Source organism: Battus philenor, unplaced genomic scaffold, assembly GCF_028537555.1.
Source record: "Battus philenor isolate CCGP_79_NKW_IND1 unplaced genomic scaffold, ilBatPhil1.0.hap1 SCAF_4, whole genome shotgun sequence".
Taxonomy (NCBI): domain Eukaryota; kingdom Metazoa; phylum Arthropoda; class Insecta; order Lepidoptera; family Papilionidae; genus Battus; species Battus philenor.
In genome coordinates, this window is record NW_027181704.1 from 4685653 (window position 1) to 4807548 (window position 121896).

General features: G+C 32.0%; 4 protein-coding genes across 10 annotated transcripts; 2 read left to right on the forward strand and 2 right to left on the reverse strand.

Moving 5' to 3' along the window:
* Nucleotides 1–46277: 46277 nt before the first annotated feature.
* Nucleotides 46278–51183, reverse strand: LOC137928652 (carboxypeptidase Q-like). 4 transcript variants are annotated; one of them, XM_068771563.1, is made up of 4 exons: nucleotides 50816–51183; nucleotides 48578–48761; nucleotides 47489–47618; nucleotides 46278–47401 (listed from the first exon to the last, which is right to left on the reverse strand). In XM_068771563.1, exons 2-4 carry the CDS (start codon nucleotides 48751–48753, stop codon nucleotides 46310–46312), a joined length of 1398 nt encoding a protein of 465 aa, XP_068627664.1. In that variant the 5' UTR covers nucleotides 48754–48761; nucleotides 50816–51183; the 3' UTR covers nucleotides 46278–46309. The 4 variants fall into 4 exon arrangements, with proteins under 4 accessions (XP_068627664.1, XP_068627665.1, XP_068627662.1 ...); XM_068771564.1 differs by having other exon boundaries at nucleotides 48578–48659; nucleotides 50816–51182; XM_068771561.1 differs by lacking the exon at nucleotides 50816–51183 and having other exon boundaries at nucleotides 48578–48780.
* A 1251-nt stretch (nucleotides 51184–52434) lies between these two features.
* Nucleotides 52435–55279, forward strand: LOC137928651 (carboxypeptidase Q-like). The gene is made up of 3 exons (XM_068771560.1): nucleotides 52435–52692; nucleotides 52783–52912; nucleotides 53364–55279. Exons 1-3 carry the CDS (start codon nucleotides 52493–52495, stop codon nucleotides 54450–54452), a joined length of 1419 nt encoding a protein of 472 aa, XP_068627661.1. The 5' UTR covers nucleotides 52435–52492; the 3' UTR covers nucleotides 54453–55279.
* Nucleotides 55280–58822: 3543 nt separating this feature from the next.
* Nucleotides 58823–115590, reverse strand: LOC137928698 (venom dipeptidyl peptidase 4-like). Of its 4 annotated transcripts, none has more exons than XM_068771640.1 (18): nucleotides 115329–115590; nucleotides 81495–81563; nucleotides 80357–80696; nucleotides 79867–79961; nucleotides 77131–77208; nucleotides 73378–73639; nucleotides 71991–72160; nucleotides 70926–71017; nucleotides 69515–69635; nucleotides 69159–69251; nucleotides 68131–68264; nucleotides 66911–67121; nucleotides 66162–66346; nucleotides 63255–63449; nucleotides 62445–62602; nucleotides 61844–61929; nucleotides 60469–60594; nucleotides 58823–59491 (listed from the first exon to the last, which is right to left on the reverse strand). In XM_068771640.1, the coding sequence occupies exons 2-18, from the start codon at nucleotides 81543–81545 to the stop codon at nucleotides 59402–59404; spliced, it is 2487 nt and encodes an 828-aa protein (XP_068627741.1). In that variant the 5' UTR covers nucleotides 81546–81563; nucleotides 115329–115590; the 3' UTR covers nucleotides 58823–59401. The 4 variants fall into 4 exon arrangements, with proteins under 4 accessions (XP_068627741.1, XP_068627739.1, XP_068627738.1 ...); XM_068771638.1 differs by lacking the exon at nucleotides 115329–115590 and adding an exon at nucleotides 101228–101490; XM_068771637.1 differs by lacking the exon at nucleotides 115329–115590 and adding an exon at nucleotides 87405–87463.
* LOC137928692 (uncharacterized) lies at nucleotides 64502–66679 on the forward strand (the record flags this gene model as incomplete). Its single annotated transcript, XM_068771629.1, has 2 exons — nucleotides 64502–65894; nucleotides 66595–66679. A coding segment is annotated over one exon (1020 nt), but the record flags the coding sequence as incomplete, so codon positions are not given.
* Nucleotides 115591–121896: the final 6306 nt, after the last annotated feature.

Genomic DNA, 121896 nt, shown 5'->3' on the forward strand with positions numbered 1-121896 from the left:
CAGCCTGTCTCCTGCGTTTTCCGACGACCTTGACAATGTCAACTGTCCTCTAATATTTTACGCTTAATTTTTGTAATTATACACCATTATATTTACTCTATATTCTAATTGATCAACTATCTAAGATGCACATTTAAACGTATAAACAAAATATTACCCTTTTACATCTAAGAGAAAGGGTACGAAAAACAAAAAATGACGACCTATTACACAATTTGGCCGGAGAGGTTACGGAAGCTTCATTAGCTATATTTTCCCAATTCTGTTTTAGTTTGCTTATTTATACATGGTGTTCAGTGTCAGAATTCAGACTTCAAACGCAAATTAAAAATAAGTAACTTAAATATTATTAGTAAAAATGAATAAGACGAATTACACTGATTTTTTATTAATAAAAATTTCGTCTAAATGCTTCGTTTCATCTTTTTGTCTAAATCATTTTGACCCCGACTTGGAATCCGGCCTCTACATTTCTTGCTACGCACTAGATGGTCACTGGATTCCGTTTCGTAGGCTTTATCCCTCAGATACCCTTATTAAAAGTCCATGGAGGTGAGATCCGGTTACCTGAGTGGCCTAGGAAAATCCCAAAACGTTCTATCACTTATTCAGGGAGTCACGAAGAAGCGCATATGTCTCGCCATGAAGAAACCTAGTGATTTGGATTTGATTGCGGGTTTTCCCACAACTGAGCTCACCAAAGTTGATCACAGAGGTCACCGTGCGATATCATCACTAATCTCGGTATAATGGTCCGCAGGGCAGTTATAAGAACGTTATAAGGTTGACCACATATGCAACATACTAAGTAGGTACTACACCTTAAAATGTTTATGGGAATTTATTCAAGTAATGTATTCGTCACTGTGAGTACTACATACAAACATTATTATTTATCTATGTAATTTTAGAAAAATCATTACGCAATTAGATTGTTAATAAAACAGGAATAATTTAAAATAAATATTTAAATTCTTTTACCGGTAGTTTAATTAACGGTATCGTTTTACTGCGTACCTGCCGCATTCAAACGTACCGTAAAAATTTACGTTTCGCACGGGAGCTATTTTTAAAGAAAATATATTTGTGCAGGCACTATGCAATACGTACCGCCCGTTTGAACTGGTTGAATTATAATTTTTGTGAATGCTATTGTGTGAGAATAGTAGTTTCATATAAAAATCACATTCCTTTTGAAGTTTGGGAAATTTATATATGTACCAGTCTACTGTTTATACCTGCATATAAATAACCATGTAAAGGAAGTAATAAACAATTTATAAAGGTAAGTAGCTAATGGGATATAGCGAACACAAAATATTAAGCAATTTCGATATTTAACATTTTGATTAATGTATTTATTATACGTTTAGTAATCATTGACACTGTCCCGTTAAAAAAAACGCCTATATCAACGAATATTTCTATTGTGTACAGTTATGCTGTCCATATATACTATATACCTATTATATTGTTTAAAAAAAATATAATAGACCTTCAGTAATTTTTGTAAATTAAATTTCAAGTAATATACAAATTGTGTCAACATATCAGATATTAAGAGAACAGAGCAATGGTAGCGATGGTATCCCTGCGGTAGAGAACTGAGATTTGCGATCGCAGGTCGCGTGTTCGATTCCTGGTATAAATTGTTATATGTAATTCACATTTTGTGCATTATTTATATAGCATTGGCACTGCTCACAATGAACTTTCTAGAGGATGAGTTTTTTCAATGTCCTCTGCGTACCATAACACCACACTGCGATAGCCAACCCGCCTGCTAAACGTAGTAATTATGGTACATTCCATCATAGATATTTTGTGCCTTGCGATGAGTATCTATGGAATGAAACAACGACGATATTAAATGTTAAGGAGTTAAAAGACCTTTAGACTTTGCGATTAAAATAAATTTAAGTAATTATCACTTAAGGTCAAAGTTCATAATAAATTTACATTGAAATATAAACAGACAAATTCATTTCGTCACTACAATATCTTGTTTCCGGATACCTAAACATAAAGGAAATATAGATTGACGGGCTTATTCAATAAGTGCTCTCACAGTCTCTTAGGAAAATTGAAATCAATATTTAACACAGCATAAATTTTCATTGGTTATTCAAACAAAGATTGTATAGCGCTAGAGTTAGGTGCTTAAAATTGTTTTCTAACTTTATATAAAAATAAATAGCATGCATACAACAGCGAAGAATAATGAATTACGTTTAGTATTCGCAGGCAACATTTCCGGCAGTTCATTATAATATACCTTAACATTTCAAATTGGACCTAGTCCTATTTCACATAAAGTGTCAACCGAAGAGTTTAAGAAGGTGGTCTGTTCACCTTGTGGGTCAACGTCATACATTGCTCTTGCCGATCCTCGATCGTTTTGCAAAGCGGTATCGTGTGGTGTAGTTTAAAAACCTGTTGACAAATAGTTTTTGACGGAGCATTCAATAGAAATAAACACGAGGAATAACATTAATAAACATTGCATATACTTTTCACACAGTTACAGTAAGAATAATAAGATATAGTAAGAAGTAAATAATATAAGAAGAATAAAACAATTCTTTTTTTGCTTATCGGCGACGTTGTTAAGTTCGGAAGTTGCTTGTTGCGGTCAGCGCAAGATTGTTCATAGTATCGATCTTGTAAGAAGGCATGTACCTTGCAGTGGGTATCTATCAGCTGAAATAAGAATAAGATGAACAGGACTAGTTAATTCGTACATAACAGTGCGCCTCACGTAACTATAATGAAATAATTACCAATTAGTGATACGATGTAAAGATATTCACATCTTTCGTTCGAAGATTTAATTATTGATGCTTTTACGAATTTTATAGATTAACTTAAAACTTTCTAAAGTGACCATTCCTCGTACAATATAAATTAAAAATAGATAACATTTAAGTGCAATTATAATATTTCCGCTTCAGTTTAGAGACGAAATTCTTTCAAATAATCAATTTTCAATGATATTTAAAAATTTCCATTAGAAAGTCAAAAACGCTTACTAACGATATTCGGGGAAATGAATTTGCTCCCGCAAATAAACCTGCCAATGTTAACACAAAAATCTTCCGATTTAAAAGAAAGTAAGCAATGGATATTATTTAACGATGGTCTTAAATAATTTTAAGGATTAATAAAAACGTTTGCTTTTTACTTTGTTCCCATTGATATACAACGGAATTGTGTATTTCTGATACTAAGAAGTGACGAAAGGGTCACATTGGGGAAAAATATGTTAACGTTCCCGACCTTAAAATAAAAGATCGCTTATTAACACTTTATTTCATTTGGCACTTCACACTGTACTTTCGTTTGATAACAAAATACGCACTGCGGTAATCTTTTGTTTGTTTACATACTCGTAAAAAGTAAAAATGCATCACCAGCTATCCCGACTGTCCTTTTACTAACTGTACAACAAGTCACAGTCTGATAAGAAAAATAAATAAGTGTAAGATGTTTCAGACTGGTCACTTTATTCACAAATTAAATGTGACTTAAATTTAATAATTTTGTGATCAATAAATACTGATCGATGCAGTTAAAAAGTTCAAAGTGAACTGCCAAAAGCGCAAAGCTCAAAGCGAACTATTAAACGCGCAAAGTTCAAAGTGAACTATCAAATATCTACAATTTTAAAAATCCTTATATAGTCATGATTTCATTTTTTTATTTTGTTTTTTAATAATCAACAAAATATTAGAAAATTTCTAAAGTAAGATGTATGAAGCGTGTAAAATTGTTCTCAAGTTATAGCGTGACTGATAGAAGTAGTGATTCTTTTTTATACATAGGTAAATACCGCATAATAATAATGATATAATGAAAAAAAATATACAGAGATAAGAATTCTTATATTACCTTTATTTAATATTTTCGTCATTGATGCACGTGATACTTTTCAATCTACACAAACTTCACTGCATTTACGAGAATGTAAGAAGCTCGAACGAATTGCTACGAAATAAGAAAGTTACATTTTTATTACGAACAACGAGTACGTAGGTGTTTTCAAAAGTCGAAAAATATAGGTCACGTTCCATGAAAACGTGCGTCGCTAATGCCTACGAAAGTCAATAGATTTCAACTGGTATATTCTTAATTCAACTCTAACAACATTAAAAGAGTGACAGAATAGCTCAATTTAATATAAAAACGATATATATACAGTATATATGGGCTATCTAATAGATTCAAGCGTTACTTTGCGGAAGTCTATCCTAAGTAAGAAAAAGACTAGTATATAGCTACTTCCGCTATGTAGCAGTAGTCTAGCAATAAAGTGCACCGCCCGCCAGACCGCTGATAAAATAAAACTTGAAAAAGAAAACTTGATTTGAGCAGTGCCAACCTAATAATATTGATGCACTGAATTTGTGAATTATTTAAGCTTATATCACGGAATTGAACCCGCGACTAACGATCGCAAGTGGTCTAGAGCAGTGGACGTCCATCACCTTAAATAATGATGAATTAGCATTGTCGTAAAATTTTAAATACTTTTAACTTACGTCAGCATGCGAATAGTAATTTTTTTATCTATATTCCTTTTATCTTTATAGTCCATTGAGATGCCCGTTTCTTTCTTTTCTATGCAATTATCTTTTCCAAATTATTTTATTATTATTCTTTAGTGAATCAATCGAAAGCTTTTTGATTTGCGCTTTGAGCTTTCAAGATTTATGATCATCTAATGATTCATCTTCTTCACAGAACGTGACTTTCAATTTTGGAAGACACAAGATGATCGATACCACAACGCAAGTACTTTATGCGTAGAGGTTGTGGGCTTCACAGCGCTTTTGTTTCCAACGTTAATTAAAACAAATGACGTCAAAATTACGAACATAATTGTTACTTAGTTAACCAATAATTTTGTTATATAGGGGGACTGAAAATAGATGTAAAAGGTTTTAATAGGTGAATGTAAGCTCATTTGCTGTCAATTAATGTTTGGTAGATCCCATTCAAAAATCAATGATTTCAGATGTAATAAATAACACAATATTGATATCGTAAGAAGAATCATTTTTTGTTAATAATAATATATTACATATTAAAATTAATTACCATCTACTATCTGTGCCTGCAGACTTTTTACTGGCAGTAATTATTCGCCTGTTATATTCCAATAGGAAAAATAAAAAAAAAACAAGAGAGAGAGAGTGATCACTTTATTTTTTAATTAAACTGTGAAATTACGCAACTGTTAAACAATAATACAAGTTTACAGCGTTTGAATTCATAAACGATCCAAATGAACTGCCAAATGTTTCAATAGTCATTCAACAGCTCATTAGATAACAAACGTGGCTATCACTTCTTAAAGGTTTTACTACCTATTTACAATCACCATGTATATTTACAGTATAAGAGAGATGTTCTCGTTGATATATCAGTGAGAACATTAATACCTAATTATAAATAAGCGACGATATGACCAAATAGTCATATCATCACGTATTAATAATCTAACTTCATTCATGATTTATTATTAATGCCTATATGTCGCAATGTTACTCACGGGGATTAAAATATAAATTATCTTTACTAGTAATGTAGTATCGATTCTTAAACAGAACACTGTTATTGTACTAAAATAATATTAGAAAGGATCTTCAACATCTGTTAAATAGGTGGTGCAAAAGCAATCTCTCTCATTAATTTTTACAAATGGCGCCAAATGTCACTGTACTTTGACATTTATGATGTAGGTATATAGATATAATCCATCGCTTTATATTTAAAAAATGTGTGTTTGATAACAGGTGTAAAACTATTAGTGAATGTTTAGCTCGTTTGATAGTAGTCTTTAAATCTTTTACACCTATTTTCAATGACCTGTGTCATGTGATCACTCTAAAATATGGTCCCATCATTTATTTTTCGAGTTTGCAGGAACATGTAGTAAATATTAATTAATTTTAATATAAGGTAATCGTAATGTTGCTTTTTCTTAGTCTGTGTGTAGTGTACTTACAACTAACCGTGAAAAACTGCCTGTACTAAAATTTCGACAGAAAATCTCTTATTCATTTATAATAAACGGAAACAAAATTTTTATTGATATTGCGCAAAATATTATTGGACTACTATTTATAAAATTTAAAACGCATATTTAAAGGTAATTGACGTAAAAGTCTTATAATTCACTAAACGAATATATAAATGACAAGAATTTTGCTTTTTGTTATTGTGGAGTTTCTTCCCGTTTCTTTTCTATAACTATAACACCTTACGAAGGTAAGTAGATTCAAAACAAGAAAAGTTTAATAAAAAAAAAACAAATAATAGGTTGACGATCAATAAGAGTTCTGTAAAAAGTTCCAATGTTGAATAAAGGATTTTTTTTTTGGATAGGATGTACTATACATTTATTGACGGCAAATAACTTGAACATACATGCCTTTTAAGCTTTTACACCTGTATCCAATCACCCCAGATTAAGCTGAGAGTGTAATATTTATTAATTAATAATCCGGCTTGTCGTCACCACTAGAGAACGTTTCGGCCTCAGCAGCTCATTTTTTTTTTTGATAATGATTACCAAACTTCTACTCAACTTTTGATAATGACTAAAAATATTACAGGAAAATTTATGCAAAGCTTTTAACGTAAAAAATAAAATGTGAATTCCACCTCAATATTTCAACATTTGAAAATACCGCTTACACCGCAGTTGGCCATAAATTAAAACCTAATCCCGTAAGAACAAATGTCCCTGCCCGTATATTCACATTACCGATTCCCAATATTCAAAATTGCGCACATTCAGCCAGATATCTAACGAATTAGTGCTAAAGCTTCATTACACTTGCATTCCCTTGTGTCGAAATATGTAATAAATGAAATGTATAAACGAATTTTATCAACATAGTTTAACATTGTTCCTACCCGGTTACTTATACAGAGTATATTGCTTTATATATATACAGAGTTTATGTAAAAGTGCTACAGGAGTCAATGGTAAGCTTATTTGTTTGCTTTCAGGCTTTTACACCTATATATGTACTAACCCTAACTAAAAACGCTTTTTCCTACTATATTATTACCAATAATAATAATTAAGCATTTTAATTCCAACATTTACAATATGTACAATTTTTTTAGTTTTTGTACAGTTTATTTAGGAATCTAATGTTATGTTTAGTTTTCTTCTTGAAATATGAATCCCATATGTATAAAGGCAGGAGGCCGTCTTCTCTTTTTCAGACTTCTCTATATTTAAGGGGAGTGTCACCCAATTTTGCCCCGTTGTTTCTACGATATCATCAACCTACCGTTTTGATGATCTGCCAACACTTCAATAGAAGTGTTATGGGTTAATTCCAAATTTCTTACTATTAATGGGTAGGATAATGTCTTATTTCGTGACCTACATCTTTATTAAGCTGCGCCATCTGTAATTATCTATTGCATCGTAGAGCGCAGTATGAAGATTGGTGTCACGGATTTGTTTAAACTAACTGATGGCACTGAGACGTCTGTAATGTGAACCTTGAAGATTTCTCCATCAATTGTTCGTGGTTTAGGCTGTCCTACTTAGCTGCATTGCCGAAGAATTCCAGTACTTGACACTAATTTCGTGGACTGGCATGTAGCATCAACGAGTCCTTTCTTCTCTATATCAAAAACAACGATTGCAAAATGTCGTGCTGGAGGGAGCTTTAGCAGCACGTAACTAAAACATCCATACAGATAGTTTGAATGCTTTAGAGATGTGCTACTAAAACAATCCACCCTCATCAAGGTTCACGTTTCTGAAATCGACGTATTTTATTTTGTTATTTATCATTTGTTATCCTTGTATCGACATTTAATTAACATATTGTCCCAGTGATTTACTTCCTCATGCTTAACGTAAACACAAATGTAAATTTATTTGTGGTACTAATTATTTTCATTTGTATTCGCATAAATAACTTCAAAGCCAACAGGAGGGTGGCGCTGTTTAAACCTTTAAGTAGATTTTAATGTTGTTGATCCCATTATTTACATTTATTATACTTGAAGATCTTGTTTCTCTTTAATAATTTGGGGCACATGTTTTGTTTTCCCAAACATAACTTGCCTTATAATAACTCTTGTTATAAGTCTTGCAGAAGTCTGAAACAAAGTTTCGATGGAGGTGAAAGTTAAATATTAAATTGTTATTTCAGAAACAAATAAAGAACAATATATCTTGTACAGAAACAACAGTAAATTTTAGAAGAAAACCAACTATCAGCTTTAACATTTATGTAAAATTAGTGATGCAACTTTTCAGCAATTCATGGATTCACCGGGCGAGTGCCGGGTTCATTGCATCATCAGAGCCCAAATATCCTTCCAGTCAGCACCCACAGTAGGTTTTAAGGAAGCCTCCTCGTAATACATTAGCTACCACCTTTACTGACGAGACTTCTTTCCCGAACTCAATTTGAGCGATCCTATCTAAGGTGCTTTGGAAACCCTTCCAGAAATGAGCTGCTGCCTCAAGAATGTTTGCTCTTGTAAGGCCTGAAACCTACAGAAAGTTATATTAAGAAAGTTAACGCATAAAAATTCAATGTGAATTTACTCCCTGTTATTTAGTAACTAGGTCGTAGTACTTCTTCTCCTTAATGGTGTGACATATGGTCATGAAACTAAGGTACTTTTAGGTTTAATAAACTTTATTATTTCTACTGTGTTGTAAAAGTTACCGATTTTTACAGTTGATTTGTATTAAATTTGAAAAACATAGTTTAATAATAAAACAGTTTACGTTTACATATATTTTATAAATCCGGTTTAATATGTAATAAAATTTATCTTTTTGGTACAATTTATAACATAAATCAAGTACGTCCATTTCCTTAGTCTGAGGAAACAATTTCCGTTATTTGATAATATATGATTCAATTTTCTGTTACAATTATATGGGAATAGATCTTTCATCATATAATTTTGTGTAAGGAATTATAGCTTTAATCGCACTACTAAAATTTCTGTAGAAATATCTGATCTTTTAAGAACATTTCTGGTTTTGCTTATTATATGGTCATGTATTTTAATGAATTGTACTGACAACATTCAAATGTTTGAAGGTAGCATACAAAAAAATATTAAGCGATAAGTTGTTCTTATTCTTTTCGGCCGATGAATGGTCACTGCAAGGCGTAACATTTCCTCAAAGATCACGACGGTGAGCGGACCTGCGCTGCCCGCATTTTGCGACTTTCCTTAACTATGGCGTCAGTCCACCAAGTGGGGCGTCTACCCACATCTACCAGCTAGTGGTAGCTACTCGAGAACCTGTCAAATACTACATAAGACGAACAATACTTTGAGCTACATTGTTAAACTTGATTCTTTTGCGAATCGCTTTATTCCAATCTTGCAGCGAAACTCCGAACATGGTCCTATTCGTTGCTCTCTGGTAAACTTGAGCCTTCTAATAAGGCACGTCGTAAGTCACCACGATTCGGATCCATATGTCATCGCCTGCAACACACATTGGACAAAACCCTTAGTGTTTAGACATTTAGAAGATTACATTAGAAAAGTTGTTTCGGAGTCAATAGATTAGAATTATGCATTCAATACATTTAACTATGAACTTTCACTAAGATGCTTTTCTAATCACAGATAAATAAAAATTTGCAATAAATAAGCAGAATATACATAATTAAGTATAAGAATAATTTTTACTATTTGTTACAATTTGTGAAGTTAAGATACATTATTCATTTCATAATGTAAATATAGATGGCAGATTTGGCCTAAGGATTCCGGAGCGGAGACAACGAACCGCCAAGGGACAAGGGTAAGACTCCTCCAACAAGGAGGTCAGGCGACCATGTTAAGGTCGTTGGAAGATATTAGAAACAGATCGCTTTCAACCGGTCCTGTAAGGAATTAATGGGGAAGACTTGACTCCAGAATCATCCTACAGGTGATATGATGATGATGATGATTCATTTAAGATACAGCCGATTATAAATAATTTAATAATCTAAGTATGTCAGGTCATGGGATCTAGATAAATATTTATATATTTATCAGTTTTTCTAGGATCGATCTTAATAGGAAATCAAATTAAGATATTCTTTCATCCAAAACGTTATTATGTAAAATCAGATTGATTACGTTAATTTTTAACTAGTTGAAACGTGTTCTTGCCTAAATTGAAATTTATATTCAGCTTTTGTCTTTATAATGAAATGGAAATGGGCGGAAGGCGTACGTAGTAAATTCGGCATTTAAAGCATTCAATTTGGCTAAAAGTAACAGGGTATCGGAGACATACATATCTTCATCCAAATTCGATTTTCTTCTTTTCGTTTTTTTCATTTAAGTAATGAAGTCGCTGGCGGGAGCTGAAAAATATCAAATGTATTTAAACAGTAAATTCTTTATCAAAATTGAAACACCTCGTTATGAAAATTATCGGGAGGTAAATATTGCAGAGCAGGTTTGGTCGAGTGTTATTTTCTTATTTTGTGTTGTTTTGAATATTTTTATAATTTTTAGTTCTTGTTTTTAATAATTTACTGTAATATTTTACAGATACCTAATGATCATTAATTTACTTTTTTTAAATAATGCTACATTGCATAGATTTAAAGTATACATTGTTTTGTAACGTATTTTGGATGTAGTAGTGTAGTTATAATTTCGGATAAATTTAACAAACTCATTTTTATGAAAATTTATGGCAAAAATGTCCGATTAAACAGAAATTCTTAAAAATATTTAAAGTGCAGCAATTTGCGTGTGGATATCGCAAAATTACTTTCTAAACAGTATGCGATTGCCATTACGTCCCAAAAAATGTCTTCAACTGATCAATATAAAATGACTTTCTAATTAGAAACGTTTTGATCGCTTATGGCGCGTGGTTAGTAGACCGGCGCACGATGATAATTAACTGTATTCGTATAACGAACTGTACCTATTGCAACTAATAGCATTCCTTACTTCTTCAGCTCTCCTGAAAGTAGCTACTTTGAGCTAGCTTTGCAATATAGAGCCGGAAAATATTTTGAATAAATTTCTATTTTGTTCCAAAAAAATAAAACAAGCATTTTATTACAAGACATTGCTTATTATGATTTAGAAGATCACTGCAATTATTTACGTTATTTAACAACTAAATACAAATATTTGCTATATTAACATAAGTATGATAAGAATAGGTAATAATTTCCAGACAATATTCACAGAATCTCGAACTATATTATCATTATAGTGATTGTATCACATAAAAACCTTTTTTATTCCCACAGAAATGCAAAAGTGAACAAGATACAAAAAAGAAAACAAATCGTTTCAATTTTAAGATGACAGCATATTTCGAAATGAAATTTGTTTTGAAACAATTTCCATAAAATTACAATATTAGCTTTTACTGTTGTTCACACGAAACAGCCGCTGTCGTAGGGTTATATGTAATAGCATTAGATTTTTCTCGAACTCATATTACATATAAGCGTAAAAGTTTAAACTGCAGTTTTAAAATTGGCTACATAAAGCGAGGTATTTTAATCAAAAACTTCACTATAAACATTTTAGAAAACTTATGAGAAAATTATCAAAATATTTTATATTCCAATTAGATTTTTCAATAACAAATGAAAAATTGTTTTAGAAAAACAACTTTCATAACTATTCATATAGATGTAATTTTTTATCAAACTAACGCATTTTCGAAAATTGGCGTTATTTCGTTATCACATCTTGGGATATTAATTTCGAGTAATCAATCGATTTGAATTGCTTGTGTTATTCAAAATATGTTATTATCTTGAATTAGCCTTACAAAGATCCATCAGTTTTTAATCGCATATTCTATTCAACAAAGACATTAATTTATTTAAAAATGATTGCCAGAAGTGACCTCGTCATTTTGTAACAATTGTGAATTGTAAGTAAATATTATTGTACCTCGTCTTAAAGAGAGTCGCAAAGTTAACAATTTGAGAATCTCATTAGCGCTACTAGTATAAAGTGACAATTGGCTGAGCGTATCGCTTGGGCAAACCTTAGCCGTTGGGGTCAAAGGCTCTCACCACCACACTTCAAGGCGAAAGATTAACGTTCAACTCCAGAAATAAGGTATTTTTCCAGTAGAAACATAATGTTAATAAAAAGCGTCAATAGAGCGTGAGCGATTTATAACTGCGCTCCTGCACTAGCTGGCCGCTTCTTAACGTTCAACTCGTGAAACTACGTTTATTTCGAGTTGAAACCAAATGTCAAATTAAGCGCGCCCATAAGGCACTCGCGTTACATAACTGCGATTGATCGTCGACATAGTTACAGTCGCAGGAAGTCGCTGAATGCGGGCTGCGCAGTACCGGTCATGGTGACGATCTTTGGAGGAGGTTTTGCAGCGGGTGTCTGTCGGCTGGAAAGATGATGAAAAAGCACTATAATATTTTATTAAAAATCAAAGCAAGTCCATCTCAAATATTAAATAAATAAATAAATTGTTTTTAATTCAGGAAGCTTCTCAAATTTGTGATACAGTTATAATCCATATTAACATTTAAATAATTTTCGTTAATTATAATTGTAATTAAAATAAAATATGTCTATGCCTAGTTAAAACTAAATACATAATAATTATACATCATTGAATAAATAAATAACGTTAATAGTCGTGGTTATTTGCCATTCACATTCTTGTGTGGGTGTATTCAGTGGTGATAGAAAGCACTTTCGTACATATCACGTACGACCACAGTTAAAATGTTATTACTACTGTTACGTAGCCTGTACCACGCACTAGCTGCTCGACATCGTAAAATCGCGTAGCAATCGGGAACCCAGGCGTCCGCAAACATGCCCTTGGCGCTGGAGTATCTGTTTTTTTTTTTCACAATTTTACGAAACTTTATAAATATTAAAGATACGCGAGACAAAGACAAGAATTGATTAGTAATTGTTTGTACAGTTATTTTATTCATCAATTTCTCTAAAACTTTTCATTTAAAATTAAACCTACCATTAAAAACGTGTGTTAGGTATATACAGAGAACAAATTTGTTCTAAGTAGAACCTATATAACATACTTAATTCTCAATATAATTTATAATGATCCATTTCAAACATTAGGATTTGTTCCAATATTAATGCATATTTATTAGGATCAAGTAAATGTCTCTAAAGGTTGTTCCATTGATGTAATTATGCGTACGGCAACGAGAATTAATATTAAATCCATCTAATGGTGTCTCTTCAAATAGTTTAAGCCCCAAACTTGAAATTCTTGTTACGGGATACCGCAAGGATACCCCACGTAATATCGTGGTTTTAATATACGATAATATATATATATTATCCTACGGCGAACAATATTATTATTATCAACAATTGACAACCCAACACCAGGTCTCCTCGTGAGCCTAGTCACTCTATGAAGCGTCCACCAAAGCGATCTAAGAGCTCTGACTCCTCCCAATACAGTAAAATAGTTAGTAGGTAGCGGCTCGAAACGAGTCTTCCCCGGGAGCACTCGAGCCTCGCTACCTTAAAAGATGTCTTAAGGTAGGCGCCGGTGCGTCCTACCACCTCAAATTAAATATAAATGTCATTTGTCCCAAATGTCATTTTTTAATTTTAAAAATATGTAAATGTCATTTGCAGATTCCCCGAATCTGGGACATTTGGGAGCAGTCAGAGTCGGGTCCAATAAAAATATTGAAAATATTTTAAAATCAAAACTTTTACTTTTTTATCTCAGAATAAAAAGGTTGTGAAAGTAGTAGTTGTAAATACTTATTCTGTCTTTAAGAACATAAAACTATTACTTTTTAAGTTTGTGGCTGTGTGGCAAATGTTATTATTAATTACAGTATGAAACAGCTATAAATTATTAATGTTCTTCAACTGATCATTCCAAATAGCAAATACTCATTATGATCTACAGCTTAACTATTCTTTCATTGATTTACATTTTTGAAAAGGAATTTCACGGGCTTTTCCTTTATGTATAATATTATCTAATTATTTTAAAATATGTCAATATCACTGATAAATTAGTTGCAGTAATTACAAGCACGTGTAAAAGAATATTTTGTGTCACTAATAGTACAAACTCTGCTCTTAGATTTTGTATTGCAGTATAAAAATTTAAGAAAAAATTGTTTAAGAAGAGAGGGTGAACAATTGAATATGTATGAAAGCATGTCTAATTAATTATTACTTACGATATTATAATAATAAAGCGATTAGTCTGTAATTTTTGTTAAAAAAAAGTATATTAATTACTGTGATAAGTTTATTCCTAAAGTTCCCCGAAAGGCTTTTTTGTTAAGACCCTTTTTACATTTATTTCCTGTCATAGTCCTGCCAAACTCATAACCGTTCCTTAGTGCTTATGTAATTAAATTTACACTGGAAATCTCAATTATTTTTATTTTCCTATAGCACCGGCAAAAATGAAATCATAAATCTAATTTAAATACTTCTTCTAGAAATTCTTTGCGATATACATTATAGACCTTCTCAAACAAATTTTAATTGTTTCGGATAGTCGTTGCTCAACATTTTCAAAAATTCAAGACATTAATACAAAGTTGTAGTGCTCGTTATTTTTGGCTTCTAAAGAGTTATTTTTTATATAGTACTACTTAAGTTACTTAATCTATATTGTGAACCGTTTTAACACAAGCAAACATCACTATAATGCAGTTAAACTTAAGGCAAAGCTCGCGTTATGCAGGGCCAGGTCGGACTGACAATCGAATGCAGAAGAAATAGGGCTGGCTTTCTTTACACCTATAACGATACCCTCATCGGGCTATTAAACAATGGAGTCACACTTATGTCAAGTTTTATTATGTACATATATACATCAATTACCGCACGATGGAACATTAGTTCTATCGAAAAGAACCTAGCAAAAAAATTTTTTTACGAGAACAACAACATGGAACGAATCCCAGGCATGTTCATCTCTTTTATAATCATTAATGTAATAATAAGCTTAGTTATCAGATGAATTAAAATTGCTTAAGAAATTTTATTTTACTATATCTTTAACGCTAGTCACGTCAATGATTATTCATTCAAACTAATTAATATATGTTCGGAAACAGTCTTGTTTGTGTAGAACAGAAGTCATGAAAACATCTCTAAACAACATTATGACATCGTATGGCCGGGGAGTAATTGGCAAAGTTTGAACGTTTGTTAAGTTTTAGAAACGAACGAACATGTGTGTGGTGACCTTCCGTCTTGTGCGACTGTTAGTTCGAGTTCCCCAGTGAAAGTACTTCCGTAGTTTCCTCTAAAATAGAGTGACGGAGTACACGGTTTGAAACTGGGATCAATAATACGATGTCCGAGTTAGAAGTTAAGGAAACCTTTTGAAAGACGGTTATCATCAGTTTAACGATTTTTTCTTACTGGAATGGTCTCTTATCTGTATGTACCTTATTGAGTTTAAAAATAAAATACTACTACTACTACTTAATAATTTTTAAGCACAAGTAATTAAGATGTACATAATTATGTCACGGAAGTTTAAATAAAAAACCAAAGCCGTAATGAAATTTAGTTGTTGCCAAACTACGTAAATCGGATAGTTCTAAATCAACCCACGATAGTATTAAAAAAATATAACTCCAGAACACGAATTCTTACTGAACAATACCTCCGCAGATATTCGATCCGTTCTCGAGAAAGGAAATATATTCCCATAGAAACCGAACACCACAACCCCACTCATATTTGCTTGGTTCACGCAATAAAATAAACAACTATTAAATTTATATTCATATTAAAATTATTTCCGGAAATCATCAGTAACGTCTTATAAAACTACATACCAAGGCTTGCTAACTGTATTTTGCTCTCTCATAAGATGCATCAATTCAAAACTAACTTTGTACTCGTAAATACATAATGTTTAGTCTATAATATATATAATATAATATGAATATATATAGTGTATAATAATATATAATAGACAACAAACGAGTTATAAATTCACGCTTTTTAAGCTTTTACACTATATAGTCAAACACCCTGTATAGACGTCGACTCTCTGAGATAGTGTTTCCCAAAGAGGAGCCGGCAATTTGATCACTAAGGGAGGCAATTCGAAAGTCGACTCGACACCATTATAATCCTTCCGCTTTAATATAAAAAAGAATATAAAATAAGAATTTTAGAAATACTGTAGTGGGATATGGCATAAAAAAAGTTACAAACTACTGCTCTGAGATGATATTCATTATAATAAAAGAATTGTAACAGAAAATTATTTTAGTCACTTTTTTATCCTTATGGTAAATCACGTGTACTGCCTTTAATACTAACGCCTTTGGATCTTGCTAAAAGCTAAGTATCAAAAGCACATACATTTTCGTATTTTTTTTAAAACACCAAACTGTGCTTATCGCTAAATAAATAAATATTATATACAAGGAGTGGTCAATCTGCGGCTCGCAAGCCACATGTGAATCTTTGAAGAATATTCTTTTAATTGTTGAGCTATTATATTTAAAAAAAATTATCACCGTGAAATTAGAACGTAATTAAAGATTGTGTTTTATTTTTAATCTATATAACAATATACATGTTTTATACTTTTGTTTGTGTTGTCAACGTAATTTCAGTATCTTTATTATCTTTTAAATACGTATTTCGTCTTTACGTAATTAATACAAGAAATATTACAAAATTGTAAAAATTTAAAAATGGTTCAGACTATTTACAAGCTTGGTCACACCTATATAAAATATATACGCACGTATTATACAAAAAAGTGTAAGTATGAAATAGACAACATTTTCCTTTATGATCGTTAGAAATTTTCGTTGCAATTAACAAGTTTTAATGTTGCACACGCTTGACGCGTTAACTCAATTGGTTGCTTGTAGACTGAACATTAGATGAACGTCTCAACCTGATTCTCGTTTCTATCAAATTGGGCTCTTTTCAAGCTATATGTTATTTCAACAAAAATACGTGCTTATTTTAATGTCAGGTGAATAATAAAGAAATGAAGATCAGGTTTTAGACTTTACAACGTTTGTCTGGAGTCATGTACTTTAACATTGCGTATATGCAGTTATTACTTAGAATTATAATATTTTAATGGTATATATTTATAACATATAGCAGTAATAAATCAGAACAATTCTTCATCGTCGTCATAGTTTCAGGCCATAGATGTCCACTGCAAGGCATAGCAATCACACATGGTAGGATACACCATAAGCTCCACAAGGTATGTGGGTTAGCGATCACATTGTGGTATTATTGTACGTCGAGAACACCGTTGCCCCCTCTCTAGGAACTTGTTTCTGATTAGTGGCAAAATACGATCTAAAGTGTCAACTACTGATGACCAGTGTTTAAATTTGATTTATACTTTTTAAATATCTATGCGCCGGAAAAAGGATAAATAGTTTGTAGCATATTCTTCATGTAATATAGAGATATTTGCGTGATTAAACAAATGTTCTTCCAGGCATCTTTTTAAGAAAGTTGAGGGTAAGCTTTTGCTCCACGAAGCGATAAATCTTAAGCGTAGTATGTTAGTATATGCTATCTCAATTTTCTACTTATCTAGTTCCTTAGATTTATTAATTTTAAAAATATGTTTAGATTATTTCATTGTTATCGTCTATACAACAATCACAAAATAATATTTAATATTTAAAAATACTAAATTATTAAAGAACTTTGTAAAACTGAAATTAAGATTAGTACTCATTGATAAATTAAATGTTATAAAATTACAAGTATATAATGAAGAACACCAACAAAGTCTCTGTCCGATACGTTTATTTTAGTGGATAGTAAAATTTTGCATTTATTTAAAAACACCGATATATATAGAAATCAAATAAGCGTGGGGATTTTAAATAATTAAAAAATTATATAATGGCACAATATTCTATAAAAACCTCATACTACTTATTGCGCCTCCGGCTGTATTTCTGAAGCGCTTTGACTTTAATATGCACTGTAATGTGACACGTGGATTTTCACTCAAAAGAAACTCGCAGAATGATTTTGCAAAGAAACTCGTACCTACTTTGCTTTAATAACAAATACTGGTTTAATAAAAATACAATCTGAAACTAATTAATTAAACAGTTAACTATACTATGTCACAAAGTACCGTATATGAGAGAGAATGAGCGTGGATACTTCTATTTTCTAATGTTTCGATGTAGCTAATACTGCTAGCCCTAGGGCTTTTGCAGCTTCGTGGAATATGAGTCCACGGAGCGGAGAGGTCCGTGAACTATACTGCGTGGATACCAGGATTTCTTTTAATATTTATTCAGATCTACGCACGACTAGTCTGCTAGTGGGAGAAATCGTCATCTAGTCATTTCGGCGAATCTCTCAAGGCGTGGGACACGCGATCGGGTTCCGCGTATGCAGATTGACTCTCAAGGTGCGGGCTAGCTATTCGTGACACTCTGAGTACATTTGCTATGGAAGTCAGAGCAGACTGGTTGGTGTATATCAAAGCCAATGCATTGCAAATACACCTTTAGCCTGCTATGGAGATCATCATAAAATTTAAAAAGTACAAAAAAATTCGTTCGTTTTCTAAACTACCGAATGCATTGCCCCCGGGATTCTTATAAAATGTTTTTAAACAGACACCAAATGTTATCATTGAAGGATCGACGTTCTCTAATGGACACCACTACACTTAAAAACATTTGTGGTGGCAATGTTAACTGTTCGGAACTGTTGTCCGAGGTAAACTTTCGAATTCCTGCAGCAGGAACGCGTTCTAGATCTCTCTTTTTTTATCAACGGCTAGGACAAATATCGGTAAACGTGCACCCTTATACAGAATGTGTGACCTCCACAATTCATATGTTAGCGATATTGATATATTCTCGTGCTCTCTCTTATCTTTTAAAAAACAATTTCGTTCCAAATTACTTAAGTACATACAATGCAATTTAAACCATAATATAAATATATAAAAAAACATAATATAGATGTATAAACCGTAGTCTTTGATCCCTGTCTAGTAATGTTTTTATTTTTATTTGTTTTTTCATTGTTTGACCATAAATCATTATGTGTTCTCAGTGAGGTAGTTATAAGGTAACAACTGTAATTAATTTTATATTTCTAAGCTTCTAAGTTTGTACTTTCTTACTGCCTTTTGTTACTCTCTGTCTCCTATAAAGTAAATAAATAAATAAATCACCTCCGAGCATATCCGGTCACTATCCCTTCAATGCGATAGACCACCACGATTAATCCATGGAATGCTGAGAGACCACGTCTGTACAACTATCAATAAACACAATATCAAGTAGTTATTAAAGTAATTTTGCGTGCCTTATACAATTTTATGTCTATCTTCAAAATATACTTGGCTCAATCCAGTAAACATTTTTATCTATCTATTATTAAAATGTTAAGTATTAATCATGTGTATGATTTTTCTTCTAACCGTCGCTATCTCAACTCACAAGTAAGTCATTGTAACCAATATTATTTCCTCAACCGTAATTTGTATAAAATATTACTATCAGAAAAGTAGTAAGGTGGACGAATAGGATTGTACTGCTGTTACGGATTTTTCTTTAGAATTAATACAACTGGCGGTATCTCTTTGAAAAATGCTAAAATAGCGTAAACAGCTGTTTTTACGTATTATAATGACCCGATTTGAAGACTGGGGGTTACTGTATTTGTTAGTTCTACCAGATCATTTCTCTTTGATTTCGAAATATAAGGTACTAATACCCTGTTGGAAGAAAGATTTATTTGAGATTTCTGTCCACTACAGTCTTTTCATTAGTCCTGGGTTTAGAAATACGCCAAGATCTGATTGTCTGTTGACTATACCAAGGCATATGAAGAATATACTTATTATAAGGTGCTATATAGTAAGATATTATTTGATCATTCTAATAGTTTTCTCCGTTACTGGCACAAAATTGTTTAAATTTTCTTTTCACTGCCGTTACAATTAACCGGAGATGGCATCTGAAAAGCTTTACAAATTAGCACCAACCCACGGCAGTTAAATTATGTTCCGGTCCAACGTGAAAAGAAAATTACTTAAGAAATTACTACAATTAAAATTTAATTTCCTTTAAATTTTGCACAAAGTAATTAACGCACTGCGATTCTAACAGTTTTCCGAGTCAATTCTTATGAAATTATTTATAGGTTAATATTTAGTTTCAATCGATTCTTTAAATTAAATAATTTAAGTCTCCATCTGCAATACGCATCGAAGAGAATAAATCACTCTTTTTTCTATTTTCAGCCAATAGATACACACTGTAAGGCATACCCCTTCGTAAATATCTGTGGGGAGATATAACAAAATCGCTATGCTCGGCAGGCGGGTTGACGATCGCAGTGTAGTATTATGTGGATTAATTTATGTGATCAATTTCTCAGCAGATAGCAGATTTCCAGGCGGTGTTATCATTTGCAAAATCCTTTACACTAGTAACTTTTTACTTTATCTTTTTTTTCCTAAAAGCTCTAGAGCATTATAAACTAGCCTATTGTAAATGCATGTACAGTTGCTTATAAAGAAGTTACTTATATTATGGAGCGTAAAAAAGGTACGGCAATCTAGTCTTTATTTCTCGAGTCTCGCCTTTGATCTCCGTCACACAAAAAATAGTCTATGTTACGTAAAACGTTTCATAACAAATATTAATAGATTATTATGTGACCTTCGACAACTTAGTTCGGAAATTCGTATTCTTACTGTGTGGCTTTGTTTTTGGTTTGGTTTCTATAGTTTATAAAAATAAGCCATTAAGATAGCGAATAAGATGATTGTTTCAATATTTTTTTTACCGTTTAGACATAAAATGACATATAACAATTTCTATAACAATAAAGTAGCATGTTCTTTTAAACAGTGTATATTATATGTCTATTATTAAAAAATGACCTACTTCTTCATCGTAGTATATTACCTAAAACACATATCTTATTTTCCGGTTTAGTAAAGTGTCAGCTCTGTATCCTGTCATTACTCAAGGCTGACATACCGCCCAATATGATTAACGATTTTTGTCCCTCAATATTGGATACGGGCGGCTAAATTGCTGTTATTTATTCACGACACAATAGTCGTATCTCCGATAAATACTTGCGTGTAACAACAAGATAAATAAATTGTTTCAATTAACTCACATATATTGCGTAATAAATAAGAACTAATATTAACGAACCGTTTTATTAGATTCAAACAAAAGCAATAAAATAGTGTTAGTGTCATAAGATTATATTATTAATTAACATTGAATAAACTTTTGTAAATAAGTTATATCGGCGAATGTTACACGTGCACGTACAGGCAGTGACAATGTCGATCTTGTCATTTAGAGTTCGTTCATGTCACGTTCATGTTCAAGTTCGTTCGCGCTCGAACCATCGAACGACAAATCCCTCTAGATATGGCAGCGTTGTGCGCTGTCGATCACCATAATCGTTCAAACTACCGGACAGTGTGGATCTCTTCAGAACGCCGTTACGTTGTTGATAAAATAAACGAAACTTTGGAATAAATCAAATATGGTAGATCATCGTGAAGACATCATCAGTGACATCACTTTCTAAAAATACTACGGAAAATTTCCCTAAAAAATTATTACTAATAAAAAAACTAAATACTAATAAGCTACAAAGTATTGAAGAAGAACTAGAATAAAAATATCCTTAAGTTACTTATGTGAAACGACCTATCAATTTATATCAATATTACCTATATTATGACCTATATTATGTCCACGATCTTTTATTTCAATATTATGATTATCAATATATTTTTTCCGTGATTAATGATAAAATTGTTTCAATCATTAGTTACCTTTGAATTAATGTTTAGTTACCTTGTGAATAAAGGGATATATTTATGTCTTTATTGTTGTTGACTTTTGGCAATTCACGTCGCCGGACCGGTGAAGATTAGTAACGTCATATGTTTTAATTCTAGAACACCGTCCGAAATTATTTTATAGTTTGTTTGTTTAAAATATGTACTTTATACGCTATACACAACCGCAGCGCTTTTCTAATACATACAGCCGCATAAAAATTAGTATTATTTTAGAAACGTAAAACTTGCAGTTTATTACGTTCGAAAAGATATACCAAAATACATACAATTATTAGATTTGTTTTCCAAATAATTTAATAAATAAAATGTTTAATCATTTATAAATTATTTCGTTACCTATTCTTCATATTGATATTTTATCTAGTGTAATTTTGTCCAATATTTTACCATTAACATTTAGATTTATTAATTTCCAGTTCAAAAATATATAGTAAATATATAAAATGTATGTAGTACTTAGCTTTACTATATTCCGTAGAGGTCGCCGTAGCATGTTAAATTACTATACCAATGAAATGTATCGAACATTTCATTCGTACCTACGAAAGATGCCAACGCCATTAGAGCAGCAGTGATAGGTCTGTCAAAATATCCTAGATTCGTGATCTACCGTAGTCCAAGTGCTACAAAACTGCGTAGCACTGCTCTTTTGGGCATGTAGTTGCCCCTCTTATATTGTTGCTTTCTGGTATGTTATAATTCATACGATCATGCGGAGTTAATTTCAGTCCCCTCGAAAACCCACAAATGTCTTCAGTGTAATCGCATCCAGTTGCCCAATTGAGCATGCGCCTATGCACTTTGATGACCTACAAATTAGGTGAAAAAGAAAATGTAGCGTACCGAGCCATATTTCCCGAGAAAGCCTAATTACCGCAAAGAGTTTTAGATCTAAACCAGAAGGCATAAATGCCGAGGTAATTCATTTAACTCACCTTTCATATGAAAACCTTACGTTAAGCAAATTACAGATTAGAACCTACAAATTTAGCAGGCTTCAAATCCTAATTAATGCGTCGTAAACAAAGTTAATTTATATCTCATAAAAGACCCATAAAGAAGGCATATAAATAATTCGCTATTGTCCATTCTATAAATAACATCTGGCTTTAATAGTGTCATGTTTGTTTACTTAATTAAGTGAATGGTTCTTGATTGCATTATTTTTTATTTATTACTTTGCGATTTGATTACGAGGATCATTTTCTTTAATCTTATATTTGGTTAACATTACGAATATTATATATTATGACCGATTACAGTTCTAAGTTTACTATGGTATCTAACACCAATCGAATTTACAAATGTAACGAAATAACATATTAGGGAGGCCGGAAAGTAACGTCATTTCTGTCGACGTATTTTACAGAAAAATTGATTGAATTTTACCGCTGTGGCTTTGAAAATTTGTATTAGATGGCAAAAGGTAGTTGATAATCAAATAATATTGTTGATTCGAAGTAAATACTTGTTAAAAATGTTGTCGTGTGAATTTAATTTAAGATTAAACATTACTTTTCGGTCCTCCTAATATGTTTGTATAAATGCCATCAAATGATTTTGAAGTTCGACAGCGGTACGTTAAACTTAGTTTCATATTGTCGAGTGGTCTAATTTATCGACCACATACCGTGTGCCTTTTTTAATGAAAAAAAAAGCATTTGTGAAATATGATTCAAAAAACGAAAAAGCTATAGTTGTATTCGAAAACACCGGGAAAAGACCTCCCAAAGACGCCCTAGGTTTCTTTCAAGAATTTTATAGGATATAACAATGCTTATATTACGAAGATGATTATATTGAAAATCTACTTTGTTGGCACACTTATTCGATTTATTGTCGATTTTCTAAAAACTTGTTTCACCTCTTGAGCTAATATAAATCTCTCGATATAATATAAATTAATAGAAAAATGTTTACATCGGTTCCCAAATCAATTAAATAAGACGCAATATCTTAATAATGTTTATCGATGTGGCATAAAAATAAAATTTGTTTGTTACATATAAAATTATTACGTGCTTTCTAACCTCTTGACTGCATTAAGTAACAGTATTTATTTAAAAAATATCAAGAAGGTTTATAGAAGAAAATAAATGGCATAATAAAATAAATGAATGTTATATATGTGTTATTATGTTTATTAGAAATATTACAATGTAATATATAATACTTATATAGCATACATATATATATATATATATATATATAAACAAAATGTGTATTACCTGATGTTTGTGTTAGTTATAAATAAAGTAATGGTTTCTTTTTAGTCGTATATATATTTTATAGTGATTTAAATGGTCAAAATGCAGTTTAAGATGCAAAAAAAATTCTGAAGGACTTCGTAAAAACTGATCAGCATAGCGTTAATACGCTTAGTAACTAGTGATCCGATTAGACGTTCACAGCATCAATCTCCCGTAAACAAAGGTAATCCCTGCAAATCCGCTTATCTATAGTACTTTGTTAAAGCAGTTGCCATAAATTCTGTAGGTCAAGATGCTTAAGCTTAGACCGTTTATTGATGTTACGGATTGTGCTATGCATTATTAATAGAGATTGGATATTAGTGTACAATAACTGGAAGCTAGCTATGTCCCCTTGGTAATATATATATATATATATATATATATATATATATATATATATATATAAATATATATATAATTTTTTTATGAAGTTCTCTATCTTAGTGACTGACTATCACGTGAGAAATGAGAAAAATGAGAACATTTGGGTTTTTGCAATTTTAGAATATAGTATCATATTATAAAAAGCACATATTTCACTATATTATTATACACTCTGTCTTATATACCAAAAAATTCTTTTACTCTTTTTCTTCAAGTAAAATGGAACGCGCATTTTGAAAGTTATTATTGAATTATATTCAGAATGTCTATTTTTTATTACTTATGTAAAAAGGAACCCGTATCGTTGTCGCGCAAAGGGAATAAAAGCATAATGTACGTCGCTGATGGCCGATTATCTTTCAGCCAATATTTTGTAAGGAATTCAATTTATCTGTACGCCTTTCATCCATTTTCATTTTGCTATGAAGACAAAAGAGTATATTGTTGCTTAATTTCAATTTAAACAAGAACACAGGAGAGTACATATTTGTTTTATTAAGCTAAGTTTATACTTATACTTTATATTAATAAAAAAAATGTATTTTCGAACATACAATTATAGCGAAATACATATAAACAGGAAGATTGGTTACAGGTGTGTAAGCTTTATAGAGGTAATTGTGTATGTCGATCATTAGTCCAAAAAAGTTTTTAACAAAAAATTTTTACTTCTTTCCAATCACCGTGTGTGAAGTATAAAAGATAGACTGATCTACCATCTGTAAAAGGTAAAAGTTGGAATAAATTAAGGTAATTTCAAAATTGTTCATGCAAAGTTCTATTTAATTGGTAGACACAAATGATTCCGTTGCCAACAACACATTGACTTCTACATAAATTGATAGATTGGACACTACATACTAAAAATCATCGCTTATATATCTAAATAGATCATAAATACGACTTTTAAATTTCATTGTTTTTAAATTGAAATATTGTTAACGACTATATACATTTAATTTAACACTAAACCCACAAAAACAGCTACGATCGGAGTGCTCAAAGAATATGCCGAGTAACTGTTTTTTTACAACGAACTCAATGAGAACATTTTACGCTTTTGTACTTTGAAAACAAAGGTGATTTTGACAAAGTATATGTAAAGGCTTAATTAATAACCTTAGTCTACGTAAATGCAAAAATTATAATAACGCAAAATATTTTTCATTAGATACGTACAAATGTAATAACCGATGTTTTATTTAATCGAATTTTAGAACCATTAAACCTTTTGTAATCATCGTTTTAGTCATAGGTGTCCAAGCATAAAAATATGGAATATATAAACTAAATAATTTTCATTCAAAAATCAGTTTAGCTGTGTAAAAAATTAACCTAAAATTATTCAATTTTATTATTTAATAATTATGTCAATCAAAATGGTGTGTAAATATCAAAATTCGACTTCAGTTTATTAATTAACAATTTATTTATAATTCTATTTATGTATTGTATTATTACCGTGTGATATTGTAGCGTTCTATTGTAGTTTCTGTTTTAATTAAGTTTTTATCTATATGTATAATATAGAAACCTTGCTTACAGTAATTAAGATCTAGGTTGAGCGTTTCCAACGCCCAGCCTCTTCAAACCCGGTTAAGCTGTAAACGCCAACGGGATAATAACTTTTCATATCAAATATAACAATAAAGAACGGTAAAATTGGCGGCATATACTAAGATGGCGATGAGAAATAATTTTAAACAATTCGTAATTGCTATTATTCGTCTTGTATTGCTGTAATCTTCATGTATAAACGAAGTAAATTTTCAACATCTTTATAGGTTTAATTATTACAAACATTTAAATATACGTATGATTTAGTTAGTATTGTGTCGTCGTCGTTTCAACCCATAGATGTCCACTGCAAGGCATAGCCCACCCCTAAAGATTTCAATGGGGGATATATCATAATAGCCACGCTGGTCAAGCGGATTGACGATCGCAGTTCAGTATGGTACGCAGAGATGCTGCTGCCCATCCTCCGGAAACTTGTTCATGGACAAATGGCAATCCTTTATAACTAAAAAAAAAAGACTGATTTTTATCCCAAATTTTATCCCCGGGAATCGAATCCAAGACTTGCGACTGGCTACCACTGTTATCATATTTTATTACACTAATATTGTGTACATATATTTAATAACACAATTTATACATGTAAAATTTATTTATATTTCTAGGTTACATTATCATCATTACAGCCATATGATATTTACTGATAGAAATAGGCCATCCCTAGAGTTCCAACAGATTCTATTAGAAACCCGTGTTAAAGTTACAAAAAGATTAATTGGAAATGGCTTCTTTTTGTGTATAATAAGACCGTCCGTACATCTTATTGATAGAAGATAGGACGTTGTGACACCTGGACGGCAAATCGTTGCGCTGTCGGTCTCGTCTCTGTACGTGGTCTGAATTGGTTCATAGATTATATAAACATATAGATTCAAACAATAATAGAAAAAAATGTTGATAAGAAAAAAAAAACTTTTGCCCGATTTATTAAGGAGCCGATACACGACCCACGTCTAACGTATGTGGCAAAGTTTCCAAGACGTGATCTATGTAGACATCTAAAAACATAAAAACAAAACATTATTATCTATCGACACGTTTTATATGTGTTTGTTGTATGGCTGTTAGCAAACATTAACGAAGGAGATCGTTGTATATTAATGTTAGTAGAAATCAAACGCGGGAAACTGCTTAAAAAGGTAATTTTCATGCATTAGGGAAAATATTTGGGCAAGTACCTGTACTGGAGTTTAAAACTTGGTTTTAAATTTGTTTAAGACGCTTTAAACTTTGTACAAACGCTCACAGAGAGTTTCCTTTTAAAGATTAGGTCAAAGAAATGTAATCCATAGAATTGTTTTTTCTTATAACTTTATGAACGTCCAATATTTGTTATTTTTGATACGTTTTCAGTACATGTTAATTTTTAAACATGAAACGTTCACTGGCTACTGCGTCTTCAAAGAGGTACATTAATATTTATCCACTACCTAGCTAGATAACTTTTAATAAGAACTATTACAGGTTTTGATATACTCTCGGGCATATCTAAATAAATATAACTCGTTTAACACTTTGCTTTTAATAATTCTATGAAGCAAAAGAGACACAAGTTAACTACCAAGTTTATCAAAGTTAATAATTATTACAATATGACAACATTTCGAAGCTTATGCCAATCGTGACGAGAATTGGAACATATCCTTTGATATCCTACAGCTGTAATGATGATGTTTAGTATAAGCAGTAGAAAGGAATAAATAGCCTTTCCCGCCTTGTAAGTATAGCATTTGCAGCCCCTGTTGTATCATATATGTAAAGGCACTTAATACCTAGGTTATATATTAGTTGTATTCCATGGTTTTTGTAAAAAAAAACTAGTTTATTTTTGATGATATTTTTTGTTATAAAATTTATGTCATTTCCGTCGATGTCAACGATTTAGTACGAAATCGTATAAATAGTAGTTGAGTACATTGTGCAGACATATTTTTTCTCCAAAAAATCGTAGAAATATATACTGCATGCCTCGAAAAATATCTAATCAAAGATGGGGCTTCCTTTTTGAATCTATGTCTCATTTCAAAATGACCTGTTGTAGCTCTGCGGTAAAGGACTGAGACTTGCGTTCGTAGGTTGCAAATTCGATTCCCCGGACACTATCTTATATATAATACACACTTCATGCCTTAATTATATAAGATTGCCACTGATCACAAACAAATTTCCATAGGATGGAAAGTAGCGTCCTCTGCGTACCATAATATTACACTGCAATCGTCAATGTGCCTAGCAAGCGTGGCAATCGTGAAATATCTCCCATAGATGTCTGTACATTAGGCCTATGGCTTAAAGTGAGCGTCTATGGGCTGAAACGATGATATATATTTTAACGATTAATTTGTTTAGATTTTGTATTCAAGTTAAATTAAATATTTAAACGTTACTGGTTTAATTTTTTACGTAAAAGAATAGTTTCATACATAAAATTGTTACAAATTTAATTAATTGTTTACGTTGAATATAAAGGTAGGAAAACGTACAAGTATTTATTAAGGATATACGTCATAAGCGCCCTTAATACTATGAGATGACAACGCAAAACCCATAAAGCTTGAGTTGAAATACCTGTTCTATTGTAATACGTAATGTACCTTCATTCAGCCTCCTCCTTAGAATTTTACACAAAGAGCTTTATTGTAAAATAAAGTACTAAACACATGTTTTAAAATTCGCATATAACCGTCATTAATATTTTTCATTTCAAAATTATGGAAGAACAAACCTTTTTTTAAAAGGCTAATATTAAAGCGTTGCTGGAGTGAATTTGTTGCTCATTTTACAGTAAAAACTTTAAGTTTGTTACAAATCTGGAATACGTCACATTATTCTTTTTCTACTGGTATACGATAAACCAAGAACTTCTGCCAGGAGGAAGTCTGCAGGGTCATGTAGTAAGCAATAATTAATTAAAATGTATAATCATTCAAATTTAAAAAACACTTTTTGTTAATAAGTTATCATTACATAATTTTTTTTTATTTTATTCGATATTAGATTGAATAGGATGTACCATTAATTGACAGCGAATTATCTAAACATCTGTACATTCATCTATTTAAAGCTTTTGCACCTATAACTAATTACAAAAAAAGAAATTTAATTTAATTATTTTAAAAATCGGTAGTTAGCACTACGTGAAATAAAATTATAAATAAACGATTTAAAACATTTCTTTTAAAGTTTTTATATCTATTAAGTAACAATAACATTGAATTTTTTTTGGTATTACTTACCTAAAAATATAACCCTTTATATGATTATTTAGTATATATAATGTAGCTTGTTTTACGTTTCGTAATCACGTTGACCCATCAGGCTTCACTTAGTCCAACTTAAGTCCCTTGAGAGCTTAGCAATGCAGACGAGAATTTGTTTCGAGCTCTAAGCTAACCTCGGGCTATTTTATTTCGCCGTTTCAGTAGCTTTGTTGCATCGAAATCTATTTACGTTTCCTAATTTTTAAAAGAGAGGTAAAAATGTAAAGCTATTTTCTTATTTACTTAGATCATAACGATTTATGTTATTTATATTTGTGTTTCTTAATTAGTTATAAATTCTTAATATTTATATCTTCCAATGACACTCATAACTACATTATAGAGTCTCATTAAATCGTCATTTAAAAAGGTTTAGTTTTTTTTATTCATAAAAATATACAACCATATACGTAAAATTAAAATCATGTAATAATAAAACGCGAAAACGACACCGAGGAATTTTTGTAACACGATTATCGTTAGCCTCATTTGTCAACGTTTTCAGAGTATTATATCAAATTCTTACTAGCGATGACAAATAAAATCTTTCATTAATAAATATTAACATAATCCTCATCACTAAGCAATTCATCTTAAAGATAACATAGCTTTTCTAATGTAAATATAAATGTGAAAATGTAAAAGCAAGAAATATTGCCATTATAAAGAGCGCTTAAATTTTTAAACTATAAAATAGTTTATTAACTCAATGTCTGCCGCCTTTTATGCTCACTTTATAAATGGCGCTTTCTTTAAGTTAAATTAACGTCAATTCACAAAATTAGCAACATCCATTGCAGTCGGGTAACTAATGTAGCGATTACGTGAAGAGAATTAAAACTCTTTGCGAATCTTTTGTGAAATTTATTTAATGTGGATTTTAGTCACGTCTTCGAAAGACCGTGGCGTGAAATAGCGTGTTTGTTATCTTAATGAGGTATTCTAATACATTTTTTTTGTTTTTATCTGTGTCTGGAAAAACTGATTTAGGTTGCTGCTATTTATTTATTTTATTGAGAATTTATAAGAAATAATACACATAACGCTTAAGGAGAAGTGGAAAGGGCTATGCTCGGAATTTCTCTATTAGATCGAATTAGAAGTGAGACAAAAGTAATAGACATAGCATAGCGGATTAAAAAGTTAAAGTGGCAGTAAGCAGGTCACATCGTGACTTTAAGATTCTGGACTAGAGACCACAGACCGGCAACCACTTCAAAGGATGACAATCCATGAAATGGACGAGCGACTTTATAAAGGTCGTCGTCAGGCGCAGAATGTAGGTTGCTTCCAAACGTTCTTATTTTAAATCTACACATATTTGTCACATATGCCACCCACATGTTTAGCAATGACAGTCATTTAGCTGTAATGTTAATATGTAATGATTATTAACATCATTTCCATCGTTTTCACATGTAAGCAATATTAAGGCATGGACAGTAGTAGTCCAGCGGTAGAGGACTGAGACACGACCGAAGGTCGCAGGTTCCTTATATAATTCACGCTTTGTGCATTAATTATGTAGGATTGTCAGTGTTCACAAGTTTAAAGAGAACGGGCAGCAGCGTCCTCTACATATGGTACGAAATACCACACTGCGTTCCTCCGCCTATCAAGCGTGGCGATTATGATATATCCCCCATAGATCTATGCCTTCCAATAAGCGTCTACCGGCTTAAAAAAGAAAAGAAGAAAATTATTAAGGCAATATTTATATACCAATGTTTTTCTTCTATCAATAAATTTAACCATATACAATTTCATTTAAAACTCAATATTAAAAGAGAGAGATTTTCATTTTCCTTTTTGATTAGGTTTACCGGATAAGTTATTTGTGTTTATTCTTTTATATACAATATACAACTTAGTATTATTACCTGTATAGCATAGTGAAGGTTGTCCCTATATTGTATGAAATATTTAATTTTAAATTAGCTTTAAAGTAAGATACGTGCTGTTATTACGTAAATGCAGGATCCTCTTAACAATACCCTTTTCATGCGTAAAAATTATGTGCTTTACTCTTCCAGTAGTTTTATATTCAACTTTAAGTGTTCAACCGCACCCATTACGGTAAGCATTACACTTAAGTACTTCGAAAGGAAATGAGCCACACTTAAGCGAGACATTTTTCAAAGTTCTTTTAAAAAATGTAACTTAAAGACAATGGAAGTTACCTAAGGTATAGTTATTCCAAAACTAGATGAAAAATAAACTTTTTGCGTTACAACATTGTAAGAACAGTAACCTTGTTATGTTTCATTTAAATTTTAATATGGATAAAAATTAATTAGCTTAGACTGAACGCTAGATGAAATACATTTCATTATGAATAAAATAAATAATTATTTAACATTACATAATCAGGCGAATCGGCAAGTTGAAGAGGTAATGGGCAGACTACATAGAGCGCACATTGCTCTAAGGTTCTAGAGTGGAGACCAACGACCAACTAGCGCAGCGAGGGTCGTCCACCTAAAAGGTAGATAGACGGCCAGTCCTATTGGAAATTTATAAAGGAGATCTATATATATATACATATATATATATATATATATATCCGACAGTAGACTTATATGATAATAAATTAAGAAGAAAAACTAGCATGCCGCCACGCAACTGATGTTTCTCCCCGTCTCGCGGAGTGCGTACCCAAGGCGTAGTATTGCAGTTTCGGTAGCACTATGATATAGATAGTGAGCAAATAAAAATTAATTATTTAATTTTACTCTTTTTGACAGATTCGTCTCTACGAAAATATTAATTTAAAAAAAATTACACAAATTGTTTGCCAAATTATGTCAGACAGTTTTAAAACAATTACACTCAATTGCTCTTTAAAAGTAATAGACGGCTGCTACTGAAAGAGGGTTTTACTTTATTTAATGGCTTTAAAAGGACCGATAAAAGTAGAGGCATATTTCATGGTCGTAAAATAATCGGCAAACACTAAGCCTGTAAGCGTTGAGTACATAATATCGTACGTAAACGACTACACCTAAAACAATATAGCAACGAAATAGCCGGGTTTCGTTTTTAGACCGAATATATTTTTACTTACTTGAATTTGTTCACGCTCATGTTATTGTATCAGTTTATATATGCTTTTGATTAATAAGTTACTAAACAAAAAAAAACGCTTCTTGATTCTTTTCTTAAACAAATCATTTTACTCGTATATCTCTATTTTTAAAACGTTTACTGCTGACGTTTGTTTTGAGTTTGATTTGGTAATCATTGATAAAGATAAATTTAATAGAAATCGCAGTAACAATATAATCCTTGCACCATATGCACCTTATCATTTGAAACGGTAAAATGTAAATAAGACGTATTGATCTATCTTTATTGCAATTGGTTAAAAATAACGGGAATTCTGCATTGATTCCATTTTCAATATCGAATATTAGTTTGACTTTTAAGAGGGTTACAAGACATTGTTAAAAAATTCTGGCTAAAAGTATCACGTTGTTAAATATTACGTCCTATAGAGAGTTTATATCCATTTAAAATATTTTGAAGAGATAAATCTAATAAAAATTGTTTCTCAGAAATCTATCAACCGAAAGGCTAAGCCCCTTCAAACTTGAAACTTTTAGGAGCGGTTGCTTTTATTTCGTTGGCAAGCAATGAAGAAGTTTTTAAGAAATTCAATACTCCGCTTAGGATAAAGTTTAAAAACTGGCCGGATAAGATTTATAAAAAAAAAACATTTATATTTCCCGCTAAGTCATCTGTAAAAGGTATTACGTATTTATGTCTAAACTGGCTTGTATTAACCACATAAACATAATAGTTATGTAAGTTGCTCGGAACCTTAGCACACAAGAACGCATCAGATGTTCGCCAAGACCATCACGTAACCGTCGAATATTGTAACGAGAATTAAATAATCGACGCGCAAATTCACACGAATCGTTGGTCTTTAAATACATTTCGATTGCGAATACGTGTCTTTATGCCGTCCAACATGACCGAAAATCATGATCTTAAACCCGCATAAATAACAAAGCTAACGTCGGCCCTTTTTTGTTTTTTTGTTTTACCGTTACGGAAAAATTTAAATGAAATTAAATTCTGCCACCGGACATGCTGTACATAAACGACAATAAGGAATAAACATACCATCAAAATAAAAAAAGTTCTCATCTGAAGTGGCAGGGTGGGGCATATTGCTCATGTAACCGATGTCCGAAAGATTCTCGAGTGGCGACTACTAGTCAGTATACGCAGTGTGGGTAGACCTCCTACTAGATGGATCGTCAACATAGTTAAAGTCACGGGAAGTCGCTGGATTAGGGCCGGTCATCGTAGCGATCTTTGTAGGAAACCTAGGCCTTTCAGTGGACGTCTATCGTCTGAAAAAAAGAGAAGGTAAATATAACATCAAAACATCATATAAAGTATAACGTAACAACAGTAACAAGTAAAACATTATTTCTAAGTTAGAAAAGGACCAATATATAGCTACTTCCGCCATGCAGCAGTAATCGTGTACTAAAGCGACCCCACTCTGTGTAAATAATGTAATGATAATATAATAAGAAATCGCGCTTACTATCTGTCCCTGTAGACTGTATTGCCAGAAGATATTGGCCTTTTCCATTCCTGAAAAAAAGAATAAATTAACGTAACACATTTCAGGCTCATAATTTTATATAGGTGATTGTAAATAGTTATAAAATATATAAATCTTTTTTTGACAAACTAGCTAAGCATGAACCCTTTTAAAGGTTCTACACATATAACAAGTGTGAGATGTGCGTGTTACCATACCATAAGCTGCTTGCAAATAGAAAGTGTCTACTCTTCTATGTCAACCTTAAGAAATGATTAATACGACATTGCAATAAACTGCTTTTATATTATTTTTGAAGGTCGTTAAATGTCTTATATGAAAAAAAAAATTAGAATCTAACGAAAATAGGGAAGTTGTAAGAATCTATAAGAAATAAGTAATTACATTTATAAACTTTGATGTTTATAATAACTTAAATTTATAATTTTTCGATAAAAATAGAGAATTTGGTTGTTACAATTTAAGGTAAAATATGAATGAAACTGCACAACAATCTGCCATTTGAATTACAAAGTTTCAGATGTCATAATTTCAAACTAACTTCGGTACAAATCGGCTTACGTCGAGCTTAATTCAGACATAGTTTCTCACTAGTGTAGATATGCGGCCCGAATATTGCAGGCCTTATTTTTATTCGTATCCAAATTTAATATCTTAAATTAATAATACATTTTTGTACTTTAATATTATAACAACTATTAAATATTTTAAAAGTTAAAATTATGCTTTTATATAGATTATTCTTCCACTAATAAAAGAATCGCCTGAAGGAATGGACGTGTCTCTTAAAAATATTAATGTAGCCACTTTTTAAAATCGCTTTTTTGCCAATTATTGATGAGGGTGAACGAATATATTTAAGTCTTGTTTGTGAATATATATGACGACGCATTGACGCCACAAAGGAGTTGTCGCCTGAACCGCCGGATCGTTCGGAACTGTTAATAGAATGTTATACTTTTAGATACATATAATAATATTCCCCAAAAATACGTTGTATTGAAATTCCGTTATAATAACCAAAGTTATGTTAGATATATCGGCAAGCCATATCCAAGCGGTCCTATTGGAAATACCTCTTACGGCTGAAATCCTGAAAATGTTGGCAAAGCTCACTTCACTTACTTTTACACGAGATAAATATAAAGTTAACGGTGTAGAAATTAAAACTTAAATATATAAGTAATTAAATGATAACTTCAGAAAAATTGTACACGCAGATAACTTTACGTTATAAGAAGCAACCATTTGAATAAATGATTTGAAGGCAGAGAAATATAGTATCATTAAAATTACGCACTGCGAACAATCCGAAACAAACGTGGCGTATAAAATTTATGATCTGCGCGAGAATGAGATTTCCAGGAAGAAGATTTAGTGTGCAGTAACAATAAAATCGTATTTTAGTTTTCATACGGGTTGACGCTTTTCGATTTTCAAGCGAAACTTTTTTACTGTTTTATTTTTAATCCTGTAAATTAAAATAGCCACTTGTATAATTATTACGATTATTTTTCCTTATTATATATTAAAATGTACACTGCTCCCATTTTATAAACATCTTTACATCTACATCTTAATTTCAAACGTACGGCCAGAAGGCCGAAAGAAACACCTGAAACATCTTTTATTTAGAATCCAAAAGTTATGATAAATAAATTAAGAAAAAGTTTCATGGCCATAGAGAAATTAATAGCACTTTCATTTTATATTAAGTTATGAATTTTTGCTTTGTTATATTTTCTTTTGAAGTATGATGATTCTTAACAATCTTATTAAATCGATAAAGAATTTCGCTTCATTACATTTGTTTCGCCTTATTATAAACATGTCTAAAAGTATAATTAATCAATTATATTTTTGCCACAAAGTAAAAACACTGGCTGAATTGAATCTTAAATTAATTCAATAATATACTTTTCCGAAAGACGCTATGTGACCCACAAATAGACGCCTTAGTGTAAAAGATAATTAAAAAAGATGGGTTAAATGTAATCAAAGATGCTCTCTCAACGTCTGTTTTATGCAAGTTACTAATAGAAGTCGACGTGGAATTATTAACTCACTCTTTGTGCCAGTCTCTTGCACATTTCGAATAAATTAAACCGGAAGTCGAGCGCTTGTTTTATGAGTCGTTGTCATAGATAAATGTAGGTTCATTTCTAGTGTTGTACTTTCATTATTTTGTTGGATATTTTATGTTACTTTAATTTAACAATTCTCACTGTATAATACTTGATAATAAGAATTATTGAATTTTTGAATAATTTAGATCTTGGAAACATTCTAATTAAAATTATCTATTACGCATATCGACATAGCTCAGGGCATTGGTAAATTAATTGGCATCGGGCAGACCACAAAACGCGCAGAATAGATGACTACAAAGGGCTTGAAGTACTGGAGTGGACACCATGAAGCGGCAAGAGTAGCGTAAGACATCCATCCACAATCTGCAAAGGACAACCTTGTTAAGGTCGTCGATGACACTGGATGTATACCGCTTCCAGCCAGTCGTATTGGAAATCTATGGAGGAGGTCTATGTCCAGCTGTGAACGTTATATGGGTGAAATAATGATGAAGGTGTCACGCAAGAGCTGAAATATACTTTACTTTTGTAAATTTCGTAATTAAATATACAAAACTTCAAAATAAATAAACAGTAATAACGAAATAAAAATTAGATTCAAATATACTATAATTATTTTGAACAGAAGATTTATCCGTCTGAAGCCTAGTAGTTCTATTTAATACCCGTAAACCTTTTTAAGCTAAATTCAATTTAGTGAACCGATATTTCCACTCTCATCTGTTTTTATTTTATTACGAAGACAAAAGATGGATATTGCTGTCGAATTTCAATTTACGAAAAAACACACGCGTAATATGATTTCCCTTTCAGAGGAGGAAATGAAAATGTACAGTATTTTATTTCGTTATTTTAAGATTAATCCTTAAAACTGTTTAATTTATGTGAACCAAAAATCTTTTAAAATACAGACATTAAGTAAATAAGAAAGGATATAATAGATGATAAAAAACCTCTCAGTTAATATAAATTTATATAAATATTTAACTTTATTTATGAAATATTTACGAGTCAACATTTCTAATTACACTTTCATAATGGCTTGTTGACCACAAGTCAATACCAGCGCAGAGTCCCGCAAAGATTGTTTTTAAACGTACCAAGATTATTAATAGCTAATATTTTCTGCCCCCTGACTCCGAAGTTTACAATAATTATAAAAGTTTTTAAAAAACGTTTTGTTTTTTTTTTTTTAAAGTAGGTACGAAATATCGTTTTTTTCGAATCGGTGTGAGGGTCAAACAGCTTCAAAAGGCTGAAGTCGCATAATTTTGCTTACACTTATTTTGTGACTAAATATTTTGGTTTTGTACTACCGTGTCAAAATTGAATTTTCTATCTATGATGTTATTATTTTGTTAGATTTCCTCAAAAAATCTTTACATAACAAATTCTGATTTCCTTATAGATTTTGTTACAAAATTTATTTAACAGAGTGATCAAAGATTGTGTTCGCGTACTAACCTGTTTGTACTCATCCACAAAAACTCTCAAAGCATATTACATACACTACCGACCACTAAGTGGAACAGACAACTACACATAGACGATGACGAGGGTGAAACATAAGGAGCTTACTACGTGGAATATAAAAATAACATTTTATATTATGGTCACATAAAGGTAAAATTTTCAATTACACGGTTCAAATATAACCAATTATATAAACAAAACTATTACACCGTGTTTACATAACTGTTATTTTACAGAGGAGAATTTAAATTGATAAGTTATTTGTTTATATTTCATTTACATGCTTCACTTAAAGATATATAATCGTTTTAGGATATTGTTAATTACAAAATCCTACAGATTCTTAACTAAGATCCTATACCCTGTTACATATATCCCACACTCACACCCTCGCACACACAAGATTTTCTAGCCTTCCGTGAACACAACCACTCTTCCCAGCCAATATTCTTCCATCATCAATTCCAAACGATTTTCCTTTCTATATTCTTACTCTTTTTCATTCAAAGCTATCTCCGTTGACTTATATTTTTAATACTTAGTTACTAAATTTTTTTTTCACTTTTTCATTCGTGCTGTGTGCATTAATTTTAGACTTAAGCCTTACAGTGTGCATCTATAGTCTAAAAGACGAGACACTTTTAACCAACCGGTTTATGTACTATATCACATTGTTTTTTTTATCATAAAAGCAAGTGTAGTTGATTTAAAGAATTATTTTTCTAGAAATGACTTAACAGTACAACAGTACAGTTGCTGTTAAATGTGGTTATATTGCGTAACGAATTCTGTTGATTCTAATGTACATTAACTGTCTTTCGCCCACGGAAAATGTTAAAATGAAACGCCGATATTAATAATTAAATGACGATAAATATTTATCAATTACCAATTTATTTTCATATAACATTTTATTTTTTCTTCGTGCATTGCTTATAGAATATATTATTAAAACGAGAACAATAACCACCGGATATTTGATCAATACGAAAGGGTTATTTTGATCGCAGTAACTAAATATCCTGGGGCAAATAGCATAATATTCAATTACCATTCGCCCTTGTGCGTAAAACCACTAAATATTGTTTTTGTCTAAACCATTCATTATTTTTCATTTGCATAGAAAATCATTGAAGTTTCAATTTTTACTTTGATAAAATATAAAAATTGTTTTAAACTTTCGTAATTGTATTTTATGAAAGAACGAGACAGGAGCTCGACTTTTTTTACAAAAATATTTTATTTTGTTATGTTCGAAATTTTAACGACTAAACACTATTTAAAGAAAATAAGTATTAAATGGTTTTTTTATCTTATCATTACCTTAGAGAATCTGTAGACACGCCCGATCGTGAGACCATATACGAAAGACTCCTGTTAGTATTAGGTCATTCTGTTGTATAAGATGGCGAGGAAGGTTTCTCCATCAATAAGTAGAAGCATAGTCATAGCTGTTTAGTAACACTGTGCTCATTGATCTGTTTTTGTAACTACAACTCATCGATGGATTGTTCAATAGGCGTTCAGAACGTTTCTTACGACACGTGGACCATAGATGTCTGCTTATTGTCAGGAATTTTAAATACCTTTGAATATTTAAATAGGGTTTTTTGGAGATGTATAATATTTTTCTTGCCATCCAACTAATCCAAATTCAACAAAGTTTAAGTTAATAATTGAATATCTCAGAATGGCTTATCCCCGTTTTTCTCTAGGACGAGTACGAGGTCCGTCCACTACCATCCCGATATGGAGAAGTTCCCTTGGAGGCGATAAACGTTTCGATTCTACTTTTCTGTTCCGCATAGTCTGAGTATGGAACAATTTGCCGGCTTCCTTATATCCTGAGAAATATAACCCTGATCTCTTTAAGGTCGAAGTGAACAGATACTTATTGAGTCTGCGTGCTGCACTACACATCGTCGGTTTCCAACAGGCGAGTTGGTGGTCAAAAGCGAGTTAGTAACCGAAAGAAAAAAAATGAACATTACTAGTAGTTAATATTATCAGGAAATTAATAAGAAATTTTAAACATCGAACACGCATACCTAAAGCCTTGTCTGATTAATTTGTAGTCGGAACAAATGTTTGCGTAAAGCATTAACTTTTTAAAAGTATTCTTCGTTATAATTGTTCACTTGTATATAAATTATTCTGTAGAGATGTACATAGCGGTGTTTACTTCGCTTTAGACAAATAGCAATGTTTTACTTTTAAATATTTGCCTGTGTAAATAATAATTTGTGAGGTGATATAATTCTATAAGATTAGAGAAAATTTTTAAAGTTAGAAAACAGATTAGTTTTCTTTTAAAACAAACTTTATTTTTTTAAATCTCTTTAATTTCAATAACATAACAAATTTTAATAAAATTATAATTAAACGTAACTTAGAGACATGTTTCTATTGAAATAAAATTATACATCAATATTGATTTTAACAGTAAAACGACATTTTGTGGAGTTTAGTATGAGCAGTCTTAATTGAAGTAATTTCCAATGTAATTTCCTCCGCTCCCCATTTTCACTTTGGGTTAGAACATAAATCCTCCCACGCCATTTGTTCTTAATTTGCAACGATTTCTGTAGCCTTTTTAGGTTTCCTGCGCTGCTTTGTTAAATTGATTAGAATGAAGAGATACGAAAGTATGACTTAAAATATAGAAATGCCCATTTTTTTAAGCTATAGTCCAGATGTTTTTGAAAAACTTAATTTGTTGATCGAATCAGCAAGTATCTTTAGAAATTGGTAAGCGAAAGTTGAAGTTGTTGTCTCAAGACGGCGTAAGGACGTAGTGCAAGATTTTGTATTTCAAAATCTAGAGAATGGATTTTGATTTTTCTACTGCTGGAGCCCAATACGGCTCTGTTGTAGTCGATAATTTACAACGAAGCCTTGAATATGTAAAAAATATAATTTCATTCTTACATCAGCCACCCACTGCTGGTTATGGCCCTCACCAAAAGATTTCTAATAGGACTAATTGAAAGCGGCCTGCATCCAGCGTCATCCGAGGACCTTAATGAGATCGTCTGTCCACCTGGTGGACGTCCTACTCTGTGCTTGCCGCTCCGTAGTCTCCATTACAGAACCTTATAGCCCCAACGACTATCTGTGCGCCATGTGGCCTGCCTATTGGCACTTCAATTTTCTAATTCGCTGGGCTATAACCGTTACTTTCGTTGATCCTAAATTTTCCTAATTCCCGATTCGATCTCGTAGAGAGAAGCCGAGGATAGTCCTCTTTAGAGCTCGCTGAGCGACTGCAAGTTTTCCAATGAAGCTCAAAGTGAGAAATCAAGTTAATTTTTTACGTATTAATTTCTTTTATTATACGTAATTTAACATTTTCAAAACAGTCTTGGTTTTATAAATAAAGCAAAATCATAGCAGTTTGTTTTGTTAATCGAAAAGGAATTGTCGCCAAAGAAGTAATAATACTTAAACTATTCGACTTATGGAATGTAATGAAGCTTTTCTATATATCTGACTTAATTAACATTGCTCACATCTAAGATTGACTAGAGATCGTGATAAGCGCTGGCGTTGAAATTGTAAATGAGAGTAATAAGGCGTATATTTCGAACAAAAATTATGCGGACCCCACACCACGAAGTGATGTATTTTTTTTTGTTTTCATCTTATAATTTATTACTGTAAAGACACTTTTATTAGATATTTTATAAAAAATACAATTTTAGAATACGTTGTTATGTTTACCATATGTCAAAATACGTGTATAAATATAAATTATACTTTCTATAATTATTATTGATTTAAGGCTCAATGTCACCCAAAAAGTAATGGCAAGAGATATCCTCGGAGCTTGGCATGAGCATTATCAAAAAAACTATGTTTTTTTATGAATAAAATTAACCCTAATATGACAGACAACGGATGTTATTACGAATTATCGTATGTTAATTATTTAAAAAGGTAACTCTTTTAACGTAAATATTAGCAGGTAAAGGTTTAGTAAAGGAAACTTTTTTAATTACGCAAATTATTTTACTGAAAAATATGTTTCATGTCATATTGAAATAAACTTGTAAATGTTACTGTCAGTTTATCAAATTTATTGTTGTATTATATTTTATTCTATAAAAAATCTCTACGTTTTTAAAAATCAAATTATTACATTAAAACAAGCTTTGTTCGCGTAGCCGAGGCACAGGTAACAGGCTTAGTAAGAACTTACGTAATTGAGTTTACAAAGTGGAAATTTTAAATAAAATTTTGCTTTGTATTTCTTATCTGCGACATTAAACTTAATTAAACATGTCACTTCGGGAGAATGTATTGCAAAGTGAGCGACACAACAGCCTGATTGCATTAGAACACGCTAATGTACAGTAATCAAAACTCCCTGAATTCAAATAAGCAATATATTTATAACCAAGCTTCGTTTAACATTTTTAAATTTAAACACTGTAAAGCTTGCATGTTATGAAAAATTATACATTTATTATTCTAGTTATAAGTAATATTTTAATGATTTTTTTCATCATCATTTCAACTGTAAGACAACGTCCACAAGTGGGCATAATCTTCACCACAGATTTCCAAAGGCAGCCTACATGCAAAATCTTCCAAAGAGCTTATGTAATGTTTCTTTGAAATGATTAATACTAGCTTTGTCGACATGTTTAAAAGTATTTTATGATTACAATAAATTTCTAACGTAATACGATTTCGGCGAATCTTCGTCTGTTTGACAGACAGTATACTCGTAGAATTTCTTAAGAGGTCCGAACACTCAGGCGGTTCACGCGATTGTGTTATCCGTGTGTCGTCATTTATACCAATAAGACTTATAAAATTTCTTCTCTCAACAATTACTTTTAAGTGCGTTTAGTTCAACGTTCCTGTAAAGGACTTAACTACGTCTAATACTTAAAATGCAGTCAATTAACACCCGTATCAAAAGATTTCATTTATATTTTTAAGTGTTTATCGTGTATCTTTCTTAAATAATTTGAATATTTTAAGATAATTTCTGTCTTCAATTTATCCAATATTCATTTAGTTTAGAATCAAGGTCGAAAATCGATAGGGTCCAACATCAGAGACGCTTAATATCGTTACGGTTAAGAAATCATATTATGGGTTACATAATTTGCAATTTTGTGATAAACATTGTTACCTTCATAAATTGTAATATTACGTAGACTAGATTAACTTTATCACTATACACTTGACCTACTAAGTAAACGTCTATAATAAGGTAACATATTAGCATTCATTATAAATGTATTGTTTATATATACAAACAAACTGGGTAAGTATAATATATAAATAAAGTATAATATTCGAGAAAGAAGTCAATCATCGTATCCAACTTTGCTAGACACCATTCGAAAAAATACGAAACATACCATCTTGTAATATGCCTGAGTGCCTTAAAGCGACCAAAGAGTGTTACCTGTGATCGATAACAAGATCACAGTCATTCGAACTTTAGAGAAAGTAATACTCGAGATTTATTTACTAGTTCGAATTAGAAATGAAACGTAGACAAAATAAGTAACCCACATAGCCATGATTTGCCAGTTGAAATGGGAATGAGAAGGCTACTAACACACAACAGATGGCCACTGACACATTAAGGATCTGGAGTAGGGACCACGGACTGGCAAGATCTGCGCACACGCACTTAGAAGATGCACAAACGATATCGTTAATAGCGACAGAGACGCTGGATATATGCCACTTTCTAGCGGCCCTATTGGACATGTAAATTATGGATTAGGCGTATGCTCAACAATTAACGTCCTACGTCTAAAATGGTGATGACGATGACAATCAATCATTTAAAATACCAACCGTAAAGATTTTTTCCCTTATTATATTCGGATCCCAGTAGTACTATAGATTAAATAGTCAGCTAGGCCTTGCAGCTAAAGATAATATAGTCCAACGTCATCATTTGCATGGCATTTCAAATTATGCGGTTAATAATACTTTGAATAATGCATGAACTGCCACGTGATTGCGTCCGGTAGCGAATGTGCTTAATATTTCTATTGCTTTGAAATCTTATAATTCATTATCTAATTTGCGATTTTTAAAAATTGTTAGCTAAGAAAATTATACAATATTATAAAATGTAATATTACATAGACACAAATTTAAAGTGAACTTATCACTTTATCGCTGTAAATTTTATTTACTATTGGAAGTCAATACAGGATGATTTAAAGGCGATGAAAAGCTTTAAAGCAGTAAATGCATTGCACATTTTGTACCAATTTTTGTTTGGTGTTTAGTACAACCTATACAAAAATTAACTGCCACAGATATAATAAATAAGGTAATGATAATGTATTAAGAAAAAGCGTTTGCCAAATTAGCATAACTACATATCAAAATCAATTTTTATTTACTATCTGCCACTGCTGATTTCAGTGACAGAAGTAATTGATTTGTTGCTTTCCAATAGAAAAATCAAATTTATGTGACATTTTTTCAGATTTATTATGCAGAATGATAGGAAATAAGTATAAAAACCATAAAGCTTTTTGCTGACAAATGCGCTATAGATTCACCCTTTCAAAGCTCTTAAATCTTTATATTAGTATATAATATTTTTTTATTATTTAATTGACATAATGATTCAATTAAGTTTATAATCATATGCTTGGTATTACAATGGACGGTTTATATTACTTTAATTACCGCAAGAAGAGTAATAGCAGTACTTTTAAAACAAAGCTATTTTCATAAAAATTATCCAACTTGACCTTCGTCTTACACTTTAGTAGTCACGACAAGAATTAAAATAAAACGTTCACGTTTTAACTTTGTAATTTAATTTTGATTAGGTCTATTGTTAGAACAGTTAAAATAGTCTTTATCTACCGTTAATATTTTTTTTTCCTTGTCCTATTCAAATGGGAATAAAAAACAAACAATAAAATTTTGATACGTAATGGAACCTAACTCTCTAAGAGGTTTTCTCCTCCAAGAAATTGGAAAGAAAACAGAAAATATACTTATTGGAGAAACGCCAAAATCATATACAACTTTTGCAGAAAGGCAATTTGCGATACATTCACCGCATATTTTTAAATCAATAATTAACTTTAAATGTAATAAAAAAAGTGGGATCTAGTTTTGCGTTTTTGAAAAGCGAAGTCCTTTGAATCAAGCACTAAAGCTTAAAGGGGCAACACGTTAATTTGCTGTAAATAAAAAATGAAAGAAATAAATAAAAATTATCGTAATTATTTTTTATATTGTAAATGCTTAGCAATAAGTTTCCGTTTGAAGCCAAACTAGCTATTGGAATAGCAAAACGGGCAATCGCGAAAGGTAAAAAGTCTAACAAGTAACACTTTCTGAAAGAGAAAAAAAATATAACGACTCTGAAAGCGAAATGAAATGTTTAGCGTAATAAATAGCAAAGGCTTAGAAATTCTTTTGCCTTGTAACGAACAAAGAACGCGTGTTAGTTGTAACTCTAAAGAACCAAACACACGATTGTATGCCGCAGGCATCAGACAATTTAACGACAAATTTCTAGATAAGAACATAGAAATGTGTGTTTACTTTTACTTGCCTAACTTGGAATTCTTTTTGTAACTTCTTTTCTTTATATAAGTATATCATCTCTAAGAGAAGGTATTATAACTTTAAAACCAGCCAGAATTCGCGTAGATTCAAGAATGTCATGTATCCATTGTAATTTATTTATTAACTATGCTTGTATTTTAACGAAGTTTTTTTTGGCACACGTATTATATATATAAGATATCCAATAATTCAAAGTCAAAGTGTGAGACATCTAATATTTTTTTCTTAAAATATAAATCAAAGAATAAATTAGCAACAAATACATATAGATATTACCTAAAAGTTCCTATTTAGATAGTGAAGAAGTTAAATATGAGTAGAATGCGAAGATTAAAGTTAGAAAAAGAATTGCTAACATTTATTTACAATTTTAATCTCTTAATTCGCATCTATACTAGAAATAGTGTCTTCATAAAACACTTATTCAAGAAATATAATTAATTACATAATGGTACATGAAAATCTTGACGAGAGTCACAGTATCGACTAAATTAATTCCTAGGTCATTTTCCTGAAAAACATTTCAGAAAATTCAGCATAGAAAAATAACGTTTTTGACCTGAAAACGTTATACAGTGTAAATAAAACGTGAATATAAAAAAAATTAATTACAAATTTTAAAAAGTTTTTCCAATTCCTATTCAAAAAAGGAAATAAAAACCTAACAAAAGTGGAAGAATAATGGCCAAACTGTAACAATATTTCAACTGTAACGTGGCTGACTACACGTTCGGCAAATAAAGTGTTTGTCCAATATTTGCATCCAAATGGAAAATTCGATTCTTGGAGGTGGGCCAGGTCGCTTTTCAAGAACAAAAATTTAGGGAGAACTGAATATTTAAAACTCTATATAATTTACGACTAAACTATATATCAAGTTTTCGAAAGAAAAAAGAATCAAAATGTGATTTCATTTAATGAAATTATTCGTATAGTATAACCGATAGTCATGATATATAGTAAAACTTTTTATATTCAATACACATATTAAAAATAATTTTATATTCCAATATATGCGTTTAAAAGCTCGTAAGCGTCCTATAATTTTCATCCAGTCGCGGAAAATTACTCATAACTCTTTTCTATTAAAGTTTTATTGAATTCGAAAGATACGTCATAAAATTAAAAATGTTGTTGCTATATATTTTAAATACTTTATTAAAAAATGATAAATATTTTTTACAGAAGACTGAATTTCTTTTTATTTGTTTTATTTTAGCAAAGGTTGCAAAATGTGACAGAGTAATCTAGAATATTATTTATCGTGGAATATCAATCGAAAGATCAGCTATTATGTATGCAACAGCTGTCCAAAAAGCAGTGCACAAATCTAGTTCTTCCGGATCTTCAACATTCATGGTATCTCCCTCAGTGTGATGGAACCAGAAATATCTCTCATTAGCGTTGTGAAGACTAGCGCCTGGAACGCCTGTTTTTATTATTACAGCAATATCAGATCCAGCGCTGTCATCTTCTACTAAAGTAGAAGCATTAATTGATTCAAAAAGTTTTAGTATTTCCGCTATAATGCATCTAGCTTCTTGTGTTCCGGATACTGCTAGCCCTCTAGGCGCAAACGTTCCTTCGTCTGATTCCATTATAAAATTAATATTTGAGCTTTCATTTCTATGCTTTTCTTCATATGCATAGGCACCAACCAGTCCTAATTCCTCAGCGGTCCAAAAAATTGACCTCAACGTTCTGCGCGGTCGCAAATTTAATCGTTTAAGAATAACTGGGGCCGCCCAACTAATGAAAAGACCACCACCATCATCCATAGCTCCTTGCCCGACATCCCAGCTATCTATATGTCCAGATACTATAACGAGTTTCTCTGGTTTCTCAATTCCTTTCAAGTCAATAATAGTATTTCGGGAAACTTTAGTGTCGTATGTTGAGAACATTTTTATGTTCAGTTCGACTGTTTCGCCACGGTCGTATAATCTTCTTATCAAATCAGCGTCTTCAATAGTAATCGCAGCTGTCGGAATTTGAGTTACGTTACCTCCATACGTCTGCGATCCAGTGTGAGGTGAATTTATCGAAAATGGGGTAATTGATCTTACAAGTGCAGCTACAGCGCCTTTTTCAGCTGCTTTAGTGGCTCCTTGCGATCGATAAACTACAGTTTCACCGTATGAAGTGAAAATCGGGTCATAAAGGACTATTTTTCCTTTTACATCTTCATACGTCGCAGCTTCTAATTTTTCAAAATTGGACACAACTATTACTTCGGCGGTAATACCTTCGTCTGGAGTGCTTACACTTCGTCCAAGTCCTAATAATGCAATGTTTTTAACTCTTGGCTTAAGCATTGTTATTACTTCATCTCCCCGTACCCAATGCGGAACCTATAATTAAAAGATGTAGATAAAATATATAAAGAGCAAACCTGTGTCCCATTTACTTAAACTTGCGTAAAGTGTGTAAATAGTTACCTCAAGCTCCTCAGTAATTATATCAGTAACGCCTTCATCTCGGGTTAGTTGAATCATATAATCTATGGAATCTTCTAACACCTGAGAACCCGAAGGTCGTGCTCCAAATTTGTCGACAAATTTAGCTAATCTATAAATAGAGAAGTTCAATTTAAATAAAAAAAATATACAATTTGTCAGAACTTTTTTAAACTTTGCCATTTGTAAATTTCAGAATATCTTATTCTTCTTCTTTTTTTACATTAATTATTATTCGATTGTTAGTACATATTGTTATCGGAGATCAAATCTACCTAAAACAAGGCCAAGTTCATCTAAAACTTTGCTAATTTATTTAAATTTCTTCCAACTACAGTTACGAAATAGATTTTTCTTACAAAACAAAAATGTTAACTTGTAACAATTGGCAATTGTAACTATACTATTGAATATATGTGGTCACTCACCCAATCGTGAAAATAAAATAGTGTTAAGAATGTTAGAATTACAAATTTAGCGTTCAATTATCATTCTATTGTAGTAATTTTACTTACTCTTCATCATCGATACTTACTCATCATAACTTTTACTCTTAAAATCTCCTTCTGTCACATATTTAAAAATGTCTTCTTTAATGTCTTTATAGGACGCTATTTCATTTATTAACTCTTCACTTAACAAATTTTGACAGGTATCTGATGTTTTAGGAACATGCTTTGCATTACAAGAAAAACATATTAGTAGAGTCACTAAAATCGGATTAATAATATTCATCTTTCAACTATAGTCGATTGATGACTAAAACATTTTTAGACATACAATGCGTCTTAAAACAAGCATTGATAAGTAATATCTCCACAAAAGATATAGGTTGTCAGACGTCTTTCACACTTAAAATGTTATCAATCGACACTTGAATCCACTTTGATACTCGAAGGATTTGAAAATAAATAGATGGAGAATTTTATCTAAAGTTTTTTGTTAGTGTTAATATTTGTCGGCTTTGAGAGATAAAATGCAGCTAAAGGAACTGAAATTTTATCTCAAATTACAAAGAGATAACTTTTCACATCCCTTAACAATTTATGTTAAATATCCAGAGGCACTTACTCATCGTATGTCTTCCCCTCGAACGGCCCAGCGACATAGTCGATAATATCCTTGACGACAGTATCATACGAAGCAATTTCATCTGCCACGACACCAATGTTACAAGATCTTAATTCCGAATAAGTTTTTCGTTTCAACGCGACACATTCTATCCGTGAAAGTAGCACCAAAAACATGATTACTTCTATCAAAGAGACGTACATTGTTATTGAATGATATTTATTTATTGATAAATGCAAGCGTTATTTGTTACGAACGTCTGTATTCCCTCTGTGACAATAAAGGAATGTTATTAGGAAATGACCATATCCTCAATAGACCATTGTTGGGAATACTGGCCATATAAATTGAATGCATTTTTGAGATATGAATACTAGAAATGTTAGGGCGCACAATTTTTTAATTTATTTGAGACACAATATAAAAGTGTGATAAATTTACTTGGTTTCCTGTATATATGTATATATACACATATATATATATATATGTGTGTGTGTGTGTGTGTATATATATATAAATAATTGGACAAATAAATTGATATTCATTTTGGACAAAAACCAACTGATATATATCTGCAGGCTTACAATTAAATGTTAGTTTAGGAAGTAAAACCGTTTTTTAATGAATACAACTATTGATTCATCATCATCATCATTAGCTGTAGGACGTCTACTGCTGGAGTCGATATGTCTCTCCATAAATTATCAATTGGACTGATAGAAAGCAGCTTGCATCCAACGTCTTCTGACAACCTCAACGAGGTCGTCTTCCACCTTGTACGAGAACGTCCTTCACCGCGCTTGCCCGATAGTGGTTCACCTCATTGATGAAAAATTCATTTTTCTAATTCTTTTCAAAATTCAGATCGTATTCAAATTACGTGTTCAAATTAATAATTAAAATAAACCATTTTAAATATATAAAATCTGAAATTTAACGAAGAAAATGTCCCTTAATAATATGCATTGTTTTTGTTAGTGCGTAATTATTTGGAACGAATTCCTTAAATAACACATGGACCTACATTAAGATCTATTATTTTAATAATGGTGATTTCACCGTAATAGACGTCATCTACCTCAATAACTTGCTTCCGTTATTATTTCGATAATCTTTTGTGTACATTTCAATGTGCCCAGTTATTACATTTATAAATCATAGCAACGCAACGAATAAAGAATTCCGTGGATACATTATTAATAATTCTTTTGTACAGTAAGGTTTGTGTCATTAGTATACACAATTTATTACTTCATCTAACAGTCAAAATTATTAAAATAAATATTAGTTTGATAAACAAAAGAGAACCGATATTTAGCTCTACCAGCGAAAAATACATAATAATTTCACAGTAATAATAATAATAACAAAAATCCGTGTATAAAAAAAGTAAATTAAAATATTAAATTATTATAAAATATTCCAAAACATTTTGACATCATGTCAACAATGTCTGAAGCTAATAATTATAGATCAAACTAAAATTATTAACAATTATTTACTAATCTTATAGATTCATTATATATTCTCTTTCCAGCCGATAGGTGCCCACTTCAAAGCAGAGGCCTCCCCCAAAGATATCAAGGGGGACTATACCATAATCGCCACGATTGGAAGGTGGGTTGGCGATCTCAGTGTGGTATTATGTGTCTCAGAGGACGTTGCTGTCCATCCTCTGAAAACTTGTGAGTAGTCGCAATTCTATAAAATGAATTCATAAAATGTGTATTATATAAGGTTGTCCCTGGGAATCACACCCGCGACTCATGATCGTAAATCTCAGTCCTCTACCGCTGGAATATCTTTGTTCATTATAAATGAAATAAAAAAAAAAACTTCATAGAATTATTTAATCTGAAATGATGTTATTACAAACGTATTTTTTGTTTTATCCTTCGCAAATGTAAACATCAGGCAGTTGATAATGTATACACTACTTTATTTTAAATGCAAATGCAAAGCCGTTGTAATGTTTGAACATATTGAGTTAATGACCCTTGTGCTCCATATTATATCTAAAATCAATTCATTGAGCATTGTCCTATCTCGAATTTTCCTACAAAGTCAGTAATTTAATTGGTATTAATGGATAATAACTTTGTAACGAAAAGAATTCGTAGTTCGAAACATTTGTATGAGACAATAATAGCGTCGTGCTAAATGAAATTAGAAATAAACGATAATTTAACTCCTAAAAATATCAAATTCAGCCACATATCGCTCTGAATAGATACTTACTGGAGCTTTAAGGTTCTGGACTGAAGCCCACACGCCAGCAAGCTCACCGTGGGACACACAAGATAAACATACGACTTTATTAAAGTCGTGTGATACATGTAGCTGGTCTTGGTGCAGATGTATTGCAATCAACTCTGAAAACACCTAATTATTATAATATACGAGATCATATTTATTAAGTTACTAGTTTATAAATATCATTTTCTGTGGTAATAATAAAATAAAATATATAACGTATTTGGTAAAATAGATTGCTATGAACCCTGATCATATATTGACATTTCTTTTATGACTAAAACGTCCGAAATAAATAAAGGAAAGATTATACTGTACCTCGGCGATATTGCCGTCTTGTTAATCTCTGAATATTGCGCACGGAATCAACTGTTATTTATCAACCATTGGATCCGCTAATAAATGTCTAGATGATTAGTATTTGAAATGATAAAAATAATACACATTAGGGCGTAAATCGTTAAATTGTTTGAATTGTATAATACAGAACTTTTATGATAATATATATAACGAAATAACTATTAAATAATTATGAAATTTTTTGTCCGCTAACCTTCTAAAGAAGTCGGTTTAATTCTATAATTCTTTCTGTATTTTTTTTTAAATATGTGTTCTTTTTTAATTTTTGTTTGTATATTTAAGATATACTTAATGGATAGATTAAATTGTCTGTATTAAATACAGTATAATAATGCGGTATGTACTCCAAAACGAAAATACGGCACTTTAAACGCCTGCAAAGTTTTTGTTAACTACTTTACGATTGGACAATTTTCATAATAAATTGTTAATGTGTAGATATTTCGCGTATATGTGTTTTGTGGTGTTTGCAATGAGATATGAATGTTTCTTATTCTGCTTGATACAACTTGATACAACTGTTATACAATTAGTAACTCGACAAGGTTTAGATTTGCAATCTTATTAATGCTAATGAAACAATTTATCAATTAATATTACTTTGTTGTTTATACAACTTTGCAAAAATGGCAATCGAGATAGATGAAAGGGTTATGGTTATATAAAAAAATAAGGTTAATGTGAGTAGATAAATGCTAAGTTCTGGTTGAGTGTATTTCTTTGTCTTTAATTATTTAAGGCTACTGAATATTAAATAGCAACAGGCGACTCATCTTCATCATTAAATGTAGCGAATGGTGATATATTCTGTTTAAAATATGACATTGTAATGTTCGTCACATTACAATGTCATATTTTAAACCGGAAGAACTTATGTACTTCATTAATGGCAAGCAGTTTTTCTTTATTATAGTATTCCATACATTCACTCATAAGCAGTCTTAAAAATCATTTTTTGTTTTTATTTATGACAACACACTTCTTTAATTATTTAAAATTATAAACATGTTTATAATCTTTAGCGATTCAAATAAAATAGAGTATAAGACTCTAGAAATATTATTAATATTAATTTGTTTATTTAATAATAAACTTTACTAAAAACTAGCGCATGACAAAAAATAATAAAAATATAAAAGAAAACATTCCCGTAACGTAGGAAGTTTAGGATTAAAATTTGAACTCGGTTCCACATTTTTGACCTTTTTATACTCTTTAACCTATGCTCCGAATCGAACAATAGCAAGTCGATACAGCTATAGTCTAGTTACGTTACGATAATCGATAAGTATACTCGTCGAAATGACTCGTGTACAAATTATATTTTTATTGTTTACACAATATTGCTACATTAATACATATGTACTATTGAACAAAAATGATTACAGTGAATGCGTTCTAGATCCAGATTTACTTAACGAAATAGCTTCATATAAGAATGTAACCGATACAATAATGAGTGAGATTATCAACAACACATGGGGCAAAACAATGTACGATGAGTAAGTATAATTTTTGTACATCGCATTAATTTATTTAACATAAATCGTTTGTACGTAAATTTTATTTTAATTGATTCTAAAAATACTTAGGTACACAAACTTTATCGATAAATTCGGTGCCCGTCCAGCCGGAACAATAGTATTAGAAAACGCAATAGATCATATGATAAACCTTACAAAAAATTATGGTCTTAACACCGTCACCACCGAAAAAGTACTGGTAAGTGTATTTACTATCCTATTAATTATCCACAAATTACCGAGGAAAAGATTCGTAGACGAACGAAAGTTACCAACATAGCCAAACGGTTTAGCAAGTTGAAGTAGCAGTGGACAGATGGCCTTGGGTTATAGAGTAAAGATCACAAACCGGCAAGCACAGTGTATCCACCCACAAGGTGAACAGAAGACCTTGTTTGGAAGGTCGCAACTTTGGATGCAAGCTGCTACCTTCCAGCCTATGAGACCTATGTCCAACAATGAAGATTCCTCGTCTCAAATAATAATGATGATGAAAATCACGTTTATATAAAGAATTTGTTATGCAAGTTATTTAAAAACGCTAAAAATCATCTAGGTTAGAAACACATGGAAATCGTTCAGAATTTTTAAATGAGTTATTTTTATATATACCTCTCTCAAAATAAACTTGTTTTTATTGTTTGTTGAAGACTCCACATTTGGTACGTGGCTCAGAGGCTGCAGTAATGATACAGCCTCGCTTGAAGCGAATAGCTATTCTTGGACTCGTTCCGAGCGTAACCACCCCTGCTAATGGAATCACTGCGGAGGTTATTGTTGTACGCAGTTTTGATGAACTAAATCAAATTGATGAAGAAAGAATTAAAGGAAAAATTGTTGTATTTGATGCACATTTTACAACATACGGCGAAACAGTAGCTTATAGAGTAGCGGGTGCTTCAAGAGCTTCTGAAAAAGGAGCTGTAGCCTCACTAATAAGAAGTGTTACACCTTATTCATTGTATACTCTGCATACCGGTTCACAATCTTATGGAAAAAATGTCACTAAAATCCCAACCGCTGCAATAACTCACGAGGATGCCGATTTAATGAGAAGACTTCAAAACGAAGGTAAAACAATTGTTTTGACTATAATTATGCACAGTACAATAAATTTCAAGATTTCAAGAAACACTCTCGTGGATCTTGTTGGACGAGTAAACAGAGATAAACACGTAATTGTATCGGGACATATTGACAGTTGGGACGTCGGACAAGGGGCTATGGATGACGGCGGTGGCATGTTCATAAGCTGGTTCGCACCTGTTATTATTAATAAACTGAATTTAAAACCAAGAAGAACACTTCGTGCAATTCTGTGGACTGCAGAAGAACCTGGTCTTGTTGGAGCTTTTGCTTATTTAAAACGGCATATGGATGAGTTAGACGATATTAATTTTATAATGGAATCAGACGAAGGAACGTTTGAACCTCTTGGGTTAGACGTTGCGGGGTCCAAAAATGCAATTTGTATTATAGCTGAAATATTAAAATTATTTTCCCCTATAGATAAAATAAAAGTTAGCAATTCCGTCGGTTCTGATATAAGTATTTTTAATGAAAACGGGGTGCCGGGCGCAGGTTTACTTAATAAAAACGATAAATACTTTTGGTTCCATCACTCTGACGCCGATACAATGAATGTTCAAAATAAAAATGATGTCTTACAGTGCGCCGCCTTTTGGGCCGCCTTTTCTTATGTCGTGTCAGACTTGTCTGTGGATATTCCTCGATATTAAATTTAATAGTATTTTTAATTTAACTTGTTGCTTTACTGTTATGATAAAATAAGTATTCGGTCGTTGTCGTTGTGTAACAACATGGTATGCAGAGGACGCTGCTGCCCATCCTCTGGAAAATTGTTTGCGAGCAATGGCAATCCTATATAATTAATGCACAAATGTGAACTATATCCATTGTAAAACAGGAATCGAACTCACGACCTGTGATCGCAAACCTCAAGTTTTACCACTGAACTACCAGTACTCATATTCATAATATTATAATCAGATGCATTTAATATGTATTATTACATTTAATATGGCACATCGAGCAGATGAGTATGAATTACTGCAAATATTGGCAGAGTTCGGTTTTATAGAACATTGTCTGTGTCGCACAATGCTCTAAAAGCTTGGTGTATACATAAAAACTGATTAATTTTTAGGCGAAAGATATTTCAGACTTGTCAAATCAAATGCCGGTTAAATAATTATCATCATCATCATCATAATTTCAGTCGAAGGCCGTCTACTGGTAAACATAGGTCTCCTCCATAGTTTTCGAATAAGACCCATACAGTTAAACCAAAGGGTTCAAGATCTGACTTCTATTGTTTTAACTATTCCACGTATTGTTATTTTAAGAAAAATTAAAATGCAAGGTTTACTCAATTTTACAAATAAATGTTCTTAACGGTTAATATTTCAACTGATTTATGTGACTATAATCAATTTAACATGCATGTTATAAATGTATGTAATATACATTAAGGAAATAAAACTTTAGGTTTCTGTGACATGTTTTTATTTGTAAATATTTTATAATGAATAAAAATAATTTTTAAACGATAATGTCGCTCTTTATTTTTGTGTTACCGACGATTCGAGTCCTCTTTAGTGACCATGGTCACAGTTAAGACTGACTGTATGTCCATATGACATAGTTATTTCAAGGTACTACTAAATTATTTCATCAGTAAATCTAGGAAGTTATAACTGCCACACTAGAAGCTAAACACGAATCGTACAAATATTTCCGACTGCATGTTTCGAGTGAAGTCAACTATCTTTAAACAAAAGTCTCGATTGATATTCAACTCGTCTTCAAGAATTCAGACGCAACAGACGTCTTACTTCGGGGGACATCGCAGCAACAGAGCACCGTATTAACAAACTTAACCACAACATAAATAAATATATATAAAAATATCATTAGCAAAAATAACACCTACACTCTAAAAAAGTCATCCTTAAGTTTTAATATCTGAAAACCTTTTTTTAAAATCATCTAACAAGTGTAAATGTCTTTGTTATGTTCTGTAAAATTAGTTTGTAGTGAGACGCGAAAAAAAATTACAACAGAATTTCCACACAATACCACAGTACTAAAGTAAAAAGGGCGAGTGTGTTGTGAATATCCGAACGCTCCCCTACCGATCCCATGTCGGTAAAACATGTTTGTCTCGGTAACAAGATACCGAAAACATTCGCTCAAACACTACTCATAGTAAGTGACACACGTACGCGTTAAACATTCAACATCTTTTAATTACAATTATTATAAATTAAAAAAAGGGACGTCCATAATGTATTTACAGGACCCTGAAAATCTGCCTAAACCAAAATTTTGTCTATTAAAAATCTCTAAATGATTTATAATAAGCGGAATTAAAGTTTTTAAAAAATTTCGCTAAAAGCTATATTAAAAGTAAATTGACGGAGAAGACTAGAATCTTTGACAATAATGTCGCTTGATTATTATGTTTTCGTTTAGACTATACTTCTCAGAAAGTGTATGAGCATCAACCGGTATTATTAAACTTTTTTAAACGATATGTTGCCGGGATGTGTGAAGTTTCTTACTCCTTCTTTTTCACACAATGTTATACACCTAATAAAAAAAGTTAACGAGAAGTAAAACTTCTGTTACAAGTTCCAATGTTAAATAAATTAATTTTATCATTTATCTTTATTAAATACGAAATATAAAATTAATTCCACAATTAATGTAAATGCACGCTTTGGTAAGTATATGGTGGAAGCCTATGTCCAGAAGTGGACGTGCTATGTCTGAAATGATGACGATGGTGATGAATTTAATGTAGCAATATGGTAACTGCATATCATTTAAATTTTTTCCGAAAAAAAAAATGCGTTTATACTTAATACACTCAAAATAGAGTTACGCGGTACTAACTAAATAAAAAGAGTAAACAATGTCGACATTGCATAATTAGAAAAAATAAATAGCGAAATTATAGAAAAAGTATCGATGAGTTAGGTTTTGATTAGAATCTATTCAAATATAGTCTAACCTTTTTGAATTGTCTTTTCTTTTATATTAAATTTTTATACAATCATATTTTTACAAAACCAAATTCGCTTAGATAAATAAGTTTTATTTCTTTGTTAAAAAGAACAATGTTCACTGTGGTCCATCGTGCAAAGCAGTGTGTAACAAAACCTTGTATCAATACACTTTGTTTGGTAATAGGAAACGAAAATGAGAAAGGATGGATCCCACTTGCGTATCTACGTATTGCTAGGCTTTCATGCGGCGGAAAATTTCTTGTTATGTAAAGTTTTTTTTTGCACAATAAACCTGTTTAGTATCGATTTGATCGAATCTCAAAAATGATAAGGTTGTGGTAATTTTATGCTATGGATGCGGCCTGAACGTACGCCTGTACGATTTAAAACAAAATTGTGTTGCTTTGTGTGGCCAATATTGCCGTATATAAAAAATAATGATAATAATTTCATAAAATTAATCATTGGTAATTTTAAACGTGCCCGAGTTTTTAGAAGTTTTCGCAGGTAGAATTTCATAAAATCCGTTCTTAACTGGCCTTTACTAAGCAAAAAAAAATATCCCTAACAAATTTCAAGACTCTAAGCTTTATAGTAACAGATATATCGTGATGAGTCAGTACGTAATTAGAAACACCCGTATACATCTTGTAAATACTAATTTATGACATCAGTATATACATTTATTTTACCTCGGTAATGGAAATCGATTGGTCTATTTTTTAAAGTTTAGTAATAAGTACGATATCCAGCCAGTCGATTACTGCATGGTTTATATGATCAATGATTTTGCAATATAGTATTTGACCGCTTGAGTTAAATAAATAAGTTGCCAATAGTATGAGTGTATATTTTCTGAGAAATTATCTAGAATTATTTATAGTAAACATTTCACTTACTTCCACTTAAAAATCGATGAAATTAAGCCAACTTTTTATAATATTTAAAAGTCATTAACAGAGATCGATTCATTTGACCTCCTATCTAATGTAAACTTTAGTATAAGTCGCAAGGATCTTTGACATAATCCACCCAAAAGTTTACATAATACATTAACAAACGATAGGCAAAATACTTATATTGTGCGGTCGATAACTTTAATACTGTCTGTAAGCAATATGATTTTTTTTCTGTCACTGCTGCTCAAATCGCATTTTTAGATTCCGCGGTTTTGAGGTGTTGAGCCCAGCGATAGAGAACTGAGACTTGCAACTGAAGTAAGAAAAAGACCAATATTTAGCCAAACACAGAGTCAATGGCACTAATCGGTGTAACATTACTCCTGAAGATGCCCCGTGGAGGGATGAAACACGTATTGAGTGATTTGACGGTGGCGGTTATGTAATTCGCATTGTTTGCCGCATACGCATTTATCAGCGGGCTGGCGAGCGTGTTATGGCACGACTATTACTACCACTGCATGTACGGAAGTGGCTAAATCTTGGTCTTTTTCTTACTTAGGATGGACTACCGCTAGGTAACGCCTGATTCCATTAAATACTGCATCTGAAGAACGCAGGTTCCATTTTACAATTTGTGTATTAATTATATATAATTGTCACTAGTCACAAACAAATTTCCAGAGGTTGGGCAGCAGTGTCCTCTACCTACCGTAATACCACTGCGATGACTAACCTGCCTACCTAGCGATATCATTAGCAGAGACCTGTGTGTTGAAGTGGGCGCCTGTGGGCTAAAAAGAAAAGAAAAGGCAGCAATTGGCAGAGCGCTGAAGGCGCCTAGTCTAAGACCTCTTTTAAAGTAGCATAGCTCTAGTGTTCCCAGAGGAAAAAGAAACATATTGATCCTTTTTCAACCAGTGTTTCAACCTTTTTCATTCAGTGAGCAAATGTTTAATTCTTATTTTTTTGACCATTAAAATATTTGTAATCTGATATTACATTACATAAATGAAGACTGAGAATAATGTAATAAAATATAAATGTAGACTTGTAATTGGGTGTTAGTTTAACCACACTAATTTAAAAACTATGACACTGTAAGAAAATTAAAAACTTGCTGTTAGTTTTAGAAAACAAATTTATTACGATATTCGTCACTTAAAACATTTACATAAATTATTTACATAAAACTTGATTTTTGCTGTGTAACGTTTTATTCAATTTTTTTTTGCATAAATAAAATTTAACGAATAATAAACCCTGTAGCATACACAATTTAAATGAAATTAAGTAACGTAACAATTCTTAAATAAGTATTTTTTGTACAGTAAGTTGAAGTAAATTTTAGTAATATAAACATATGTCAATCACTCGATGATTTACTCAGATAAATAAATTATTGGTAATTAATCTTTATCGCCGGTGGACGGGACATGGTAAGGCCCCACACTGGGTAGACCGACGAGATAGTATAAGTAGCGGGAAGTCCCTGAATGCTGGCAAAGCAAGATCAATCATCGTGGCGATTTATGATAGAGGTCTATGTCTTGTCGGGCGTCTATCAGCTAAAAAGAAGAATCTTAAACCACAAAGATTATTATGAACACTATTATAAAAGCAATTTTGTACAATAACTAGCGCAGATTAGATCAGCAAGAATTGTCGAATCAATTATAAAGACGTTCAAAATCGTCGCACGTGTAGTTTACAACCAACACTTGCACTAACACTCCGTAAGAACTAAAGGGCAATGTCCTACAACATGTTCTCCTGTAGGAACTTTTCTAATGCATGGTACAGATGCGGTCGCACTCCGATCAACCCATGATCTTCATCTGTATAACTCTGAAACAAAAACAAAAATATTAGTATTTCTTGTTGCGATTAAACATGTATATCTTATTTAATACTTAGTCTAATACCATAAACATTATACATCATAATCATTATTACAAGGAAAAATATTTTTTCTTTCTATTACATAAAACATTTAGTGCTGTAATATGTGTTAGTCTGTACACTAACATGACATGAAAATATATGAAAATCATTTATAATTATCTTCATAAAATTTGATAGTCCTTTAAGCGTTGAAGTTAAATTATCAATAAAAACAGTAAAATAAATATATTATAAAAAATTATTTATGATTATACATAGAGACATATACTATTATCATAGGTAAATTCTTCAATGCCAGTATTGTGGATTGTCTCAAAGAACTCAAATTATGATGACGTTTAGAATATGCCAAACTATCTTAGAAAAGGATTAGTTGAACGCCAAATTTCAGTTTTATTGTAGTCTGAAACATTTGTTTTTAACCACGCTAGGGTTGATCGAACTTAATTACCCGGTGAAAGGTTCGGCTGAAGCCATTCTTAGTTATAAAACACAGTCTTATTAAGTGGCGTAACTACCCTCTCAAGAGTCGAATGTAGATATACTCGCGCCAATGTTTCGACTCTTATTCACAAAAATACGGCTGTCACTCCCTGACATCTAAAATATCAATAAACCGTCACTGATCGAGAAAGAATGACTCCAACTGCATAAACATAACCTAAAACTTTTCATCGTCATTATCATTTTTACTGCTGGAGATAAAGCATTTTATTGCAAGTTAAGAGGATATTTTGACGACCTTGTTAAGGTCGCCTGTCTGTCTTATTTGTGAACGTCTGTAGTTTTATATTCCAAACAATCTCAGACACACATCCTGCGAGCTATGTAACCAGACACCTTAACTTACTAATCGGCTGAAATATGTCGATTACGAAAATTTCAAACTAAGAAATTAAAATAGGTTAAAAATATATTACCATTTGTGTGAAGTACACATCTTGTCTCTGCAATAACCTCGATATCAGCATAGCGTGCTGGTAATGAACATTGTCATCAGCTGTACCGTGGATCAAGAAATACCGCTTGTTACGGTACGCCTCTGCCTAAAACACATATATTGTAGAAACGATTAAAAGATTTTACAACTTACAGATTAGGCCAATAACCTGTAATAAACATAATCGAAATCCTAAATATATTTTAAAATTCATAAACAAAACTTTGTCCATAATTCACTTTAACACGTTCACTGCGGGCCCAATTTTGAAGAACTTTCAGCTGGTGCGGCTGAGGTCGAATCAGCCTCAAACTGAACTTCCTAGTAGTGCGGTTGAGGCCTTTTCTGCCTCATGTTTCAATCATTTTTCTTACAATATTGATTCAATGCTTCGCAGACATAAAGAAAGCTATATTTGTCTTTGTCATATCTCATACGGTTGAGTGTAAACAGCCTCCGCACTAGAGAGAAAACATAAGTTTTACGCGTCGCACCAGTGCAAAGTCTACCATGAGGCTGAATCGGCCTCAAACCGCAGTGAACATGTTAAACAATAATTTATAACATTGCGTACGCAAAGAGCAGCATCTAAAGATATCTAATAGAAACTACTATGAAATTGAGCTTCTTTAACATCCCTCAACTTAAAATAACAAGGTATCCAAACGTTCTAAACTTAAAAAGAGTCAATAATATCGTTTTATTTCATCACTTCCTTAAACGTCCTTTTTACAGTAGTAACAACAATTGACTCCGATGCTGTATTATAATCTGAAAATTTGTTTTAATTGTAGGTTTTTTAAAAAACAATTATTTAATAAACTTTTTGAGTAGTGATAGTCTAGCGGTAGAGGACAGACAATCGATAGGGTTGTTCGATTCATAGGATAAATCTTATATAATTCACACTTTGGGCATTAATTGTATATTTCCATTCCTCAAACGAATTTCCAGAGGATTGGCAGCAGTGCCCTGTGCACCATAATACCACACTGCGAATGCCAACCTGCCTACCAAGCGTGGCGATTATGGTATGTCATTTATCAGCGGCGATTATGGTATGTCATCCTATAGATGTATTGAATAGGCTTATGCCTTGCTGTGAGTGTATATAGACACGACGCCATTTTTTTAAATTTAAATAGTGTAACATCAACAGCTATCCTTATTTTATTTCATGAAATTTATTGCAACGCTCTTAACTTCATAATTGTCACAATATGTAAGCACATCCTACATACATATGCACATCCTACATACATATGCACAATTTCATGCTTAAACACAGTGACTAATAATAAAGTACAAATGAACATGAATTTTTGACAAAAGAATAAAAATATTTTACTACTTACAACTTCATGAGTAAGAAGCGAGGAATTCACGTAAGCTTCAGCATTATTTTGCGGTGTGTCCATGTAACGTTCAGTATAAATGGTATCTAGAAATCATAATTACTTAATATTACAATGAATCGTAAAATACTAACTACTCTTACGACTACCCTAATGACCTCATGAAATAAGACATCCAAGGTGCAAAGCATTACAATCAATAATGATTATTTTCATACGCGTAAAGAATTATAGGAATAAAATCTTTGAAGAGGTGAATGTAAAGATATACTCCTATCAAAATATATAATAATATTTTCATTTAAATTAAATATTCCTTGTGTTTTAGTTTTTAATAACAATTCTTAAATTCTGTTTAGGAATTAGATTTATAGCAATGTTAATATTTAATATTACATATGAATAATTAGGTACATATATAGATGATTGCGACGTAGTAACGTCGCGTAAATTCACTAAATAAGCAGCGCAAGAGCGGTCGTCGCAGTGATGTTTAGAAAAGGCCGATGCCTTACAGTGGGCTTCTATCGGCTGATACAATGATAATAATGGTGGTGTTAGTAATAATGTTCATGATTATAGAAGACAATGTGGACCGCACCATAAAATCTCCAATCGACAACCGGAGCAACTGCGGCTGCGCAGCGGAAGACGTCACCGCCGCGAGCCAACGCCAACGATGCCGCATAGCCACCGTAAGACCAGCCCCAGATACATGTGCGGTTACCGTCTAACCACGGAAGCTGTTGTTGCAGTGCCCTGAACAAAGATACCAAGTATACACGTTTATTTATCTATTACAACACATTCAAATACAAGAATAAGGTTTGCATATTGTATAACTGACGATAAATGTTAATACATGCTATTTATAAAATAAATTTTTATGCAGGCCTTCGAAAGTCAAAATTCTCTCATCAATGGAAAAGATAAGACTTTGTTATCAGTCTAATAGTTCAGTAGGCAGAAATGTAATAATAGCGAGTCATTACATTTTTATATGGGACAGTTATGTTGTACAGGGATTTTATAGCATTACATCTTTTCATTCATACCCTATTCGACAACATGCTTTCATTACATATTATTTTTGGTAAATACACTAAAAACTTGCTAAGTGACGGCCTAGGCTGACGTTTCATCAGTCGCGAAAGGCTATATACACTATCTATGATTCCGTCTAAGCGAACTAGAAACTTAAAGTGTTCTTTTATTGTAGTGAATAACACAAAACCAAGGTTCCACAGGGATCCCGGCCACTTTAAAGAAGTCCAACATTCTACCGCTTCAAATCCTTTCAATAATTTATGCATGATAAAATAAAAACAATTTCAAAAAACGTAAAACAATTAACAGTTCGTTCATGTGCATTGTAGTAGACATATTTAGAATGGTATATTTGATTACAAACCTTGTAACAGTTATCTGGTCTTCAATTTCCACTGTACCCAAACGTCGGTTAAGAGCGAACATGTTCTGAACACCCCGGAGCCCTGAGCCCCGACCGTCGATGTAAGCGACTGCGATACCCCAACGATTTACAAGAGATGTTCCCCAGTCCAGGGTCCATTGCTTTGTCACTAGAGCTGTGTCTGGACCTCCATAACTGTAAAATAATATCTTACACATTAAAAATGATTAAATAAATTTATTACCCTTTATTTTTTTTGTGCTCCTGTCTTAATATAGCTTTATTAAAAAAGTACTTTGTTTTTAACAAAAATAAGTGTGTTAGATGGGGTTTTTCATTTATATCTGTTACAATATTTCGAATATAAGAAACAGTTAATAATATATTAATAAATTTATTATAAAATCTTTATTAGATTTTTGTAGCTGCAACCTACATATGTTATCATCCAATTGCTAACAGGAAAGTCCTGACCAACGACATACTACAAGCAAAGATAGAATAATCTTTTGACAGGCGATTGACTTCAAGTAACGGCCAGAATGCAACAGGAATCGGGTTGCAAACGTAGCCACAACAAGCCTCTCATATGCCACCCGATAGTAGAAATCCTTTATGTTATTACTCCTACTTATATATGAATAGCTATGTGAATTTGCCAATACACGCATTTCGTAAAAACTTTCTTTATGGAATATTCATGCATACTTCACACAGGCTTTTATATAAATAAGGTTTGTGGCGTGCATATCGCGCGCCACTCAAACACCAAGCTCTTACTCACGTGACCGTCAATCGCATGGCGGCGGCGGCAGTGAAACAGATACATGACAGATGGCGCCACAGTAGACGCAACGAAAATCTGCATCGCGCTGTTGAGAGTCTCCGCGCTCATTATAAGGGCTAGCGGAGGTACGGTCAACGCAGGAAGAAACAACTGAAGATCAAGAAGCGACCGACGAACAAGAAGCAATCGACGAACAAGATACAACCGACGAACTACCGAAGCACAAGAAGCTACCGAAGAACAAGAAGCTACCGTACCACGACCACTCCTACACTGGTGACCCCGAGTAAGGACAACGAGAAGCACCTTCCGGACCCAGCTGATACCACACTCGGAAGACGCGCAGATAAACCACAATATGAGTCAGCCTAGTAACGACGACCGCAAAATCGCCGAAGTGTTACGCGTTGGCGTAAGAGTGCCCCCATTTTGGCCTGAAGAGCCGGCCCTATAACCTGTCGTACGCCCTAAAAAACAATCGTCCCTGGACTCCGGCTCAGGAGCAGGAGTGTACGATACGTACGACGGCGAGGACGACGTGGCTGACTACAGCCGCGACGACGATGACGACAACGAAGACGATTTCAACATTGACTCCTTGCCGGAATCCGCGCCCCCAACCCCGCGGCCTCACCGCCACCACCACGGCGACCAATGGCGCGCGCCACACACCACCACCGACAACTTTCAGACCGAGCCCGTCATCGAACACACGACGAAACAACAACCCATCCAAATACCTCCAATCCTCCCTACCACCTCCGAATCTACTCAAACTGAACTCCCTACACCGAGGTCATCGCTACCGAACAAAACCACAGAATTCGTCTCGCCTAATTTGTACACAACGGAGGTAGTGAACAAAGTGAAAATAACGCCTTACACGGAGACAGTCTCAGAAGCAGCGGAAGTTGACAGAGCGTTAGAGTCCAACGTGGTGGAATCCCGTAAACTTGGCCATTCACCTGTCATCATTTCGCCCGAAGACAGCTCCACGACAAGCGAACCCGAGTTGCAAACTGTAATAATACGAGCTTCCAACGAAGTGCCGCCGATGTCATCCGAACCGCCGTCTACACCGACGCCGTCGCCACCACCGTCTCCTTTCGACACGATCCCCACGGAGACGACTACACCGTCCACTACTTCTACGACGACGTCCTCCACGACTACATCGACTACAACGACAACGACTACCACTACAATGCCAACGACGATCGCTACATCACCAACAATAGCGCCAACGACCGCGCCCACGACCACGCCCACAGCTCTGCCTACTACAACTCCTGTGCCCGAAACAACTCTACAGGAGGTTACAAAACAGGACCTCCCATTATCATCTGAGAGAAGCAGCACAATAATCGGTCGCACCACGGAGACGGTCACTTTCCCCATGTCCGTTAATCAGCCACTTCAACCACTTCAACTGCTACTACCTCAGACGGAGACAAGAGGACCCGGAGCGGCAGAAGAGTAAGGTTACCAAATTGTTATCGACCATAGTTACGGTCTGGGCGGGGGAGTGATGTGGCGTGCATATCGCGCGCCACTCAAACACCAAGCTCTTACTCACGTGACCGTCAATCGCATGGCGGCGGCGGCAGTGAAACAGATACATGACAGATGGCGCCACAGTAGACGCAACGAAAATCTGCATCGCGCTGTTGAGAGTCTCCGCGCTCATTATAAGGGCTAGCGGAGGTACGGTCAACGCAGGAAGAAACAACTGAAGATCAAGAAGCGACCGACGAACAAGAAGCAATCGACGAACAAGATACAACCGACGAACTACCGAAGCACAAGAAGCTACCGAAGAACAAGAAGCTACCGTACCACGACCACTCCTACAGGTTAACCACTCTTTATATCTTAAGTTGTCTATTTCTAAATATCGTTTAGGAAAACAAAGTTTTTTGTTAAAAAATGCCTCATCGCGAATATATAGCCTCTATAAAAAACTGTAAAAAAATTTCATGAATCTCTATATATACTATTTTTCTCCTAAAAAATACATATGATGAAATGATAATAATTATACGTTATTTCATTAAACAATTATGTCATTTTAGATTAGTTAGTACAGTATTAGACACTAATCTTTCGTTAATTATACTTACACATAAACTAATAACGGCACATTGTTCATCGACTGGTAATTCCGAGGCACTTGAATGTGGACATCGGCATCGGGAAAACCGTCAGCTACACTAACATTCATCCTCAGTGTGACAGGCAGCGCTCGGTTGGCTAACAGCGCCGATGTCTCCGCATTGTCGTCCCACGTCTTAACCAGAGTACCGTTCTGAAACATTTCATTTAATCGATCTATTTATTTTTACTACAATTCGGAGAATGTAAAATTTCCATTTTGATACCCTGTATATTATTGACAATCCTTTCCATTCTTTTTTACTTTACACAAGTATTCTCAATAGATTTTTAGAATCCTAATCCAAGTACTAAAATGTTAAAAATCCACTTTCTTGTTGCCAAAACAAATACGTAACTATATATAATACGCCCATAGCTAATACGCATAGTGTCTTGCAGAGGGGGTCCATCGGCTGAAAACAAGAAGTAGAAGAAGAAGATACGCCTCAGAAGCTGTACGAAGCTATAAGAAGCTATAGCGGAGACATATTACATAATATAATGACCCATAAGCATTCGTTTTTCTATTTTTGCATTTGTGAAAGACCGGTATGAACGAGCCGGTAGATGCAGCGTGAGTAGGACCACAACACGAGCAACGCAGGACCGGTCATTGTGACGATATTTGTGACGATATCACCTAGGCCTTGCAATAGGCGTCTATCGGCTAATTTGACGATTCTAATATAAAGCTTGTTATAAATAAACCACATACCGAATCATATATAAATATTTGTGGCAAACTCGGTCCAGCGCAATTGATGGTCACTCGCGAAGTATCAGGCGCAAGCGCGGCCTCGTTGTACAGGCACCGTGCACCGTCAGCACGAACTATTCCGCAAGTGAAGCAGTTCACCTGCCTCGCCGCGTCTACTGTATAGATGTGCTGCTCGGCTGAATCGTCCACGTGTGTCGCTTTATACCAGCTGAAAAACGTACACAATGCGTTCAAATAAGCATTTGCACGCTCTTTTACATCGCCAAATATTTTATCGTTGTAAGTAGTAAGCTACCCGTTTTCAAAATGTTTATCTGCTAAGAAGAACCAGTTTATTTTTAGTTCTTGTATTTAGCACGTGTCTGTCAATATTTTTATTATAAGCACTTAAATTTAGGTGCATGAATAATTTGTTATAAGTTGTATTGAAAAGTCTCATAATATTTATTTCTTTGAAAACGTATCTTCAGAAATTTTTGCCTTTTAATTTATGAACCTATGATAAATTTTATTATCGCACAGCTCTTGTTAGTAAAATAATTATGAAATTATTTTTGTCGACACTGTGCAGTAATATAATACCTTAAGGCAAAATACTTTAAAACATATCTATAATAAACGAATCGAGACGTATTAACGTCCGTTAATCGTCTCACATAAAGAAGTCCTCAATTAATGACCGTTAAATCCAGAATACTAAGACAAAATCTCAATAATTGGCGATTTCAAGCTCTCAATTGTGTGATTATCGATTTTGCTTTAAAAAATATTAGGAAATTTATTTATTTACATTGGATTTCTTGTCTATAAGTTTGGAGACGAAATCAAGGGATTTAAAATAAAATACAGGCTCTCCGATACATTAATACTATTTAGCACAATTTCTAACCCACAAATATATTTTCGTTGGTACCATATAAATAAATGTTATTGTTCATGGTTAAAAATTAAAAAAGGTAATTCAAATACCTCAAACCCTTAAAGAGGTACAAACAGACTTCTTCTTCGAAATCAGCTTCAATTTACTTTTTTAAATTTAAATTTACTCTTATAAAACGTTGGTACGAAACCATTTATTTCTTAATTAAATGCATAAATTTGTTTATTCAAAACACTTTACTCAAACACAATGAATATTCAATAAATAAGACGAGAACTAATTTATATAATCAGGTAGTAAATATTTATATATAAAAATAAAATAAATACATCCTTACATTACGTCATCAGGAGTCCAAAGCATAATTTCGATAACTGTATGCGGTGTGTTAATGCGACCAGATGCAGTCCATGAGTTCGCATTTACATCAGATACCTGCACTATTTGTTTGTACAGGGTATTGTTGACAGCCTGAAACATAAAAAAAACATTTTATCACTGCATCTAAGAGCACAAAATGTAATATCATATAATGATTACGGGTAAAGAGAAGTTTTTGGATCTCTGTATAAGATTTATTATTTGAACATTATCATAGATGTTCAAGATAACATTCACATTTAATTCATCCGTCTTTGCATTCACTTCCTTTGACATTGGGTGACTTATGCAATAGATATTTTCATCGTCCTTAAGTAGACTCTATCACTCTTCAGTAACAACCCAGTAAAGGTATACTTCACGTTCGTAAATTGTGATCACTTATTAGATAAAATAGTTTAAAATGTATGTTGGTCGTTACCAAGACCGAGTAATCATCATACTTAATCTTGATAATGACCAGAGGAGAGTAGTTTGGTGATAGCCTCGAAATCAAGAATAGTTATGATAGTAGGTCGCTTTTCCGACTTCCGGCAGGCAATCACTACATATAACGCTTATGTACTAACTACTAGAATTTAACCAAACCAAAGACAAGTCTGTTCTTTATTACATATTTGTACATTTATCATTTTTAAACCAGAGAAATAACAATGTAAAAACAAAGCGGGTGATGGTTTCTATAGAGTATTGGTATGACGTGGCAAAACTCAAACAATGCTCATTAGTGAATCAGTAAGCTTCCAGCCGCAGTGTTTTACTAACGCTTTAAGTTCTTTAAATAATTTTAACTTTACAGTTTAATACATTTAAGTTACGTAGTAAGGTGCATTATGTTATAACCTATTTGCGAATATTTTTTTATATTTAAATAGTGACGTAATTCAAAGTTGTATTAATCTAATAAAAAGTAAAACTAAAATATTAACTTCACAGTGTTTAGAAGTATTCTGGAGACAGTAAATTACAATATCCTATACAAACCTGTGGAAGGATGGTTATAAAGGAATTGCCTGCTTCGTTGAACAAAATAGGAATATTATCGATCCAGCCGTTTGGTTCAGTGTATTGGTAAATCTGAAAATCAAATAACTTTAGTCATAACCTGTTCAGGAAATTCAAAGTTACGTACTTGAGTAGATAACTTAGCGATGACTAGTGCTCAGATTACGGATCATAACTGGAAGATTTAATCCCCATAAAAATTTTTTTTAGATTATTTAAACTCTTAATGACACCATAAGTTTTGTCAGGCACAGTTTTTTCTGAAATAAAGTTGGTGATTCCCTCGAAATGCAAAACGATGTATCTTGCCTTAAAAATTTATATTTAAAACGTACCTGTGAACAATTGTCTTCATTGTATGTGCAAAGAACAACTCTGAGAGTTGTCTGAACGCGATTGGTCCACATCAAAGCAATGGTGATGTTGTCTATGAAATTCACAGTCTTCAAAATGGGCCTGTGAAGTAAAACGTTAATATTCATTGAATGATCTCATAAATATTGTAAAGGGTACCAATTACGTTTTAAGAATACTACGTAGATCTTTAAACCGTGTAGGAAGAAAAAATCTGTATGATTATTAAAATATTTTGCGGAATTCGAGTTACACTAAAAGAAGGTGGATAAGAGCATTAGGAAAAGGTGGATACAGGCCGCTTCTAGCCGGTCTTATCGGAAATCTATGGAGAAGGCCTACATTAAGCTGTGGACATCCTGCTACGGTTGAAATGATGGTGATGAAAACACTAATTGAGATGACCATGATTGACCTCTGGAAGCCAATGTTACTAACAAGGATCGATAATATATAGAAGACTCAAAGATATAAAAAATATAAGACGAGATAAGCTAAAAAGATACTCACAAGGTTTGTCTAGTTGTTACATAATGATCTAATATAATGTAAACAAGTAACGTAATATTTGTAGTTGTGCTCTACATACTAAATACGAACCACATCGTATTAAATATCTTTTCTAATTATTATTGACAAAATATATTTTCTTTTTTTCTATATCTACAGAAACACACAATTAGTGTACAGTTACTAATCTTTATTTTAATCGGTATGTTTTTATAAAATAAATAAATAAAATTTGTTTAGCTTGTTCACGACCTGCCAATGTTTATTTATTTTGCCATAGCTTTTCTACTAGCCAAATATAAAGCAGCTTTGTTTTAATTTATAATGACAATTGTTGTTTACCCAATGTCATTTATTGCTTCACCGAGTTGCAAATGGCAGAACATGAAAGCGTTTAAACCTTCTTACAGTAACTAAGGGGACTTGAAGGGATGAGAGCTTTTATCTTCATCATCGTCATTTCAAAAATAAGACTGGACTGCTGGACAACGTTCAAACGATTGCCATTAGAGGCTATTAAAGTCGGCCTGCATCTAGCCTCTCTTGATGACCTTAATAAGGTCGTCTGTCAATCCTGTGGACGTATTATGCTGCGTTAGCTGGTCCGTGGTCGCCATAACTTCTGAGCCCTGGCTACTATATCGTCTGCTTTCGATGTGGTCTGCCCACTGCAACTTACACTTGTCAATTCGCTGAGCTTTTTAGGTCACTTTCATTTACCTACGAATCATCTCACTTCTGATCCAATCTCGAAAAGAAATTAGCCTTCACCATTCCTCGTTGAGGAACCGAGAGCTTGCCTTAACTACTTCCAGTCTATTAGATATAGTGAATTTGACAATTACTATTTTACTTAAAACTTTATTAGTGTGGTTAACTTACTCGTTAAGATCACTAGGAGCGTTATAGACAGTCTCATTGTTGGCGACAAGGTCTCTGATGGTGACGCGAACAGTAGGATTGGTGGTACCAGACTGTGAATAATATTTGTACTATAAATACAAATGTTATAATCAAAATATTAAACAAGTACAGAAGTTAAGTTCTAAATAATAAGATTCAAACCTCTCGAGTGAATTCTAAACATAAATTAATAAAATGCATTGCATGCATTCAGCTTCCAAAGACAATCAAGATCAACGAGTTGCTGTAGTTAAACTAGTGTATACGATTAAGCACCTATGTTCTGGCTCCATAGTGGCGCTCGAGCAAATTCTGTTGATTGCTCCCAGCCGTTATCGAGAAGGCAGCGTCTAAGACGTTGTTTCCCAAGACGTAGAGGCATTAAACTGTTATAACTACGATAGAATGCAAAGTCGTTGGTTTTGTAGAAGTACGTCATTTCTCTTTAGTTGTCGCCGCAATAGAACGGTATCCCGTGTAAGAATGTGAAGTTCCAAAAAATATAACACTGAACTGTTAATCATATTACCGCTATTACTCTGCTTAACTCCTCAAATATATTTAAAAAAGGTATTTTTAAATTACAAATAAATTATGAAGTACATTTTATGTTTCACAAATAAAACAAAAAGCATCAGCAAAAGGGATAAATTTAAATATATAAGGGATTATATAATATTAAAAATAAACACAGTATCAAAAGCAAAATAAAAAATATCTGTCAATAGTGAACTTAAGTAGCTAGAATTAATTGCTTTATCAAATAAATCGTGAGTTTATTTATATGTACAAGAGGCTAAAATAAATAATCAGTACTACTAAGTAACGTTGAGATATCTACAACTGATATTCGCAGGTAAAAAAAATAGAAGCATTGAATTTGAATGGTTCGATAACAATACTGCGATCAACAATTTACTATACAAAATGAAATTACAGTTTACTGTTACTTTGCCGTTGGGAATCCGGTTTAAACCGGTCTACACCAGTCTTTAGATTAAGGTATTTATACAAAACCGGGTAGCATTGTTCCGCGTATATTACCTTAGGGTATCGTATTTCGTGATGCTGTGTGTATTGATAGTCGACAGAACCCGGCACGCCGTAGTGTGGCACTTTCATAACGCGGACGTTGGTGTCGTCGAACGTTGCGTACGCTAGCTTGTTGCCGTCTTTTGCAAACCAGATGGCGTTGTTAGATACGAACACTTCCTCTGTAAACAAACATAATTTTAACACTACATACTTAAGCCAGATTAAATCAATGCTCGAAAATAAATTTAAATTTAATTTCGATTAAACGTATGTGCGAAGCCTATATCTAGGAGTGAACGGTCTGTGGTTCAAATCGTTTCTAAACGATAATAAAAATTTTACCAACAGCTTTCAGTAGTTTTTTTAAACTTTTATGTTATTATATAAATCGGCGTGTAAAATATGGAATTATTTAAAATTGATTTTGTAAGGTTCACATATTTTATAAACACCTTACTATTTGGCTATAAATTAAGATACACCGATGGCACAAGGTAATACGGTAAAATGCAGCGGCGCCAAGCGCCCGAGGCAGCTTTTGAGTGGTTTATGCTTAGCGACATCTGCGCCTTGTGTACTGGAACCTACTAAAACCGTAAATGCAACTCGGAAAGCAGCGTATTCCAATAATAATGGCATAAGGAAGAGTTGTGTCATTGGTCTCCATAGATGTTGTTATGCTTTTAGTCGAATATAATAAGATTTTCCTAAATTATATTAAATAGGAAGTTTGTTTATAATAATCTCCGGAGTTATATAAAAACAATCTATTTCTGCTTTTGGCGTGTATAAATGCATTTTAATGGTATCAAAACATTTCTATTTTTATGTTTAATTGTTTGACTATAATATCAATCAGAAGAAGAAGAAGAGCCCCTGTGCCCAGTTACTCCATGAAGCATCTGTTCTAGTAACCTAAAAGCCTGGTAGTCTCCGGTACATCAGATGGATTAAATACACTAATACTGCATTTTGCGTCGTGGTTACGTTTATAAAAAACACGACGCAAATTAATACAACGCAAAGTGAATTAAGATTTTCTATAGCAAACCATGTAAAGACACGAAACCAAAACAACGCAACCTCGAAAATGTAACGAAGCACAGTGAAAATTAGTACTAATTAAACAGCGACACGACTTCGAAAAAACGCAAAACAAAACGACGCAAAGCGAGGTATTGTTGTACTTTAACGACCTATTTTAGAAACGTGAACGTAGTCTCTATAAAGAGGTCTATCGAGGCTAAGCACTCTAGCTTACTCTCACCTCAAACCTGGTGTCGTTGTAAGTACCAGTATCCAAACATCATTTGTAAATAAAAAAGAAATAGATCTTTATGAGGGCTACATTCATAAATTACTATTTTATTTTATGTTAATAAAACTGTTGACTCACCTTCATAAACCCAATCTGGTATTCCATTGTAAATTACATTTATTTGACCATTAGAAGTGATTCGTTGAGGGCTACTGCTCAAGCTAGCCTGGTAATATATGTCATTGAGATATACAAAAGCTAGAGATGTCCCATAAGGTCCCCAAACGAAGTTCTGCAGGAAAGCCTCTTCTGGTCGTACTCCCGGCGGTAGAATGTCAACGACCTGGCCTGTTATAATGTCATACGCTGCATAGCGGGCCAGGAAACTGTATCTATATACCTAGAAATAAAAAATGATGCGGCTATTTTTTTAAAATATTAATTTCTAACCTCCACAAATTTCTCTCTTCTTAAAAGTTAATAATTATTAAGAGCCTCTCGTAGAGTTGTCTATTTAATGATTTCATTATAGAGCTAAAATATTTCGGACTACAAAATTAAATGAAATGCGCGCTTTAGGTGGTATAAAGTTATATTTATATATATATATATATATATATATATATATATATATATATATATATATATATATATATATATATATATATAAAGTTTTTAAATCGACCAAAACACTCTATGTATGAAGTTAAAATAAAACAAAAGTCTTTTCTACAAAACCAGAAAATTCATGTAACATTTGTTCCTTCTTTGACTTTAGTATATGATGCAATGTTTACGAACAAATGGTTACTATACTCGTTTATACAACGAACCTAATTGCATATGGAATTGGTTCTTTCATGATTAACCTTCGACAGTGAATAAACTAACAGTTGGAATATCAATGAGTTATTGTGTACATTTCCGTATTTTAATACAGCGCCTTTATATTATTAAATTTAAAAATATTATTGTAACAGAACTTTTTTATGTATCTTATATTAGACTAAATAAACATTCTCGTAGGAAAGTTCCTTACAAAAAACGAATGTAAATGCTTGCTTACTAAGAATATGCTTTGCAATGGACTCGTCTATCACGTAATAAAGTGTTTATATTACACATTTAGAACTTGTGTCTATATTCCTGTTAAAACTAAAAGAATATTAAAGTAACAACTGAAACAAACGCCTCGCACGCTTAAACGATTTTTTACTCGTAAACGTATATCTTCACTATATGAAGACGCTATTAAGACTAAATTAGACTTAAATTGCTAAAGTCTACAATATAAATATATGTAATATAATATATACAAATTAAATTAAAAAATAATGAATTATTTTGTTTTTAAATAAAGTAAATCTGACAAAATCAATGAAGGAGGAGGATTATCTATTCAAATATGAAATACTGTACACGAAAAAAAAGAATTGAAAACTTAAAGATTCCTTCATGTGAACTTGTTAGGGCTTACAGAGGCCTAGTCGTTTTATGTTATCATATGTAATACGCAAATAAATTTTCGTAAATTTATTGTTATATAAAAATCATAACTTAATGGTATGCTAAGAAAACAAAGGAATCCTAATTAAAAACTCTTAATCGCTTACTAGCATTCAAGGAAAACAGAAGAATCCTAATTAACAATATTTAAAAAGGGTCGAATTAAACACTATACCGAACTCCAAATAAATTGCTGCTTCATTATAAAGCGTTTGTTAAAACGTTTATAATACCTTTTAAAACAGATATAGAAGTAGATGACCTTGCGACTTTACAGAGAGCGTAAAGTAAATAAGACTGTGTTATTTTTCTGCATCTCGTAATAAATCAAGATGCAATTTTTTAATGTTTACGATCGATTTCAAAAAGGCATTAGGTTTATCAAATTAAATTTGTATACTAGAAGACTGTGTTTATCTAGAACAGTTTTGAGCGATAACGTTTTATTTACCGATATGGATATCATTGGCATGTCTTTTCAAAAGGTGATTGTTAAAAGTAACACACTTAAAAAACTATATATCACAATCCAAATTTTCTGATTGCAAAATTACGCGAAAATCAGTTGTTAATTGACTGCCTTAATCATGCAACTTACTGCTACAAGGGGCTAAGTTAGATCGACTCAAAATGTTCGCAGCCAACTTAGAATCGTAATGTGACTGACAAAAAGCCGATTAGCCAAAATGTAATTACAAAGTCGATAAGTATGTGTGACCTTGATAAATATTTTTATCTTTATAATATTATACTTATAGTTCCCAAATATTACTCTGTGAGTAAACTGTGGTTGCCTAGCGGTATAGACTCCAGAATTGAGATTCGCGATTTTGTTTCATATCGGGTACAAAAATATTTCCTATTGTCTCGATGGAATAATAACATACAGGTAATTACTTTTATGTTTAAATGCTTCAAAAAGGTGAATTTATATGCCATTTGCCATCAATTAACGTAAATACCTTATATACGTATAACGTATCATATCCGAGCAGTGACAGCCTAGCGGTAGAGGAATGAGACTTGCGATTGAAGATCATAGGTTCGATTTCCGGGATACAATGATATGTAATTCACACTTAGCACATTAATTATATAGAATTGCCCCCGCTCATAAACAATTTTCCAGAAGATGGGGGGCAGCCGTGTCTTCTGCGTGTCATAACGCCACACTGCGATTGCCAACCTTCCTGCCATACTCGGCGATTATAGGTTATTCTCCCCTAGATATAAGATGAAAGCTACGACGAAACAATACTCTCAACAATATAACAAAAAGTTTTGTTATGAATTTTTGTTTTTTTTTTTTCATTTGACGAACAGAATCCTTGTTCAGTAATCCCATACTACAAATCAAAGAATCATCACCATCATCATATCAGCGGATAGACACCTACTGCAAGGCATAGGCCGAAGGCATAAGATCGAAGTGATGATCGGTCGCAAGCTACCCGTATCCAGCGGATTTTCGCGGTTATCTTAACTATGTCAATATTTAACTAAAGTAAACAATGTCACAGTAATAGTGGTGAAATACGCCTCAATAAAATAAAGTACTACAACCTAAAACATAATATATTTGTTTATGTAATAATATTACATTAATTTTTATTGAATTTTATTAAAAATAAATATTACCCATGTGTATCCTACACACATAGTTTTCAATTTTATCGCTTATCATTAGAAATCTGTTAAAATATAATCAATAATTGTTGTATACTCTCACAAGTCGAATCAATTTTATTTTTAAAATAAATATTTAATTTGTAATAAATTAAACCAAATAGGTCATGTAAATTCAAAAGATTATGATCTGAATTTGTTTTTGTTATAACCTAAGTTGATTAAAATGATGTACTCATTCGCAAACGACGAGTGTTAACAAGAATAATATCTGACAGATCTAACTACATTCCAAAGTTAAAAGTAGCTCTAATTAACTGTGAATTTTTTATCCTTTTTCCTCAAAGAGCTACATTACGATTACCCAGTAGCTAATCCGTTTCATAATGAACAGGTTGATTTGTTGTTATTTTAAAAACCTTAATGGAGTATATAGACGGCTCATTTGTCAACAAAAAGCTTTAAAGGTTTTACACCTATTTCCAATCACCTGCATATAGTCATCACTCTGAAATATGTTGCATTAATTCATTCTTTTCCATTAGAATGCGATAGTTACTTTTGGTGGTGCGTCAACAATGACAGATAGTATTATAAAAATAATTATTTTAAATATAGAGTGATCTGAATTTCGAAATATATTTTCTTTCGACATTATCTACAAGATTATTTATTATTAGTGACATTTTATTGCTCTATCTACATTTGATACGACAAAGACAGGTGTATAAAGGAAAAATATGTATAACGTCGACTTACCGGAGCAACATTGTACGCCAACACGACATGGCTGCCATCTGGCGACAACTCAGTCACTCGCGACGACTGTTGAAGAACCTGAAATAAGTAAGATGCCCGGGATAAATATCCAGATATTTGTGAACAGGAAATTATCGAACATATGACATTAGTATTAAAGATTTGTTTTAAATATCCATTAGCTTTAAGTAATATTCATAACTTGTTTATTTTACATCTATATATTGACGGTAGCAGAATCAAAGATATCATGGCAAAAGGCGCCAATTTAAAATTCACAAAACATAATGGTTATAAAAATCATATTATTACATTTATATTAATTATTTCGAATATTCGATGTTTTCTATGTAATTTTTAACCTTTATAATGTAATTTTAGTCGTTCAAATAATTTAAGTTTTTAAGAATATCCAGCAGTTACACTTCATTAAGAATAATAAAATCAAAGAAATAAAAAAAAATATATATAATATAATATATAAGTCAACATTTAATAGATATGCTAAATAGGGAGTCCCCAGATGTGAATGAGATAGGTTTTTACTTCTTGTTACCTTTGAGATAAGAAATTTTGTGATAATTAATGAAACCTTTTATCCCACTGTAAAATTCTAGATAGTTTTTATACAGAGGATCCTTAATGGGTCCAATCATGCCAGTACATGCTTCTAAAAAAGATATTATTACGCATATAACAGTAACAGAACTTCTGCAGAATGTCATATTTTTTTATTCTAAGAATACCATACCGCTTAAACCTAGTTCGAAACCAATTTACATAACAGTTCTTAAACACAGATCACCACAGTCATTATATTTCTTTTAATGTCTTTTATGACTATTTTTCAAAGACCATAGTTCTATCAACCTACTATAAACTTTTATCTACGTCAAACAGTAAAAGGCAAGCACTATTGAGTTGTTGAGAATGAAATTACTAGGACGTACGATCCTTAACGTTAACTATCAGTCTCCGCTTATATTCTCGTTCAGAATACAAAATCGAAGGTCTTTGACCGGTGTATGTTTTCGGTGATTATTAGTGGATCTGAGACGTGGTTGTTTATGATGGGTGTTACAAGAAGGTCACTCGAAGAGTAATAGATAAAGTTAAGCTAAGTTTCGCTGCGATATCGAACCGGAATTGAGGAGATCCGCAAAAGAAATAAGGTCACCGACGTAGCACGATGAAAATGGGTCGGCTTAAGTGGCAGCGGCTCGTGCATCACATGCACAAGCTATACGTGGCAGGTCGGCCTTCCATTAGGTGGACCGGCGACATAGTCAAGGTTGCGGGAAGTAACTGGATGCAGGCACCAAGACTAGTCGTCCTAGCTCAACCTTAAGCATCTAGCAGCTGACATAATGTCATTGATGATAATGACCATAAGTAAAATGCAAACTATATAACTATGATAATGATGACCATCTCGTTATGTTTTATGACCTCGTTTATTAGAATGAAATTATATCTATATCTCTAAAGTTTAATCAAATAATGTGCTAGTGGTACATATTGTTCGTTATTAAAAAACTCTAACCAATACGGTAAGTATACGTAAAGGAAGATTATTAACATGGTTAGCAGTTGCTAAATTGGTTGTTTATTCATCGCCACCGACAGATTCGCCCTACTTTAGAAGTTGCGATTTCGTTAGCGTTAAGTTCACGTCACGAAGTTTTAAGGTAAACATATTTCCCTTCGCAGCGTCGAATCTAATTTGGCAAAATAGATTCTGATAAAAAGATCTTTGTTCACAATTGTAGTATGGTTAAATTTTCATTTAAAAAAATATTTACTGCATATTTTTGCATTTATTCATTTTATTTTTCACTTGTGAAATTCAAGGAAATAACACTAGAGGAACTCAGTTTGAAAAATACTTGAATCAAATAAAACTCCTCCGTAAGGTCATCCGTAAGCTGAAATAAGGATACAAGGATTCCAAACACGTCGTTATTCATCGTACACAAATGTTCTATGTTAACATTGTTAGTAAAATTTTAAAATCTTGTCTTGTCTGTAATAATATAATCAGTTGAATTTCATAATACCACACATATTTTCAATATTACCCTGGTACATGTAAAATAAACCGTTCTTCGGGCCGCCCACTTCCTAATCGCGAACTGCGTGAGCTAACCTATGTTGGATCCGGATCCATCCTAGGCTCGCCTGTGGTCCATGCTGCCATCTAAAGCCGCATACACAACATCAAACCTACACAGCTCTACTTAGGTAGAGTGGTTTACTGCGTGTGAACGTCATCGTACAACCGGAAACAGAAGCCGGACGGACAGCTTCTGTTTTATTTTTAAATTCACGGACTCTTTCGCTCCGTGAACTCAGTTTCGATGAAGCTATAAAAGCCCCCGGGCTAAAAGCATCAACTTCAACCGAAACCAAGTAGTGGTATAATAAAATTTACTTCTATAGAGTTTTTCTTTATTCACTTTGTATATACTTATATTGATCGCTTGTGTACGTCAAGGGAAGAAATCCAGAAGAAACCAAATTGATAGGAACTAAAATCACATTTGACGTACCTCAACTACAATGATAAAAACTTAACTTAAAAACTGTTTTTATTTTAAGTTAAGTTTTTATCATTTAAATAAACATCTTTAAAACAATAGTTACAGCAATTCAAATTGTACTTTTACTAAAATATAATTGACATTATAACAAGATTTAATTAAAAATAATACATATGATACGAAATGTAATATTTACCTGTGACGAATTAGATATTAAAACGGTTGTGACATCGGTGTCCACATGGTATAAAACCAGGTCCCCATTGAGATTTCGAAACAGCACGTCGTTAGCTGCAATAGATCATATAGAGGCTTGAAACTTCCGCGCTTATAAATAAACACGCTCGGTTTATTTGCAACTTAATAGGAACAAAAATTCCTACAAGGTTTTTCTAATGCGTCTTACAAATCAGCCGAAAACTAATCTAATAATCCATTACAATATTTCTATAAATGGAGTTTTGTTAAAGTAACCTGCACTTCAATTAAAACATTAAAATATTACTTTAGAAAATAGTTAAGTATGATGGTTTAACAAATATTAAAATTAATAATATAGTGACAAATAGTAATACGTACAGATTTTTAACTGAGCTGTACTACTATATTGATAGGTAGTACAAGTTCTCATCATGAAAACCGTTTTTTGAAACGATCTAATAATAAAATCTAAATTAATTTATTACCTGGCGTCCAAGACCCGTTGAAGGAAGGCGCTGCAAAAAATCCATTAATTATATCTTCTAAGTCTATAGGTTCTCCAGGTGGCTCAGGTATAGGTGCTTCTGTTGTTGTCGTCGTTGTTGTCGTAGTAGTTGTAGTTGTTGTTGTTGTTGAGGTTGTTGTAGTTGTTGAAGGGTCTACTGGTATCGTTGGGCCTTCTGTTGTTATGATAGGCTCCGCCGGTCCCGCTTCGTTTCCAGTAAGAAGGACCACGAGTGTGATAACAACAGCGATTACGACCACCATCGCAATACCACCAATTATATACGTCAATGTCTTCCTTTTCTTTGTAGCAACCAACACCTGATTGAACAAATCAAAACAGTATTAGTACGTTTGTTTATCACATTTTCAGGAAGCAAATGAATATATAATCAAATACTTGCACATTGTTTTACTGTGTCACGTGAGACATTAAAGTAATTTAAATTATCAAACGTGCTAATATTTTTTTTGTCTCTAACAATACGAAGTATTTTTCTTAAAAGATTATCACATATAACATAACGATCCGCGTACCTACTAGTTAGCGTAGTATTCGACTACAATCATTAACACAAGTCAATGATAACAAATTTTAAACGCAAACTATGATCTCAGCTACACACTAGCACAAAGAACAAAACTATAATCACCACCGGTACATATCAGCAACTGAATAATCTCAAGAAGGTAAATGTACTTGAGATAAATGTTTGCCTGTTATATATTTCACTTTCATCTCTGACTTATCGTTGAATTTGCGAACGGATAAAAAGAAATATTTATTTATTATTACACTTAATAAAAATGAACATAAAATTTTATTATAGAGCGATTTTGTTTATTGTGCACTAACTATGTTCACTCGACAGATAGCCGTCAGGTATGAACTGTAGTGATTGTGTGTAGCTCACTTATAAATGTTATTACAAAGTTTTTATTTAGGACCTGTACACGAATCTCTCGAGGTCACAGTGTCTACCGCACACTTAGCCGTTACTATACGTTGTCGTTGTTACATTATTTTTCACTTATTTACAAAAAACCAATGTACAGAAGATACAAAGGTTATTTTACAATAATATATACAAAATGTTACATGTTCCCATGTACTCGTACCTGGTCGCTGGTCCCCATCTCCATTGTGGAGTTGCTGTTTTCTTGTGCCATTTCTCCTGATTCTTATACCTGGAAAAACGATTTAAAACCAATTATATTTAATAAAATATACATATAATAAAGAATTATATATCTCCAAAAGTACAATTTCCTTGGATATTATCTAATACTAACAATAAAGAAGTAAATAATTTATTTATATAATTTGCTACAACTCTACTTTTTCATTATCATCATTATTTCATCAAAATGTCGTCCACTGGTAAACATATCAAGGCCTGTAGGCCTCCTCCCAGTGGCAAGCGGAAATTATTAATTATTATATAGAAGTCCTAACACATTTTCTGCAGCCACCAGTCACATTTCAAAAGAAAAATAAAGTGATCACTATATTTATTAATTAAATGTGGATTAAATAGATGGATTTTGTGATTTATAAATACTGTCCAATGCAGCTCTTAAATGAGAATATAAATTTCCAATGCTTGTACTGTCAAAAGCGCAAAGTTTCAACATTCATTAGACCTCAAAATCTTCGAATTGCCTCTCAATTTTCCTCTTTATTCCCATTAAAAATAAACCTATTACAAAGTATTAAAAATAGGCAAAAAAAATTTAAACAAACCGGTAAAGCCATTCTCAAGTTACGGCGTGACCAACGAAAATGGGGATGACTATTTACGTTTTTTTTTTTGATTCTTGTAAAAAATTACACAATAATGATATTCCTTTTCAATAAGAAGGGATAATTAATATGTAAATAAATTACCTTTTATCCTAAACCGCGTAGCCAAGGGATGATTAACAATTTATACATTTCAGACACGCGCTAAATTAAATGCCTCAATTAAAAGCTGCCAAAAAGGCTGCGAAATACTGAGGGTCAAAAGACTGTTGCGTTACATAAATAAACAGTAGGTTCGCTATAAAGATGTAAATAAGTATATACTGGTAAAGTTACGTTAAGTTTTACAACTTTCAAGGCTGTGTAGGGTAACGAACTTTAGTTCCCTACTCAGATATACGATCTTACAACGCGTTGATTTTGTAATACATTATATAACATATATCAATTTCATTGAACAGATAAAGAATCTGTTTGTACTATTATACTATTTCTACAAAATGATAAATGTTTACTTAATTTGGCCATTAATACAGTCACAGTTATTAATAAAAAAAAATCTAATCTTACATATGTATTGTATTTGTTGTATTTTCTCATTTTAGCGCCAATGAATATAAAGTATTTTAGTGATATTAAAATTTAGTAGATAAATAAATAAAATGAAACCTGAATGAATTGCTGTAACAGCATTATGCTGCCAAAGAAATGTAAGATTTAAAGACGGATGGAAGGAAAAAAAGCACGAAAAATACTGTAAAAGACGAAGGGAGAAGACAGTTCTTCTCCCTTCGTCTTTTAAATAAAGAAATAACTGGAAAAAAATTATGTACTCGAAACTGTAACGTCCCTGCCATTCATACGGGAACCCACCAATAACGGAGCGTAACGCGTAACTCTATCCGCTTAGTATAACAGTCTAAGATATGGTCTTCCGCTTAGTATTCATACAAAAAGGCAAACTGAGAAAAATAATGCTAAGAAATGATATCCTAAAAGTAAACTTATTTTATCAAAATGATGCTTCAAAAATTTAATCTTCAACTGTGGAACCGCGTTTTTATTCACTATGATAATACTTGTATTGTTTGGTTAAGCAAATTCACTGGATACAGTGACCTTCATACCGTAACACAATAACGTATCACTATGTACTTCTCGATAGAAATCGGCTTAGGTCACCAAGACAGCGCCTTCATAATCCGATAATATCAACATTCGAGGCATGGTTTAGTCTTTACTTTAGAATGTGAATACTAAATGTGTATCGAGTGAGAACCTAAACAATATCTACGTAAGTAATATACGAGCGTGGCAGCCTTCCAGTTCAGACACATATATAAATTAAAAGCCCTGGCGGAAGCTAGCGAGAAAGCCTTCGGGTTTACTTAACGCCTTTATAATACCTCAAACTGACAATTACATTAAACCCGAAGGTACAAATGACAGACGAACAGACGAACAGAGGTAGTCAATAAGAAAAACTAGTATCGGTGAACATCTTTCAGATGATATCTTTAGTATTGTTGAATTCAGTAATAATAAATTTTATGAATTGGATATTTTATAAATTGTCTTCAAGTATTGACAACGATACAGTTTGGTTAAAACATTTTACATTCCATGTATAACTTATGTAAATAACCGTTAAAAAAAGAGATATTACGATTCGTATTCATACTGACGGAATAAAATAGTGGCATGTCTCTAATCACCATTGACTTTTGAATATGTTTAAGCCGTTTAGTTTTAATTTTACTACATCTTGTGTCTGATTAATTTAATTGTTGTTTAACAAGTTTATAAGAATACGCGATACAAAGTTTCAAACTAATCTAGCTAAATACTTCTGTCCGCTGTTGGACATAAGCTTCTCCTATAGTTGAATTATTATTAATATTAAATTAAATTTCAGCCGATACACGCCCACACTATAGGGCTCTCCTAAAGATCAGCACCTATAAATTATATACATATAAACTATAAATTTAATTTAAAATGTAAACATTTATTATCTGACTTTATTTTTCCACATTATGGAACTTTGCTTCTTTTCTTAAGATTTGTTGGTTTGCCGTTTATCTTTAACTGTTTATAGGCAATGATTATAGATATGCCTAGGTGTTTCCTGCCAATTTCGCAACACTAATCAAACCAATATGAGAATTTTTTGAAATTCTTAGCTGACTCTACTCGGCGAAAATAATATTTCTACCAAATTTCAAATCACGAAACCTTATGGTTTCAAAGATACATAAATTTATAAGGAATATTGTGCGATAATTACTTAAAAGAAAATATTAAATCAAATAAAAAACTTACGAACAAGCAATATGCATGATTTAGTATATATTTATAATTAAACAATTTTTTTTTTCATTTACATATTGTTAATGACTTGTAAACTTTTGATTTTATATCCATTGTATTCAGGTAAACTTTTTATTTATTTACTAATAAGATTTACCAATACCATCTATGGTAGCGTATAATTTCGGCTTAAGCTGGAGACTTTATTGGTTTACATGTTTTAAATTAGTGACTAAGTACCTTACATACTTTATACTTTTCTTATAGACAAAAACTTAAAATATTATATAAACATAATATTTTTAGTTATGTATATATATAAATATATATATATATATATACATAACTAGTTAATAACATAGTTCCAAATATGTATATATATATTTATATATAAATATACATACATATTTGGAACACATACGTATACATAGTATGTGTTCCAAAACTGTGGCTTTGAATAAGTTAAAAAAAACCTAAAACCAAATAGCTTCAAAACAAGACGTGTATTGTAATTGTTTTAGATAAGATTCTTCATATCATCTATCTCATATCTATAATTGCAAATGAAGTACAAACGCTTATCAATTTTATCTTTAAAATTGTAGTCATAAATTTTTAACATTCAATTAGATAATCGAAGGATATATTCAGTCATAAACATTATCTTTGTTTAGTATAGGTTATATTATTATATGAATTGATAAATGTTAACGGGTAGAACATATTATAGATAGTTTGTAATTTTACGTCAAATATAATTTTTATATGACGTTAGTGATTGGTTCAAACCATAAAAGTTTCAATGGGGTGAAGGCATAGCTCATTTGCTAGCACAAAGCCTTTCCTTTATAAATTGATCAGTCAATTGGAATGCGTCAGGCTAATAACTTCTGCAAGTACAACGTTTGCAGGGAAAAATAGCAAACGATAATTAAATCACATTCCATACATCATATTCCGTCACTGTTCTCTGTGTCTATGGACATCCCACACGGCGCTTCTCCGTAGTTCAATACAAAACGTTGACCCCACGTGAGACCCCAGTAATTTGGATCACCGAGATCACCAGTAACATCCAGGTTCTGCTGGGATTTCTCGAACCTGCTTTGCTTGAACTTCTGGAACCGTGTTGGCTTGAGGCCAACCCCGACGCAAAATAAGTACAATGCCGCTTGGTTGCGCGGAAACAAGACAACACATTATAGACCCCAACAGTTTTCAGAAAAAATAACTCTTTAATTTTTGTTTCAAAATAATACGAAATAAAAATAATATTAAAATAAATACTCTTTTTTTCCTAGACACACACATCACATTTAACCATCTTTCTTTTCTCGCTAAATGCATAGGCAAAACAAATTAACGTTTTAGATTTTTTTTAATTTGGTCATTAGTATTATTAAGATTACAATTTACCGTTATCGCATTTTAATCTTAATCCCACAATTATTTAAAACTAAGATAATCATTTCGTCTGAACAATTATTTATCAATACACATTTATGTGTCCTACATAGAATACGAAGTTTCAAATGGTGTAATCCGTTTCCTCTGGATGAGTAATTATCACGTCAGAATGGCAAGAGCTAAGAAAAAAAGTTTGTTGTATGATGGCGTCGAGTGTGTCATATTCGCATTTCCCGCCATAGTATCGACGACAGGGACGACAATGGTGACCCAAAAGGCTTTTTTTTTAAAAAAGGCAATGATAGCTTTTCCGGCATATACAATGGAATACAATCTTTATATTCATAGTACTCAGTATAATAAACATATTGCTAGCAACCGAATCTCGATTAAGTTCCTCTCGTCATTCACAATAGCAATTCATGTGATAATATTATAATATATGTCATATATAATCAAGTTTATTATTTATAAACTTAGTTTAATAATTTTATAACACATTATTTCATTATACATTCATTACTTATGTATTTTGAATATATTTCAAAGATTCCGGTATTTTCAAAAGTTGTTACTCGCGGTAGTAACATCACAATATTCTTAACAATAACTTTATGAAAAGAATGCCAATGAATTTAAACCAGATTAACAAAATTAAATTAATGCAGATATATATATATATATATATATATATATTTATATAATGTTTAATATTTTAAATCAAGATTTGGATCTTCTATGTGACAAACCCTAAATTGCATAAAAACACCTGTGAAGCGCTTATCAAACGTAGATACTGTGCACACATCCTTAGCAAGCGGAAATTTGTATTGAAATTACAGTTTATTCAATAATTATACTCTTACAATTGTGCTCCAATATCGAGGCCCAACACTATATACTCAATGCAATGAGTATATAAAAAATATTATTAGACTCATCTTTCCGAGCAATTTTATGACGTGTTATTGTTACTATAAAATGTGAGCAATGTTAATTTAGCTATATAATTGTGTTACAATATCAAGTGGTAAATAACAGTATTATAATCCAAAGTAGTAGCAAATAAGTTAATTACTGTCTGTAGCAGCAGTATATCAACGTAATATAACCTGAAGTTAGAGTATATTATCCTAATTGTCTGTGAAGCTAGACAGGGGGTTAAATTTTGCAGACAATAATAGTAGAGACATAACCCACCACACAAAAGTAAAACATTAAATGATTTTACAAACTTTTATCACATGAACATCATAATCAATAAATGTAATAATATTTCTAATTAGGTTTTCCTATCGTGTTGCAATATCAATTATCAAATATAGGTTAGTTTTAGTTAATAGCTTAATTTTAGGTTTAATAGTTAGCCAGGATTACAAATTTTTAACAACTTTTTTAATTTAAATAATATGCATAGTAAATTCTTAAGTAATTCCGTATATATTATATTGATAACAATAAATAATTAAATAATTTCAGTTTAACTCCTGCTTAAGGGAATAAACTAATCAACGAACTGGTTTACATTCGGCAAGTAGTACATAATAGTTAATCTTAAGTTCACTCACCGTACGTTATTAAAGCTACATATACACCGGCCTGAGGCCGCGCTCCCACCACACTGAATATTTTACGGAGTATCAAGATTAAAATTGGATATCTTGGTAGATAATTGAATTTAACAACACCTAATCACAACGAACAAGGTAAATGATAACGAACTAATTTTTTTTGGTGAAAATATTAATAAAAATAGTTCTAATTTGCAATGAAACATAAAAGTTTTTAATAAGTACTTTCTATGTTTTTTAAATTTCATTACGAATGATCACATCACCAAAATTTTATGGATGTCAGCGAGCACAGTTTTTTTTATTATAAATATATTGGAGAGATGCTGCTACTCATCTTCCGTGAATATTTTTCCTCCTACGGCAGCCACAGGAGAAGAGTGTGGGGAATATTTCACGTGCCCGGCACTACCACGGCTACCACATTAGAAGACGCTGTAGAACCGGTCCTTTATGACATCTTTTGAGGAGGTCTATGTTTAGCTGTAAATGTATGTAATAATAATAATCTAAAGGAATATAGTTTTGAAAAGAAAACAAACTACTGTAAGAACATCACTTTTTTTGACAATAACTAGGCAAAGTAAATTAAAACACATGTCCCTTGGTATTACTCATCGTTTGCTATTAAGACATAAATAATATTATGAGTCAATAATTGAAGCAACCATTGTGAAATTAAAAAAAAAAAAACTTTTTTTCATTTCGACTACGAGAGGCCAAAAATGCTATCGTCGAATTCAACTGGACTAAGTAACAGAAACTACGAAATATTTTCTTTTTTAGTAGCCATTAGTGCCTATCCCGTAGGGCAGATAGCTACTGGGGCCCTAAGTTTCTGGAGTAGAAACCATAGATAGGCATGCTCAGCGTTGGACATCCACCCAAAGAGCTCTATCTTCTGTGTGGAAACTTAGCTGGATGAACACTGGATACAGGCCGCTTGTAACCTCTCTAAATGGAAGTCTATGGGTTGAGGCCCAAGTTCAGCTGTGGACATTCTACAGCTGAAATGATGATGACCAGTCCAAAAAAATTTGACAATCTTTTATTTTCCTCTCTAAGCCGGAGATACTTTATAGAACACTAGGGTAAGCACCTTCTGCGCTTTGCCGCCAATAACCCATGAAAGATGTTAATTCCAACAAACAAACAAAGATTTTCAATGACTAAAATTATATCCATGCACACGATTATTTTTTAAATATGTCATCATTTTCACCATCATGTCAGACCTTGACTATATCGTCGGACTACTTACACTGCGTCTGCCGGCTTGTGGTAGACACACGAGAGCGTTTCGGCAGTGCCCCGTTCACCACCACTGCAGACAAGCAATTCTTTGAGCTACGTCAGTGACCTTGGTTCGATCTCGCAGCTAAGCTCCGAGCATAACCTTGTCCATTGCTCTCTGAGTGAAATTGAGCCTCTTTATAAGGCCTTAATATATACACGAAAACATTTATATCAAAATAAACCCTTGTTTATTTTATAACGAACACTTCTTCTATCAAAATAAACTGTAATAAATGATAAAGATCCCAACAATATGGGAGTCCCAACAGATCCATTAGATACGCACTGAAAGATTTCCTATTTCCGCATTACAAACGAAGCTCATCTATGTTGATGTGTCCCTCTCGATTTCCCGTCGTTTTCATTTCCGTATCTTAACGATACATCTGTATAAAATATATAGTGTCATTAACAGAAGCGCTTTCGTAACAGCGAAACATATATTTCCTTCTTAGAATAATAAACAATCATTGAAAATATTTAACAAATATATGATTACTTAAATAATGTGAAAGTTATTTTATAAATTTCTTGTACAATTTCTGTAACCACAACTAAAAAAAAAGTCTTTCTAAGTATTATACTTGTTTATTAGTAACTACATGCTAAAATCTGTAAATTATTAATTATAATTGTAATATCTGTTAAGTTTATCATATAACAATTATTTCAAAGACAACATTTTATCGAAATATTTGATATCCTTACGATACGGAAAAACGGTTACTTTCGTTTAATCATTTCCAGAGTAATTGGTTATAGGTCTAAAAGCTTTAAAAAGGTTTATTATATAGGAATTATAGCTTATTTGCTATAAATTGAATGTATGGTATAGCCTATCTAAATATTAATTGGTTTCAGGAATAATAAATAACGTAATTATAATATATGAGAAAAAGCGTTAACAAAACTAGGATTACTGCATATTGAAACAAAGATATAGTTCACAATCTGTCCCCGCAGTCTTTGTACTGTCTGAATTTACTGGCCTTTAGCATTCTAGTAGAAAAAAATTAATTAATGTGACATATTTCAGAGTAATCACTTTAATACATAATATGACAGGAAACGAGCGTAAGATTTCCAGTTTATTTCTGACAAATGAGCTATAAATTCATCTATTTAAAAGTTTTACGCAAATATCTCCCATATTAAATACATTAAAGAATAAAATAGTTGAACGATGTTTCATTGTAAATAGTTCGTTATCTAATTCTTCAAGAACTATATCTCATAATGCATTACGAAACCTTACGTAAGTCGCATTTACGTAGAAAGTGATCACGTACAATCCTTGTTTTGTTAGGTTACGTGTTATAATTATTGATTCCGCTCAGCGCGCTTTGCCGTACGAGTCGTGAAGAAAGCAAGCGTGAGTTAACAACAAACGGTCCCGTATTGAGAGTTTTCGCACGTGACGGTACGATCTCGTTCGAAATTGGGTCGACACATGAATTTAGGTAAGAAATGCCGACGTAATCGGTTCCATTGTACAATCGCGAGGACATTGTTTCCTACTTTTCTAAGGAAATAAATAGGCAAGGCTCCGGCACTATTTATCTTAAATTCGAGAATTCTTCCGGCCCTCTGATTTTACTGTAGAAACACATCGTAGATATACCCGAACCTGTTCCTACATCTAATCAAAAAAATTATTATTAAGAAAATCATCATTGAGTATCCAAATTCCTCCAAATTACAACTAAAGAGATTTTCCTAAGTAACAAATATATTTCCCAGATTTATAAACATACGTATGCGATATAAAAATTTTTAGAATTGGTCAGTTTAAAAACAATAAAAAAAATCTCGAAAGAAGAACTCTTTATTAACTTTTTCTCGTAAATTACATTATTTTGTCATTAAGTTTCTCATACAGACGGCTGCTTAAAAATTACATTCCAGCGTCATTATAACTTTACATGTCAAAATTTACGTTGCATAATTTTGAAGAAGTAGCGCGAAATCTCTGCAGCCAGGAACGAATTAAATTTACATTCGACTTATCTGTCGAATACTGAAGTGTGAACAAAATAATCGACGAGTAGTTACATAAACATGATTACTCTTAAAAAAGTACAAAAGGGCGATGCTTGCTTGTGACCGATTAATTTTTTAAATAATCGTACGTAAAAAAAAAATTTGTCACCAGGCACCCTTTATTTACAACTGCTTTAACGAGTTTAAACGTGATGGACCTCCTCCTACAGCAACTACGGAGCATAACGTGGAAGTTGTGCGATATAAGCTAGCTTTGCTATTGAAATGAATCTAGTTTTCATTCAGACTTTAGAAAGCTTTGTGCTAGATGAGTTAGCTTAAAAAGCTATCTTTACAAGCTTAATTGATGCTGTGAAATGGTACTAAAATTAGACGATGGTGCCCTATGCTTTGTACGTATTTGACATTGTTTAACTTTGAAGCTATGTTTCTAAGAAAATCCTATTACTACCCAGTAATTGCTTTTTTTGCCATTGCCATAAAAAAACGAACACAAAAATAGAAAGGAGAAGAAACTTAACGTTTTTCCTGACCTCGCCTCATTCTTTTAACTGACATATTATTATGCAACAATTTTTACAAGAAATATAAAATTGTAACAGCAGAGTGGTACACAGGCATTTATTTGCCTGTTATTTTTTTTTTAAAGTTTGAGACAATGCGTTAGTGTATTTGGCGCAAAACGCAAAACCAATAATGAGTAAGGAATTGTTGGGTCTTATAACAGTCTCTACTATGCAATTCTCATTTATTCCCATTTGAAAAAACTTCGAAAATGATAGGAACGTGACCACTGCTTCTCTTAATGGTTTTACAAGATGTAACAATTCAAATGTTTTTATAGGACCAATTTAAACAATAACACATTATTTATTACTTGATACTTAAGTTTTGTTATTCGATAAACAATTTTTTACCGATCAAACATAGGTATAAGACTTCGGCTCCGCGTTGCAGATATAATATAGGAAGAATATAATATCTCCGCATCAATTAGATTTATATTTTACTTTTTTAAACAAGTTCCTTTATTATTGATTCAGTAGCTTACAGGAAACTTAATTTTGAATACAATTTAAATTGACTGTTTCATTTAAAATGTTTATTAGTTTGTGTTAAACGAAAATCGCTTGTAATTACATAGTAACAATGATAATCTAAACATATTTTTTTTAAAAATCTGTCATAAAATTGTGAAGTAGTCTTGCAAAAGCGTTGTTAGTATATCTAATACGTTAAAAATATAAACTATAATATTTTGTTTTACCTAAAACATTAACAGAATAGATTTACAGAAAACCATATAAGTTTTTCAAACTATTACAATAAAATTCATAACCTTTGACAAAATAATCTCGTATAATGTGCATAAGAAATATACGCCATCTTAATCAAAATGGGAATGCATATGCAACTTAGCCGCAGTTTCGCCTGCATTGAGTACAAATTATGCGGCAAATGTGCTTCTTAAAATTCATTTTATATTAATTCTGTTTTACGACGATATACAATTTACATACATATAATGGTCTATGGAACAATTCTACTCTTTAATATTATAATTTTTATTAAAATCAATTCTTGAATTAAAAACTAAAAGGGTGCTTTTTATATAGCGATTATTTCCAGCCATACTCAAAATGTGACATCATAAAATGAAGTTGTCATACAATTCATAACAAAGAACAATTAACTTATTAGCTCAATAACAATTGTACGTCGTCTTGTTACATGATAATATGCTTCATATGGGTCAATGAACCACTAAAATTGGCGAATTAACAAAAATTTTAAAATACTATCAACATTTTTTTTTCCTTTTGCTTCTTTTCGTGTATATAGGCTGACTAGAACTACTTCCATTTCCAATCTCCCTGTATAAAGTAATCACCGTATTCACAAAGTTGAGAGTTGAGAGATGTTACTTTATTTTTTTTATACGCGAAGTCTTCGTAGACAGATGGCAAGCAATAATTAAGTTTAATTTGTATTTAATAATAATTTTGAAATACTTCTATACTTTTCTTTACTTACGTAATAATTATTTCTAAAGCCTATGTTTTTTGGATAAAAGGTATCATATTCGGTAGTCGGGTATTCAGGTATTCAAAGCTTTTACACCGTACATATGTTACGATGTTAGGACGCCAGGTTCCTATTAGAGAGGTTCATTAACCGTGGAGACACTATATAGGTTGGTGGATGCTATTGGTTTCCAGAAATTTTCTCGTTGCCTTTTCCTCTACGAACCGCTAGAACCATAGATTAGTTTTATTATAATATAGCCGTGCTCTCTCGGGCCGTGCGCGTCTATCTGTGGTGAATCAGTTTTGTGCAGTCACAGGACTGAACACAAACCAATGGGTCAAACATGTACATGAGTCATTGTGTATGTGTATAAAATGAAATACATTCAGTCAATAATCATCAATGATATATATATATATATATACATATATATATATATATATATATATATATCGATTGATTCTCTTTTCTCTTTTACGCCCGAAGCGACTCGTTTCTAATACCTAGAAAAACAAGAAAAGGCGAAAACTAGTAACTAAACATTTCATTGGACACTGAATGCATTAAAAACGCCTAAACATCTATTTTAAATTCTTGCCACTGAGAACGATGTACCCGAAAATTAAGTCAAGTAATATTAGCATATTTCGACTACCGTTATATAATAAGGTATTTATTATCAAGAAGGGTAACATTTATATTAGTTTCTATTTTCCTATCTTTTTAAGGCAAACAAACAAATAATATCCAAAATCATTACAAAACATCTTAAAACTAATGCCTACGTTAATGAAAGGTGTTCACAATATCTCCATTTAAATTAGGAACACCGAAACATGATCCCAATTAACACTGTAAGCAAATAAATTAAATTACGTAGAAATATTAAGAAAAAATAATTTCTCCTGCTATGTTCTTGATAAATATAATTGAGTACAAACCAAAACTTAAATCAATAATCGTTATTATATAAGATGTGCAGTGTTAATCAACTTTTTCTTCATATAGAAACATGATACCCTACTGCTAAAATCTCATTGTCTATTTTGACACCTTTAGTTAAAATTACACAGAGTATATTTTAGACTACTTCCGTAATTTCAAAGGCGTTGGTCCAGGGCCTCAACGTCTTAAAATAGTATTTGAGACATCATTGCGTTATAGTGGGAAATAAATTGATTGGCATCACAATACGGAGCCAGGTACATGAACTAGCTTCTTTCTATGGACAATGTATACACTTTTACAATAAGATCCCAGATATTATTCAAAAAACTTCTATTGCTAGATTTTAAAAAAGTAAAAGTAAATTTTTCTGCCTATTGTTACTTAACAGTAAATAACTTTAAAAAAAATAGTACACCTTGACAATGTTTGCTACCAGGCTATAGGAATAATTATTAAATATGTAATTTTATATTCTATTAAAAATATATAAACCCGCAGATTTTTTTCGTCTACTCTTCTCAGGTCTGAGACATTTATCATCCGACAGGTGTTATTCAACTTGACGCCGAAAGGAGATGTTATCTATATTATGCTAAAAAAAGATCTTTGTCATTTGAATTTTAAACCACTAAAATACTTAATAATATGTATCCTCAATGCTTAGACTCGATTGTTGAAGTCACAGCTTAGTATACTCTCTCAAAAGAAAACATCACAAATTTATCAAAAAAAAATGTTTAATGTAATCCTATTAGGCATTACATTAAAACACCGAGACCTAGTTTATTTACTTCGTCCTCTAGAGTGTCGTAAGAGACGAGTAAGGAAAAATTCTAATAGCATCGTTAGCTTAAACTGAGAATGTCGAGTGAGTTTTATATAAAGATAGATTATCTCTTGAAACATTTTTACGTAGTTTTGGTAAAATAAATTTGGTATCCGTTTTTACACAGGAGTATAATTATCATATAACTGATATTCGTACACTGTAATTTTTAACTAAAAACAAATATAGATAATTTACTTGAATAAGTAATGAGACTTGCAAATTCTGTAGATCGCAAGTTCGGTTACCGGGATGCAATATTACATAATTAACACTGTTCATTAATTACATAGAATTGTCACTGCTCATAAATTTCTAGAGGATGGACAGTAGCGACCTTTAGGTACCATAATACCACACTGCGATCGCCAACCCGCCTACTACCGGTGGCGATTATGATATATCCTCTATGGGTCTTAGAAAGAGGCCTGTGCCTTCTAGTGGACGTCTATCAGATATAAGAAATAACTCAGTCCAGTGTTTTTTCGTTCAGAAATTAAATTACGTAGCTTAGTGTAAACTTAACCCAAGATCAGAATGGTGCCTCTTTGATAATATTTAATTTTAATTTAATACTCTTTACACCTTAGGAAATATAAACGGAGTAGAAGAATAGGTATCGTGTTCAATTGTTTCACTTAAAAGTCCGGTAAGGTAAAGGTTCGGTATATATGTATAAATATTAAGACACCTCATTTAATTCAACTAATTCCAACTTTAAAACATTAAAATGATACCACTAGGTTTTTGACCACAAATCAAAAACATTTCCTCTATGTTTAAAAATTTATTTTGGTTACCTTTTTCCGTTTACGGCATAGTTGATAACAGTAACAATCTATAAGAATATGGGGTAAGTACATCGAAACTTTATTTTTACACGAATACAGCAACAGCAACAGTTTTTTATCGTGTTTATGTCCTGCCAGAGGCATTAAATGTCTGTTTATTATATGTTTGAACTTGGAAAGAGTTGTGAACTATTTAAACGATATTAATACGGTAGATAAAGCACAGAATCAAATAGCCCATAATTCAAAAATAACGATCCTTTATTCGATACTGTTTCACTTTCACTGTAAGGCATAGGCCTATTGGGGATATCTATGGGGGATATACCCTAATCGGCACAATTGGCAGGCGGCCTGGCGATCTCAGTGTGGTATTATGGTACACAGAGGACGCTGCTGCCCATCCTCTGGAAACTTGTGGGCAGTGATATAATCCTTTATAATTAATGCACAAAATCGAACTCGCGACCTTTGATCGCAAGTCTCAGTCCTCTACCGCCGTGCTACCACTGTTCAAACTTATTCAACATAGGATAGATAAAATTTCGTAAAAGCACCTAGATGATCTTACCACCTCTATAGATGATAAATGCTTCAGACCCAAAATAAACATGCCAAAGAAACTTGGCGAGGCTATTTATTTTTGTTTTTAAAGAATATAAACTGAAATAACTAATAAACATCATTCCAAAGGTGAGCTATCTTTAAAGTCACAGTATTATTAAACTTAATACACAAACGTTAAAGTACGTTGTTTTAAAATCCATTGCCCATAGAAGCATTAACTATCTTTGATATTTACCTAGGTGAGGTTGAGTCTTAGGAAATCAGGCTAGAGTTTGAAAAAATCCAAACTAGACGAATAACACTTCACGTAATCGGTCATTCGTTGGTGGAATCGAGTAATGGACTTAGCGTGACTAGTAATTACCACATTACATCCTGCTTGGCAGCGTAATTGGTATTACGGTTTAGGTTCATTTAATTTGCATCCTTTGAATAATGTTTTTCTGTTCGATTTTATTCAGTTCTTGCGAATATAATAGATTAATCTTAAGAAAATTCAAAAACTATGTGTAGCACTTTTTTATTCCAAATTCCCGATATTCTTACTGCAATAGAATTATAACTTACCTTTAAAATTACAAAAAGCTGTCAAATACAGTAACACTTGTAAACAGAATAATCTATGATAAAAATAATAAGATTTTTTGTTATAAAACCCGAAAAATTACCCAGATCATTTCAATGGCAAATCCTTACACCCATAGGTTCCTTCCATTTTAACTTTCTTTCATTTGATACCCTTAATTTTACAGACTAGAAATTAAAATATATACATAGATGCATAATAATAAGAAAATGTAAAATAGACCGTCTATTGCACATTTTCTTCACACGAGGCAATTTCTTCCGGACATGGTATGGAAATCAAAGAGAAATAAGTAGCGGCCAGTTAACGTGGATATTTAGACAAAACACACATGCATATTTAGATACATTCAATTGTATATACTTATAATAAATAAGTATAATACATTATTATAAATTGAATGATAATTAAAAATATTAAACTGACTTTACTCAGAAAAAATAAGAAAAAAGAGAAAAAAAACTGAATTAATGGATAAGTAATCAATGGTCTAGTAATTATTTCTTGACCATTTTATTAAAAATAGGTTGTAACTTAACTCTTCTTATACTTAGCTGTATTACACAATTCAAAGGTCTGTGTGGTAAAAGATTTAGCCATAAAGGAAGAAGAAAGCGCCGGCAATTTTATTTTCTCTGAAGATCTCAAAGACCTCTCATATGTATAATGATGAAATTGTAATCTATATTTGAGATAAGGAGTGAGAGGATTGATTATGATTGATATTATGATATTCCTCTCTATCCTCCCACTCCCGTTATATTCTCTCAGAGTATAAAAAGAATTAGAGCATTCCGGTGAAGCCGTATGGGAAACCAATTGAGCTTAACACGAAATTCGGAAACATGATCATATTTTCGCAGTCCGTGTATGAAATGAATACTATTTATTTTACTTTTTCTACTTAATTATATTTTCTTTCCATCTTCAATGGCAAAAATCACGTACATAACTTGAAATAAAAAGGAGTGTTTTTAAAAAAAAAATATTCTTATAATACAAATATATACCTACTGTAAAATATATTAATTGCATGGTTTAACAAAAAGAAAAGTGAAAAAGTGTAAAAGTGTTTTTTAGTGAAAACCATTTCCGTAATATAAATTTATCTACTGAAAAATATTGAGTTGAATATAAGAAACAATTACAACAGTCCAATAAGGAAAAGATAATCTAATTTTTACAAGATAATAATGGAATAAATCTTTATCAAGCGGTAGATGAACAAATTCAGTCTTGAGGGCTCCGAATTAATACTCCGGTTTCCCCTAATCTTCCATCATTTCGTCTGAATTAATCTCGCGGATTTAAATGCTTAAACAATTGTATACGTTGATACCTTATGTTACAATTTAATGAACATGGAATAATCGATAGATTTTTTTTATTTTTGCTTTTAATTTGTCTTGTTTGCTTAGTATTTTATTTTAAAGTATAACCCCCGTTTGCATACATCATTAATAAATTTATTTAGCATAACTTATTGCTAGTAAATATAAAGTTAATCAATAGATATCTTGTCCCCCGAACACGCTAGATGCAGACCCCTTCCAACGGGTTCTATTGGAAATTTATAACGGACATTAGGAGGCCAAAAAAAAAGGGACAACGTCTGGCTGAAACGATGGTGATAAGTTTTCTGACCAGATCTAGAATAACTTGACCACGTTTAGAATTTTTTATTAAATTCCGTTCCATGTTTATGCCGTCGTTAATAAAAGTAACAATCTGTAAACATAACTTCATTTCGGTTCGAAAGTGAGTTCGCTCATCAACGAAATCTTTGAAGCGATAAAATACATCAAAGACTTGTCGTTCATTCAAATTAGATTCGGTAAGTAGGATGTCGAATGTATTTTATTTATTTTTTATTAATTGCTCATCAGAAAACATTTTATGGTCGAGACAATTTTATACATATATCTGACTTTAAGCTTTATATAAAAAGTAATGTAGGTAATTCTCGTTATTACTTTTTTCACTTTTTTTCGGAGTTGCGTCATTCATATAACTGTACAAGAAACAGGTCTCGATTATATCAGTACTAACCAAGATATTTGTAACGAGAAACCGGTTAGCAACATAAACAAACTAAAGCGAATTCGAGTACCTGTGGTTACATAAAATTGTCATAAATTTACTACATTGTTTTTTTTCTCTTATCTATGTTAACATAATTATGTAACAAGCAATTTCTTGTTTAGCATGTTAAATTAAAAACTTTCTCCTACTAAAATATCGGCTTAATTATTTCACATTAGTATCACATTTTTAGACTTCCCTCTATTATAAAAAATATGAAGTTAATTCTCTCGTGACATAATATTGAAATGACGGTGTTTAAATAAGAAATGAATAACTGCTTATTGAACCTTGTTAAAGACGCCAGAAGACGCTGGATCCAGATCGCTTCTAACTGATTTTATTTTAAATCAATAGTGAAGGCATATTATATGATGACGAAGAAGCTTTTTATGTTCTTTTGCTAAGAGTACATAATTTGATTGCATTAACAAAAATTTAAATTCATTGCTCACGATCCTTTAATTTGCTTAAATATCAGAAAATAATTGCAGAGTGACTGTCGAGACGGAATCTCCTTTTAGCGGCATTTCTTATAAAAAGTCGGATTTCGAACTGGTTTCACAGATAGACGCCATTGCAATGTTTCCGACGAAATACGCACTTACACATCAGAATCCTTTTATAATCACGGAAACAACAAGGATATCATATATGCCGAGTTATTCAGTGCAAGAAGAATGCGTACGAAACCTATTTATCCGGAGCCTTGGGTGTATCATCGTAATTCGTCTTTCCTCCTAATCTCACGAGGTTCGCTCAAGAGAAGCGTTATTATATTAATGTTTTAAGAGATTACTCGACAGGCAATTTTTCTGTAGTAATAATTCACCATCGGTTAATGAAAGCTGAAGTTGGGTGAAGTTAATAAATTAAAACAAATGCCCTCTAGCTAAATTTCCAATCCCACTATACATTACAGCAACATTCAGAATTTAATAACTTGTGTAAAGTTTCTTAAGCAAACTATAGCGATAAACGAACCAACCCAGCGCTAAAGTTCTAAGACGTTCTAAATATTAGAACCAAGGTAAACTTTAATTCAAACTGCTTTATACCGAGCCCGCAACGTCAACCTGTAACCATTAAATTTGCCATTCATTCGGTACAGTCGACTGGCGCACAAAAGAAAAGGTGTGTAAAACTTGATACGTTTCTATACCTTCTTGTGTCAGTATTAACGCACGTTACCCTAATGGTCTTCCTTAAACAGAGAATTGAGACTTCTTTTAATATTATTCCAAAAAAAATATTATTATATTAAAAGCTACATAAAATTACACATTTTAAACGATAACAAAAACAATACTGGTTGACAGTTAGTACAAATATTTCTATATGATTACATTATTATGATTCATTATATGTATTTTACAATTTATTCACACTAACGATAATAAACAAAATGTTTTCTTAAAGGTGTAAAAACTTTGAAGGACATATAGCTCATGTGTTTACAAAAAGCTTTAAACCTACCAATTACCTGTCAACTGTATATTATTTAAAAACAATAGAGTAATTTTCACTATACTAATAATCTCTTTCATAGACAAAAACGCCAACGTAAATATTTGCGTAAAAACATGTAAATTTACGACTACTTTAGTGAAGTTAGCATTAAAATTAAATAAGGCTTATTGAACTCAACAAATCGCTTTCTTAAAACAATATTTTTTAATTTAAACAAAGTCTTTTTTTAAATGTAACTCATACTCGTATCTTTAGTAAAGTTACACATTAAAATTAACCTTTAATTAATAAATAATTTGGATTACTTCATTCTTCAACTTAATAGCCCTAAAGAAAACATCTAGTACGAATTTTTAGTAAAAAAAAGATAATCTTAAATAACAGTATAGTTGATGTAAACAATGGAATAACAGCATTTGCTATTTATCTGTCTATTCCGTTTTCCTTGATCTTAAAACGACTGCAGTGTACAACGCCATGGGATGTCCATCGTACAATCGCGACGCCCGGGTAAGATAAAATTAATTGTTTTAAGAGACTACAAATTTCCCCGGAGATTTATGTTTCAGTTTTTATTCTACGAACATTGTTATTTTGCTACTAGTGCAAAGACTGATTCCTTAAAATACATTTAACGTGTTTCAAGTAATTTTACATCACCGTTATTTTTATTTCAGATCGAATGTGTATTTTTTTTAAATTTGGAAGGTAAATATGATGGTGTGTATTCTATCAAACGGTATTAACACATAATTAATCGTTTCTATATTCGTTTGGTATAGTCAATTAAAGTATTTTTTTAATTTGTTTCAACATGTAAAGTGTACATACTTACAATATTTCAAAAACTTAGTAAATGTTTAAGCAAAAATCCAATTCATAGATCCAATAGCAAAGTTTTAACGAAATAAATTAATACGTAATTTAAATACGTTCGATTGAAGTAGTGATACACCAATTTTTTTTTTAAATATTCATGTAAACAAAAAATAATCTCGGTGTACCAGATATAACACACGTAAAAATAAATTTCGGGCAAAAAGCCACATAAACTGAGCATAATTCGTATCAATTATTCCTAATGATCAAGTTATCTCTAACGTAAAAAATTAAAAAATGTATATTAAGAAATATATTTATATCAATGTATTTACTTAAAGCATTTCAATGGACCTCTATCAGCTGACATTATGATAATGAGAAGACTTATTTAAATAATACTCACTGTAATTATTTTAATGTTTAAATATCTCAAACTGTTATCATTTTCACATTTATCTCGATTGTTTAATATTGTACACTTATAAAAACTAAATTTACACTCTTTAAAGTATTTATCACCGAATATACTTGTTTTTTATGCTTTTAATCTGGACCCTGTAATGGGTTTTGTGTGTTGAGTTTGTTCATTTTCGTAAACAAAATTGTACTTTTGTAAACAAACGTGCCGCAACCTCACGAGCGCCGGTTGGCTTAAAAGGTGCGCGGCGAATGATCGTCGATGTTAGACTGACTCGCGCTAACAGCGAAAGTTACATCTTTTGCGGTTCTAAACAAAATTCCGGAGAAAATTCGGTCAATGTTTAGTGTGACTTATGTTTATGAAGTTGAAAGAGCCTTGAACAATAGAATTTGTACAAGTAAACGAATATAAACGAATAGGCACAACAAGTAAACTGTGTGTGTAAAATGGTTCCGATAGTTCTTACTATACATATAACACGTAATCCGATAAGAATCCCACGCTAAAAACTCATTCAAACGAATAAATTAATGATTTTTAAGACTCATATCAGAAATATTTTCTAAAGGACATTTCGCTCAAATCAAATTGCTTACTAAACCATATATATATTAATACTGTCACCCGCTCTCTTCATCTTATTCAAATTCTCTCAACATCTTGTGAATAAATTTTGTCAAATTCGTGTTTAGCTGATTTCTTCTTAGCAAATGAAATATGTCTACTTAATTTTAAGTGTGTAAACATTATGATTCCATAGATATCTTGATGAGTCAGTACAGAGGTAGAAATTTAATATATGTACATATTTAGATAATGTTATAAACACACACGTATCCCTGAATCATTTTCTGTCTGCCTTTACAGTTTTATATATCTTAGATATATGTTTATTACCTTTAAATGAAATAATGAGACTTCTATAAGCCTATTCGGTAAAGAAAGGAAACGCTTTCCTTTACTTTAAAATTGTTTCCTGCTCGCATAGCTAACAAAGCCTGGACCTCTTTACTCTACCTAAGCTAGAGAACTCCTTCAGGAACTTCGGCTCGAGCGGTTATATTAATTACTTCATCTGAACATGTTTATACTTACATATACATACAAATTGTTATTTAAATTTGGAATGTGACTGAGCAATAAAAACTCGAAATTTATTTATAGCTTGCGATCCCTAGCCACAAACCTTAATGTTCCATATCGTTTTTGAAATTTAATTACCTTTTAATTTCCAAATTTTACAAGATAAAATACACTGTAACAATTTATGTGGCCATATTTCTCACAGTCACGCGACAGATCATCTTTATTATCTCTCATTATTTACAAATATAGTAGCAGCGTGCATAAATTGGCACAAAATGTATTTCTCGTGACACTTTAAACTATGTTATGATCAGTAACGCGAAGAGTTATCTGCAGTGTTTGCTTACAAATACATTATATAATCATTGCTCGGGAATAATGTCAAAAAATGTACAGATATTTTGTTAATGCGATTAATAGAATTTTTTAGTTAATGGCGTTATAACTTTGCTCTTTAAACTTAATAATTAATCAAAAGATACTGGACTGTTAGGATAGCATTTTAAATTTAGATTAAGAAAGATAAGAAAGAGAAAGTAGAAGATTCTTTACTAAACATTATATTTTAATTAACATTACCTAATTTTAACATAATTGTTAGTTTATCTTTATAGGATTTTTTTAAATAATAAAGATAGCATTGAACCTTTTCCGGGTGGACATCATTTGCAGGATAGATATATGTGTATCTTTGTCTATATATCATCAATCAAAACTATATGAACACTGTTTCAAATCATAAAAAGAACCAAAGAAAAATATATAATAAATAAATCTTTGTGTCACAATAATCACTGCCTTATACGCAAAAAAAGTATGTGTAATATGTTCCTACAGATAATTAAGAAATATTTTTGGTTATGTAAAAACAACTTATGATTGAAAACTTATTTTTATCTCAACGAGATGTAACTGAAACGTCATATTGTTTGTTACTGATAAAAATTATCACTCATTTAAAAAAAGTTCTTGCTTATCTTTCATTAATAATATTTGATGTTATAACACAATTTGTAGTTAACACTGTCACTTGAAACATAAGTAATTAACTTAAAAGAAAACATTTGAAGCTAATTATTTTATGTAAAACTATCATTCGAACATGGATGTTTAAATAACAAGGAATAATTTACCACAGACAATTCGCTGTTATTATAACACTCAACTGACGGAGACAAAGAAGGTTACAACGTTCGCTTACTTACATTAAATAAGTAATAAAATACTTACTTATTAAATAATAAGTTATTGACTCGTCCCATTGGTGCGGAACAGTCTGCACAAATAGGTTTTAGATTCCAGAACAATGTCACATGGTAAAAAAACTCTCATGTATTTGATACAGGCATTAATTAAAATAAATATGTTTTTTGTTCATGTCATTTAATTCCATTCAGATGTCCTTTGGGGCCTGGGTTATGTTCTTAAAATCACGGACCGGGAAGCACATCTTAGCCCATATAGTGGATGACCTTGTAAAAGTCGACGGAAAACTACATGAAAGCTGAGTTCCGCCGGATCATTTGGAATTCTATGGAAGAGACCTATGGCCGGTAATTGATTTCCTTCCGCTGAAATTATAATTATGAAGTTATAAGAAGTAATCATAATGTACTCCAATAATTCATAGCTTAATATGTTTTCTAAGTTACAAATTAGTACCCAGTTTCAAATTGTTTGTTTAAATTTTTATCTTGTACATTAAAAACAACCACTCAATACGTCTTACCCTAAATCTTAATTCATGTTTATTCATGATACGCTTGGCGTTCATGCGAGAACTTGAAATTGAAGATGTCCATCTATTCTACAATATTTATGGAGAAATCTATCGCTATTGTCGCTTTTTGGTTAACCATTACTATTAGAAATAAACGCGGCAGATCAGCACCATTTTTAGTTTCTAAAATCGCACCATACAATATCTACAAGCATGAATTACTGATTGTCATTTAAATTACATATTTTATTTACGTATACGTATGTTATATTTACCACTTTGGTTTGATTTTATACTTTTTTTTTGTGTAATTTCTTTTAAATTGTTTTACTTCACTCTGTTCCCTTATGGTTTAGTTAATGTTTTTGTCTTGTCCTAATTTGTTAAATTAAATATTGTTAAACCGTAGTACTAATAAAAATATCAAATCCGTATATTTGAGGACTGCCTTTAACAAACGGTACAATAATCTCTCCATAAATTATAATTTTTATTTATACGAGTAATTCATTAAGCGTGTTTTTCAGTTTTTATACAACTTAACCAGGAAAACGTTGACCACGTACAAAGGCTTTTGTTCATCGGAAAAGTGGAGAGGCGGCGACCAGGACTCCGTAGCCACATGCGATCAGGTCTGAACCAGTGACCAGTCATAGCCGAAGCAATAGACACAGACAAAGACCGGCACAGACAGCATAATATCTTAGACAATCAATTTTCCAAAAAAAAATCGCGATTATCAGTAGCAAAATATGCGATGCAAGGTAATGGTCCTAGACCAAAATTTACACGAGTTACCTCGTGTTTGTTTTTGTTGTTCATTGAAAATTACTTGTTACATTCACAAGCGAGCAATTTATGTAGCTATTAGGGTAAACTATACCTACTTCTAGCGTAGTAATACCCATTGCTGGAGGATATGAAAATGCTTGGGACACAGAAACTTCCACAGGAAGGGTTTTCTTGGAAAATCGTTTAAATATAGGTTCCTGCGTCATTCTAGTTTTAGTGTTACTTAACATCTCTGGGGTTCTGTAGCCGTTTTGTTCTTTCAATACTACTTGACCATCACCCGAAGATCGACGTTGACTGTTTTACGGCCGGGTACTCTCTTGACCAGCCATCACCTTTTTGCATCCAGGCATGGGATTAGCACAACGGAGGATAATGCCTTATTAGTCGCCTTTTACGATAGCTCAGGAAAAGCTTGAGTAGTGCTATGCTTCAAAATGGACCGGGACTCCACACGGGGAAAGTATACACACTTGAATATTTATCCAAAAAAATCATTCATATTCCGACCCTTCAATTAAGTGAAATAGATTTATGAAATATTCAGAATTACACTTTATACTTATAAGTACAAAGGATATGGAAATTTTGCGGTTTGACGGATCAAATCTTAAGCTTTGCCTTATTCAAATCATTATCAAAGGTATTTTAATGCGTATAAATTATGAATGAAATCCATTTGTGTTTATTTCTTAACCTGTGTAAACGGTAATTCAAGAAATTTAATAACATATCAAGGTATACTTATAAATCTCTTAAATAAATACATAATAGTAACATAAAGAGATACATGTAATAACGTATATTATACATACAATTATATGCAGGCATATGTTTTATTCCAAATTCGTTTACCTAGATATTACGTTACGTAATGTAAATCAAACATAAAAGACAGATATTATTGCTAAACTTTAGTATTACGAATAAAATAATGTCATTTATATATTCTTCATTTGAAAATCCGTTTTTGTAAATGTAATTTTTGTTTTTAATTTACCTTGTCATGTGATAATACGTAAATTTATATCGAATTTTAGGTAAAAGCTATAGATTGTATAGGTACAGATCAGTGATGGTGAAGCATTTCAGATCTGCATGTCAAAAAATATCGAAACGTTTTTTGCAGCGTTTCAGATATTACAAAAGTAAAAATTAACAATAAAATTGTGTTCATTAATAATTTATGTAAGTCCATTATTTTTTTAACAGCACATACAAAGCAAAAATCAAAATTATGGAACTAATGATTTGTATTTAGCTCTCTGTTTTACATTTTTTAATTATTCCATCAACCACATCGTTTCAGCAGTAGGTCGACAAGAAGTTGCCTGTATTCCGCGTTTTCGGACTACCTTAACAATGTGGTCCGTGCACATTCATCAATTCATTAAAATTAACGTCCTTAATTTAAGGGCGCGGTCGGTTACCTGTTCTGCGCGCTATGGGTGTGGGTCTCCCACTGCAAAAGCAACTTACTAATCCACTGAATTTTATCACTAACTTTTGTTCGTCCACGGATCATTCCTGTTAAGATCTCATAAGTATCCTGATCATAGTATCTCCGTGTCTCGTTGAGCAACTGTGAGCACACCTATGGTGACTATGTTTTGATTCTATAAATCATCATTTGCAAAATACGTTGGTCGTAGACTTTCGTTTAAAGTTTAATGCTTAATGCTTTCGTGCTCAATGAAGCATTGAGAGATATTAGACGGAAATAATAAAATGTATAAAGAAATAAAAAATGTGTCTTAGTTTTCCGAAACAACTGTGACTGTTATGTTACCTATATTACATACATACATATTTAAATTATGATTTCAATGCCATCATCAAAAGCCAGATCGCGTGTTAGCATCGATACATGTCATAGGTTTGCCATCAGTACTATAGATAGTTTTATGTTAATTTCATTTATTGAATTAGTCTAGTATTTTAAAATAGTGCTATAAACTCATTTTTATAATGGACTTTCCCAGTAGCTCAAATGATATTTGCAGAGTTCGCAACCTCGTGAAGGCAGGGCGCAGAAGGCGCTGAGCATAACACCTTTTTAGGGCAACGAAGCTCTAGGGTTCCTGGCCCAATCTTGAATCGAACCGCTACATGCTACTATTTCACTAGATTGGAAGGCCGCCGAGTTCTTGGATAGCTTCGGTTGATGCACCATAGAGTGACTAGACCCAAAGTCCCCCACGACGGGATCTCAGCTTTGGCCGTCACTTGTCGAGAGTACCCGCTAAGCGTTTTAACACAAGGACGTCCTAAAGGACCGAACCTTGACTTGGTCGATTGCTATTGCCTACTAATATCAACATTACCACGCTGGAAGAAGTATCAGAAAAAAAAATCAGTAATGCTTCTATTTAGTATGATCAGGGCACAGTTATTGTTCTCTCGTCATAAGCCAAGCAAGGACTTTTATTTTTTTATATTAACCTTTATTTACGTATTTATCTTGTGTTATATATAAATAATAACCGATCGATGACGTGTTATGTCTTTGATTACTCCACACGTTGTGACGCTGTAAGTTGAATATAAAAATGTACTCCGTAAATAAGTAGGAAAGTAAATATGTTGTAATCAACAAAATTATTTTATTAATACAAACATGACATCATACACTAAAAATATCACAGCGGTCATTTCTCCGTTATATACATTAACCAAAAAAAAAATTCTAATTGAATGGCATTTTACGTCAATCGTGGAACAATGTAATTCAAAGAGATGAACAAATAGCTCACAAGATGCCGCTTATCATACAGTCGCATCTGGAGAGACGAGTCACTTAACAAGTCTATTGGTCTGTGGATTGAAATGAGCCCAAGGAATTATTAGCTAAATAAAAATATTTGCTTTAATTTTTAATTAATGTCGTATATATAATATCTGCTATTATAGCGATAATCATCAATTCAATACGATCTTGTTAAATTATTATGAATAAGGTGAAGATTGTGAGGACGCACTGTTCGCTAATCCTTTGCTGTTTTCTCTACATTTTTCTATGCATTTTCTGATATGAACTACAACTATGTCAAACGTTCTCAATATTTCTGTTTTGGGTAAATGAAGTTGTTAATAATAAGAGTCCATAAACATTTTTACGCTGCTACAATTTCATTATATACCGACACAGGCTATGAGATAAAAATTTAAACGTAATTACAACTGATCATTTTAAAATATATTTCATTTATTTAACTATTCAAAAATAAAATAAAAACATATTTTTTGCTTTTTGTTGCCGTAAAATGTTTGAAGAGTAGAGAATGGTGTTTTAACATACTGTGAGGTTTGTTTGAGATATTAAAAGTCATGTTTTAATTTTTTTCTTTGCGAGAAACTTTGTTGTCTTTATTAAGCTTTTTATCTTAAAACTAGCGAAAGTATGAAAACGGTAATTAGCCGAATTGGCCGAGCCGTTTGCAGCGACCAATTGTTTTTTTGTGTATAAATCTTCGATAAAAAATATATTTTGGGGAGCGTAATTTTTTTTGTCGGAATTTAAATTAAATATGATTATATTAAAGCCATTGAAAGCCTCGTGGTTAATAAAAACTTAGGATGGTAAGTCGCTCATTCGATTTCCAACAAGCACATATATGTATCCCTGGGCCGAAAAATGCACTAAGGCCAAACGGATTATAGCCCGCATATGCTCACCAAGAAAGGATGCATATATTGTAGATATAAGCATTTTACCTTCGTGAGATATATTACAAAACTGGTCACATTTATCTAATAAATAGAGAAACATTTGACAACACTTAAAAAGAAACTTACACGGTTATTTAAACAGTGTAGGTGACATTTTCTTTTTAAACATATCACACCTGTTTCAACATATTAACATATCACAAATGTATTAATAATTAAAAATTTAAACAAACTGCAATTGAATAAGATATCGGCAAATAAAAGAAACAATATAATATTTACCGCGTAATTCGCAACTGTTTTCTATCCAATATTTGATGTCTGTTTAATAACAGATGTCTCATTTTACATGTAAGTTATTAACACCATTTAAATATTACTAATATGATTCACGTCAAATACGAGGTCGAAATAATAGTTAATGCGTAGTATATTTTTTACTATATTAACAAATAAGGATTCCATTACATTATACAATCGCAACAATATAATTTACATTCAAATGTATTTTAAAATGAAAATATTTTAAGCTACCGTTTTCATCATTTTAGTCGTAGCACGTAATCTGCTAGACATAGGATTTCCTCGTAGATTTGCAATAAAACCGTTTGAAAGCCGTGAATATATATTGAATAAAGCCCTATTCAAAGACTCGTTCCGTTAGGAAGCTTGTCAATGGGGAAACGGTCACTGGTAAAACACATCGATTGAAGAGCTTCTTCTGTAGTTACTTCAAGTTATTTGATAAGAAGATGTATCATAGATTCTTGGACGCTGTCTGGCTGTGTCATGGGACTTTCTCAGAGGCCTCCGAGAGCAGTCTCTTTATAGAACGCCTACTTAAGTGACCTAAGTTACTAAATACCTCGAAAGATCTCCTAACCTAGTGAAATAAAATATTTCGCTAGAAAATGTTTGAAAATAATTCGAAGTTTTTCAAGTGAGGATATTCTCACAAACAGTGAGGTTTATTATTCTGGAACAAGCGAAAGATGCATTCTTAGCGTATATACGGTTATTGGTTATAGATGTAAAAGCTTAATGAAATATAGCGCATTTTTTGCGACAGGCTACCAACTAGAGGCGGTACAAAGTTTGCAGGGACACATTGTAAACAATAATTAATTTTTATATATAATAATCCGAATTGTGTAAACGATTTTTCTTACTACATTATCATTATCTTATTTATTATTTTCGTAAACATTGTTGTCGTTTCACCACAAAGAAGTCTATAGCTAAATATAGGCAAAGATAGATATCTATGGGGGATATACCATAATCGCACACTTGGCAGGCGGATGGCGATCGCAGTATGGTATTATAGTACGCAGAGAACAGTGCTACCCATCCTCTGGAAACTTGTTTGTGAGTAGATAATAGAATTGATTCATATACATATAATTAATACAAAAATTATGAATTATTACATTATATCTAGGGAATCCAACCCGCGATCTGTCTATCCCTGTTCGCCTAAGGATGTACAATACATTAATTGATAGTAATTGAGCTATAAATTCACTCCTTTAAAGAATTTACAGATATCATCATCCTGTTAAAATAAAATACTGCAGGTTAAAATCTTCTATTAAGTTACTATGATTCCTCTGAGATAAAAGGAAATGTTTTTGGCGTACATAGTGTACGCCAGTCTATTACCCAATATAAAATTAATAGGCTGTGTGATACAAAATTTAAAAAGAGAACGACTCTATTAACAAAACCTGAGCGAAAAGTCTACTTTATGGTCACACCGATATTGTAACACTTTAGAAGTAGGTTACGATGCTATAATTATGGCAAAGTTTAATTGGATGTAATAATGAGCGAGATCTAGGGCCTGAATAATTATTCTGAGTAATTCTCGTCGGTTTTACACTACCCAGTAGAATAATAACTTGAGTTTTATTATTGTTTTGAACCCCGATTCTTAAAAAGATCTTATTGGTTATATACTTCTAAAATTATTATTTATAAGCCAAAAATAATGTAGTTATAAAACGTCTATCTGTAATTAGGTTATCGAATCTGAAAAATACTACTGTACAAGATGACCGTTCGAAGCAGTTTCTTAGATAACATTACAAATATATATATGTTTATAATTGTAGTGTATAACAAAGAATATTAGTAAAATACATTGAAGTTCCTATATTCCACACTAGATGGCGCTGCTTGTATTTTACATCGCGCTATCGCTTGCACGCTGCCGACCCGCTCTTCCACCCGCGAGCCCTGAGATCGACGAAATTGTAAGAGCCCCAAGGCTAACAAAAAGAAAATCAATCGGAATACACAAAAAACGCTGCCGTTTATAGCCTACTTAAACAAAAGTATTTTGTGTTTATATCCACAAGGCTAACAACGAATCCACCATCCTGATAACAGAGATGTGTTTATTTATAGTACACGGTCTCTTCTGCTCCGTGAACTCTTGTCCGACGAAGCTGTGAAAACCTTAGGGCTAACAGCATTAACATCTTTCAAAACAATACAAGACAATTCAGTGTTTCTTCAGCCACTTCTCCTAGGGATGAAGATTTCTGAAATGTCATTAGTTAGATGGATAGCACGCAACCAAGTCAAGTTTCAGATCTCGCACGTATGGTGCACGTTCGGTATGCTGAACGGGTATTACTGACGAGTGTATAAACCCTCTCGTGCGGGGGGCCCTTCCTACCTTAGCCACTCCACGGACCGTCCACCTAAACTATCTAGAAGTTCGTCGACCTCCAAATCTGGTAATGTAGCAGCGCTCCGATCCAGGGCTTCCACGGGAGCTCACGAGCATTTCGCTACTTTAATAGACGGTTTAGGCTAGGTGATGCATTCCTGCCGCAGCAGTTTGAGTCCGTTCCTAATAAAAATTCAAAAATTTAGTATTATTTCATAGAAACGCCTAGCTTCATTAGAGCTTCTTTGGTACTTTCGGGACTTGACATAATAACCACATTACATGGACTTCAATAATTTATAAAGGCTACGTACAGGGTAACCACTGAATTGTTTGTACAGTCTACTAATTTATTAACCCCTCACATCGTCACCCTGTATTTCCTTGCATTTCACCTGTATTTCTTTTACAATTGTTAATTAATAACATCACTCTTAAATTGTCGTCATGTTGAACAAAAAACTACATCAATTTTCACTCTGTAAAATGGTTACAAATATTGTATTGAACTTTTATTTTTATTAATTTTAATTTATATCGCTAGGGTGTTTTGTTTACAATGTGTATTTTTTTTTGCGTTTACTGAGCGCGGACAGTTGAAACAGGAAATGCTGCTATTTGATATAGATCTTTCTTCTCCTTATTGATTTACTTGCGTGTAAACCATTTAAAACTATACTTATCGTATTCAATAGCTGGAACTTATTATGATCATAAGATGTTTTCAATATTACATTTAAAATTAAAATAAGTATACAAAACTGAACTGAGATAGTGGTTAATGAATTTAGGTTCGATTCCCGATAAACAGGAAAACTTTTCATGAGAAAAGTATCTGTAGGGGACATTCACCAATCAACACCGATTCGCGTTTGGGTGATGAGTTTGTGTTCCAGCAGTGATAAGTCTAAATTGATATTCAAAACAACTTTACTCAAGTAAGCATTTACATATGCACTTTTCAATCGAAAATATTTATTTTATAATTAATTGTCGGAGTAATTAATCCGTGTGTAAGCTTCCATCGGTTCGGAATGCTGATCTGCTGAGTAGAGCCGGTCAGAAACTGAAAAGTTGCTCTAATTTTGCGTGTTTTTAAATAGTAAAACTACTCAAAGATTCATACGCAGTTGTATGTTTTTATAACAAATATTTCCTGATCAAAACTGTATAGATTAAATGAAATTTGTCAAATTAAACTAGTTTCATACGTACATAAACATAATCCTTATTTTTTTCGGTACATTAAAAACGCTATTTTAAAAAGAAAGCATGAAATTCGTTACTTCTAAAAACGTTATCAATCATTTTCATTCGTCTGCACGGCGGCTTGAATAATAAAATGAAGGTGACAAACTCTTAATTAACCGTTGACGGTTGTTCGCGACGGTACGTCAACCACTTATTATTGAATGTTTCGTGCCACAATGGAACACAAAAGAGTGGCGCCTAAGTTGGTGCTGGCTACTGCGACACTTGTTTCATTGATGGCTATCTTGACCCACTTTTCTGAACGTCTTTTTAATAGAAACGCAACCTGTAACTAAATTCCCTTGGAGGTTCGTGAAAATTTTATTAGTAATGGTTAAAGTATAAGAAAGATAGAGCTAAAATAGTATAGTATGTGAGCATCACTCTTGGAGAAGTAATATAAACTTCTTACTGTGTACAAATTGTACTTATTACTTTTTTGTGTTTTACAGTTTTTATATGTTCCACATTGTTGCATGACCATCTGTCATTTCTCCTTTCTTTCGGTTGTCACACCCGGTTCCTGACTTAACTAAAAGTTGCCGCTATAAATATTAAACAATATTTACTTGAGTATGTGGCTATTCGCCACACGTATATAAATGTATTTATTAAAGTCAGCAGTAGTAGCCCAACGGTAGAGGATTGAGACTTGCGACGTCGCGGGTTCGATTTTCAGGATACAATCTTATGTAATTCACAATTTAGGCTTTAATTATAAAGGATTGCTACTGCTAACAAAGAAGTTTCCTGAGGATAGACAGCAGCGTCTTCTACGTACCATAATAGCACAATGTGATCGCCAACTCGTATGCAAAGCGTAACGATTACTCTATCCTCCGATAGATATTTTTGGGAAAGTCTATTCCATCCACTGGACGTCGATAGACTGAAACGACGATTTATTTTTATTTATTGTTTATTAATGTAAAAAACAGACACACACTGTTAAGTTTCTTACACTTATACATTTAAAAAGGCTTATAGTATCCTTTATGATCTAAAGCTTTGCCATTCTTTAACTGATTTAAATATTTTCAAATAGCAATTGACGCACTATTCAACCAAACTAAGAATTTCAGATAAATGTTCCTCGTACTAATTATAATACTACTTACTATCAGCGTAATAAATATTTCCATTTTTATTACCTTATTAACGTAATAAATTATTATAACGTTCATTATTATGTAGTTCGGAATTAACCTTACATCAATAACTTATTAAGGTACTAGACTAGGAATGCTGGATTAGTAAAAATATGATATATTCGTTTGTATACCGCCAATTTACCTTCTATAGTAAAGATTCTTTGTAGTTCTTTAACGGGTTTTATCGTATTTTAACGATCAAAGAAATTTACGTGAGCAGAACGCAGAGAGTACCTTACTCTGGTCCCCATTTTTGTTAGCAGGGTCGGGTATAAGGTCCCGCCTGGGACCTCTAAATGTTATTTTCATAACCGGATAGAGAAGACGCCAAGCTCTCATTTCACTCAAGCTGACGCCCCATGAAGTAACCTGACATAAGGGCTCCAAAAGACTAAAACTAAAACCTACGAACTATTATTTTGCATTCGGAGTAAAAGGCGCCAAACATGGCCGAATTTCGACTTAGTTGGTTGCTATTGCATGGTTAACATTACAACCATTTCGACCAAAAAATACGCACTGGGAGAAGAAAATGACAGAAGAAAATCCATCAATACTTTTTTCTGCAATACTTCCTATGAGTTTTCGTCACCCATAGTTTAAAATTCGTTCCCGTCGGCATTGAAGGCTTGTTTTTAATATATACCGTATTTAATTCTTAACTAAATTTTATTTCGACACTAATATGACAATCATATTGTTGGCATTTAATCACAGGTTAAACTGTTTAATTAGATTTTCTAGATCATGCCTTTTAGAAACTTAAGGGCGATGAACAAAAAATTAACAGCTGATCTCTTCTTATATACGTATTACGTGATTACTTCTATGATTATTTTTTTTGCAAACTGAGTGTGAACATAGCAAACGAATATCTCAGTAACCTTTAAAGTATAATTCGTTCGTTCCTAATATTATATCTAAAATCACATGTCTTAATGATAATTATATTTGAGGTTATGTACAATTTTGTTCAATATTATAAGCTATCTAATTCCCATTTCTATTTCGATCCCAATATTGAGAATTTATATTATTCCCAAGTGAATATACTACCACCATTCTATAATATTTCCAAACGCGTCTGAATTTCCTTGCCTCAAAACCCGCGCTTTTCTATGCTAATTTTTTTCACAAATATTTATCATTATATAATATTTTTTAAAAATATCTACAAGATAATTAAGATTTATTTACCATTTGCCTGATCAATAATAACATTGATCAATAATAACAAAATTTATTTAAAAAAAGAGTGATTAATTAAAAATTTAAAATTTTAAAATAATAATATTTTCAAATACAGTTAAAAGCTTACTGACAAGAGACTGCGTCACAGTAATAATACACTGAACCATTAATACAATTTATTTAATATTTTCCACATTAGTGTATTAACTACTTCGCTTTAATTACTCTATACTAAATAAATATATTTTCTTTTATATTCTAACGTTATAAAAGCTTTTTAGGTATTATTTATTTTTATTAATGGTAATTGGTATACTGAAAACCAATAACATTATTTATCTATGTTTGCTTCCACTAATCTCTCATTTTTTTTAATCTGCAGTAGAAGAAATTAACTGTTAATTTATTACAAATTAAATTTAATTACTTAATTGATAAATGCTTGGTTTAATTTATTTTTTGTTTGAAATGGAGACTAAAATGCTTGTAAGAGAAAAATCAAATTATATTATTCAATACTTAATCATCACAGTGTAAAATACTTACCTAATTAAATAATCAAAGTTGTTATCACTGAGCAATTAGTTTATCACACATTTATATAACATTGCATGCAATTAAAACTCGAAAATTTGCTCGGTTGTTAAACAAGCAACACAAAAATTAATTTTAAACTATTCACCGTTGTCAATTCCCGCTTACAACGTCACCTGGAATGTCCAATAAATTGACGCCGTATCCTGACATACATATTTGTAAACACGAGTTAGTTTTGTTTATCGAATGCCTAACCACGTCCGTGGACCGCCAGAGGTGTACAGTGTGCGAGTGTCAAATTGATACTGCCGCTGTACAATCGAGTACACAACGCAGTTGACAACGGAAGTGATTTACTCTTTTGTTATTCCCCTAATCTTCCCGTAACATGGTATTTTTTTTTAGTTCTTGTTTTAAAAATCACATTACAAACATATTACATATAAGAAATTATTAGTTATTGATATAAAGGCTTTAAATTTAAAGCATTTACTCCTATTTAATTTTCAAATTGATCATGTTCAAAATTATTTTTTATTATATAAAAGTTACAGACTTATTTCTCCTGACAGAAAAAAGTCACAAAGTTACAAAGTCACAAAGTCTGCAGAAACAGATAGTAAACAATATTTAATTTTAATACACAATGAACCGAAATTTGAAAACGCTTTTTCTGATTACGATAACGTTGTTTATTATTTCCAAAACCATTGATTTTTGGACAGGATGAACTATGGTAAGATGTATGCACTAATTGACAACAAAGGAGCTACACGTTTTACTTTTAAAGCCTGTACGTCTGCAACCGATTAACCTGTATATCTTCGCCGTTGACTTCTTATTCTTCTTTTCAGTCGATAGGCGCCTACTACAACTCATATCCCCCCCAGAACGTCACGATGACAGGTCTAGCGTTGCCCGCATCCAAGGACTTTCCGCAAGCTTGACTATATTGTCGGTCCCCCAGTGGGGAGCCGCGTCTACCAGTTCGTGATTGCCACTCGAGAACCTGTCGCCTCCACTGATCACCGGCTGCACGAGCGATGTCTCTGACCACCGCCACTTAAAACGAACATTTCTTCAAGCTACGTTTATACGTTAAATCAAAATTAAAATACTATAACCTCTCAATATTTTTTACACTATGTACTGTATTACCAGATCCATCAAAACATTTAAATGAAACATGATTTAATATAGCAACATATAAATTAATTCTTATGCATAGTCGCTTAGTCATTAGGTGAAGTCCCCGCGGATAAAGTAAAATACCGCGACAAAGTGTGGTCTGGTCGTTGACCACAGTATTAAACTTCGACTAAAAATACTACGCATGTCTAACGACTCGTAAATAGTGACGTAATGTTACGTCGCTATATTTGAGTTCAAAAATTGACATGTAAAATTAACACATTCATTAAATATTCTATTTTTAAATATACAAATAATATGAATTCCATGATCCGATAACATATATAACATGAAAAATAATAAGATAATTTGTGTAGCAATAAATATTACTTACGGTTCAGACATTCTAGATATAAAACAAACATAATCCTAGGAATGCTAGAAATACTGTATAGCTATAAATTTTGTCACAGCACCGCTACTGAGGCCAAATGTTTATCCGCTATCATAATCTTGCCGTCAAAATTTTTGCATTCAAATCTCAATAAGCGAATATTAATATCATGTAATCAAACATAATTATGATATATTTGTTGGTTAAAATTAAAACGTATTTAGAAATATGTGGTTATATTTTTTTAAATAAACTTATAATAGCTTGTTCTAAATTTAAATCATTATCTACAAATAGAAGATTAAATCGGTGGATCGTTTAATAAAAGCGTAATCTCTTCTCAGTAAAGTTGAGGTGATAAGGAAGCCGGTATATTCAGGGATAAAGCATGAAAAGGCATTCTGTTATTTAATACTTACATTAAAGTGGCTTAGATCTTCATGCTTTCAAACAATCTTATTTGTTAATAGAGGAATGAGAGTCCTCGCTTTCATTATTTATTTAAAAATCGACAACATTTTTTTTAATAAAAATTAATTATTATTTTTTAATAACCAAGGATAAACAAATAACATAAGAATTCTAAACATAAAATCCGCTCTTAATCCTTGGTTACCGTGACCATTCTTTAAATAAGACAAGAAACATACTTAAATAATTACAATCAATGATGGAATATTAATAGTATTTTCCCGTTGGATAATTGAAGCAATTACTCAGATCAACATTGATGGTTTGTCACACAAATAACAACGCATTAAGAAAGAAACTTTTTACAATGTCCTATGTTTCTAAATATATTATTACATCAGAGTTAAATTCGTCTCAATAATAATAATAACGTTAAAAAAATAAAAACATGTTATTTGTGTTCAAATTAAAATCTTACATAAATATGTGAAGATCTTACAAATTAAAGTTACAAAGTAAAATCCCCTTTGCACTACGTTCGAAAATATTATCACAGATACAAAAAGTATAATTTACAAATGTATTTGAATTTGCATTCGATTTTTAAATATTTTTCTAACATTATGGCGCCAAATGAGACAATTCTTTTTAACTTACTACGATGGAGTGTACGCCTAAAGATGACAGTGTACTGAATCCTTTGGATTGGAGGATAAACCGTGTGATAGACCTAATAAAAATTTGAAGAGCGTGAAGTTATCCTTGAAAAAAGTAGTGTGAAATAAACTTGAATATGATAGGTGCAGCGATCGTTGAATAGTCGTACAACTAAAAGAATTTATAAAAATGGATCTTTTAAATATTATATACGTTCATAAATCTTACGTTTTCTTATAAAAAATACCCAAAAAATCCTTGGTTATAGTTTTATAGGCTATTACACTCCTGACAGCTCCATATTAAATATCAGTATGACATGTATGTATCGTATGTATACGCGTAATAATAAGTGAACTAAGGGATATTAAAATATTCGGATAGTCCTAGGAAATACGTAATCTTTCACATATATCTAATTTTAATCATAATAGTAACTTTTTTTTAAAATTATGTAGGCAAAGGTACCTTAAATGTCGAGATTAAATCATACAAGCTATAACCTGTAAACTTTAACGTAATTCTTTATAGTAACTGAATTAAATTTATTGTATAAAAAACATTGTTTACATGAACTCTTTTCTTATTGTGATATTCTTTATTGTCCATTGTAGTCCCCTTTTCGAAACAGATCAGAGAAAACTGGTGGAAATAAGAGCTTTAGGAGTAAAAAGCGGATCTCTACTGTAACTCATATACAACACTTGTGTGTAGTAAATCGAATGGCTGTTCTAGACGGAATTTTTTCACGCAATGCTTATATTGTCAAAGTTACATGGCTATTTATATACTTGCAGGAATGAAATCGTGAAGATTTCTTAGTCGCGCGACAAATTCTCTGTCTGTCTGTCAAAAATACATTATCTCTGTGCTTAAAGTGTAACGTTGACCAGAATTCGTGCGTTAGTTAGCGATAAAATGAAGGCCTAAGTGTGGTAGTTGTATACAGCCGATTATTACCTGTTCCAACTGTGAACGATTCCAGTGATTTTGTCTATATCAATTTTGATATTTGAAGGCAATATTTATAATTTAATTTAAAGTAATTTTCGTATCCATTTCCCAATATATCTAGATGATAATTTATTACTCACTTTAGTATTGTTTCGAGAAACTTTACGAAGTCACAAGCTTTTGTCTTTGCTTCTTTAAGTTTAGTGGTGACGTAGCCATTACATTGTGGTTCGTGCATGCAAATTCGCGGAGTTATTCAAAACCAGTTAACACAAAAAAATCACAGGCGCGCTGAGGTCAGTGTTTATCGAAGACCAGCATGTAGAGTACGAACTGTTATCAACGGCGCAATTCTTAAATCAAGCATCCTAAGCGCCCTTTGCGCTCTGCCCCTTAAAATCCGCGGAATTTGTAAATGCCACTAGGACAGCAGTATAAATCAAATCAAAATAAATAATGGCAATATCGGTAAGCTCACATCGTTTTCTTAAGAAGATTAGATATTTGGAAATTTACTCGGATATTTCGAAACTAATTTTGTTGGTAATTATCAGTCTCAAAGTAAATATATTCACAAACCATACTACTACCCCAATACAACTAGTATTCTCGTTTTTGAATAGTTATTCTAATATTCGTTTTATTTAGTACAAAATGATGTTCATTGGTTTGTACGCATGTAAAATAAGTAAAATTTGCTGTCGAAATTTTTACAAGACAATAAACAGCCCACACATACAAAGCGTGGAGATCTACGTGAATATAAACCACAACCTATTGTTTGTCAAGATAAGGCTCATTCACAATAAAATCGTGAGTGTTCTTGTAAAATAGGTCAAGACCCGTATAATAAAGACATTGTCAGAGAGATGAATGAAAAGTTTATTTATTATAAAATATTTACTGTATGTTTCATAAATATTGCTTAGTAATTATATCAAATCGCTTTTAATAATTTACTATCATTAATTAAATATGATAAAAATTAAAAACTTTAGTAGGTGAAAATTAATTTCTGTTACAAGCGCGCACACTTCACATTTCAATGCTAAATAATATAAATCAATGTATTCATATACTATAAAACCTTAATAATTAATAATATTGTTAAACATGATACCAAGTTCTACAACGTTATTTCGTATTTTTATTCGTACATAAAATTACCAAGTCGTAAAAAGATATAGAAAACATAACAATGCTGAAATTAATACCGTTGAAATTAAATACTTAATACCAAATCAAATCAAACTAAGTACACTCTGTCATAAGATTTTGCTGCAGTAAAGCTAAAAAATTATTGCGTGGGTGTCGTATTTGTAATCTATTTAAAATTTTTATCAAGCGCAGCCAAATGAAATACAAAATAGTAGAGTTAAATAAATAAACACACAAAATTAAAAAAAAAAGCTTAGTTTTCTCCATACTAATAATATAGCTTTTGCCTCTAATACACAAGTGGAAGTAATAAACTGACAAATGACTTAGACATTAGTGACGTTTGAACTTACATCGTTTTAGGTTATCTTCTTCGAAATATTCATAAAAATATAATTATACAATATATGTATTGAAAGCATATTAAATAACATAACAAATATATAAAAATAATGACTTCAGTAGTAAGTGATCGTCCGCGTGACTGTTTGGGATGTAGAATTGTAGGTGCAGCCGGTTTAGTAGGTATAGGTGGTTATTTAGCAAACGTTGCCTGGAAAAACAAAACTTTTGCGGGTAAACTAACTTTGTCTACAATTTCATTGGGTAAGATTATCCTTATTTCATTCTGTTGGATTTTGATTAAACTTGGAACTTTTCATTACCTCAAAACAAAATATTTAATATCCTTTTATTTACTATTTTTTTAGTAAAATCACATGATATTGATTAATTATTTTAACTAAATAGCTTCGCGACTTTATTCTGTGTTACACATGTATAAAAAATAAACAAAAATTTGTCAATATTTGTTATTGAAATAATACATCAGCGTTGTAGTAAAGTGGTAGTCATTGAATTCTTTATAATACATATTTTTGTTGAAAAGATAATGTCAATAGGATTGATTTTTGGTTAATATGCACTTTTAATAAGCTAAATAAACAGTAAAGAAAAACATTGTGAACTCAAAATAAATTATAGTTTTTAAGACATGACATATGCATAGCGGATACATTTTTATTCATAAAATATATTTTATATGAATAGAAAGACACTATATTTAAGTCCACCTGTGGACAGGTAGGTGTAGTATTCAAGACATGTATAGTGATCTCCATATTTCAGACCCGCCTAGGATTTTTTAGACCAGTACTCTCTGTATAGAGCCAACACTTTCATTAAATAAATGCATAATCAAATGCAATTAAATCAAATATGCATTTGAAAATCTGATATCTGCTTGTAATTAACATTGCCTGTGTATTCAAGGATTTATTTTTTAATTTGAAATATTAAAATGACATGTTATTTCTGCCTTATTGTACAGTTTTACATTTATTTAGTGTGTATTACTGTTATATACATACTGTATAGTGTTTGATAGTTCAAAAACTGTGTTTCATGTACATTTTTTATTTTACAGCATTTGTGACCCTCGGTGTACAAAGGTATAAACAAGAGTTTCCATTTGAAAAGAAAAACGAGAAATCATGAACTTTTGTGTGAAAAATGTTCATAGATTTGAATTAAACATTTTAAATAATTGTACATTTTTTATGTAACATGTTATAATAGTGTTGATTGTAAGATTTTTAAAGAAATAAAAATTAGAAACAGTTTATTGTTTTCGAGCGCCATCTGTGAAATTATTACTGAACTGCAAAGTATCACCATGTAATTAGTCTAGTTCTATACCACGCTAGAGGGCAGTAATACAAATAAATTAATCTATATGTAAAATATACTTTCATTACCATTCGACACAACAAATTTCATTCTCCTCGAATAATGATACCTTCCATTGCTTTGAATTTTATTATCTACCTTGATAATTCATATTTACTGTTTACCATTACCAAAATTTCAGAA

What these genes read in the sequence shown, in the direction of transcription:
- LOC137928651 (XM_068771560.1), top strand. Translation starts at nt 52,493, where the DNA reads ATGACTCGTGTACAAATTATATTTTTATTGTTTACACAATATTGCTAC. An exon ending in GGCAAAACAATGTACGATGA is followed by an intron (nt 52,693 to 52,782) that starts GTAAGTATAATT and finishes AAAAATACTTAG; the next exon opens with GTACACAAACTTTATCGATA. An exon ending in TCACCACCGAAAAAGTACTG is followed by an intron (nt 52,913 to 53,363) that starts GTAAGTGTATTT and finishes TGTTTGTTGAAG; the next exon opens with ACTCCACATTTGGTACGTGG.
- LOC137928698 (XM_068771640.1), bottom strand. Translation starts at nt 81,545, where the DNA reads ATGGCACAAGAAAACAGCAACTCCACAATGGAGATGGGGACCAGCGAC. An exon ending in TAATATCTAATTCGTCACAG is followed by an intron (nt 77,209 to 79,866) that starts GTAAATATTACA and finishes TACTTATTTCAG; the next exon opens with GTTCTTCAACAGTCGTCGCG. An exon ending in GCTCCTAGTGATCTTAACGA is followed by an intron (nt 69,636 to 70,925) that starts GTAAGTTAACCA and finishes TTTACTTCACAG; the next exon opens with GCCCATTTTGAAGACTGTGA.
- LOC137928652 (XM_068771561.1), bottom strand. Translation starts at nt 48,780, where the DNA reads ATGTACGTCTCTTTGATAGAAGTAATCATGTTTTTGGTGCTACTTTCA. An exon ending in GAGGGGAAGACATACGATGA is followed by an intron (nt 47,619 to 48,577) that starts GTAAGTGCCTCT and finishes CTCTATTTATAG; the next exon opens with ATTAGCTAAATTTGTCGACA. An exon ending in TAATTACTGAGGAGCTTGAG is followed by an intron (nt 47,402 to 47,488) that starts GTAACTATTTAC and finishes TTTTAATTATAG; the next exon opens with GTTCCGCATTGGGTACGGGG.